Source organism: Xenopus laevis, chromosome 1L, assembly GCF_017654675.1.
Source record: "Xenopus laevis strain J_2021 chromosome 1L, Xenopus_laevis_v10.1, whole genome shotgun sequence".
NCBI classification, from domain to species: domain Eukaryota; kingdom Metazoa; phylum Chordata; class Amphibia; order Anura; family Pipidae; genus Xenopus; species Xenopus laevis.
In genome coordinates this window covers 180152255-180270387 of record NC_054371.1, presented here as the reverse complement: position 1 = coordinate 180270387, position 118133 = coordinate 180152255, and the positions used below count along the sequence as shown (strand labels likewise).

General features: G+C 38.8%; 1 protein-coding gene across 1 annotated transcript; it reads right to left on the bottom strand.

The window, feature by feature from the left end:
* Positions 1 to 19668: 19668 nt before the first annotated feature.
* On the bottom strand, positions 19669 to 115805 carry kremen1.L (kringle containing transmembrane protein 1 L homeolog). The gene is made up of 9 exons (XM_018263857.2): positions 115385 to 115805; positions 63837 to 63999; positions 48890 to 48981; positions 41400 to 41524; positions 38949 to 39102; positions 27589 to 27921; positions 24329 to 24490; positions 21490 to 21574; positions 19669 to 20695 (listed from the first exon to the last, which is right to left on the bottom strand). Exons 1-9 carry the CDS (start codon positions 115461 to 115463, stop codon positions 20536 to 20538), a joined length of 1353 nt encoding a protein of 450 aa, XP_018119346.1. The 5' UTR covers positions 115464 to 115805; the 3' UTR covers positions 19669 to 20535.
* Positions 115806 to 118133: the final 2328 nt, after the last annotated feature.

Genomic DNA, 118133 nt, shown 5'->3' with positions numbered 1-118133 from the left:
GCGAGGCGATTTCGAGCGACAATAGAAAAAAGATCGCCGCGTGTGTTTTTACGCAGCGATTCCCCATAGACGCCAGCGCCAAAGTTTCGCCAGCGATTGCCGCTTAAAAGTCGCGGCGAAAAGTCGCCGCGAGTCAAATCGCCGCGCTATCGCTTAGTGTGGCCTTACCCTTAGGGGCATTTTACCGAAGTGATGCCTGCGCCTGTTAGGGAATCAGCGAAGTTCTGCTAGTGTTAGTCACTTCGCCCTTAAATATTAGCAATGTACAGGTATGGGACCTGTTATCCAGAATCCTCGAGACCTGAGGTTTTCTGGATAACGGATCTATCCATAATTTGGATCTTCATACCTTAAGTCTCCTAGAAAATCATGTAAACATTAAATAAATGAAGCTTTCTGGATAACCGATCCTATACTCGTACTTGTATCTATGCTTAGTAGAGTAGAATAGGTCAGGCATAGATATAATTTGGGTTTTCTGGGGTTTTTTTTCCCCCTGTGATATACATTTTTTTGCACGAAAAATGATTTGAATAATGATTAAACATGCGTTTTTGATATTTATTAAGTGAAAAAATGCAAAGACTTTCTAACGTACAACTTTGGTATCTGACAGCTTGTGAGGTCATGTAGAAGTCATTGGGAGCTGTCCAAAAAAAATGTAAACTGTTTATTCAATTTGAGGTGTTATGAGCTTGTCAAGCCATTAAAAATTATGAATAAAATACAAAGTCAAGGAATTCATATTGTTTTGCATAGTTTTATTTGATCACTTTTCTCATTGAGATATAATAAATAAGTAAACATTCCAGGTTCATTTAAGTTTCAAGTATATTCAAAGTAGAGAAATCCTCTAAAATTATACAAATTTGGCTTTTGATCAATAGGCCTTTAAGGGGCTGTTTTTTTAATATAAATTATAACTTAGGATACTGTCATGGAAAAACATGTTTTTTTCCAAAACACATCAGTTAATAGTGCTTCTCCAGCAGAATTCTGCACTGAAATCCATTTCTCAAAAGAGCAATTTTTTTTATATTCAATTTTGAAATCTGACATGGGGCTAGACATTTTGTCAGTTTCCCAACTGCCCCAGTCATGTGACATGTGCCTGCACTTTAGGATGGAATTACTTTCTGGCAGGCTGTTATTTCTCCTACTTAATGTAAATGAATCAGTCTCAGTGGGACTTGACTTTTACTATTAAGTGATTAGATCTTCCAGTGAGCTGTTATCTTGTGCTAGGGAGCTGCTATCTGGTTACCTTCCCATTGTTCTGTTGTTTGGCTGCTGGGGGGGGGGGAGGAAAGGGAGGGGGTGATATCACTCCAACTTGCAATACAGCAGTAAAGAGTGATTGAAGTTTATCAGAGCACATGACTGGGGGGACCTGGGAAATTGACAATATGTCTAGCCCCATGTCAGATTTCAAAATTGAATAGAACAAAATCTGTTTGCTCTTTTGAAAAATAAATTTCAGTGCAGAATTCTGTTGGAGTAGTACTATTAACTGATACATTTTGGAAAAAACGTTTTCCCATGACTGTATCCCTTTAAAATCAAGCATTTGTTAAGCTAAAATAACTTGAAAAATGCAAATCTAAAACTACAGCATCTAAATGCTTGCAAGATCATGCAGAAGTCAATGGGAGCTAGGCAAAATTTAAGCTATTTATTCAATTCGAGTTTGTCCTAATTTTTTGGAACTTTTTGGAACTCACAAATTCAAGGTACAGGTATGGGAACTGTTATCCAGAATGCTCGTGGCCTGGAGCTTTCTGGATAACGGATCTTTCCATTGTGGATCTTCATTCCTCAAGTCTAAAGAAAATCATGTAAACATTATTATACAGAAAAAGGAAATCATTTTTAAAAATTTGGATTATTTGATTATAATGAAGTCTATGAGAGACGGCCTTTCCATAATTCGGATCTTTCTGGATATCGGGTTTCCAGATAACTGATCCCATACCTGTATTTGTGTTTTTTTCACAGTTTTATTCAATGCATTTTTATATATTAATAAATAATCAAACACTCGCGTTATTTAAAATGTGAATGAATTGTCAATTAGCCTTGCACTGTGAAATATATATATATATATATATATATATACTTCTTCCTGAAGACGGCTCGAGTAGAGGAGCTGAAACGTTGAAATAAACTTTTTTTTGTGTTTATTTGAAGTCCTTGGAGTGCGGTTTGTGATTACTGATATATATATATATATATATATATATATATATATATATATATATATATATATATATATATATATATATATAGTGCACATACTGTATATTGAATGTCCCTGAATTTGTACAGGTTTGTATTATTACAATATTAGGTATTATCCAGAATGCTCGAGACACTGGGTTTTCTGGATAAGGTATCTTACTGTAATTTGGATCTCCATACCTTAGGACAGAGACAGACGTGGAGATTCAGGGAGATTAGTCACCTGGCAACAAAACACCTCTTCTTCGGGCGACTAATCTTCTCTAACTTCCTCCCCGCCGGCTAGAATCTTGCCGGCAGGGTAGCACTCGGATCGCTTCATTTTCCGAAGTCGCCCGAAAAGATCTCCATACCTTAGGTCAGAGACAGACGTGGAGATTCTGGGAGATTAGTCACCTGGCGACAAATCGCCTCTTCTTCGGGTGACTAATCTCTCCGAAATTCCTCCCCGCCGGCTAGAATCGGAGATTAGTCGCCCGAAAAATAGGCGATTTGTTGCTGGGCGACTAAATCTCCCTGAATCTTCTCATCTGTCTCTGCCCTTAAGTCTACTATAAAATCACTTAAACATTAAATAAACCCAATAGGCTTGTTTTGCTTCCAATAAGGATTAATTTTATCTCATCTGGGATCAAGTACAAGGTACTGTTTTATTATTACAGAGAAAAATCTTTTTCAAAAATGTGAATTATTTGATCATAATGAAGTCTATGGGAGATGGCCTTTCTGTCATTCTGAGCTTTCTGGATAACAGAGTTCCAGGTAATGGTCCCCACACTTGTAGTTTCATGGAAACTACAAAATGGAAAAAGCTCTATCACGGAATTTTTGCTGGAAGACCTGTTTTCTCATGAAACTGAATCTGATCCAATCTGGATAAAACTAGCAGAATGAACCTCTGAGAAATAATAATCAAGTCCTAATTTGTTATTTCCTGACATGTTAATAAATGGATAATGTACCACATTACATGTGGGTGAATGAGCCATCTAAACCCCTTTTTCCGTGAGCATTTTCATCAGCATACAGGGTGTCATCACATTATGTTCCTGGGTGATTCACCACTCTGTACAAAAGGAGCATGAGGTGACACCGCTTTCCAGCGTCGTAATGTCAGGGGAATATGTTAACTGATCAGGAGCAACTGTTATTAATAATGAGTAAAAATAGAATAGACTGTCAACATGAAATATGGGATCAGGGAAATATATGAACTTTTTAAAAGATGTAAACTGTTATATTTTGGTTCCCTTTTACTTGTCCAGGAAAAAATCTTCTTGCATTCGACATACACAGTACTGAAAAAATTTTTGTAATGTCTGAGTTTATTATAGGTACAGGTATGGGACCTGTTATCCAGAATGCTAAAACCTATGGTTCTGAGTATAGGGGTCCTTGCAAATTATCCAGCAGAAAATGAGGTTGGTCTGTAATACAAGCTGATGCTATAGGGGTGATTATTAAATTCTGATGCTAATTGCATTGGTTTCTGCGCTGTCATGTAGTAATTATCTGTATTAATTACTAATAAGTCTTATATTGTGACATTTATATTCTATGTGTACTGTATATTGTGAGTGGATCCCTAAGCTCAGTAAAAGTGACAAGCACAGAGCATGTGCAGTGAATTAGCAGAAAAGAAGGTGGGGAGCTACTGGGGCATCTTTGGAGACACAGATCTTTACTGCTAAAGGGCTGTGGTTGCCTTGGGCTGGTACAGAAGCCAAAAACAAAATGTACAACATTTCTAGCTACTTCTTTAGCTAGGCTTTAGTTCTCCTTTAAATAATTGCACTGCTTTGTAGATACAAATATTAACTTTGTGCAAATTGTCCTTTCATGTGGATGGCCAAAAAACCCCTGATGCCAGTTGGTCAGCCTGATGGATCATATCACTGAAGGACACGCCTAAGCACCTCATGCACCAGTTGAATCAGAACATCATCAGCTGGTTTGTCTTTTTGGTACCAGAGGTTGATCAACCAAAATAAATCATTGTGAGCATGTGAGATTATCTGAAGATAATTCGTTATGTTCAGGGGCAGTTAATAACCCTCCCATTTAGGATAAAAAGGATAGGCTGCAGATATATTAAGTCCATTAGTATTCGAGTTAATGCAGAAAAAAAGTCACAGATCTTTAGACCCAAACATCCAGTTTCTACAGTGCAACCTGCACCTGTCTCAGCTCTAAAATGTCAGCTGATCACTATCACATGCAAAAAGAAGAAGCCCTATATACAGCCAGGATTATACATACGTTTCTATGGATAGAAGGATAAGCCTTATAACTCAGTAAACAGACACTGATTAGTTAAGTCTGATTTTACAGGACAGACCATAGTTACCATACTTTGTGTCTCCAGAACAAGTTTGTATCCTTGAAAGGTGATGACTTTCTACATGTTTGTCCTATTTTAAATATAAATTTTCCATTAACTGAAAATAAACCCTGAGTATTATATTTGGTGGCTATACAAGCTGTCACGTGTCTGTCATTTTTTCCCCCCACAATTTGGTCTAGGTATTATTTATGTGAATGCGTTCATGTGTGCACAACAATAGATCACTGGCTAGGATACTTCAGATTCTTTATATACAGTATAGAGTACACTGGCAGACAGATATGCAAATACCTGGGGTCCTATTCTCTCTCTCTATTGGTCCAGTGAAATGTGCACATTAATTCTACTAACCAAATGGAGCAAGATTGCCCTTGGTTTGTTATGTTGTTAAGTGTGAACTAACATATGCCATAGTAATGAAGCCTTCTACACAGTCCATTGATGAATTCCTTAGGGTCAGGGTACACAGGCAGATTAGGGAGATTAGTCGCCCGGCGACTTCGGAAAATGAATCGCTCAGAGTGCCATCCCGTCGGCAATTTACATTTAAGCCGGCGGGAAGGCAGGGGAGGTAGTTCGGGAGAATAGTCGCCCCGACGAAGAGATTTGTCGCCCCGAATCTGCCTGTGTGCCCTGACCCTTAAAGTTGACTGGGGTTTAGAAAGCTGAATTCTAGTGATCAGTCATCCCAAACATGTCTAGTTCCACCACTGTTTGTAGTTTTTATGAAGCCTTTCTCATCATTTCAGCTGTAAACAACGTCAGTTCAGTCATACTCATCATCAACCTACATTGCAGGCAACAAGAATTCATTCCTCAAAATCCGACTTTGGCTCCTGATTTTCAGTGTACCCTGATGTCCATCATAAAGAAAGTGAAGCACTACAGTACAGGAGAATAACTTATTACTTACAGACTGATAGAAAGATAGAACTGCTGCTTTATAATGCAAATAAACATGGAAGGAAAGCTTATTTATAATGAAAACAATATTTACTTGTTAAAGTTGTGTTGTTCTGGGGAACAATTTATTTAATTCAGTTTATAATAGACATAAGGGGTCATTTACCAACAAAAGCACAGTGTGCAAAGTGCAATTCTGGACACTCATTGTCATACACTAATATCCATAATGCAGAGTTGTTTCCATATTCCAGTAGAATTGTGGCCACACTGTGAGTTATATGTGCCACAATTGTGCCCAGTGTGTCACAATGGACTTGATTGTACTTGTATTGTAACACAACACACTTGCATCCGTTTCATTGACGCAATTAACGGTGGGAACGTTGGATCAGCTGACAGGTGACAGGTGACAGGTCAACCTATGCTGGTGAACTGGTGGTTTGCAATGTGCCCATTCTTCTGCTTCTAATAAATGTGCTCCATGCTTTAGAATAAACAGGATCGACACACACTGCAAACCATGTGGGATTACAGAAACATGTTTCTGCACAAGTTACTTAATGTATTGTGGCAATATGTCCTCTTCATTGTGTCCATTGTAGAACACCCAGACATCCAGGGTGCGTTTGTAGATGACCCCTATACTGTATAGTCTGAATCACACATAAGAGATTCTTACTGAGTAAGCAGTTATTAGTTGTTGTTTATCTATTTTCATGGGAAAAGAAAATGAATCTAGATGAAGGTCTGTAAGAAATTACCATGTTGCTGGTCACATTTTATTTTACATTCTAATCAGCCCATGACTAAGGTCCTCAGAACTAGAATGTCATTGGCTTATTTGATATCTGATACTTTTATAGTCTGAGGAAATGTCATCCAGTATTTAGAGAAGATATGCAAAAAATAGCTTAAGTTAAAGTTACATTGTTTAACTCGATCCAGTCACCTGCCCCTTGTCATGCCCTGTAGAGTGGTTCCAAATGTTCTTCCTTGCTTTAACGATTTGTTTCTTAGGTCACCCATTTTATGTGCTAATCGTTGTGTGCAGTGTCGGACTGGGCCCACTCAAAAACCTTAGATCAGGGGCCCACTCTCAGTACTATTATAATTATTCTCCTCACTCAACCTCTATTCTCCTAGTCTCTATTCTTTACATACTATAATCTATTATTCCATCGATTTAGCATATTTGTTCTCAAAGAAATAAGGAATGACCATGAAATAGGCCAAATGTTTAGCAGCATGAGGGTCCACTGACTCCTGGGCCCACCGGGAGTTTTCCTGGTATCCCTGTGGGCCAGTCTGACGCTGGTTGTGTAGGATTCTGGGTGCAGTTCCAGCTAAACAAAAAGTAAGATCATATTTAGAACAAGTCATGACCTTAATCCTATGATCAATTCTGTAATCAGTGATAGGAGAGAGATGCCTTGCTCTTCAGAGAGTGGCTCAACAATATCAAATGCTTCCATAGTCTGTGGTCTCCACAAGTTTGATGCCTCTGAAGTTGAACTGAAATGCTGGTGTTGCAGTTGATCAATGTGTATTTTCATGTAATGTTGCTTTTGTCTTCTTTATTAATACAGTGCGTCTCGACTACTTGTATAATTTTCTTGGCATATTATAGTGGGGCAAGCTGGGGTGGTGTACTGGTGCACTAAAATGCTTCTCAGCAGCCAAACGCTGTCAAACGCGTTACTTGAGCAGTGTGAGAATTTCATAGCGAAGTTTCACTATTGTTCATTTCCACCTAGCGAAACTTGAAGGCAATCTTGCTTTAAAAAAAGTAAAAGTCGCCCGTGTTTTTTACAACTTTAATGTATTTCCGGCATACAGGATATGATGTCACTGAGGAAGATGTAGCTTCGTTTTATCAGTTCGCCTGGTCTGAGGTGGAGAAAGAAACTGTGGCGAAAGAGGTGACGTTCAGTAAAATTGACATCTTAGTGAATTTGCACTAGTAACGACCGTTTGCCAGGGAGAAAAGTCACCTGGCAATAGTAACGGTCTTGTTCGCTAGTAAATTGGTGATGTCCCTGCGGGTGGCATTTCCGGTGAATTGTTGCTAGCGACGGCCACTTCACCCTTTAGTTAATCTACCCCTAAGTGTTGAAGAAAAAATGCTAGTGGGAAAGTGTCTGAAACTATATGAAATGAGATAAAACTTGATTTTGCCAAACAACTCTTAATTTTATGACCATCTCCAATTAACTTGATCTGACAGTTTTGTCTTTTCTTTTGAAATTCTTTTTATTGAGATTTTCAATAAAATACAAGTATATGACAATATGATAAACATACAGTGTTTCAATAAGGAGCAAAAGAAGTATTCATGAGCATTACAGTAAACATTTGACATGAAAGACAACAAAATAAATAAACAAACAAAGAAAAAGGGGAAATACAAATAACATAAAATAATGAAATATTAGAATAATAATAATAAAGTAAAATAAAATTAATTTAGATAATTTAGAAAAATAGACCTGGTATTCTCTCCTACCAATTAAAGTCTGACAATGCCAAAAAATATATGAAGAACCATTTTTGTGAATGAAGGCATTAAATATCTCTTTTAGCATTTTATTAGCATAGATCTTGTCCCATAAGACCAAGGATAAATGACCTCTTATCAGCCTCTAAAGATGAGATATAAAGAGACCATCTATTCCTTATTCTATTTCTCTGGAGAAGATCATCCATTCTAAATCTAATTACCTCTTGAATACATAAGTTAAATAGATAAGACAGCACGTCCTTCAAAGAAGGGGGGTTCTCTTTTATCCAGTACAAGAATATAGATTTCCGAGTAGCTGCCATAACTAACCAACAAAAAGATAATATTTCATCTGAGACATTAATAGAAGAGCCATTGCAAGATACCTGAAAAAAGTCCTTCACATCTACTAGAGCATATTGAGGATTTAAAGAGACATCTAAATTAGTCAATTTTTTAATAAAACCTTTTATTTTTTCCCATAGGTTTCTAATAATCGGACAATCCCAGATATAATGAAATCTGACAGTTTTGACTAAGATCAAGGAATAGCAGAGCTGTCTACCCTCCCTATTTTTTTTATTAGATTTTGGGCTCCGTCCCCTGGCCTCGTAAGCATTCCCCCGGTTTTTGACATTTTTTCATGATTTCAGATTTGTGGCAAAAATCCAATGTGCGCATTTCAATGACGTCTGCGGAATGATGTGAAAGTGCGCAGAACGGAATCTTTGGCTTCAGGAGAGGTTCTGCACATACGCATGACATCATGCTGCTGACATCACTTGAGGGGGAGACGTTGAGTGCACCAGCGCACCCCCTAAGTTTTCCAAGGTTGACAGCTCAGGGATAGTGCTATCAATCCTTTGGACATTTTGAGACCTTTGTGTCCAGACATTTCTTATTATACTTGTTGCTTGTAAACCAGAATGGCCGACGTCTTAAAGGAAAACTATACCCCCAAAATGAACACTTAAGCAACAGATCATATCATATTAAGTGACATATTAAAGAATCTTACCAAACTGGAATATATATTTAAGTAAATCTTGCCCTTTTACATCTCTTGCCTTGAGCCACCATTTTGTGATGGTCTGTGTGCTGCCTCAGAGATCACCTGACCAGAAATACTTCAACTCTAACTGTAACAGGAAGAATTGTGGAAGCAAAAGACACAACTCTGTCTGTTAATTGGCTCATGTGACCTAACATATATGGTTTGTTTGTGAGTACAGTGAATCCTACGATCCCAGGAGGCGGCCCTTATTTTTTTTCTATTTATGATTACCCAATGGCACATACTATTAGAAAAGTATATTATTATGAAAATGGTTTATTTACATGAAGCAGGATTTTACATATGAGCTGGTTTATGTAATATCTTTTTATAGAGACCTACATTGTTTGGGGGGTATAGTTTTCCTTTAATTTGCTTTCTCTGCAGCATTACCTGCTGAGTACTGTGTGTAATGTAAACTTTCCATGCTATGCACTAGAATAGTATCAAGTAGTGGCTTTTGGGTTTATCTGCATTTTAACAGCACTGGAGCAATGTTTAGGTTGGGGCCTATAACCCAAGTTGCTATGGTCTTTCTGTGAAACTACAAGTGATGCAGGAGAATATATATATATATACAATTATATACAATACTGCAGAGTAGTAGGATACTAAAAACAAATAGGATTTGCCTTTACAACGCCGCATGTGATTGAGTAATGAACAATGGCAGCGATAGGGACATCTGCTTCATATTTTGCTCTTTCCTTTTGTGGGAGTTTTTATCTGAAATAAATTAAGCCATTAAAAATATATTTAGCATGGGTAACTGCAATGTTATGCCAAATAATAGGATATAGCTGTATATGAATTGAAACAAATCCTTTCAGCCAACTAATTAGTTAAGCAAAATAATGAATGGCCTTTCTGCAAAGCAATGACGTGTTTAACCACCACCACCACAGTTCCCTTTGTGTCCATGTTGTAGGTAGTTAGTACCCAGGTTTATATTAAAACCAAAAGCTAATTATAGCAGTGGTAAAAATTGTGCAGATTGTTACTCATCACATTTAATTTTACAGGTGATTATGGACCCAAAACACACAGCAGCTTTAAACACCCAGGGAGACTCATGGCAGTTGCCATTTACTTTAAAAGGAAGAAAACCCAATGACGTTACAGGGCCACCACTATAAGGAGTGTTGATCAGAGCACCTCCCCCACCCTCACATTGTAATAATAATAGTAACAACACTGGGCTTATTCAACAACAATCTGTGTAATGTTAGGGCAGTGGTTGACGTGGAGATGTGTCGCCAGAGATGAAACTTAAAATACAAAATCATTTGATGAAAGAAATTGTGAAAAAAATCGATTATCTTAAATTTTTACTCTAATCATTTTCATTGGGTTGTAAAACTTGCATTGTAAAAAAGCCTCAAATTTGTCATAGACCTCTCCCACTGCCATGACTGGTACCTCCGCTCATATTATCAGGAAGAAATGGTGATTGCTTTCCGGGATTTAACAAACAACTTCAATCTAGTTTTACTCCTATTCTAGTATAATGTCTCAAAAAATATAATGGCAAAGATATCAAGGGGCAGATTTACCAAAGTGCGAAGTGACTAACACTGGCGACGCTTCGCCAGCATTACCGCCCTCAGGGACTTTGCTGATTTACAAACGGGCGCAGGTGTCACTTCGCTAGTGAAGGAGATAGACGCTAGCGGTGATTCGTACTCTTATCACCAGGCGAATTTTCACTCTGTCGAATGGACACGCAAATTCACCAAGATGCGGATTTTACTGAATGTTACCTCTTTCGCCAGACTTGACTTCGCCAGTTCATCATATTTTGTGAATGGAAAAACTTCTAAGTTCCAAAAACACTGGCGTCTTTTCCTTTTTTCAGAGTGATAGCCTGCAAAAGGCTTACATTTTTTTGGGGTTAACCGGTTTCTCCATGGAACACAAACTATACAGTGGGCTCATGTGTAGGGCATTATAACAACTCTATTTTCTTTATTAAGGTTCCCTGGACATGTGCAATTAACAGTGGAAAAATAAAGTATTTGCTGCAACATATAACATTTACATTTCTGCGCTAGGCAGAAATGAATGATAGTGCATCTTCGTTTTGAATTGCTCGCATTGTGTTCGACGCTTGGGACAAACTCCGCATTTTAGTGAATTAGCGTTGTCTGAGCGAATTTTCGCCTGGCGATGGGTGCGAAACGGTCACTGGAGACTTTTTGCCAGTTATTGAATCTGCCCCCAAGATTCTTGAGCGTTGTATTCAGTTGGTATGTTTTTTTTTTTTTTGCAAAATTTACATTAGGGGGCAGATTTATCAAAATGGGAGAAATTCCCCCCCCCCCCCACTACTTTCTATTCATTCCTATGGGTTTTCAGAAGCGTATTTATCAATGGGGGAAGGTTAGAACTCAACACTTGATAAATATGCTTCTAAAAATCCCATGAATCCCTTATCACACCTCATAACTGTCCCATTTTTAGAGGGACAGTCCCTCTTTTTACAGCTCAACCTGCAGTCCCTCATTTTCTCTGCACTGAACAGCCAGAAAAAGAAACAACATTTCTAACTTAATTGGCTTTTGGCAGAGAGCCCAGGACAGCCACAGCTGCAGATAAGATACTTTTTTAACAATTTCTAGATAAGTAATTGTAACAATATAAGATAACAGGTCCCTCGGAAAAAGTAAGACTCACATCTTAAAGGACAATTCACCTTCATTAGCAAAACTGTAATAACTGAAAAAAAAACACAGAAATAAGTTCAAATTTTCATAACCTGCAATGGGCGTGGTCAAAAAAATGCTGCACGGCAACTTTTTTGTCCTTCTTTTTATTTCCCAAATATTGGTATGAGCCTTATTTCTCTGCCACTCACATTTGGGAGTTTAACTGCTATGTTACTGCTAGTGCTTCATTAACTGGCCAGCAGTCTGAATTAAAAAAGAAGTCTGAAAAGAAAGTTGTAAACTAACCTCATATGATATTGCTGATAATGATCCACCGCCGGTGGGATGGCACTCAGAGCACTTCGTTTTCGGAAGTCGCCCAAAGTTCGGGGCGACTTCGGAAAATGAAAAGCAAACACCTTATTGGTTGCTATGGGTTACGGCTTTATTTCTCTAAAACCATAAAATGCCCTCAAAGCTATTAAAAGATCCAAATATAACAAGTATGAAGGAAAAAAGTGTTGAATGATCCGAAATCAAATATCTCTAAAACCTCTAAAAATTCAAGTCTTTCGGACAATTACAATTGAAAAAAAAAGGAAAACCTCTAAAAGTCACAATTGATTAGAAATGGTCCAATAGGATCAGTGCAGCTCCCATTGGCTTTTATGGGACTTTGACAGCTTTCGCTTGGCACAGTTTTGTATTGGTTTTTCGTGGTTTTGTTACACTTCATATTTTTAGAGACATAAATAAACAGAAATTTTTAAAGATAAAATACCATTTGTAAAAAAAACCCAGAAATCCAATGTAAGTAAATAGGCCCCTTAGTGTGAAGATGAACAATAACAACTCCAAATCCCTGTGTTTTTTGGTTGCCAAGGTCAATGACTCACCCCTCCTCGAACAAAAAGCTTAGCTACAGCTTGAAATAAACAGAATAGTAACACTAATAATTTACATCCGAAATAAAAAACCAAGATGTTGCTTCAAACCAATCACCCTATAATTTTCTAGAGGGGTTATTTATCAAAGGTCAAATTTTAGAGTTTTTTTATACCTTTTTAAAAAAAACAAAAAAAAAAAACCTTGAATGGAAAAAATTCTAATCAGCGAGTTCTGGGTTAACCCGAAAACTCAAATTGATCAAGTTTTTGTCAGAAAAAAACCTCAAACCACTCGACTTGATCAGGTTTTCGGGCAAAACCCTGCGAAAAAAACTTGAACATCATGAAGGCTATTAACATCTTCAAATGGTTCAAGGGACCTCAGCCATGGACTCCTACGTGACCTCGACAGGTTTCAGCTGGTGTATTTTCGGATTCGAGCTATTTCCGCGGTTCAGGTATAGTAAATCTCAAAAAATCTAGTTTTTTTTCACCCGAAGAATTGATTTTTGCTCGATCTTTAAAAAATCTGCCCCTAAATGACAGTTTTAAGGTAAACTATGCAAAGTACAGGGTTATGGAATGGTCTGTGAAAGGAGAAGCGAGAGGCACAAAGAAAGGTAGACATTAGTCCGATAACTTTGAGATGGGCTCACTGCTATAAAGAAGCCTGGCATCTGGGCATGTGGCTTCATAAATTCACAGCCCCGCTCTCAAGTCTCGCCTGTCAGAGCGCTTCTACCAGCAATGGGTTAAGGCTCCCACCTGACAATACTATTCAAAAATACAAATTCCTGCGTCCTGTTGTCTGCCCCACCCGCACTTAACAAAAGCTGGAAGGAGACAGTGGCCATACATTCCATGTTTAATCACAGATACATTTCAAACGGCACCAGCGACAGGCCTGAATGGCACCGGTAGTTGGACATCTGCACAGCAGCAAATCCCTCAGTCCAACAAAACAGCGCTGGCGGCTTTGATGTTATTTTCAGTCACATTTCCATCCAGTCCCGGGGAGACAGGGTAATAGGAGAGGTCACTGGGCAAAGCAAGGGAACTGCTCTCACACAACTCTTTTCCAAAAAGGAATCTTAGTGGTTATACAGGCCTGCCGCCTCCCAGCTGCTGCTCCACCACAAATCCCTCCTCTGACTGAGCATGCTGGGAGTTGTTACACAGCAACTTAGTCAGTTAGGTTGTAAAAAGACACACATCGATCAAGTTCAACCTTTTCACTCTATTTTAACCTGCCTAACTGCTAGTTGATCCAGAGGAAAGCAAAAAAACCCATCTGAAGCCTCTCCAATATTCAGGTGCACACACAATAATCACGTATACAGAACCGACAAGTACACTGCTATTTCTATTTATGTTCTGAACAAAAAGAAATCGGTAATATTTGCACATATTCCTTCGTACAGCACTTACATGAAGTTACCCTTTCAGCTCACACAGATGTAAGGCCGGGTAAAAATCTGCTATCGAAGCTTGAAAGTAAAAAGCCGTCTTTTAACTCTACTGAGCTCTGCCCAGGGGGGCAGCAAAACCCAAGAGGCAGAAAAAGATTGCGATTTGGTGCTTCTACAATAGTACAGGTATGGGACCTATTATCCACAATGCTCGGGACCTGGGGTTTTCTGGATAACGGGTGTTCCCATAATTTGGAATTTCATACCATAAGTCTACTAGAAAATCATGTAAACATTAAATAAACCCAATAGGCGGGTTTTGCTTCCAATAAGGATTAATTCTATCTTAGTTGGGATACTGTTTTAATTATTATAGAGAAAAAGGAAATATTTTTGAAAGTTTTTGATTATTTGGATAAAATAGAGTCTATGGGAGGCCGTCTTTCCGTAATTTGCATTTTGGATAATGGGTTTCCGGATAAAGTAAGAGATTATTATCACTGGGAGGGCAGGGACAGAACTAGGCGTAGCCAGAAGAGGCCTGTGTCTGGGGCACAACAATGTGTGTGTAGTGGGGGGGGGGCACTAGGCACATACCTCTTTTTTTCGCCCACCCCTGCTCCCAGCCCTGTCCCTTCACCTCCTGCTCATCGGATATTGTTGTCCCCTGGTGCACTGGCTCAATGCATGTATTCCAAAATTGGGGGTGGGGGGGGGGCGAGGTAGCTGGTTGGTTACTGGAAGGTGATTGTTCCTTTACTTCTCCCAGCAAAGATGGGTATATATGATGGGTAAGTGAAATGTCCATGGCATTGCCACACACACACATGGAGAAGCTTTAGTTTGCAGTGGAGAGGAAGCACTTGTGGGACATGGACCTGCACTTACACATCTTTCAGTTGTGTGTAATTCTTGCAGTGCAGCAGTGAGTGATTATCAGTGACACATGAATAACTGATAAGGCCGGTATTACTATAGAGCTCCCTTGTGCCAGTACATGCTGAGCTTTGTACCAAAACAAGTGCAACTGGCACATTGCCATATGGCTCTAGTCTGGATCTGTACAAGTAGTTGCAGATTAGTTTATGGCACATCTATAGGTGCAATTCTGTGCCCATTTAGTGCTGTGATAAACATCAGTATAAATGTCTCTAGTACCTCTCCCATTCTTTGTGCAGTTTCACCCGCTGCAGTTTCCCAAGGCTCCCCATGTAAATGATCCACCTCTCATGGGCAGATATAAACTCTGCTATTCAGGCTAAAGTATAAGAAGGCCTCTCTGCCATAGCATCCTGAATGGCTTTTAGCTGCTTGAAACTAAATATGTAAATGACCAGACTTCTCAGATTCACTCCTAACCTCCTCCTTCACATTACAATTAAGTGTCAGCAACATCACTGTACATCCAGTCTCCATGGCAGGTGCCCCTGTAGCACATTATTAGACACTTCCCTAACTCTCGCAGCTCTCATTGGATCCCTGACCAGTACAATCCGTTTCTTTCCCAAGAACAATGAAAAAAAGTTTTCTTCCTGTGCCCATCAACTGCAATACATTCACTTACACTCTTATCCTATCCAAGACAGACTATTGTAACCTTCTTCTTAACTGGCCTCTCAGATTCTCTTTTCCACCTACTACAATCCAAGCTGCCTCCATCATCTCATGCCTGCACTGCTAAAGTCTCTCCTGGCTTCCCATCAAGTAGCACCTAAAGTATAAAATTCTGACCTTGCCCTTCAGAGCCCTGCATTCCTCTGCTCCACTCTTTTTATCTGCCCTTACATAGAAAGTTAGGTTGAAAAAGACACACGTTCATCAAGTGCAACCTTTTAAGTCAATATATAACCTGCCTATCTGCCAGTTGAACCAGAGGAAGGCAAAAAACCCCATCTAAAGCCTCTCCAATTTGCCTCAGAGGCGGGAAAAAATTCCTTCCTGACTTCAAAATGGTGGACTAGTCCCTTCCAGTCTGTTCCCTTGTCTCCCCATTTTGTCTCTCCCAATCATTACACTCAGTTTGGAACAAATACTTGAGTATAGGGTTGTACTAATAGCCGACGCGGACTATGACACTGACTGGCAACCTGTCCCCTTTCCTCCATAATCAGATGATCAGTGCATGGGCAGTGATGAATAGTGATGGACGAATTTGCACGACGATTCAAACCGCGACAAAAATTCGCCAGCGAAAATTCGCCGGCATCAAAAAAAAAATTGACGCCGGCGCCGTTTCACAGGGTATGTGTAATTTTTTAAATAAGTAAATGATTTTTTCCCCTCATTTAGGTTTTATTTAAGAAAGTCAATTTCAGAGTTGCTCTTCCAGTCACCTCTAGTCATATGTGCTCATTTCTAGCTGCTGAAGTGACTGGACCCAGCTGCCTGCACCCCTTTACAGACCTGCACCCCTCTACATACCTGCACCCCTCTACATGCCTGCACCCCTCTACATGCCTGCACAGTGCACCCCTCTACAGACTCTTATCTCTCTACATGCCTGCACCCTTCTACATTCCTGCAGCCATCTACAGACCTGCACCCCTCTACAGACTCTTATCTCTCTACATGCCTGCACCCTTCTACATGCCTGCACCCCTCTACATACCTGAACCCCTCTACAGACCTGCACCCGTCTACAGACTCTTATCTCTCTACATGCCTGCACCCCTCTACAGACCTGCACCCCTCTACATGCCGGGGAGGACAGATTGGCTGAAGGGCATGAAAATATCTGGGTGCCCATTTTCTGTACATAAACAGATTTTTTCCAGATTAATTTAAGAAATAGCAGTGTGATGTAACAAATCAATAGTTAGGAGGAAAGCTTTGGCAAGTGATGTCATGGTTATACCCTGCTAATTCTGCTTCCTCCCCTTGTTCGCACCTGTGCAGAATAAATAGAGTATACAAGTATACAAGATGGCTCTTACCCAAGTCTGTGTGATTACATTCTGGCTTCAAACAGCAGCTATAGCACCATGGTCTGATATATTTAAAAAGACCAGTGCTGCAGTCTGTTGTAGGAAAAAGTAAAGCTATTGCAGTAATGCTGGTTTGACTCAAGATGCCTTATGCACCTTCACTTTCTTTATCCTGTTTCCTCTCAGTTAATAATGAAATACTTTACTCTTATTTATGAGACATACAGTAAACTATTTATCAACAAGTGCTTCTGGGAGGCTTGGGAAATTCCAACTTGCAACTAATAGAGAACATGTGCAACTCCAAGCCAAGTTGAATTACAGGCAGAAATGGTGATAATTCCATTGGTATTGTGTTCCAGTTATCCAGGCTCCCCACAAATACAATTATCTGGTGCATTGTGCAGGCACAGCGAGCCATTGTCTTGTCTCTATATCTCCTCGCTCAAGGATTGAGGCAAGACAAAAGTGCCAGGATTTCAATAGACAATCATTATAACTAATGTACTGTAGATTGTTCCTTGTCGTGGGGCTTTTATCATTGGATTCATGGAGCTCAGCATTTAATTGGATGCTTCAGAAAGGAAGGGCCCTGTTACTATCCATGGTCCTATCCTAACCATTATGTGTAACTATATAAACTTAGTCTATATGTCATATAGCATTGTTTTTATGTGTGTGAATGGGGGGGGGGGGGAATACACAAGATATAATCTGCTCACATGAATTACCTATTTGTTTGTGTCACTATACTTTCAAAGGCCTGCAATGGATTCAATGGCCCAAAGAGATGGACGGATGGTATGCTTAAGACATGTTTTTGCATCAGAGACCGTTCCCCCTTTTGACCTCCACATGGCTCACACAATAAATGTCATATATACTTTGTCTTGTCTGTATAAATGTGTATAGGGACATCCAGAAAACCAAATGACCCCCAGCATTAAGTAGAAACTCCTATAATAGGATGTCACTTGACTTCCTCTGGAACAGTGGCCTAGCATTTCATGACTCTGTGGCCTATGTATCTCACGACACAGTTGCCCCAGCAATATGTAACACTGTGGCCCCAGCAATATGTAGCACAGTGGTCCCAGCAATATGTAACACAGTGGCCCCAGCATTTTTCATGACACAACAGAATAACTTTCATGACACAATGACTGAATAAAATTAATGACACTGACACCAGAAAATACAGCATTTTATGACCAGGTGACCCCAGCACTTGATAATATTTAGTTCATGACAAAGATACAACAGCAGCCCCAGCTGCTCCAACTATTCATGACATATTGGTGCCAGCGGCTGAAGCGTTTCTCTCTCCAGTTCTGTGTCTCTGCCTCTGTTTCTCTCTCTGTCATTGCACAGAGCAGCAATTGGAGCACTCTCTCTTCTATAAATTTACAGAGCAAGTCTTTTTCTGTTTCCCTTCTGCTCTGAAGATTTACAGAAGAGTGCACTTCAATATTTGATATTTGGAATTTGGAATTTGGAATTAGATTAACATTTGTGGAGTGGCATGTCAAATTCAGAACACTAATGGGGATTATGTAATAAAAGGCACTAAGTTTGACCAGGAGCAGTAACCCATAGCAACCAAGGTAATCATTTACTGGTCACCTGATTAAAAACAAACATTTTATTGGTTGCTATTGGTTACTGCTCCTGGGCTAACTTAATTGTATTTTCTTGAACTGCACCAAGCAGAGCATGTGATCCAAGATGTCATCTCAACATAAACACACTCCAGTCTCTACATTGGCTTGTTTTCTGTCAACTCAAAGTTCCAGCAGTAGTGTGCTTACACCATAGATGTTCCTTCCTGATTGATCAGAATCATCATTTGCAATTATAAATCAATAAAAAAAATACTATTTAATCCATTACTGAATATGACCCCCCCCCCCAATTTTAAAGTGTATCACAGGCTCTGTAAGCTTGGATGGTATGGGGTTCATTTACAAACACTGGGTAAAAACCTCCAAATATGATGAACTACTAGCCTTTAATTTAATTTCACAAGCCTATAGTATTTAATTTCCCTTTAACAATATGTCTCATACATTACTGGATCGTTTAACTATTTTCTTAATTTTTAGTTTCTAAGGAAAAAGACCACAAGTGTATATTTGCACATGACATATTTGAAATATATGCTCATTATACTTCGGTTCTCCTTTAAACTTGCACCACCGTTGCCGTACATATATAATGCGATGAGGTATTGCACGATGTGTATCTTCTGCAGGGCAAAAGAGGACGAGCACATTCATTTAACAGATTATTGCCAGTAGATCATTACTCAGATCATGATTATTATTACCCAGCAGCAAAAGTGAGAATAAATAACCAAGGACATTGGAAAAGAATATTATCGTTGCTTATTTTATGTTTAAAGCTGAAAAATCGCTTCAGTAAAAAAAAACCGTGTTAGAAGGATTTTGAGTCCCAATTTATACTGATACAAAGCCTCTTCTTCTAACCAAATGATGGTAGGACAAGCATACATATACGTATTTCAGTCCACCTTTACATAAACAGAATAGATTGGCTTGTTATGTTTCATCGAGTTGGATTATGTTATTTAACTTCAGCTCATTTTGGGTGGGAATGTGGGTATTCTGTTCTATGCCTGTCTCTTAGGGATTGCTGCAAGAATTTATTGTTCTCTGACACCGGCAAGATCATTCATTACTCAAATCATAATTATTACCCAGCAGCAAAAGAGAGAATAAATGACCAAGGACATTGGACAAGAATATTCGGAGCATATTTTATGGAACAAGCTGAAAAACCGCTTCCACATATTCAATTAAAAAGACGAAGGCTTGTGTAAGAGAATGAATCCAGATAAAGAGCACAATTATCGTTAATGGATACGGATATGCAACTCTCAATCACACGGCTCTAATGAACATATTGGCCCCATAAACACTGAGACCCATTTCATGCAGGTCCTCCTGAAGCTTCAGTCCCTCGCTCAGCATTCATTCAATATCAGACAGTGTAAACTCTGGGAATGATGGGAAACCTGTTGTAGTTTGGCTCATAGTAAGATGGCTGAAGCTTTGATTTGTGTATATTTCATAAGGTTTTTGTTTGCTCAGTGGAACATCATATGCACATTTGCACAGTTCAAAACTCCATCGCAGTAGCTCTTGATGAAGTAGATTATGAGGAAACTGGACAGCCTCCGTTGCTCCTTTAAGAGCTGTCAGTTCATAAATACAATATAAAAAGTAGGAGCTGAAGGCAAGTCCATCATCATGTCATATATGGGATACCCCGCTGCACAGAGCAGGGATGATTGCATGTAACGCTTGCAGCATTAAGCTGTGGTTCCATCCCAATACAAACCACATGTTGTCTATGTCCTGAATTAGAGGCTACATAGGGGTGTTTCCTAATTCAGCAGCACCAGCAAACTTATCTCATCCTCCTCTTTGTGGGGAATTGTCCTGTATGAAGGTGCCACAGTAGGAACATCTCAAGTTGAGTCACAATGCCAGGAAACTACTAGTCTGCTGACATCTGTTGTTCATGGTCTGTTATGAAAGATGTCTAAGCTCAGGCATGGCAGGAAATTTCCCCGGGAAGCCCAGCAATACTAAAAATCCTCCAACAGAACTTATTCTCCTACCAAAGGATTGCGGTCATCATGCTGACCCTTTAATTTCTTTGGGAAAATAGAAATAGATGTGGATGGCTTGTAGAATATGCTCCAGATTTCTCCTGCTGAACCTCTGTGGCAACTGTCCAGGCTAGATGAGGATGCCAACCTGTCCGACCTTGGAAAGAGACAGGTATTAAAAAGAGAAATATGGCCCTAGATCCATTTCTCAAGTAACATCATTGTCTGTATTAGTTCTATGAGAAGACTTCATGCTTCTTATAACAAAAACAACCTCTTTTCTTGCCTCCTGAATGCATCACTGCTGTGATCCCCTAAGCACTGTCATAAGGTGGTCATACACGGGGAGATCTAATTTGCTAATTCGGGCCTTTAGAACGATTAGGCAGTTCATCTGCCTGAGTATGGGGCCCTCTTACGGGCATACTGGACCGATATGTGTCCAAAAGTTGGGTAGTTGTTGATCCGACAGGTTTGATTTTTCTGTCAGATGAGGAATGTGGTGCTCACTCTTATGGTTTATATATCTGCCATTGTAATCTGATCATTAGGCCCTAGGGCAAACAATCAAATTAAAGCTCCATATCGACCACCTCAGGTGGGCATATCAGGGAATATAGGGAATGGACACCTTTATACAAAGCAGTGCAATATCTTACCCGACTGTGGGTCTTCTGTTAGCAGGTCAGCACACACTAGATTGGGCACAGCCAACCATGCATGTATTATACTAAGCTTTTTTGCACTGCAGCATCAAAATGCAACAGTTAAGGTAGTGTGGGTTGGTGCAAAAGCTAGCTATAAATCATATTAATGGGCCAGGGGCTTGTGCCCTCAGTACTAGAATGCACCCACTTGTATAGGTTACCATCACTTCCAAGCAAGTGTAACACATGGGCAGACATGCAAGTAATAACTTCCAAAGCACATTGCAAAATCTTATATACTCACTTCATTGATATATGTAAAAGTGCTTTTGCCAAAACAGCAATGATGGTCAAAATGAAGAGGCCTGTAAGTGCATAGACTGTCCAGCCTGTAAGGAAAGAAAGAGCTAATGTCAACAATGCGGCAAATCCAATTACTGCCTAACAAAATTATAAAATATATGGCACAATGAGTCCAGCTCAGACACTTGTGCTCTTCCTATTAGAAATAGAGATAAAATTGGTGGTTATGGAACACTGCAACTTCACAGTAGTTTGACTAACTGGCAATTAACAATTAATGTAGCAGCAACAATTGTACTACTTATTATTATTGCTTAATCTTAATGTGGGGGTGCCTCAGGGTTCTGTACTTGGTCCTCTGTTGTTCTGGTTGTACACTCTCTCTAAGGGGCAAATTCACTAAGCCGCGAAGTGCCGAACGCTAGTGTTAATTCACTAGCGTTTGGCATTTTCGCTACTGCGCAAATTCACTAACGAACGCTGGCGTAGTTTCGCTAGTGTTACTTCGCAACCTAGATAGGGATTGTTTAAAAAAAAGTAAATTTTTTTTCTAAGTCCCAAAAAACGCTGGCGTGTTTTCTACATTATGGGTGATAGGCTGAAAAAGATCGAAAATTTTTTGGGGCTCCCCTTCCTCCCCCCTACATTTCCTGACTCATGGCAACTTACCTAGACAGTGGGCACATGTGTAGGGCAAAATAAAATTTTTATTTGCTGATTTGAAGGTTTTTTAGGCATTTGTAGTGCAGATACGTGTTCCTCCATTGAAATTTGAATTTCGCGCCATATGCAAATTAGCCTTCGCTAGCGTTACTTTGCTTTATATAGCGATCAACGCTAGCGCAACTCCGCAACCTTACGCTACCCCTGTGCGCAACTTCGGATTTTAGTGAATTTGCGGAGCCCTGGCGAAACTACGCCTGGCGAAGTGCGGCGAAGTTGCGCCTGGCGCAACTTCGCATCTTAGTGAATTTGCCCCTATCTCTCTCTCTCTGTCTCTCTCTCTCGGAGACCTAATATTTTCATTTGGCCTTAAATATAACCTGTATGCCAATGACATTCAGATATTTTTAGACACTCCCTCACTAACCGTTGATGTTCAAACCAAATCCTTAGCGTGGCTTCTGTTAAGCAAAGGATAGCATATAAAACCCTTCTACTAACATTCAAAGCCCTTCACTCCTCTGCTCCTCACTACATTTCTTTTCTTGTCTCCCTATTTGTTCCTGGTCGTCTTTTCCGCTCTTCTCAGAGTCACCTTCTCTTCACACCATCCACATCCACTGCCACCTCTCGTCTCAAACCCTTCTATCTTGCTGCTCCTTACCTCTGGAATTACATTCCTGAATTCCTCCGTAAGGAGTCCTCTGTTTTTTTTCTCTTAGAAAAAATGAAGAGCCTACCTTTTTGAGTATTTTCGCCAGCGCTACGCAAATTCACTAAAATCCGAAGTTGCGCTCAGGGGAAGCGTAAGGGTGCGAAGTTGCGCTAGCGTTAATTTGCCATGCAAAGCAAAGTTACGCTAGCGATGCTTAATTTGCATATGGCGCCAAATTGAAGTTACAATGGAGGTATATGTAGCAGCACTACACAAGCCTGGGAAACCTTCAAAACAGCAAATAAAATTTATTTTATTTTGCCCTACACATGTGCCCACTGTATAGTTAAGTTGCCATGAGTTAGGAAATGTAGGGGAAGGAGGGTAGCCCCAAAAATTTTTTCAATCTTTTTCAGCATATCACCCATAAAAAAATGAAATAAAACCAGTGTTTTTTTAAACTTTTTTTGAAGCAATCCCTGTCTACTTTATTGCACTTCGCCTGGTCTGAGGTGGCGAAGGAAGTCTGGCGTTAAAGGTAGCGTTCAGAATAATTTGCACGTGAATTTGCGTAGTTACGTCTGTTGTGCAAATTCGCCAGGGGTAAGGGTGCAAAGTAACACTAGCGAATTTACGCCAGCATCCGTTAGTGAATCGGCGAATTAACGAAAATGCGCTACGCTGGCGTATTCACGCTAGCGTTAGGCACTTCGTCGTTTAGTGAATTTGCCCCTATGTCTCTTATCACATAGCTCTTTGTCCTAATAAGATTCTGTATATATTTATTATGTGATTTGTCTTCTCTGTGGTGTTTCTCCTAGTGTTTCTCCTAATAAACTCTAATCGGAACAATTGTTTCAGTTTGGGACTGGATATAGCAATGCACTGGCACCGCAGAATGAACATATAAACACATAAAAGGAAAATGAAATGTGATTAAGTTTCTAGTTCAGCCTCTTTAGCTGATTCCAGCTGCACTTGACCTCAAAAACTGGGACAAATTAATCAATCCTTCTATGTGAGTTTGTCTCCCTTGTATATCTTCTAGATTAGAAGAAAAGTTTTATGTATTTTTTGTTCCCTGTGCAGTTCGATTGTTCTTAAAATATATTCCTTAACGTTCCATCGCCATGTGTGCTTCTCTGGGGTTTTACGTAATACAGGTGCTTTTTTTGTGTATTCCTCTATACTGAAATAAAAGGTAAAAAAAAAAAGTAAACACTGAAACTAGCACTTTGATGAATGTCCCTGAATGCTTATGTCCCCCCAATACACACTAAAGAAATGTACAGGCACCATATAGACTGATGAAACTTTTTTGGTTGCTAATATTATTAGTACAGTATCTATTCCAGTGCTACATGGTAATGGGCTGATTATTTTCCATACAGCATGTTTGTGAGCCTCTGAGAAGTCTAGAGGTCATAAAAATGGGCCACATCTGGCCCACAGAACTCCAGTAGGACAGCTCTGATCTATCCAAAGCTCAGTCATGATCAGCAGCAAACACACTGTATATTACCTGGCATGTGGCCGCTTGGTCGGCTAGGACTGGTTGTTATAACATAGAGGATCTTTGAAGAGCGAGCTGCATTAATACTGAGGTTGGTGGTCTGAGTGATCAGTTCTGTCTGGGTCTGATTGCTGGAGGTGTTGGCTTTCTCTATGGTTTCCTCCTTGAAAGCTGTAGGAAAAGGGAAATAATGAAAATCTGGATAGTTAGATATTTGCTGTTAGTGCTTATGTGGGAATCATTTAGAATTCAATTGGTTGTTGACAGTTTTATTAGCCCTTTTTTTAGTTTTCTTAACGTTATACTTTCTTTAAACTAATGATAACAACAGACTACTATAGTAATACAGGGTAGTATGCTAGTAGCCAAGCTACAATGAAGCACAAAAACTATTTTGTGATGTACCTCTCTGTGAGGAGCAGATCTGCCAAGGGTCCAGCTCAAATGTAGGTTCTCAACCTCCACAACTAAAGAGTGCTTTGGGTTGACCAGGGATGTTTTTGGAACAAATGGGGCATAAATGGGGCATGGGTTGGCAGGGACATGATCACTAAAAGCAGTTCAAGCCCTGCGAATTGACTGCATAAGGTGGTAGGGCTAATGGAGGAGGCTTCTGATTGGAGAAGCTGCCTGCAGATGGCATTAACCCTTGTGCCACTGATTTGAGGATCACTGCTTAATTCAGCAAAGAAAAAAGAGTTTCCCTCCCCCCTTCAAATAGGGCCCATTTAAAAAGGAGGAGCATATTTAATTGTATTCCGGTTTTTAGTTCCCATTAAAGTTGAGGCCACCTATTTATCTGTCATTACCAATCTATGAATCACGTACCGGTATCTTATACCATTTAAAGTTCTGTGAACTGGTGTACTTGATTGAATACAGACAGCAACAACAGATACTCAAAACATTAACCATTAATTACCATTCATCTACATCTTAAGTTCCAGTAAGAGTCAGGCTTTATATAGAAGAATTCAATATTGCCACCATCTTGCTTAAATACAGGCCATATTCTGCATTCTTCTAGAAAGCCCCACTTAATAAGAAAGGTGGAATTCTGACTACGCTGCCTCAGTGTATGATTTCCTGGTGATGAGTAAATCTTGGATCAGACAGGCAACGGCTGTATTCAACACAAGTCTAATAAGCAAAGATTGTAAATAAAAATATAGTATAGGTTTTTCAGTGAAAAAAATCTTCAGATTTTTCGTCCGACATATGTCAGATAATTGATCAGCCAGGTTAAAAAATGTTTTATCAGTCCCAGTGCAATCTATCTATGTTTGCAGGGCCAAGTAGGCAGCTCCCCTCAGTTTTCCTGGCAATATCGCTTGAAATGGTCTTTTTAGTTGATGGACAAATCGTACATTTAAACGATCGTTTCGATCTCACGATAACGAAAAGATCTTTTAAAAATCTTTACATCTATGGCCAGCTTATGTAAGGGATAGCCAATCATAATGGCACCTTAAAAAATATTGCTTTGCAGCTTCACGTAACCCCCACCTGTAGATTCAGTCTCACAAAAAACATGACTAAAGTCCTATATGGCAAAGCTACTAAAGCCTCCTCCTTGTTTCTCACGGCTGAGCTGAAGTCACTACTCCCTTTGCAGGTCATCAGATTTATGGTGCTGAATAGTTTCTCCAAAACACTATCATTGGAAGGAGACAGCTTCTCTTTCATATGCTAATTCATTTTCTATGAAAAGGACACGGTGCCCGCAGCAAGTAACCTCTGGAAATGGCTCCAGGTGGACTTAAAACTCTGATGTTCATGCACCGCTGAATACCTGGAATGCTGAGGTTTTGTTCAGCATGAGATCATTATGAAGTCTTCTTAACAAAAATAGCACATTATAATGGCCTTTTATTAATATTATATAGGTTAGGTGGAGAGTGCATAACCTACAAGAGAACCCATGTCACAAGCTAGGGGTATGTTACACCCTGAATGATAATGAAGACTTTTACTTTCAATGAAAGACAAGCCTACTCTGCTACTGGGTGAAAGCAGCCGGAACAGCTGTTAAAACACAGGATAAACTAAGTCCCTTTTGTCTATAGTCATTAACGATTACAGAATCATGAGCAAACTATGCTCTCCAGATGGTTCCTTCCCAAGTCAACATGCATTTTCATTTCTTTATTAAAAGCACACTTTTATCCTTATAGGGGCAGATTTACTAAGGGTCGAATTTCGAAGTTAAAAAAACTTCGAAATTCGACCCTAGAATTGAAATCCCTCGACTTTGAATATCGAAGTTGAGGGATTTTTGCCGTATTCGATCGATTGAATGATCGAATAGAAACCGTTTGATCGAACAATTCGAATGATTTTTAGCGATCGATCGAAGGATTTTTATTTGACCAAAAATAACTTAGAAAAGTGCTCTGGAAGGTCCCCATAGGCTAACATTGCACTTCGGTAGCTTTAATTTGGCGAAGTATGAAGTCAAAGTTTTTTTAAAGAGACAGAACTTCGATTATCGAATGGTCAAATAGTGGAACGGTTTTTACTTCGAATCGTTCAAATCGAAGTCGAATGGTCGAATATAGCCTATTCGATGGTCGAAGTACCCAAAAATCTACTTTGAAATTCAAACTTTTTTAAATTCGAACCATCACTCGAGCTTAGTAAACCTGCCCCATAGTTTTTACATCAGGACACCAGGAGGGGGTTCATTTATTTATTTTTCTAATCCAGGACACAGTATTATCCTATGTCAATGGCAAGTCATGGAACACTTGTTGTTGAGTTGGGGCGCCAGTAAGGTATTTGGGGCAGGGTGTCTCTGAACATTTTGCTGTCTTAATAATTCCATACCATTACTGGCCTAACAGCTAGTCCTTCTCTGCCACAGCTCCAAGACCCTCTATTGGGGTATACCCTATAGTTTTGTAGCCATTGCCCTATCAACATCCAAACTGACTGAGTTATTAGAACATTTTTTAAGAATAAAAATGATGATTTGGGGAAAAAACTTCAGCACTTTAGGATAGGATAAAAGTCCTTAATCCATTGTATCTCATTTTTATCTAACATTTTATACACCATGTTTGTGCCACTCTCATTTTCCTTCTCAAATCTTGTGATAGAACTTTAGCAAGAGTTTTCCCTGGCACGGTAACCTGCAGTAGCCAATTAAATGTTGGCTTTCCTTATTCTACTATACCAGGAAAAGCTGTCATTGAGTTGCTACAAATATATTTTTGGGTGGGATTTGTTTCCTTTAAAAACGAATATTATTTAGAATAAATAGTATTCACCTTTATATACTACAGAAAATCCTTGTGCCTGGTTAATACGATCAGAGAAGAAATATAAGATGACAAAATCCAGGGAGACGTTGAAGGAGTGTGTTGGGTGGTTCCTGCCATCGAAGCGTATCAGAACTTGCTTGGTGTACCCATCTAATATCTCCACCATATCTCTGGAGTCTTTGATGTCGAAGAAAGTGAAGTTAAACCGGATAAGAGAGGCGCCCGTAATCTGAATTGTCCAGTAGCAGGCCTTTCCAGACCCGTAAGAGTCAGGGAAATCCGGTGAGTAAATAACTGCAGAATTCATGGTATAATTCCCACCACAAGCTCCAATCAGGGCTACGGAGAAGTAACATATAATTAGTTCAGTAAATTAAATGTTTAATTATTTTGCTGCATTTAAAGAGGTACATGCATCTGTAGAGAATCATAGGCACACATCATTCATTTTAATTGTGCTGCCATCATTTTATAGTAAATGCATTTGGCCACAATGCACTGGGTTTTGGCCACATTAAAATCTACACACACTAACCACCTCATTAATGGTTGATTTTCCCTCTGCCGAAAACTGTTTACCATTATGATTATATTTCAAATTTCCAGATCTAATCTTCTCTTACAGAGGACAACATGAGAAAACTTGGAACATGGAAAAAGAGTGGTGGACTTCAGCTACATCAGTAAATCTGCTACTGTTCCACTATCCTGACCACCATCCTGAACACCATTCTCCCAACATTCACTAGCTAAGACCATATCAGACTGGTACTTTGTGGCTGCATGGGACTCTCTCTCTCTTGCCCTTCAATACCATTCTTGTCTGACATGTCAGGGGACATATGCCTGGGCTGGGACATATAAAAAACACTTTTGCAGGCAGTGAGAGAGGTGGAACTGTCATATAGAAGCCCATTGCTACTCGTACCTGAAAGATGATAGCTTCCAGTTTCCACTTTTATGTGCTTGATAGCAGCTCTTCTCATTTGCAGCCCCATTAAAAGCCCCAAACGTATTAAAGTCTCTGCCTCAAACTCAATACGGTTGTCCCCTTTATTAATGCCCTACTACTGGATGAGAGTAGTTTACCAGTCCACATGTTTATGCTAAATCCTACCTATACTTGGAACATACTTTAAAATATACACAGGTTAAAGTCCCCTGAAAAATATTATATATACCGTATTTGTTGTGTGAATATCAAGCATAGATAAGTGTATAGCGTTTCCATCCTATAAGAAGGGTATAATATTTCCATTCTATAATGGTGATTATTATCAATGGTTTACAAATACAGTATATACCATGCACAACTGTCCTTTTTTTCCAGAAGCTAATGTATTCAGGTCCAAGCAATACTTAACTGATGACAGTAAAAACTTGGTAAAGTGACCAGAAATGTTTGTGCTCACACACTCCGCAGTAAGAGTTCAGCACTGTAACAATAAGTAGTGTGTAATAAGCTATACAAGCTGTCTCTGCAGGAGCCAATCAGAAACACACGCACTTACCATAGCTCTAGCTGCTGATTAGCACAGAGAAATCAAATACATTTGCATACAGAAAAAAAGAAAGGGCTCAACAGTGATGTTAATTTCTTACAAAATTATAATTGTTGATTAAAATTTTTTTTTAATGCTTTCTAACATGACTTGCAATTCCCTTTGTTTTGTAATGGGACCACTGTATATATCTGATGAAGGAATTGCCAACATATCTTGCACAGATGATCCTTTTGTAAACTACAAGTCCCTGGAAGCTGAACAAGCCAGCCTTAGATACTTCAGCAGAGGCTGGGGAAGAACAAACCGGTAAAAGTCTTCTTTACATAGGCTTGAGGCTTCAAGATTAACAAGCAAATAGAGCAGAAGAATGACTGCTTTCATAAAAAGCGACCTTTAAATATAGCCATTTGTATGCAAATGATTCCATAACTATGTTTCAAAAGAACAATAAAGCTAAAATTGGAAAAAAAAGTCAGTATTTCTTTTCCTAACTAAAAGCGAAGTATCTCAGACACATCATGCAGTAGATGAATGCACCTGTTCTAAAGGATCTGTGGGTCCTTATGACCACAAAGAAAGGATCGGAAACCTTTATCCAGCCAGGATGTTGATAAGGATGGGGGTCCCCAACCTTTTTTACCCATTAACCACATTCAAATGTGTTGGGGTGCAACACAAGAATGCAAAAAAAGGTCCTGATGGCTCCAAATAAGGGCTGCCATTGGTTATTTGGTAGTCCCTATGTGGACTGACAGCCTACAGGAGGTTCTATTTGGCAGTCACCTGTTTTTTTATCCAACCAAAACTTGCCCCCAAGCCAGGAATTAAAAAATAAGCTCCTGCTTTGAGGCCACTTGAAGCAACATCCATGGGGTTGGTGAGAAACCTGCTACTCACAAGCCACTGGTTGGGGATCACTGGTCTAGGTAGTATAAATGACATTTTTTACTGCTTTGCATTCTGTTTGTACAGTAGCTCAATGTCTACCAACATATTTTGCACCAATTCACAATTACCCTTTTATTTTAAATTGGGCACATGTTCTCCGCACCCTCGCCCTGATAGCCCTGTATTTGTATCAAAAATTGAATTTCCTACTGGATTACCTAAAAAGAAGATTCTAGAACTCTGCTGGTTGTCAAGTTATGAGACAACTACAAGTCATTGTAGACATGTATAACTTGGAATGCTTATCTCTCATAGTCCTTAAAGGGATCCTGTCATTGGAAAACATGTTTTTTTCAAAACACGTCAGTTAATAGTGCTACTCCAGCAGAATTCTGCACTGAAATCCATTTCTCAAAAGAGCAAACAGATTTTTTTATATTCAATTTTGAAATCTGACATGGGGCTAGATATTTTGTCAATTTCCCAGATGCCCCTGGTCATGTGACTTGTGCCTGCACTTTAGGAAATGCTTTCTGGCAGGCTGCTGTTTTTCCTTCTCAATGTAACTGAATGTGTCTCAGTGGGACATGGGTTGTTACTATTGAATGCTGTTCTTAGATCTACCAGGCAGCTGTTATCTTGTGTTAGGGAGCTGCTATCTGGTTACCTTACCATTGTTCTTTTGTTTGGCTGCTGGGGGGAAAAGGGAGAGGGGTGATATCACTCCAACTTGCAGTACAGCAGTAAAGAGTGATTGAAGTTTATCAGAGCACAAGTCACATGACTTGGGGCAGCTGGGAAATTGACAATATGTCTAGCCCCATGTCAGATTGGCTCAAAATTAAATATAAAAAAATCTGTTTGCTCTTTTGAGAAATGGATTTCAGTGCAGAATTCTGCTGGAGCAGCACTATTAACTGATTCATTTTGAAAAAAAATTTTTTTCCCATGACAGAATCCCTTTATTTATTATTTCTGTCTGGAAAAATGACTACACAGTACTAGTGGGACATTTGAAGCTACACTGTCATAAAAGTAATGCAATGTAATAGTGTAATTCATCTTATAATAAAGCGATAAGACAACCCATGTACATATACATTTATGGGCACGGAAGCAGAAACACGCTAATTCCTTTAGTATGTTCAGACAGAGAAATGCATTCCTTTGTGTACACAAAGTAAACTTTGCTTGATCTATGATGTCATCATAAAACAACGTAGTATCTTGCCCAAAATGCTGTATTCTCAAAGTCATACCTTACCCAAGGGATACTGATATCATAATCCAGAGAAACTGTCAGCATAACTCTATGTGATGGTAACCTCTCTAGGGCTGGATGGGGTTAAAAGTAACCAAAGGTTGAGCACATGCCTATAGCAGCCCCTTCCATCTTTCCAAAAAGGAATCTGCCCAGAGGCAACAAGAAGACAAAGCCTCTAATCGAGGGAGTAACCCTGCAAGGTTCAAACGCCCAGTGTTTATGGTCTCTCTGCCAGCTAAGCGATTATCATTGATTTTCCATTTGAAATCTCCAGAACACAACCCTGCAAATATTTGTGAAAATGATTATCAAGATCTCCTCACTCTGAAAGATCTGTGTCAGGTTATGTTTGCCGTGTGCTTAGTAAAAATGGCTGCTGCTATGTTTTTGGTATTGCTGAACAAATATCATTAGCATGGAAGGAAGTTGCAGAATTATTGGGTTGCTTGCAATATATATGATATATGTACACACACACACACACACACACACACACACATATATATATATATATATATATATATATATATATATAATTACTGCTTTATCATTTTTACCCAAAATCATACTGTCATACTAATGTCATACTGGTCTGTCACTTGCATGTCAAGATACTTGGTGATCTATTCTAGATGCACAAAATGTACATTTGAAAAGTCAGAATTAGTTATTAGATTATTTCTCATTTCTTATACAGGTAACACATTGCTAATTGGGGCAAACATTTCTTCTAATATTTGTACATTTATTACATTTATGTTCCCCTATTTAAATTTTCTCTTTAGCTAAGTGCATGGTTTAAATATTAAAAAGGTACTGTAACTATATGAATATATATAGAGAGAGAGAGTTCCGAGTACTGGCACTCACAGCCAGATTTGCACAAAAAGGAGGAAAAATATTAATTTAACAAACAAAAAAAAAACTATATATATATATAAAAAAATATATATATATATTTATATATATAATAGGAGTATGTATCGGCACTCACGATATAGTGGTCATGGATGCCTGGGCGCTGTCTTCCAAGAAGATAGATAAATTTGCAAAGAGGAAGCCGCACTCGCAGGTCTTATGAAGAAGAAATCAAGTTTATTAGGCACGTTTATTAGTCGTGCCTAATAAACTTAATTTATTATACAGTATACATATATATATATATATATATATATATATATATATATATATATATATATATATATATATGACTGGATGAATATAATAGTTGTTTAACCCAGGACCACTTCTCATAATGTTCTTGGCTTGCCCTTTCCATGTGCGTTCTCTCTTTTGCTCACAATAATTGGGTCATGTTTTCCATGAGAGTACTGTGAAGTATGTTATTATTGCTGCCTCTATCAGATGTCACTGTATCAGCATAGCTTGGGTTGCAACCTGGGGCATAGCAGGGGATTCATGGGGTGTCCCAATGGGGTGGGCCTGCCTACTCTTTAGGAGGTACAGGAGTCTTTTTGGGCATAGGTTTATTAATACATCTTGGTGACAATTGAGTTGCCTAATTTTTCCCTATGTATATCCTTTTGAGTCAGGCCCAAACTTCCTGTCTCTTTCCAAAAATCACGGGCTAGTGCCCTGTGACATGGCTATGCTTGGGGGCAGATAGGACATGCAATGTCAAGCTGAATCAGTAGAATATGAGTAGTAGTGTGAGAAATCTAAAGGTGCACCTTTATGGTACTATCACAGTTGGGGGCACATTTACTTAGCTCTAGTGAAGGATTAGAAGGAAAAAAACTTCGACCATTGAATTGGCTACTTCGACCTTCAACTACGACTTCGAATCGAACGATTCGAACTAAAAATCGTTCGACTATTCGACCATTCGATAGTCGAAGTACTGTCGACCCCCTACTTCGCCACCTAAAACCTACCAAGCATCAATGTTAGCCTATGGGGAAGGTCCCCATAGACTTTCTAGCCAATATCTGATCGTAGGAATTTAGTTTGATCGATGGATTAAAATCCTTCGAATCGCTTGATATGAAGGATTTAATCGTTCGATCGAACAATTATTCCTTCGATCGTTCGATCGAATAGCGCTAAATCCTTCGACTTCGATATTCGAAGTCAAAGGATTTAACTTCGAGGGTCGAATATCGAGGGTTAATTAACCCTCGATATTCAACCATTAGTACATGTGCCCCTTTGTGTAATAAATAGTAGGGACATTTTTCTTCTATTTCTTACTGTAAATGCTTTAGCAGAAATGCAGACGTTACAGTGCATTTATGTTTCTGATCTTTAAGTGGGTAAGTGATCCCACACTGGAGGTTGCAGACACAGTCTTGGAAATTAGATATCAATTCAAACACAGTGGTGCTAGTTTGTTCTTTTATAATTAATGCTGATCACATGGCAGGTAGAAAATAAAGTAGGCTGCAGAGTGCAAATCACAAAACTATAGTGTACATGAACAGACATGTAATTGGGACTGAATATTTAAATTCCGGGACAGTAGGCAACAGTGGAGAAGAAGTAACTTTCCACCCTGCACCCCAGGGGTACACATACCATTTATGGAGCTTGACAGGGTCTCTGCTGGCTGGGGTTCGAACATTTTAAGTTGAGGGTTAGAGTTCCACCCACAAATTCAGCACAGTTACCCAGTGCCTCCACTGTTTAAACAGTGGAATCAAAATATGTTCAAACTCTGCTGGAGCTGCAGGTGTCAGAATAGCATAAATGCAAGGTGCCTAAAGGGTTCTAGCAGCTGTGGGTGGGTGTCTGGGAGATAGATACCTAAGCTGCTAATATTCATGCAAGGCTAAGTCCTTGGACTCTCTTTTCAGCTTTCATTTTATAGTCTTGGTTTGACTTGTGCATTCATTCCCAGGAGTGTCAAGCCTGCTGCCTTTCCATTACAAAGCTTTTATTTCATTAACAGAAATTGGCCAATGGAAACATTAGCTTGAGAGAGTTTTGTACGGAGCTGGACAGGCATGTGTGCGCTGACTGAGAAAGCCATAGTGTGACCTTGCCTATTTACCTGTAAAAACAAACAGATGGCTTGTCTCTTTCCTGGGATGCTGAAGCGAGAAGGTGGTTTTGTAGCTAGATTAATGATTAGAAATATATTGCATCCATTTGTATGGCTGATCTATGCCAGTTTTAACATTTCCAGTAACAATTTGAATAAAGGGAATAAAAATTGCCAATTTATAACTGAATTGGCGGAAGCTTGCTTCATCTTCCATATTAAAGGCTCTTGCTAAAGTCTTTCAGGGGATGCTGGAAGTAGCAATGAATTGTATTGCTATACACTCGTGAAACTGTTGTTTGCTGACATGGTGGTCTATAAGTTTGAGCCCCCACCCACAGCTGTGGTCTCCATATATAACCTGCCACCAAGTTTGTGACCTCTGCCCTGCCATATGCAGATGTCCTGTGAATAATGATTTTCCCTAACCATCTGTTGGTAGGTAGACAGGCATCTGAGCTAATCAATGGCACATTAAAGAACCTGTTCCCTCAAACATTTCAGGGGACCATAAATCCTAGGACAGGTGGTTGTGGGTAACATAACTACTGTATATTTTCTGATACCTCAGTTGAAGTATATTTAGAACACTCCACTTTTTTTTTAATGAAAGGTTTCCTAATGGTTTTTGTTGTAAAACAATGAAATGATGCTAGCTGGTATATAAAGTGCAACTCTTTACTGTGCAAAGTTAGCTTTATTTTATACCTATTTTATTTCTATAGACTGACAAATATCAGGGAATTGTAAACAATGTTTTAGTAAAAGTCCTAGAAGAACATTGTATCACTGTGTGGATATACAGAGTTGGCAGCACAGCCAAAATCATAAAAAGATGAATGAAGCTCTAAAATCATAAAAAAGATGACTGAAGTACGGAATCCAATGTTGGGCAGTCCACCCACCTCTGCTAATTGAACTGTAGACAACAATCTTATTTTCCACCTTCACTGCTCAGAAGCAAAGTGTAAAATCACACACTTACAGTAGCTTCCTTCAAAGTGAGGGTGTGTGTGAACACTGCTGTGCCTACTTAAAGCTCTTTCACCATTCTGATCTCTAATATGTATTCATGGATAGCCCAATAGGGCTAATTAAAGTGGTTCTCAAAAACGGATCACTGCATATACTGCACACACTCACTGATTTCACTGATCAACAAGCCCCTTAGCAAAGAGGACCTGGAGGGCAGTTCCAGTAGGGAAGGGGACCTGTTAGCAAAGTTTTAAGAATGTTATTCCTGAACCAATAAATCTATTTTTTTTAAGTTGTAATATTGGTGTGTAGACAGCCATCTCAGTCCATTTTGCCTGGTCATGTGCTTTCAGAATGAGCCAGCACTTCATGATGGAACTGCTTTCAGACAGGCTATCGTTTCTCCAACTCAATGTAACTGAGGGAGTTGCAGTGGGACATGGAATTTTACTATTGAGTACTATTCTTTCAAAACTTTTTTTATTTTCCTTATCGATATAGTATTGACATGTTGTTTTAACTTTTCCTTTCAACATTCAACTGTTCTCCTACGCAGAGGAGAATTCTTACATTGTATGCAAGTACACTATACAAAGTTGTGTTGTCACATTTTCATTTAAGTACAAAGTATGTGATTTCCACAAAATTAAACAGTTCAACCTATTCAAAGATGAGTAGGTTATATTATTCCTTTGTATCCATCTGTGTTATTTATTTTATCTTTTATTATTTGGTGTGAGTGCTATTTTTATATCTACCAGGGAGCTGTTATCTTGTTCCAGGCAGTTGTTGTCTTGTTATATTACCACTGTCCTGCTGTTGTGGGGGGGGAGACGATGATATGACTCCAACTTACAGTGCAGCAGTAAAGAGTGACTGAAGTTTATCAGAGCACAAGCCACATGACTGGGGACACCTGGGAAACTGGCAACATGTCTAGCCCCATGTTAGATTTCAAAATTAAATATAAAAAAATCTGTTTACTGTTTCGAAAATCGTATTTCAGTGCAGAAGTCTGCTGGAGCAGCACTATTAACTGATGTGTTTTGAAAAAAGACGTTTTCCCATGATAGAATCCCTTTAAAGTTGAAATGCTGAATCCACATGAGAACAGGAGGCTGACTAAGCAGCATAAAGCTTCACCAAAAGGTGAAATTGGGGGTACACTAGTATTTATCATGAGTACAGTGTAGGGAGCCAAGTGTTATGCACAGCGACATATCAGACTGTTTCTGAAGACATAGAGGACAGACCCAGAGAACCAAGTTTTTAAGTATCTCAACATTTAAGCTAAATGTTGAGGTGGCTGAGGCTTCGAAAAGGCAAAGTAACTTTCCCACAAACCTCACACAGAAGGCAACACCAAATGACACTGAACAATTCACTTTTCCTTCTCTACTTTCTATTATAAAGGAATATGACCTCTTATTGAGTATGTTTTATTGTTCCTGGAGCTGAAACTGTGTGAATAATTAAACATTCTCTGTAAAGCACCACAGACTTCATCTGAACTAAATAAAGCCTCATAATCTTTTTTTTTTCCTCAATCTTGTCACTTTATCAGAGATTTATATTAAGGCATTCCCACAGAACAGTACCATCAAGTAACAATTAACAGAAGGTGTTCTGCCTATGCCTCTGAACAACGTTGCTGGAAAGGCAAGCAATTATATATCGTTATATCTGTGAGCATGAAGCCATTTCTTCAGATGAATTGTCTGTTCAAGGGGCAATAAACTCCAGATACGTCATACCTATGGTATATTTTCCCCTTAAAGATCAAAACTGTATTAACTATAAAATGTTCACAAGTCAGCCCCATGTAATTGTTACAACTGAAGCTGAAAATGTTTAGTCCATGTGAAATATATATATATATATACAGTATATACACATAGAAAAATAAATGTACTGAGTCTATTGTGTTTTCTGTGCTAAACAATGTATTTGCATGGCTGGGAAAGACATGACATAAATGTCCCCTAAATAAAAAATCCTATTTATTTGTGCCAAATGTTTGCTTTATGCATGACCGTTCTTGTCTAAGTAGCTGATTACATGCTACTCTGTTTACATAACCATTATTTTCATTGTTAGTGAACAGTCGCTTTGGAAGAAAGCAAAATAATCATTCCTGAGATTACAGGGCTTGCTTGTGGTCTTACAAGCTAGAGGGGCATCCAAATATATCCTTTTAGGATGATTCAGGCCACCCAGTATGCAAATGATTTTGATGCCAATATAACAGAAAGTCATTTGTCCGGATGGCAAGGTTTAAACACTGTACAAAACATTGCCGGTGCTTACTTCATGACATGGATCTGGAGACGTTACAAATGTGTAGAGGTCTCCATTTGTGCCAGTATGTGACATCCCCATAGGCGCCTCTGGGTCCATATCATATTGTTCTGAGCTATTTTGCATCTTTGAGAAGCTGAGGTATGAAATGACGACAGTTGAGAAATGTCCGAGACCTGCTAGCAGCTGTTGGTCTGGATGCCAGCCTGATGAGATCGCCTATTGTAATGAGACAATCCCAGAGGTACAAGCCTTTCCCAAAGTTGCATCTAGAACTTAGTGTGTTGTGTATGTCAAGTGCCTTGCTTCCACTTCATGTCTTACAAGACCAATGTACATATATATATATATATATATATATATATATATATATATATATATATATATATATATATATATATATATATATATATATGAGAGAAGAAAGCTCGCACTCACAGGTCTTAAGAAGAATGTAGAGGTGTTTATTAATCAAAAAATAGCTAACGTTTTGGCTAGCACTCTAGCCTTTATCAAAAGTGCTAGCCGAAAAGTCAGCTATTTTATGATTAATAAACACCTCTACATTCTTCGTAAGACCTGTGATTGCAAGCTTTCTTCTGTCCTGCACTTACCCTTTTGGACTTTTTGTACCCAGGCAACGTATACCGTTATACGAGCTGTGCCGGCATCCAGCTATCTCTCTCTCTCTCTCTCTCTCTCTCTCTCTCTTTCTATATATATAAACAGACATACATATAATTAATGACCAGCATTCTGGTTTGCTGCTGCTCTACTGAAATGCATGAGTAGGTATGAGTAACCCAGGCAGAGGCGTACACAGCCCTCAATGTACCAGTCTGACACAGTTTATTCATGGACAGAAATGTTTATAAAACATCAAAATAGACATCTCCAGCCACCTAAGGTGACTTCCCTACTTTAATTAATGGTTCCACCAGTGACATATTTAGATAAATGGCGATTCTTCAGGAGCCAAACCACATCACTGTGCACTTCTAAGGCTGCTTCCATCCCAGATTGTCACTGACAGTTCTGTACCCTCCGTGAAACAAAAGTCTGCCAAAACTCATGCGCTGTACGAGCCAAACAGGAAACCAACAATTCTCTGTCTGCTGGATGGCCATGCAGTTATCCAGAAAGAAGCAATTAAGCTAGTATGTTATCTAATTGGTCGGTGGAACAAAAAAAAAGCTAAAAATAGGAGCCGATAGTTTTATGATATTGTACATAGATGTAAGAGCCACGTATTCCTTAGCTAGCCATGCACATGCAAGTGTTCTATTTCATTGTAAATCTCACTTTGAGATATATACAGTTACAAATACCCCAGATCATTGATACGTGAGTATGGCATCACCCCTTCTTGACAATCTCCTGCAGGATATTTTAAATAAGAATGTATTTAAATTGGCAGACACTGTCAAACACTTACAGTCAAAGAGGATGATGCGCCCATCCCCTCCACATGGCTGTGTGTGATCCCCAAAACAAACACTGTTGCAGTCTGTACTGGGCATCTCTCCATGCTTCCTGTAGTCGGCGTTGTTGCCACAGAAACAGGCAAATCCCGCCTCCAGCCCAGCTAGCTGTTACCGTAAAATAAGGAAAAAGTCATAATTTAACTGAGGATATTTATTAAGAAACACATTACACAGTAAGAACAGTTTCATGTACATGACCCAATTCCACCATATTGTAAAGCATCTTGGAACAATAGTACATTTTAAAAATACTTAATGTTAAAATTATGCTATATCCAAAAAGAAAAAGAAATCCCAAAGTCAAGTGCAAATCTACAGTACATGGGTGTCCAATGGGCTATCTAAATGACACACTATGCTGAACAGTCAAGCTTCCAGACAAATGCAAAGTTCCCAAGTCAACTAACCCATGGCAACCAATCAGATGCTTGTTTTTAAACATCTGACTACCAAATGCTGCATGTTAATTGGATGCTATGAGTTCCTTGACCGATAGCACTTTGCACCTTTTAGCTGCTTAACCCAGTTAGTGGTTGTGCATTGGTATTGGCCTGGCAGGTGGCTGCAAGCATGGTGGAAGAGAGACATTCCCATTAATGGGAAGTGTTTGGCTTATGCTCACATATGTTTATCTCTTGATTATATGTAAGCCCATCTCCCTATTTGCAGCTGTTCTCAGTTTTCTGCTTCATGTAGTGGTGATTACAACCCCATTTGTGCCATAGCCCCAAAGAACATTTTATATGAAAGAATATGAAAGAAATTGCGTCACCTTTGGCAACAAAGAGAGTTCTTTACATGGAATGCAGTGGCATAAAAGTATAGAACTGAACCACTGGGTCTAGGGTAGCAATGATTGTGGAAGTAGTGCGAGTGGGAGGGGTGCTTTGTTTTTCTGATGTTTTGTTTAATAGATTTGGCTAAGCAGTTTATTTGGGGTTGGCCAAATTGATTCAAAGAGTCACTAAATCATATAATTCCGTATATATGCAGAAATTTGGGAAAATGAATGTGTAACGTTTGGTTTTGTGACGTAGCCCAAAGTTACCTCATGAGGCTATTTACATTACTGGCAGTGGGAAAGCATTTTCATTCTGTGGCTGGAAAATTATTGGGTTAAAAACCCTTTCACTGTTCAATGTGTGCAGCTCCTTATTCTTTGCTATATTGCCCTTAAAGAAGAAGGAAAGGCTTTGTGCACTTGGGGGTGCCAAATGTTAGGCACCCCAAGTGATTGTATTGACTTACCTGAAACCCTTGGCCGGTGCTCCTATCAGCAGAAAACTGCACTGGCCCAGGGTTATACCAGTGAGCACCACGGAGCGATCCTCTTCAACCTTCCTCTTTCCTTCACGCGGCTGCACATGCCCAGTAGAACCAAAAGCCAAACTTTAACTAAAATTTGAAGAAAGAAGAAGCCGGAAGAGGATCGCTCCATGTTGTTCACTGGAATAACCCCAGGCCGGTGCAGTTTTCTGCTGATAGCCGGGGTTTCAGGCACCCCCAAGTGCATAAAGCCTTTCCTTCTCCTTTAAAAGGACAATAATAAAGGCATAGCTCTTTATTTCCCTTTTCCACATAGCTACATTTAAGAATTAGAGTGGGATCTTCGGGAAGACTCATCAGAACAGGAAAACCTGGGCTAGAAGAATTATTGTGGATTGCTTCTCACTGATTTCAAGTGGAAATCTCGGCAAACAACAAATGGTCCCCCAATATTGTCTAAAACCACTGCCAACCCCGATTCCGGGCATTAATTGCATACTCTGGCCTAATAGCAGAGATTCCAATATAACATTATCAGAAGCAATCCATAGAGATTCCAATATATTTCTCACTCTCTGACAAAAGAACAACATCCACTTGTGTGGATGTTCATGTAGAGAAAGACAAATTATTTAAAAGGACAGACATACTTTGAAGGGTCTAATAAGATCAAATACTTTGAAGGGTCTAATAAAATCAGAAAAGCCATTCCAATCCTACTTGGTTTTGGGGGGGGGGGGTGACTTGGTGCACCTAGACATGCCAGAACCTCACTTCTTACTTGGTGGTGGGTGGATTTTCCCATAATAAAATAATAATCATATGAGAAAACATCCTTAGTGAATGCTCAGGCTTAGCATGGTTCATCTCCTGTGTGAATGGAATACCATTACTTATTCATGTAATCTCAGCAGGTTTTGTGCTCATAGCTGCATTCCTTACAAGATATTAATCCCAGTGTCTAGCACTGATACATTCCTGTCAACACATACAAACCCAATGGCACACTCATAAATAGCATGTCACAAGAGCAATAAGAACGACAAATTACAAAGGCAGAGAACACATCAGAATCTTTTCTACAGGAAAAAAAGGTGTCCATAGGGGAAAGTATTTACATTAACAGCTGGTGTTACCTTGTAGCGCTGCCTCCGGCACATAGTAATGCAGGTTTGTATGGTCTGTTTATTAGATGTCTCGCTCATGCCAGTCAAAGGAGGGGGGTTCCCGTGGTCTCTGAAGCAGCCCAGGTTGCCAGGCACTGAAGCACAATTAGAATCAGTAATTAGATTGACAAAAGTGTTCAGCAGCTGCAATATACTTCACCCGCAGAACATATTGATTCAATTATGGATCCAAACTGCTACAAACATCTTTTATTAGCCTGTGCAGATTCATTATTGGAGAAGCATCCAATATAGATTGTAACATGTATTATGGGCTGTACCACTGTGTGCCCTAGTTAACTTAGCAAGAGCACTTTTTATGTCCCTATGTAACCTGTCAATAACATGGGGGCCTCTATGAACGTGTGACCTCTATATAAGAGGACACATTTATAAGAGGCAACATTTCCCGCTGATACTCTGAATTTATGCGAGCTAGTTATCTACAGAGTACACAACATACAGCTTTAGGGTCTGGCAGGGGGTCTACTGGAGGGTTGAGAAAAAGTTGCCTCGGTATATATGGCTGTGTAATCTATTACTCATGTTCAGAGCTGACCGATGCACTTAGGTGTTCCCTGACTAACCTATGAGAGTTGCTTGGAAAATGCTTACTCAATGCCACAGGGGCTTGAGTAAGGGTCTGACAGATATTCCATGCTGCATTGCAAACATAAAACCTCCTCAGAGTTACTGCAATCCAAAAGAACACGAGGAAGTGGGTTCATCAGAAAGGAAGTCTGAAGTTCCTATGTGACTGGTTTGAATCCACTAGATAAGAGAGAATACTGCACAAAGAGATTTATATGAATGGAACCTAAACATGCAAACAAATAATAGAAGTAAAGTCATTAGGAAGAGGAAGTACATAACAAAGAAGCTTTATAGTAGTGAAGATCAACCGATGTGAAAGTCATGGTTACCAAACTCTAATCTTGCCAAATATTATATCAACCCCTATGGTTCTCTTCCCACAGCAAGTACTCATGGAATAGCTGCCCTCTCCCATTAATCCCAGGTGGCAAAGGAAACTCAATCTGCTGCCTTCTTAAGCAGGTAATTGTGCGTGACTATGACAGGGGTGGCTTGTTGGCAACGCACGGTTAACAGTCCAATATCCTAATGGCATTTCATAGGCTAAAGATCTCCAAGCGTCTCACCAGCTGGATCCAGCTGCACTACAAATCTCCCTGTAATGTTCACAGCTCTAGCCATTAGCTGCTTGCCAGTTGTCTGGTCAAAGGCACGCAGGCTATGGATGAATTCTTAAGTGTCTGACCTAACAAAGGTCACATTAGCATCATAGGAGAGAGAGAGAGATAGAGAGAGAGAGAGAGAGAGAGAGAGAGAGAGAGAGAGAGAGAAAACACTCACTAAATAAGTCCTTTACTCACACTGATGCCACAGTTGGTCACAGTGCATCAGAGTATGGTTGGGTTAGGGGCCTGGCATTATAACAGAAACTGATAGTTGTAGATGTGATATTTGGAAATGTATTTGAGAAAGAGTAACTGGTACACTATCTCTATCTATCTATCTATCTATCTATCTATCTATCTATCTATCTATCTATCTACAGGTATCTATCTATCTATCCATCCATCCATCCATCCATCCATCCATCCATCCATCCATCCATCCATCCATCTATCTATCTATCTATCTATCTATCTATCTATCTATCTATCTATCTATCTATCTATCACAGGGGTGCGCAAAAGGTAGATCGGGATCTACCAGTAGACCTTTAGCTGGGAATCAGCTTGTCTACATACTATATACCTCCTCTTTCATGCTTTTCATTCAGATATTCATTATGTTAAGGTTGCATAAGAAATAGTTGTTGTAAATACAGTAAAGGGAAAGAAAAAACTGTGATAATGACATGTGCAGCAAAAAAGAATAGCAATAATATCACATTTATCTAGAAGAAACAAGGTCACTGTAAAACCTTACATGCTTCTAAAACTCAGTACTCTTCGTAGTTGGCTGGAAAAGCCTCAGAGACAAAGATTGTCCTTGTGCTATAATTTCTTACAATTGCTTATGTGCTTAGTATTTATTAATGCCAAGATCTTCTTGCTGGCAGGAGGGATAAAACTACTTAGTGAGCATCTGCCTCTGGCAAGAAGGCCCTGCGGGGATAAAACAGCATGTGGATTCCCCAACACAGTAGCAATCAGAGCCTGGTCTAACCACATAGCTATAGGCAGTGCATAAAACATAAAGTAGCATATATATTAAGTAGACTATGTTGCTTTGTAGAGAGACATCCAAAAACTGACAGCGAACAAGGCAAATGCCACCACTTTTTAACTTAACCATACATGTCTCTCTTTTTCTTACAACTGTCATTGGACCGTTCTGTACAGCAAATGTTATTTTTACATTCAAGCAGTTACATACCAAAGATTTCTTTAGGGCTGAGTAACAAGACAAAGAGGGCTTTGATCACAATTATAAGTTTTGGGCAAAATATTTGAAATAGTTGTTGATGGGACACAATGTTGTTTCAAAATAGGCCATGCCATGCTATTGATATCTTAGGGGAGCTTTGATGTGGTACATTTAGAACATTCCTTAAACAGGAAAAGACATAGTTCTGCTAATATGCTATAGACAAATACAAGAGGTTCTCTGCACACAACCCATTATCAATATATTTAAGACATTCATACAGAACACAACTAAATGTCTCAATGTCTTAAATATATTGATAATGGGTTGAGTGCAGAGGACCTCTTGTATTTGTCTATATGTATTTTGTGGTCACAGCCTCATTGCAACTGTCATATGTAGAAGAAAAAAATATCTGGTCTTTATATACTATTGTAGGGACCCATAGGGGTTAAATTGCCCTATGACTTTAAATCCCTACCCTTCCTCCTTTCTCCCTAGTTACTAAGCAAAGCCTATGTATCTAGTTAGTTATTTACATAACCAGTGTTATTGGCCAAGAGGTGCAATGACCACTTCCTACCACACTTCAATATAGTGTGTGGAAAGGGGTGGATCTTCCTCTTTGGCTGCTGGTGTCCTTACCTACTGAATCTTCCCATTGAGCCTGGGTACACCAAGGCCCAGTAAAGCCATTTGCCCTAAAGGGACCTGAACCTTTAGTGACTAAGCCGGGGACCAGAGAACCCGTGAACGAGGTTTAGCTAGAACAGGATAGCAGGGCTGGTGAACTTCTTGCAGTACATTTGGGAAGGGAGTAGCTTCCCCAAGGCTTCTTAATTGCCTTTAGTGAAGGGACCACAGTGGATAGGGTGTCAGGCTAGACTCCTTCTCCCTGACCACTACACTGTGTGGGATCTGGACCACTTTAAAGGAATATTTGCAATGCCTTATGAGAGTCATATCCTTCATGCTGTGTCATCTACCTGTTCTATCAACATCTGATGTTATACCTGCTAATACATCAACCTATGTGAGTAAACCTCTGGTCATTGTCTTGGACTAATAAACCATCCTTTTTGTTTTACTATAAGAACCTCCTGGCGTCCAATCATTCCTATTTTTATGTACGGTAGCCTGAGTGTTGTAGTTTCACTACATCTTTATGGGAATCTTCCACATAGCGAAGGCCCTGATCCTGAAGTCTGAGTCGCAACGTAACCCATGCTCCTATCACTAGCTGGACACTTAACTACTTGTGGTCTGGATAGCCCAGATTAGCGTTACACTATCATGTGGTTATAAGAACTATTATGTGAAATACAATATTGTGACAATGTAGGACCTTTCTTTTTGTCACCAACTCAGCGATAATTAAAAGTGATCCAGTGTAACCATTTGTGATCAAGAAAATGACAGTTGGCTAAAAATCTCTAGTGAAGGCATGACAAATACTTCTCTGGATGGTACAGCCCTGAGACTCTGGTTCTGAGATTAGATGCAATGTATAACAGTAAAATGAAATAGACGGTTATAGAGCAAGATATATGAGAAAAGTGCTATATGTGAAATATATTCCCAATTATCAGACTAGTGGTTCACTGTCATACCCCCAATAAAACTTAAAGTCCTGAGCATTGATATCGGACAAGCTTTCTGCCATCCTCCCGCATCAGAGGAACAATGTATGTGAGGGGAATGGGTGGGGGTCAAACTAAGGTCTGATTTTATGATGCACAATCCCAGGCCTGAAAGTCTCACATGAGCAGCAACATCAGTTTCACATTAAACTGGGAGGGAAATCTTCACCGACTCTCATACCCATTCATTCCCTGGAGATCTGATTTCAGGGAAATAATTAAAGCAGCTGCTACTTGTCAAGGGATCATTCTGCAAATTAAAATGTTGGATTATCCTAGAGAACATTAAAAAAATGACCCTAAATAATCTCTATTACCTTTTGTAATTTGCACAATGTTGCCCACTGACTAAGGATGAGGAGATGGTGAAGAAGAATAGCAGTGGCATCTGGTAACCCTCTCCCGACAGATACTGAAGTCTCACAGCATCCTTTCCAGTAATGATCATTCTTTACTGGTACCGTGTCCTCACAATTTGGAGGACACTGTAATGAGCCTTTTTTTTTGCTTCTATTGTATCCATAAACCAGTTGGAAATGGGATACAGCAATTTAAAGTGACTGCCAGGAACTCCAAACTTTATAGCAGACGCTAATTTGTTCACTGTTAGAGCTTATACCATTCAGCACTTCAATCCCAGTGTTACATCTATGGCGTGCTTTCTTATTATGTCATCTATGAATGACCTGGAAGTACACACCGGGCATGAAGTATTGCATAGATTGTTATAAGGCTGCTGTTCCTCTGGGCTGGTATAACACACAGAGGCTAATTTGCCAATAGATCTAACAACTTCATTGAAGTAACAAAGAAATACTGTAGAATCAATTCAAGGCACATTAGTTCTGTTTGGGTAATGGAACATGGGGCTACTTTGTAAACTTTGTAGATTTTAATGTAAATTGCTTGCATCTATGCTTGCAGGTGGCACCACCCTGAAAAAGCATCTGCATTTCCAGGCTACTATAACCTAACCTAAGTGCTGGCATGAACCATGTCTGTTGATTTACATAAAAGTCCGTAGCAGGCTGCTTTGGCGCTGAAGTAGCCCTGTGTGTCATTGGCCATAGGTTTACTGTACATTGGGTTAAACCAGTCATTGTCAAGACCAACCCCCTACTTTGCCATCAGTTTTTTTAAAAACCAAACACAAGCCTAGGGTTATTTACAGGTGTGAAACTCTGACATGTCAACTCTTCAATCCCCAGTTGGGCTGGTAGTGGAGTAGTCCTCCTACAGACTGGAGTACAAATGTGGGACTGACAGATGTGGCTGTCCATGGACTGTAGAGCTTAGTATGAATACTGGACTTGAACGTAACTCTGGTGTAGGGATCTTTAAAGGGATTGTCAACCTCCCCCAAAAAAATGTTTCTAATAAAAAAAAACATAATTCTAAGCAACTTTGCAATATACATTTACTACAAATGTTCTAGGGTTTTTAAATTATTAGTATATGTATTGCTATTGAAAGCAGTGTTTGTCCCTTTCTATTCTCTGCCCTGATGGCTCAGACTGTTGATACAATGTAAGACAAGGCAGCTGATTAACAGACCTGTCTTTGCTGGGGAATTAAAACGTTTGGAACATTGTTTAAAAAGTAACAACCAAGATTTAAAGGAACAGTAAGAGGCCCATTTACTTAGTTCGAGTGAAGGAATAGAATAAAATAACATTTTTGTGCTACTTTGACCATCGAATTGGTTACTTAAAATCGTTCGACTATTCGACCATTCGAAGTACTGTCTCTTTAAAAAAAACTTTAACCCCTACTTCGCCACCTAAAACCTACCGAGGTGCCATGTTAGCCTATGGGGAAGGTCCCCATAGGCTTTCTATCAATTTTTAGGTCGTAGAAAAATCGTTCGATCGATGGATTAAAATCCTTAGAATCGAACGATTCGAAGGATTTAATTGTTCAATCGAACGATTTTTCGTTCGGTCGTTCGATCAAATTATTTAAGCTATATCCTCGACCCCGATATTCGGCAGTTGAATATCGAGGGTAAATTAACCCTCGATATTCGACCATAACTAAATTTGCCCCGAAGTATTGTTTATAAAACAAAAAAATCGTTTCTTTTTTATATTACTGGTCCTTTAAGGAAATGCTGCAATTGGTTTTACAAATAAATTTAAAAACACTGAAATGTTTTAATAAATATATATTGGAAAGTTGCTTAGAATTATGTTTTCTTTTAATATGCACATTTTTATTGCCCTTTAAAAAAAAATAGAGCTGTTTGGTAGTAATACTGGCAAGATTTCTATCATTGGTAGGAATGTTTCAGTATGATTGTATTCAGTATGTACAAGACGTCAATGTGGGGCAGCTAGAAGTACCTTCTCCCTGTAAAATAGGTAAGAAGTACACTATACATATGAGGAGGCAATTGTTTGGTGGATACGTTTTAGGTTTAAATAAAAAAATAGTAGCAGGTGAATAAGGCACAGGAAGGCTTGCATCTCTAGCGAAACACAAACAAAATTACTTCAGCTGGAAAAATCTATGAAACCATAGCTCCGCGCACAAAAATAAAAACTGATTATGTGTATCTGGATCCCACAGGTAATTTTATTCTAATAAAAGCCTCGGCAGCTCAGAGCTGGATTCATTTATTCTGCATACATCACTGAGTTTATGCTTGCATATTGCGATTCACATTTGTAGATAGGGAATGTTACCCTTTCATTAGTTTGTGCCTACTGATATGCAAAAGACAATTATTTGTGCTGGGATGATATTAGCACACAGGGCAGTTTATCAGCTGCAAATTGGAAAAAGAAAACTGCGGTCAAAATCCTGAGAAAAGCAGAAAAATAATCATATTATCACCTGTTTGAATTGTGCACATGGGGCATTTCAATCATCAACGGAAAACGGTAACAGGGTTTTTTGTAGCTGTGACTGATGCTCTACTCTCCTGAGTAAAACCTCCCTGTGCCATGAGTTGCACATTCCTCATTGACAATAATAGGAACTGTTTGGCTAATCTGACATGTTACTTGAGAAAAGGGTGGCACCCCAAACTCTTCTTTACTTATGGCAGGCTCTAGCCAAGGTAAAGCCTTTCAGCTGTTGTTGAGGCAAAATTACCAGCACACCTCATAGTCCCTGTTCTAGGAGTAACACTTTAAGAAAAGCTAAACATCCATGGGTTGGTTAACTAATGACTTGTCCTATCACCACCTTGTCCTACTGTACCATATTCCACAAGTTCTTACACATTTCTCGGAGGGCCCTTGCAAGGCAGCCATTGTGCCATAACCACAGTCTCGTAATTCTCTTTAATATATACACTTTTCCGCTTACATTTTATATTCATGCACAGTGTCAGGCCATTCAACATTTAATGGAAGCACAGCAGCAGTCATAGTTTTCACAAGATAATCATGATACAATGGAATATCCATTTGGTCTTACTTCTGCAGGTTGGAATGTCACAGTACTTCCAGTATACACCGTCTTCTTGCTCTGGAATGTAACACCAGGGGCTCACGTCACCATCTGGGTTTCTGGTAAAGCAAAGTCATAAAATGTTTTAGTCATTTTGCTTTAATTATTTCCTAAAGGACATGACATGAAAACCAGCTCCGGTATGACTGACCTAAACTGGGTTCAAAATCATGACGTTTTATCCCCCTGCTTCATGTTCCTTAATAATACTTGTTTCATGAATGAATTTCATTAAGAAACAGCATTTCTTAAGGTTGTTACTGTATAACTGTTTTTCCAAATTAGGCCATGTATTTTAATAATTTAAAATTTCCTTTAATAAAGCAGTAGTTTTTACATGATTGTAATTATATTCGTGGGAATACAATCTTTTACTTTTGTATGTAATAGATCCTATACCTGCACAGGAATGCAGGCCAGGGTTCCACTAATACAGCATTTCACCCAGGCCCACTAGTGCTGCACTGGGGAGCGTTCCTGTACAGAGTTCATGTAAAATAACATATTTGCTGTTTTGTGGCAACAGCAGTTTTATCAGCATCATGTTTCTGTATATCTACAGAAATGCATTTCCTTAATCTGCACCTGAAAAATATTTCGGAGGGCAGGAACTGCTTTTCACCAAAGATATCAGGAATCATTGTGCCTTTGGCAAAATTTTTTAGAGCACTCACACCAATGTCTGGTGCAAAAAAGCTCTGAGCTTTTGACCTCCACTTGTATTCAGGGACCTGATGAGGGATCTGCAACCTTGGCTCTCCAGCTGTTAAGGAACTACAAGTCCCACAATGCAATTAAGGAGTCTAATGAAGGAGTCTAAAGGCAAATGCATTGTGGGACTTGTAGTTCCTTAACAGCTGGAGAGCCAAGGTTGCAGATCCCGACCCCTTCCTCAGTGTATAGTTTATGGCACACAGAACGAACTATCTTCATAAGAAGTCTAGTTTCTTCAGGGGTAAAAGCTCTGTAACTCATTCCCATTATTATAAGGAGAAGCAATTTTAGACAATACCTGTCGTCCCAAGTGAAGTCTTGCTCAAAGTTTTCCTTCTTCAAGCAAAGGAATGGCAGTGTTAGAGAATCCAACTTTGTACTGACCTTGGTATATTCCTCTGAGTTTATAATAACTGGTTTTAGAGATTATTGCCCATTCTCAAATCTTTAATATCTGCTGCTGATAGCAGGCCAATATCTTTTTGCACAGCAGGTACACTTACAGGGGTGATAAAAGTAGAAGATTTCCTGTACTCAGCCCAGGACTCTGGGTTATGAGTGCAAATTTGAATTGAAGTTATGTTCAAAAGGATGTGACCCTTTGAGGGCCACACAAGGGGGTTCAGGACATGTGATTTGGTGATCACAGCATAACTGCAGTTTATGAACCGACTGCAAGTGACTGGCAGGAGATATTTGCTGCGAAGCATAAGATCAGAATACAGAAAATGTTCTAAATAAAGAACAACACAAACAAAATAAATGTAAATGAGACAGACTGCCATATTATTGTTTTGACAAAATGTACTCTTGCTTCAGATTGCACAAGATTAAAGAAAAGGTATTTCCTTGCAGAAACATAATGCTTGAGAGGAATGCAGGCTACTGTTGTTAAGAACATCAGAAATACTATAACCTACATCTGTAGGGCCTGTAATTAAGGTAGACAAGTGCATAATTACAGAGTGTGCAGTTGAATGATGCCTCATTGATTTAAAAGGAAAATATTTTTATAGCATATTTGGACTCTGCCCCTAAACCACAGGCACAACACAATGAAGTGTGATATTTAACATACACAATTAAGATTGCCATAATCCAGATTGTGTTGGTGCAAGATTTCAACTTTCAAGACATTTGTTTGACCAGGTGTTTTTGGCAAAGAATATCTGTCAGAATGTCGTTTTTATTATTGTAGGGAGCAGAAGTGCTAACGTTTACCCCTGATTGTTGGTGTCTGGTATGATAATTGGTGTTTTGCTGCTTGGATAGTAATTGATGTCTATGAATTGTTGTGTAACAGTCTGCTAATCTGTCTAGATGCATTACACAGACACATGGATGGTGTCTACATCTCTAATCACTGGCAGCAATGCAGGATGCCAGCATTCCGATTTCATGTTTGGCCAGTCAGAAGGTAAGCAGACCTTGCAGTTTATCTTTCCCAACAAGGGTCTAGGGGTGTGTTTTGATGGGGAAAGAACACTGGGACACTGTAACACAGCTACACACCAGAGAGCATCTACTGGGAGTTCCAACAAAGGCGATGATAGGAATGGGGTTCATTTATTATAAATCAAACTGAGGATCCCAGATTTCCAATAGACCATTTTATGATTTCCTGACCATCGTGAATATTTTCCGGACAGTCAAGGAAGTGCTGAACAATTAACAAAACTGTTATCAAAACTGATCGATGTGCCAATTTGTCTGGGATTTTTTTAGAACTATTGTTAACACCTCCGAGCGATATGCATGAGAAAAGGATAGCACTTGCAAATATTTCATAATCCCCAATAAATCAGCCTATATTTGTCTCCTGGATTTTCTTTTACATTTTTTACAGGTAATATGTGTGTTTTTTTTATTTTATTTCTCTATTATCAGTTCAGCTACTAGTAAGCTCCCTGTTTTGGGTTATTCCTTTACCCCTCTGTCTTCTTTGACATGCAATCTATGTTTCTGTACCCCTTGTGACATCTACTATGTTTAGTTATTATCATGTTAACATTTATTTTGTTTACTATTCTCATATGTCCTTTTCTTTCTCTTCCAAATTCAGTGCATTTCAAACAGCTGTAATGTGTGTGTGTCTAGGGGTGAGAGATACACAGAAGGCAAGGGGGTTCTCGTCTGCTAGAATAGTGAGAATGAAATTGTACAGCTGGCAGCTGGGAAACTAAATGCATTTTTTTTAAATATGATGCCATAATCCCTCTATAGGGTATTCTGTGCATGGATATCTGTGCTGATCACACACAGATGGAGAGCAGATTACATCATCACTGCTATTCCAAACAAACACAAAAAGAAAACATTTCTGGGATTGACTGGCACAGCATATGGATTGTGGAATATTGCAGACCTCATTCCACAAATGGTTATGGCATCCACTGCCAATCCTAGAATGTTAGCAAAACAGACAGTTTTCTGAGGTCACTGTTATTGTGTACAGGTGTACATCAGTTTGTACCCCAGTTATGTTAACTTAGGCACAAAAAAGGTTGAATGTTCATAAAAACTTCCATTGTGTTGGACAGAGGTCCCCTGTTATATCACTTGCACATCACTAACCAAAACATCTGACCCATCAGGCTGCTGTTCAGTTCTGCACTTTATTTTTACCAGAAAGCATACAATAATTTTGACAATTAATAACACACTCTAAGATCATCATCACTATCAGAACATCCAGTGGGTCATAACATTGCCAATCAAATGAAAACTATATTCTTCCCTCTTAGGCCCCAACTGATATATGTGTGTGACAGTACAGATAAGATAAACTGGCAGAACTAGAATGGAGACAGCCTATGTCTGTGTGATAACGCTGAGGAACTGGCAAAACATAAGCCAGTATAACAACCTCTATTCTTCTGGGAAGAATTTCCACTAGAACATCCTTGGTCTGTTTTGCTTCCATTCACATTCCATTCCATTCATTCAGCCACAAGAACATTAGTGAGGCTGGACACTGGGATATTAGGTTATTAGGCCAGTCTCACAGCTGGCATTTAATCGGGGGTGTGCTTTATCATACTGAAACAAGAAAGGGCCTTCCCTAAACTACTGGCACAAACAGGAAGCATGTCAATGTTGTCTATTGTAATGTTAAGGTTTGCTGTTACTAGGGTTGCCTTTTTCTATTAATAAAACTGAGCATGAGCGGTGACATGGAATTAATTGGGATATCAGTATGAGGGGTTAATTATCAGTGGGGAGGGCCAGGGAAGGGAGGAATTTAGAGGGTGTCAGCAATATACTGGCAATTAGATAGCTGGTGAATTTGTAATTCTGAGCCGGCCCTAGCCGGTGTTTTACTGGCTGGGTCGGCCAAATACCGGCCGGGTGGCAACCATAGCTGTTACTGGAACAGGGCCACTAGCTCAATCCATGAAAAAAATTATCCCAAGACCATTATTCCATCTTCCCCTAACATTTTACATTCGACATTAGACATCCAGCATGTATTTTTCACTTGGCATCTGCCAAACCCCGACTTTTCCATCAGTCCAGAGAAAGTATTTGCACTACTCCAGCTGTCGTCTGGTGACCCAGGCTGCATATTCAGAGGATCCCAACACTTGACTTGAGGGAGCGTAAAGTGCTGTGTATGAGAGTGAAAAACACAACTTGGTGCACCTGTTTTTTGCACTTTGAACCTTGCCTCTTCCTCCCACCAACATGCTAGGCGTAATAGCTGCCTATAAATTTCTTCATTTTAAGCTGTTCACAAATGCAGCCTGGACTGCCTGCTTCAGATGAAGTTTCAGTATGAATTCTGCATCCTAGTGAAAACACCATAAGGAAACAAAGCATATTTTGGATGCTGTTAGGAAATTACAGGAATATATGAATCCATCAGTTATTAGGATTGATATTTAACGATTTCCTTTCTTGTTACATTCCAGTGACATTGCTTCGAGAGTGCATGATTTTGTCATAGGATCTATTTAACTGCAGAAGTGAGAAAATGGACTACCTTCTGTGTCCAAGGGAAATAATATGTTCATTGTTCTCTTGCAGATGTGTTCCTTAGTATTAGAAAATTTGCTAGATTATCACAAAATCTCCCCCAGATTCAATGACATCTGTATAATTGCAACGTGAGGAATACCCGAGCGCAGGCAGGAATGCAAAGAAAACCATTCTCTCCCCTTTGTGAGCGGCTGTGGCCTCCAGCGCGTTGCTGTGTTCCACCTGTTTATAATATGGGTTTGTAAGGGATAAATGGTTTAAATAAAATCACTTTGGCACTAAAGCACTGTTTAGACATCTGTTTGTACAGTGGGAACATATTAACCCAAGCTGTCTGTCCCATTTTACTTTATCCTAGAAAAAAAAGTCAAAATGTATAATTGGAGTAAACATCTTTATTGAACTGCCTATCAACATTTTTGTTATGCTCTCAGATTATAAACATTGTGAGAGCAGGCTGGGCTGGTATCCTAATCAAGAATAAGTTTGCAAAGGTCAAAAAAGTTAAAAGAACATTTAAGCTTGCTGGGGTTTTTACTCTTTGTACTGGCACAGCAGTGTCAGCTTACCCCTGCAGCAGACTATTAGTTATGGAGCTAGGGTCAGAGGTAAACATGATTTCACTCCATGCCATAGGAACAGAAGGCATTCCTCCCAACTGTCCCTTTTTCTTGGGGGACAGTCCCTCTTTTGACAGCTCAACCCGCAGTCCCTCATTTGTACTGGAAAGTCCCTCTTTTCTCTGCACTGAACAGCCAGAAAAAGAAACAAAGTTTCTCACTTAATTGGCTTTTAGCAGAAAGCCCAGAACAGCTAACAGGTGCAAATAAGATACTTTGTAACAATTTTGAGACACAAAAACACAGTTTAGATAAGGAGAAATATTTTCAAACTTTCATAACCTGCCAAATTTTGTAAAACAAACATGGTAATTAGGGGGTGTGGCCACAGAAAGTGGTGTGGTCAAAAAATTGCTGCGCTACGTGCGGAAAAAAAAATTTGTCAATCTTTTTACTTCCAAAATGTTGGGAGGTATGCAGAAGGCACTGAAGCCATCCATAGACAAGGCTTATTAATTATAATGCATCACTCCCAGGATTCTGTAGGAAGGTATCTAAGGCACCACTACAGATTTCAATGCTGTAATTATTTTATAATCAGAATAAATTATAATTATTGTGTATATAAATATGATGGTTATATTATTGTCAGTTACAAAGTCAGCTTGTAACTGGTAATTGCCTGCTCTGAGCTAGTGACATCATAATGTCAAGATGCTGCCCACTCAGATCACAGTTACATGACGTACGTTAGTGACATCAAAATGCAATAACATCCTCCACTCAGATTAGTCACATGATGTATGTGGTGTGACTGTGACATCACAATGACAAGAATCAAGGTACTGACAAACAGAATCACATCTGAGTTAGTACGGTGAATGATAGCTTTGGCTTCACTTCGCTGTCACTGTTTTTATTTATATTTACTTCTATTTATCATTTATTCATAATTTTTATCTTTTTAATATGAATATGAAGAAAAGATGTATTACAGGATTAGCCTTAATACCAATAATGTTGGTGGTTTGGACTACCATTGGCCTGCTAGTGGCTTATACTGTAGCTCTGACTCAGGGACACATACACTTGGTGCCATTTATAAGGTAATTCTATGTTCTTTACCTATATGGAATATACTTGGGCTGGAAAGCAGCCAGGAAACCAACTAACATAACATGATTTATATTTATCTTACAGTGACTTAGGAAAGAAACTACCAGAGATAGCGTTTAGTAGGATAACAATAACAATTTCCAGCATTATAGGTAAGTGACACTAACAGCATTTAATATATTATTAGCAGGGATGGGTGAATTTAAAGTCTATGGCGTCAAAAAAATGTTGTTGTGCGGTGAAATTTTTTTGACTTTTCGGCGAAACAAGGCGAAAAAATTTGCCCATCCCTATTTATTAGGCAATGTGTAGTATTTTTGCTTTTAATCAAAAAAAGGCAAATAGTTTTCTAATTAACCCATAAGCTTATAAAATGTATTTTATTTTCAGATGTTGCTGTAAAGCTCCTGAACTACAAATTCATTAAGCTGTATCGACCCAAAGTCAGACGTGTCTATAATATACTCATATTGTGCCTTGGACTCCTATCCTGTGCCGGATTTATCCTGGCTGGTTATGTTAGGGTAAGAAAAACCTGTTCCTATTTACTAAATTTCATATTGAAACCCAAAATTAGAGTTAAATTAAAAAACTAATTGCTGTGTCTTTATTGTAGGGGCAGGATTCAAAGGCTGGTCATTTTACAGGAGCATTTGTGGGATTTGGCACAGGATGCATATACAACATATTACATTGTATACTGTACACCATACTCCAGCCCAGCAGAAAAAGCTGAAGCATGGTTTACTACAGAATCTTTGCTTGTGTGATGACTATTATCCCAATGATAGCACGTACGTATAAACACCCCTGCCATATAATTAGTATTACATTCTAGTATTCCAACTTTATGCACAGTTGTTTTTGAATGTATACCAACATTTAATGAGAATGTATTACATATATGCATTCCATCCTAGTATCTTAGTAGTAGTAGTCTTGCTCCCTGTCTGTGTATTAACAATGTATTTTCCATTTTTTAGTTACAACATCACTGGTGACTTGTAGCATACTGAAGAGCTGCAATACACACTATTTGGTATGTCATTATACATTTACATTTTATATAAAACTTTTGTATTATAACAAACAATGTCCCCCTATTGTACTGAGGTTGATAAGGAGCCACCTTGGTTTCCATGATATGTATAAAGCACTTGGCAGCAGCCTGATCCCTTATGGTTATAGAACTGCTACTGTCCTAGGAAAAGAAAAAATGTCCCATCCCATCATAGACCTGTTATTGCTCGATCTTGTGAAGCTAAACGCCACTTGTCCCGTAATTAAAAATCCATATATGTCCCAACCATAATAATTATTCTAATAAAATTCATTTTTGGTTTTTACCTTTTTTAATAGAAAACGGCACTTGCCACACTGGAGTGGGCAGGAATGTTTGGGCTTCTTTGCTATATGCCAACATATTCCATGGAATTTCAGGTCAGTAAAAGAACTCAGATATTTCTTTGCTATATAACAAACAAGGGAAAGTTGTGCTCACCACTAATTTTTAAAACCATTAGGCAGGGGTGCAATGAGGGTGTGACCACAAAATACATATAGACACATACAAGAGTCCTCTGCACTCAACCCATTATCAATATATTTAAGACAGAGACATTTTGTGCATACTGCTACTGAAAAATGCCTTACCCTTTAAACAAAACAGGGATTGTTTGTCCATATATTGCAATATATTTAAGCTGGCCAACTACGTCAAAGTCATCCCATATCTGGCCAGTCCTATGCTCAATTTTCATCTGATTCATTAAGAATTCTATTGCTTCATTATACATTTTACAAAGGGACTAAGTTTTACCTGCAACTTACTTGCTGCTTTCAAAGTAAAACTCCCAAACTTGGTTGCCCTTTTATTAGACACCAGTGGGATCACCTGTATCACTCTAATATTTGACTATATATAGATATATAAATAGATAGATATTTAGGGATGCACCAAATGCACTTTTTTGGATTTGCCCGAACTCCCGAATCCTTCGCAAAAGATTTGGCAGAATACTGAACCAAATCCAAATCCTAATTTGCATATGCAAATTAGGGGTGGGAAGGGGAAAACAATTTTACTTCCTTGTTTTGTGACAAAAAGTCATTAGATTTCCCTCCACGACCCTAATTTGCATATGCAAATTAGGATTCTGATTCGGTTCGGCCGGGCAGATTGGATCCTGAACCGCCGAATCCTGGATTCTGTACATCCCTAATATATATATATATATATATATATATATATATATATATATATATATATATATATATATATGGCTCATCATTACTTTTTACTTCTATTCAGAACCTGACTCTAAAACGCCCCAAAAGCTTCAAAGACGACTGGATATGCAAGAGGGAAGGATCTACTGATGTAGAGTCCCCTGAGGAACCAACATCTGTCACCTGCAGGCACATGATAACACTGTTACCCTCTGATCAGCTATTAGGCTCAGTGATACCAATTAATATACAGGGAGCTTACTTTGTGTTAGGATATGCAAATAAGAAAAGTCCAGTCCCCTGAGGATCCACAAAAACACCTGACAGAGTGAAGACTGAAAAACAAATTCTCCATCTCCACATTCAAGAAAATATGGATTTAAAAAATGAAGAATTAATGTGCTTATTTATTCCTAAATTAATTTTATAAAAACAAAGAGTCTGGTGAGTTTTTTGTCAAATAGCGGTATTAAAAAAAGGAGCTGTTAAGAGCAGTAGCTACAGGTCAAGTGTGTATTACGTTTATGAGTGGTCCTTACTGTGCTTGCGCTGCTCTAATGGATATATGTAACATGCTGGCATTTCAACAGAAAACATAAACAACACAGAAATGTTTATACAAGAAATACAAATGATAAAACTATCATGTCAAAAGAATATTTAGGGGGCACATTCATTATCACACAATAATTTTTGTGGTAGTTCCAGGTCTGTAAAATATTACTGGTCGGATTTATACCAATTAACAATTAAAAAATAATCAATATATTAATTTATTTTCTGTGGTGGAACGATTCATTGCAATGCAAAAGATATCTGTCTAAATCTGTCCTCCCCACAAGCGACTGTGAAATGTGGATTCAGATCTACTATCTAAGTGCTACACCCCACAGAGCAGAATGGCGTTCTACTGTTCAAAGCAGTCAAACATGTGACTCATGCAGGCATAATTCCTGCCCATCTCACCTAACACATGTCCCTGTCAATGCCTACCAATAGATGCCATAACCAGGGGGGCAGGGCCATGATGTATGGGGGGCGGGCCCGTGACACGATGGGCATGTCACTGTATCAGGGGGGGCAGGTTATGATGTGGCAATTGGTCGGTCGATACGTCAATTCCTTATTTGGAAAACTGGGCAGGCAGTTTTTACCTGGGCAGCCCTTTAAAAAAACCGGGCTGTTTGGGTCAAAACCGGACAGATGGCAACCCTAACTGGGAGGGACAAGTAGTTATCAGCGGACCCATCAATTTTAGGGGGGATAGGAGTCTCCTGAAATTGAGCTCTCCTCCCCCCCATCCTACATGTAGTTCCTGCAGATAAATTCATGTGTGGGCACAGGGCAGGTTAGAAAACATGGACGGCAGACCTATCTAAAATGTACAGCAATGTCCACCCCCCACTCAGGGGATTTTCAAACCTATCTTGGCAGGGTCGGACTGGGCTTGCTGGACACCGGGAAAAAACCCGGTTGGTTAACTCACAAAATGTGTCCTATTCTAGGAAACATATTTCTGGATTTAATCCCACCCAACTGCATAAAAGATACAGGGAATGATAACACAAAATCCACATAAACTGCAACATGCCCTGTAATTATTGACTTTAGCATTTTGTTATAAAATTAAGGATGCACCGAATCCATTTTGTATTCAGCCGAACCCCCGAATCCTTTGCGTAAGATTTGGCTGAATACCGAACTGAATCCTAATTTGCATAAGCATATGCAAATTATGGGTGGGAAAGGGAAAACATTTTTTGCTTCCTTGTTTTGTGACAAAAAGTCACGAGATTTTCCCTCCCCATCCCTAATTTGCATATGCAAATTAGGATTCGGATTTGGTTCGGCCGGGCAGAAGGATTTGGCCAAATCCGAATCCTGCTGAATAAGGCTGAATCCCGAACCGAATCCTGGATTTGGTGCATCCCTATTAATTAATGAATTCTGCATTAGGAATTTTGGTTTCCACGCACACATTCTACCTAAGCTCATATGCCTTTAGATATGTATAAATGGCAGTTGTTTATATATCCTACAAATTAATCATTTGCTTTCAGAAAAGTTGGAAAAAGTCTTCTAAGGGTTTAAGGCATTTATTGGCACTAACATCAGACTCTGTGGTATCCAGAGTTGCAGGTATCTCATACCAGTGAGTAACCAGAGCTGTTCACTGTCACAATCTACAGTTCATATATATATATCTATATATAGATATGGATACACTATGTGCCTATAGTAAAATATATGACATTTTTGTGACAAAAGAGTCTATCAATCATTGGTTTTACATTGTTTATGAAGAATTCTACTTAATGGAATGACTAATTCAGAAATGTCACCTAGCACCCAAGAATCAGCTCATCAATCTCACTGTTACCCTGGAAGGCACAGCTGCCACATTCATATATATTGTATATATCTAAACAAGTAGTAATATAGCTGCACTTAAATTCTAATGAAAATAAACAGTATTTAGTAATGTTATCAGTTATAATTGGTGCTTAGTGATATACTTTCTGTCACATGACTCACTTAAACGTATGTGTTATAATAATAATGTACCCCGTTGTAAAATATGAGGATATTAAAAGTCATCCTGGAGTTCCATGACTTTTATAAAAGCCTTATGCTTTTATGTATTCATGGTACTGCTCGGTAACTTATAATATATATATATATATACAGTATATATTGTGAATAAATTACCCCCTATTGTAAGTATAATGATATTATAAGTTACCAAGGAGTTGACCACAGTAAATGCTATAGATCACAGGCCAGTTCTACGTGAAATACCATTTTAAAAATAAGCTCTTTTGACTTTACTAAAGGTTTGTAACGTAACCTGGCCCGGCGGGGCTGCTCCCTTCTGGGTTTATGCCGGCGGGGCGTGACGTCATTACGCTATGGCTCGAAAATCAAATGAATTTAGAGGGGTTTTTAATCAAAACTCATTGCCCGTTGTTAGGTCTAACTTGTTTAGTATCTGGGTGCCATTCCTGTCTGTTTTGACTCCTTGACTATTCTGAATTCTGCTAATCCTCACCCTTGCCTGCCTGACGATTTTGAATTCTACCAGTATTGACCCTTGCCTGCCTGACTATTCTCTGAACAATGCTTGTACTGACCCCGGCCTGAAAGACCTTGCTTGAACTCCACCTGTACCGACCACTGCCTGTCTGACCCCCCACGTACCGACCCCGGCCTGCCTGACTACGCTTTCTGTCTACTCCTTGAACTGCTGCCGTCCAAAACCTCGGTAACGACCGTGCCCCTTTGCTTGTCCAGAACTCTTGCTTGGCTCCTCTCTTATTTAGACCTGGCATCATCTGAGTAGCTGAAGGCTCCTCCCGAGGCCAAAGGCGGCTGCTACTGGCGGAAGAGGAGCTCCGACCAGGTGCCTAGCACTTGTTCTGGATTTAGGGAGCCGAACATGACAAGGCTTCACACAAGCATATTTAAAGAATCATTTTCTTAGCTTGCTTCAGCCTCCTCCCCAGGGACATAGTATGTTAATGTACTTATAACGCTATAAGGTAATAAACAGAAGAGGTTATGTACTTTCATGAGAATTATTGGTCTAGTCCAGTCACCTACAGGAACCAATCAAAAGTTTGCTCTCATAATTTTATCTGCATAATTTTTCACTGGTGGAGAATATTTACTGGAATGGGCAATAGTTTCTCACTGTGGCTTTTGAGGCAAGGTAGCAGTCATGCAGGGGATCCAAACGTTTAGTTTTTCCCACAGCCTTCCTCTAGATTAGCGATTAGAGGGATAGATAATGCTTGTGTTTTTGAGAGCTGGACTGCTTGAGTCTGAATAAATCCTGTTCTACCAGGTAACTAATCTGATCCTCATGCCGATACACTGGCTACACAATTAGATGGTGAGGCGAGAGGGTGAATGTGAAGAGTGCAATCTAGAAAGTACAGAATGGAAAGTGAAAATAATTAGCATTTCGGTTTCATGTTTAATTTGAAAATTACTTTTCAAATATATACAGCTTTTAATATCTGAGTGACAGGTCCCCTTTCATACAATCATAGTTCTTAGGACAGTCTTTTCTGTGTCCGTTAGGCTTTGTATACACATTTCCTAACCAATTTCTCACCAATGTGAGTAAGATATTTTATCCCTTCTCCTGTGTTGCATATCTGTCCTATGATTGGCACTTATACTACTGGAATAAGCTTAGAGAAAACCAGGACACCACTCATCTGCAGCATTAATTACCGGACATTACTTTACGAGAAGGGTCAAAGCATCAATATGCACTGGATAGAGGCTATATTAATTAGAACCCCAAGATGGAAGGTTTACTAAAGAATCTCAGCAACAGAAGCACTGTCAGATTTACAAAATCAGTGCATGACATGTCTGCTGCTAAACCTCTTCAACAGCCGGGCTAAAGTAAGCCTTAAACCCACACAGACACCATTCCATTAAAAAATTAATTCTGCCCACATTCCTAGAACCAGCTAACTATTCCATGCAGATTATAAATCTGCAGGTGGCACTGTGCAGTTAGGTAGGCTCAGACTGGCTCATGTACCAAGAATAAAGACTGTCACAAAGCCAGCGGCTGAAGTAGAAAGCATGTCTGTGATGACTATGTTTCCCTGTCTTTCCAAGTTCATCCTGTCTTGAACGTAGAGTTAGAAGCTAAGCCAGAATCTAAAAATATCCATGTTGCCTGCTGCTTAGTTGGCAAGCTTGCCTTTGCCACTTAGAGATGCCAGCACTGCAGGAGTAGATACACAAGCTCCACAGTACCTCCTCCCAGGAATAGTTAGGAAGGAACTACTTTTCCTTAGTGACAGACAAACAAAGTTTGTTGTATAAAATAATAGATTATTGTATATCCTACATTCCCTCCAAAGGATGGAAAGTGATAAATTCTGTCTATGCCAACTAACTGCTATTATTTTTTTGTTCTTTTTACTTTTGCTTTACAGATGCATGTAATATAATGACATAAATATCTACCAAGAATACCATGGTATATAGCCAGTGGGAAGGAAACAAGGGACATTTTGTCCTAAGAGACTTTGGGGGTAATGTAATAAGATGGTCAAGTAACCAACAACAACCAATCAACAGGCAGTATTGACTAGTCAGCTGTTAAAAAGCCAAACTTCTCATTGGTTGGGTATGGGTTTCTGGGAAAACGTTGAACTTGGAATTTATATTTTACATCTCGCTATAAATCTGCCCATATTTATTTTCAAGCTTTATAAAGCACTGGTTGCAGCCATATTGTTTTTGATTTTATAAAGTGCTAAGTTTAAGTAGATGTGCTGTTGAATGTGACATCGTTTGTACACATATTGTTACAGGACCCTACTTGACTGTCTACGCCATCTTTGAACCTCTTTATCAACTGAAAGTCAAAGCCTTCTTGACAATTGTATGGCCCCTATCATGCCTAAGGGTTCTACTGCCTTTTCATATGGTGTGGTCACATAGTTATAATATGATCCCCCAAACTTCTATATATTTGACAACTGGTACAGTGTATGGGAAAACATGTGGCCAGGGCTGTGGCAGTGTGGCTGGATGCCCACAGGAGTGGCTACTCATTAATATCCTCTCTTTCCTCATCTATATACTGTATACTGTTTTTTGTTAACTAAGTTAATAAGTTGGTTGTTCCTATTAGCTGAGAAGGAGCTTAACGTTGGAAAAACATCTAATTCAAAAATACATAGGAAATATTTACTAGTTCCTGCAGTCTGCCTGGTCACCTCTCCTACTGTTTTACCCACCTGTTTGTAGTGCTGCTGTGTGTGCATTGTACATTCTGCAAACTCTGCCTATTTAGAATTGGCAAATGCTTCTCTGCATATTTACAGTATAGTTATTAGCAATCTGCTGTAATTCAAGTGTAATATATCACTTTCATATCCAAGTACACAAGCATTTGGGGAGATAGAGGCACCCCAAAAGCAGAAAGGGTCTACTAAAATGCATATATTTATATATATATGAGGAAACATCAACTCAAAAGTTAAAAAGAAGAAGACAAATTGCAAATTTTCTTGGTATACCACTGTCTATCTCATATTAAGAGTACTTTACTCAGCAGCGTAACTAGAGGGGGGCGGGCCCTGGCGCGGGATGTGCAGCTGGGCCACGCCACTCTCCGTACACCCGGAAACGGCCGCATTTACCTAAAAACACAGTGGTGCGCGAGCTGCCGGGGGGCCCTGAGAGGGTGTGGGCCCTGGCCCAATCGCACCCCCTGCTCCCCCGGTAGTTACGCCACTGACTTTACTCTTATTTGAGATGGCCAGATGCACTAGCAACCATACCTGCAGTAGTTATGTTCTCCCAGGCCTCCCTCACCATTTGGATATTTCAAGGTGTTGTATGGATGCTGGAAGGTCTCGTTCCAGAAGAGGCAAGGCTTCCCACCATCTAGTGATGTCTGGTTCTGTGTCCCTCTGTAATCAGCCCCGTTTACAGTGTAGCACTCTAACAAACAATAAAACAAAACAAAAATTCTTACTGTAATGAGAATGCAAAAGGGAATCTACAACATTTTATTGAATTAGGCTGTGTAAAAGAAAAATGTGTTTCCTTAATAATGATGGTGTCCATTTGCATAAAATTATGCCTCCTAATACTGAAAAATGAACATTTCCTTTTCACCTTCATTATTTCATTGACACAATACAAGAAAATACTTAATATTTCTAGCAGGTTGTCTGATCTCCCTTTTCTGCAGCTTTGGTCTGGCCTAGTTTTATCAGGTGGTTGGAACATATATCTGACTTGAGCAGAATATGATAGTGTTGTTCCCTACCCAAGCAGTTGAAACTAATAAACACTATACACAGCCTAAAGGCAACCAATCAGTGTGTCAGGGCTCTTTCACACCAATCATTTTGGGGGGAGTCTTTATTTTATAATATTATAGTAAAAACTTGATTTTTACAATATTTAACTACTTGCACCTACCTGATATTTAATGATACAGACAGTGAGGTGCTTTATAAACTAGTTATAACATTATGAATATGAGCCTATGTGGTGCAGTGATTCCTGCTGACCATTTAGTAGACAACCATAATTCTAAAGCATAACATGCCGTGGGTCAAAATAGGGTTGCCACCTGGCCGGTAAAGATAATGGTTGATCCTAATGTTATTAATAGGGAAAAAAGATAAATATATAGGAAGGCCAGTATTTTTTTCCAGAAAAGGTGGCAACCCTATGTGGGTGGCTCCCAGCTGTCAGTGTGTAGCAGCCATAAATCCCTGAAATTTTCCATTTCTCCTCACACCCCTTGTTGCAACATTATAGACTATTTGCTTCACAGTTGAAAAATTGCCTGACAGCTGTAACAAGCACATCTTTCTTTTCAGCTTCAGTTTGTCTCTGCTAATTTCATGCAGAATCTCAAAAACAGTCACTAAAACATGAAGTCTAAACAGAACTGCATTACTTTGGTTGCACTGCATAACCTTTACAAGGGGACTCCTCAATTTGACCCTTCGCCTTTAGCTAACCCCATTATTATATACCTTAATGAAACCAGGAGACAGAGATGGGTGTAAAATGGCCGCCGCATTTATTCACATTTTATCAAATAAATAGGACCTTGCCAGCTTAACCCGGGGCAATATTCTGAAGCCAGAATTTAACAAGAGATCGCCAACATTAGAGAAGTTCAGGAAGTAAACTGCTTCTTGTCCTGACATCACACCCCTCTCTTACTCCGGACATCTCCTGCTTTAACTCATTCCTCCTCAGCTAAACACAGCTACATATGATTCTGCCCATCTCTAACCTAGACCAGTATAATCTGGCTGCTGGTCATTTAGATCGCTTGTCATGCAGCCCCTGCACTTATAGCTTCAGGGCTTTCCTTTCTGGCCCCTGCAACTGTTCCGATCACATTAATGAACTGCCCCATGGTCATGGGTGTACTGGAACACACTCATGGCGGAGATGTCAGAGGAGTAGAGAGTCTAAACAGCACTGCCTAAAATCATCAACACCATGTGAGGTTTTTCAGCAAGAGGCTGCAGGCACCAATGCAGTTCCCGATTATTCAAAACAAAAAGGACTTCCAAGCGAGAGGAAAAACTGTGAATAACTTAAAGAATGCCAGCAGCAATAACTTACTTTCTACTAAACAGATTTTGGCAGCACAAAGATGGCTGAACTTAGTGTTGTCAGATGTTAAACACAACCTATGGAACCAGCTAAATTCCAAAATATATATAAAGTACCACAGGCAGGCTCTGTCTCTCACCACCCAGACCATTCAAAGCTTGAGATGTCAAAATACAGCTCTCTGCACTTCACTCTGTTCTGACACTTACAAAGAGTTTTATCGGATGTCATAAATAGTTACAGTACAGTAAATGACCTAGTGAGCAGACACAGCATGGAGAATGCACAGAACACGACTTTACTACATATTTATTAATATGTATGGACTGGGAGCTGCTGCACTGCTGGTTTCATCCAAGGCATTCTTTACAGACAGCATTCAAAACCAATGTGATCGATTGATCTATCAATCTATCTATTGAGAACTATTCATTGGGAAATTTGAAATCTCAGCCAAGGGGTCAGTGTGCCAGCGCCCTGTAGTAGAAGGCCTAGAAGACTATTACTATCAATTCTAAGGCCCCAGTTTCTGAGAAAGCACACAGAGCATACATGGACATCACACTCATCTACTTCCTTCAATGGACTGCACAGCAAAAAGCATGCTTCAATAACAATGTGTGTTCTTTGCCCACTAATCTATCCTTTATATTCCAAGCATAGATGCAAAGTCAAAAAGTGCCTCCATCCCTGTGTATCTTTTTTGACTAGATGTATTACAGGTATTGGACCTGTTATCCAGAATGCTCAGGACATGAGGTTTTCCGGGTTAAAATTCGGATCTCCAAAATTTGGATTTCCATACCTTAAGTCAACTAAAATAACATTTAAACATTAATTAAACCCAACAGGATTGCTTTGTCTACAGGATTATTTATGTTTTAGTTATGATTAAGTACATGGTACTGTTTTATTATTATAGAGAAAAAGGAAATCATCTAAAAAAAAATTAATTATTTGATTAAAATGGAGTTTATGGGAGATGGACTTCCTGTAATTCATCAGCAGGGAGCATCGAAGGGAAACACAAATCCGACCCACGCTTAAACCATTTCTAAGGCCACAAATGTCACCCAGATTGAGTTGTTGGCTGTAAATCAGACGTTTACCTGAAGGTAAAGATACAAGTTTCTTCTTTTACAAATTGTGGGAAGTAAGAAAGCGTGTAAGCTGCCAGGGATCAAACGGCTGTGCACTTGTGAGACTGCTCTTATTCATTCCCTAAGCTTTCCTTTGTCTGTACAAATACTGTACAATGTGCTGGGCATTGCTCAAAGATCTAACAAGCAGCACTGTCTTTCATTAAAAAGCATGTTAAACAAATTAGGGTATCAAACCTGCACTGGATGCAAAAATAGCTAGAACTGTTCCACGACAAAACAGAACTGACTTTATTATAACCAGTGTCTGCTTTCTATAACACTTAGGGGCAGATTTATTAAGGGTTGAAGTGAAAATTAGAATTAGAATTTTCAAATTTTTGTTTTGGTCAAATTTGAATTGTGAATTCTCCAAACTCCGTATGAGTTTTAAATATAATTTTGAGATGTATCATACTCTGGCCCTTTAAGAACTTGAATACGATGATTTGCAACCTAAAACCTGCTGAATTACTGTATTAGTCACTGGGAGAGGTCCAGGGATCAATTTGGTGATTTGGTTTGCAGCCTTCCTGACATTCTCATTTTTTTCAGAGAAAAAAAAACAGAGAATCTAGTTTTTATAATTCATATCGAATTTGATTCGAGTTTTTGGGTCGTTTCAATTCGTCCAAGTTGAAAAAAATTTGATTTCATGAATACAATTTGCATTTCAAATTTATGGGAGTTTTAGAAAACTTGAATTCAAAATTGGACCCTTGATAAATGTACCTCTTAGTTACTGAAGAATTACATTTAAAAGGAGTTTTAAATGTGATTGCTATTGAAAGCAATTGCAGTTGGTTTATACTGAAACAAGGTTGCCTTAGCCAGCTCTTCTAAAGTCAAAACTAGATTTGCCACAATTCTTTGCATGTTTTGTGATTCCCAGACCTGTAAATGAAAATGATAGACATGTGCTAGGCATTGGGGTATATGGCTGGGATTGGCTGAATACTGATAGTATTTTAGTTAGTACTGTTAGTTTTCCCACTTTATAGCAGAAATTCATTAAACTCACAGTATGGAATAGCACTGGTTATTCACACAAAAAGTCTGCACAGCAACATTTCGGGTACCATTCTAACCCTATATCAAAAAAAAATTTTATTTGGGTTAACATCCCCTTTAGGTATACATTTCAATAACTATACTTTACAACTTAATCTGTATATAATGAACATAGAATGGTTGCTTCGAATTAGATTTGGTTTCATGATGCAGAATTAAATGTTTGGGTTTTACAACCCTTTTAAATAATTACTAGGCAAAGCCCATAACCTATAAACATAGGCACTATATCATTATCAGTGTGTCACTTTCCTTTCTATTGATGAAGCACCTACATTATTGTCAGGAAAGGGTTAAGCGACTAACAAGTATAAAGTACAATATGAGGCAGACAGCTATTTTTAATGACAAAAAATTGCCTCTGGATTCATAAGCCGCTGTCGAAGTATATATAAATGTTAGGTATAAATAAAACATAATAACAAAGCCAGTTCTGTTTTTTCGTGATGAAAAAGAAAGGGAATTTGTCATTAGGAAAAGTAAAAACAAAAAATGTAAGTGTTCCAAAGTAATTAAAATATAATGTACTGTTCCCTGCACTGGTACAACTGGTGTGTTTGCTTCTGAAACACTAATATAGTTTATATAAACAAGCTGCTGTGTAGCCATGGGGGCAGTCAGTCAAGGCTTCAGGTTATTCTATTACAGAGATTATTGGATATCTATTAAGTAACCAGTGCCTTTTCTAATTTTTCAGCTTAAATGGCTGCCCCCATGGTTACACAGCAGCTTGTGAATATCAACTGTAGTAGTGTTTCTAAAGCAAAAACATAACTTCTACCAATGCAGGGCAACAGTACATTATATTTGAATTATTTAAAAATGCTTTAATTTTTTTTGGTGTTACTGTTCCTTTAAAACCATTAATGGAACAGTTCAGAGTGAAAATAAATAGCCTGTGAAAAATAAAAAATGTTTCTAATATAGTTAGTCAGCCAACAATTTAATGTATGAAGGCTAGAGTGACTGGATGTCTCACATAATAGCCAGAACACTACTTCCTGCTTTTCAGCTCTCTAACTCTGAGTTAGTCAGCGACTTGAACGAGGGCCACATTGGACATAACTGTTCAGTGAGTTTGCAATTGATCCCCGGCATTCAGGTCAGATTCAAAAGCAAACAGTTATGACCCATGTGCCCCCCTTCCCTCGAACCACTCATTGGTTACTGCCTGGCAACCAATCAGTGGAAACCAAGAGAGCTGAAAAGCACGAAGTACTGTTCTGTTGTGTTATGTTAGACATCCAGTCACTTCAGCCATTATACATTACATTTTGGGCTGATTAACTATATTAGAGACATTTTTTTATTGTGCACAGCCTATCTATTTACCCACTTTTTATTTTTACATTACAACATCTGATGTTGCTGTTGGCTACCCTCCCCTTGCTTAAAATCATTCATTATATGGCAATCTTGGGTGCTTGTGCTGTCTTTGATCTGTTACTTACTATACTGACGTCCCATAAATCTATCTGTCCACTAATGGGCTGCATGGGATGTTTAGGCAAGCTCCATCACTCAAACAGGCCATTATTGTATTAGAGAGGGTGCAGAGAAGGGCTACAAAGCTGGTAAAAGGTAAGGGAAATCTTAGCTATGAGGAAAGACTGGCCAATTTGGGGATGTTCATGCTGGAGAAGAGGCACTTATGGGGTGATATGATAACTATGTATAAATATATAGGGGGATCATATAATAATCTCTCTAATGCTTTATTTACCAGCTGACACAAGGTCGCCCTTTCCGATTAGAAGAAAAGAGGTTCCGCCTAAATATTCGGAAGGGTTTTTTTTACAGTGAGAGTTGTAAAATGAAAAGCAATGCATATTTTTATTCTGCACTCACGTTTTAAAAACATTATCCATTCTAGTGCTTAAGCTTGATCCCATCTTTTTGGTTTACTTGCAAAGGCTGATGTCCACAGGCAACTAAACAAGTTTAAGGTAGATAACACAGCTAGGCAACAAGGCAGAAACACTTGAAATGTGCACCTACAAAATGCCAGAAAATAATAACAAGGCAGTCTATGAAACTAAAAACTATAATAATACCAATACCAATACAATATGGTTCTCACAGATTTTACTCTGAGGCAATTCATGTATTTACTTGTCAAGACTTGCCTTCAGAAAATCCACAGTAACAAATCCGCTGGTGTGACATAAGGGTCATCTGAGTAAGTATATTGCATAGATATTCTTATAAAGCACAGTAAGAAACCTTTTATACTTTGTGAGTGGGCTATGTCAGGGTCACTATAACCTCAAATCTTCCTGCTTAATGGTGCTTAGTAAAGAAAATAATTATTTTGCATCATTTATAGTATCACTCAGAAGAGATTGTAGTGCTAAGAACGGTTTCCACTTCTGACCCTGTTTAAATGGTCCACTGTCTTTGGCTCTTGTCAGAGAATAATACAATAAAATTGCCAGAGGAGGAGATAAAAAGACAGTAGTGGTCACTCAAGATTGTTCAAGAACTAAATCCCTTGGAGTTTCGTTATATATGCTCTTTGTAATCATTTCTCTAGAAACAACCTAGTTTTATAACTGTACATCATTAAACTAGAAACCAAAGCACGTTATTCTGTTTTAAGCAGAAAAATGTTGAAAAAGGTGTAAAAAGGCAATATTTACTGATATGTGTATGACAATTTTTCAATATTGATAGGTCATTTATTATTACATAAACAATCTGTTGGTTCATGGTCTGTTGTAGGAATTCATTTAGAATTTATAGTTTTCCTTTAATGAATTAGTTTAAACACTTCTCCCTTTACCCATTTATTGTGACAGTTTTGGCTTACAGATAAGCAAAGGTCCTTTATGCAGGGGCCTATCTGTGCATTAGTATTGTAATTAACTACTCTGCAAGAACCAACAGGCTCGAAACATAAAGTAGTTCAGTTTTTCATAATTTCATCAACAAGCAAAAAGTATGTTCAGCTCAAGCCCAATGCACTGAACTTATGGCAAACAAAAGGGTATACTTATACTGTCCCTTTAAAATGAGAGCTAAATGAATGTAGACTTGCATATTGTTAACCCTGATTCACAGAAATGCCATAATGAAATTATAAAGAGTGCAGAGACACAAATCCAAATTAAGAAGGATTGTATTTTATTATGAAAACGGGGTTTATATTAGAAAATAGACAGTTTAGTTCATAATTAACATTCTTTCCCGGGACACCATGATGGCCTACTTGTTTCAGAGGGAAAGGGGGTTATGTCAAGGTTATACAAATAAAATTAGAACAAGATGTATATTGTTAAAAAAATAAAAGATAAAAAGAGGATTGTTAAAATCTCCCTCCTGCAACATATATTACTGCCTCTGCTAAAACTGTCCCTATAATTAAGTTTCTTTGTAGCCTTCCTTCTGATCTCTTGCTGCACTCCTGTCCACAGTCTAATGGATTCCATCTCCCTTCCTGGTACATCTGTGGTACGTCTATTCGTCAGGTTGTGTGAAGTTTACCTGTGAGGTCCAGTCTTACAGATTTTATAGCACTTTATTCCATCTGCAGACAGTTCCCTAGGGAGGCATGAATCCCTTCTGCTTGTGGAATAGCCAAGAAACACAGTGAGTAGAGGCCCAGGAGAGATTCACACAGGAACTCATTAACAGTCCATCTGAGACATTTTTGGAAGTGGAAATTGCTGCTAAGAACTCAGTTGCCACTGGGCAATTGATTAAAGCGGACAAGTGCTTCTGGGAACACAGTGCTACTCTTTATATGCGTGTATAAACACAAGGACTCTAACCCGTGTCTGTATAACCACCATTATACTGAAAACTTGCTCTCAGTGAGAAAAAATATTCATTCCCATTTTTGTCATGATAATGGTTTTATTCAAAATCAGTCTTATGTCAAAATATATGCCATTTCTTTTTCGGCAAATATATTATAAGAAGGAAGGAGTAGGAGGCAACAACATAAATACTCCAAAACAGCGCTTAAAAGTAAAATGAATATAAGTTACAAATGTGCAAAGAGACAAAGTATGAGCCAATTTGTTTTAAGCTGTTTGGAGGGTTCATGGCCTCTTCAATCATTTTCTAAATGTTGTACCCATTATGTCTAGGTGCACTCCACTATCAGTGATGTAAAGTTCGGGAATTTGCCCCCCCTGGTCCTCAGCAAACCACAACACAATCTGCACCCCACCCCCGCACGTAACAAGCCAGTCGGCCAGCAATGCCATAGAGAAGACCAGTGGGCAGAATGGAGGCTAGAATTCTAAAAATGGCCTGTAGGGTCGCCACCTTTTCTTCAATAACATGCCTAACATACAGTCATTTAGCAATTTCCAAAATCCTTGAATAGCCACAAGTCTGAACTATGGTGGACAAAGGGCAACAAGAATTTTGGCCAGTGTTAACTTGCATAAATATAGTACTTAAATGATTGAGTCTCTGCAATGACAAATCTGTTGCCTTGCTCTTGACTGGCAACAATTACTATTCTGTTCTGCACGTCCAGAAAGGCATTATGAAAGGGTTAATAAAGCTCTGGTGCTCTCAGCTTGCCCTTAATAGCTGGAATATTTAGCAACTGGAAAGAATGTGTCACACACCATAAAACTGTAGATATTTAGAATGGTTTTGAGATGAAGCCAACTGTCTTGAAAGTGAAATACCCCATTTCAGTTTTAGGTCCCTGCACTTGCCACAGGATGAGGTTAAAACTGTTAATTACAGGGGTCAGTTGCCTGAAACCCATCATCAGCGGAGAGACCTATTTATCTGGCAGGGTTTTTAGCTACAAATATTTTCTCTGTGGGGCGGAGAGCGGTTCCATTGTTGTATCATGCTGTAGGTTGTGATTACAAACAGATAAAAGGCAATTTTCCACCCCAATAACTGCGTCATTTGTATCATTGGGACAGCCAGCAGCACAGAGATAAAAATGTCTCTGAGTCATTTCCATCTTGTTACTGTTAAAAACTTTCCTATGGATTTTAGTAGTCTTTTATTCCCACAGTTGTGCGAAATAATCATCCAGGAAATTCATTATTTGGGTTGTTTGCAAAAGTTCAAAACCCCGTTTTGTGTCAGTGATGGGAGCATATTGACTAGTGCTTTTGTGCCATCTGCTTCTATTCAGTCATTGTAAGGCCAATGGCACCCTCTTCTCTCCACTTGCAGGTGAATAGAAGCAACAGCTAAAAACGAAAATGCAGGTTGATCTCTTCTCTGTGTAGCTTCACTCAATGCCTGTCAATGCAGCTACACACAGAAGAATATAGAAGGTGATACGCTTCTCTCCATCAACTTCCAAAACACAGACAGAAAGAAGCGGCCCATACTCACTGTGTGCCCTAGGCCTATGGGTTCTTGAGATGTTTTGTTGCTGTTCCTATTGGTGCTTGCAATTGGCTATGATAACAGTGAAATTCAGACCTAATGTTCTCATTAGCTACTTGCTCCAGGCTCAAATGCTTTTTATACCTGTCACCCTAACCTCTCACTTCAAAACTATGTGACTTTAACCATCATCACTAATTTTTGAGAAACATAATAGAGAGAAAGCAAACCATACTTACCTGGACCTCTGAATAGAAAATTAAAACCAGCTCTTTATATCAGTGTTAATTAAATGCCATTAATGAGAAAGGTTATGATGTAAATTTCTCTTAATAAAATGGGTGTATTCTTCCTTCCTAAAGGCATCATTGGAAATCAGCAATCATGTGTAGTGATCAGTGAATCTGCCCTGTTTCAGTTCGCTGAAAAATAGAGGAAATATTCACGAAACGATTCAAAAATCGCATAACGAATTGAAATCAATAGGCGTTTTACACGCGACAATTTTTTACACGCTTAACAATTATTTTTTTTTAACCATATTTTTTATTGGTTTTAAATCACAATACATGACAACATTAGACAAAACATACCTCAATAAGACAATGCGAAGGATACAAAAATGAATCCCAATGTTACAATCTGTGACAAATAACAAAAGATACACTGTGCATCTGTTACACCTCCATAAATAGATGCCACTAGAGAAGGGGAGCATCATAGTCCCACGCACATCCAGTACAACCCTAGATATGCAAGACAATCAAGAATAATATATACATGTAAACTACTCTTTTACACAATAATCAAGTATGTAAAAGAAAAGAAAAGAACCTCGCACCATAGTTGCAGAGTGACACCACACCCCCCCATGAGAATCCATGGTTTACTGTGGAATTTGGTCATGATATGAATCCCAAAGATACCAGTCCTCCATAAAGGACATTGAGTTATCGTGTAACAGGGCGGTTAAATATTCCATTCTCCTTATTTGCTGTATTTTGTTCACTAGAGCTAACGTAGTTGGAGCCGTTTGCACCTTCCAATGGGCCGCAATCAAGCACCGTGTACCCATCAATATATTCCGTGCGACTTTTTGAATACGCTTGCCGACATTCCCAAGCGGTAGCCCCAGTAGATGGGTTAGAGAATCTTTCGCTATTGTTAGGCAAGTGATCCTTGATAATATATCGGTCGTTGTGTCCCATAGCGGTGTTATAATTGGGCAAGTCCAATAAATATGAAATAGCATCGCTGGGCTTTGATGACAACGCCAACAATTAGCTGAAGTGTCTGGGAAAAGTTTATGCAACAAAGCAGGAGTATGGTACCACTCAAATAAAATGTTATATATATTCTCCTTCATGCTGGTACATATTGATGATTTAGTTGCATTCTCCCAGATTTTCCCCCATTGTTCTATGGAGATGGGAGTGCCTATTTCTGATTCCCAATGGATCATGTAGGGGTGTGGTGTCTCCTCCACTTGCCACTCATTAAGAATATTATATAAAGTCGAAATCAACTTTTTTCTCGTTACCATATGCATACAGAGATTTTCAAAGTACAATGGGGTTTGTTTCGTAAGAATCGGGCATAAGGAGCTTACATAGTGCCGCAGCCTATAATACATGTAATCCCTCATGCCCTGCAGCTGATAGGCCTGTATCAACTCAGTTTTCCCCAGAAATTTGTTAGTTTTGGAATCAAACAGCTTATATATTTGAAAAACATTAGTATGTTCCCACATTCTAATAAAGTGCCCCTCCACACCCATACTAAAGGCCGGATTAAACAAAAATGGTGTTAAGGGGGATGCAGACCCAACAATTTTTTGTCATTCCAAACTCAATGGCCGTTTTTTTCTTGTGATGACTTTTTTTCTTATGGCGACTTTTTTGTCTTAGTGACTTTTTTGTCCAAATGCATTGGACATTTTTTCTTATGGCGACTTTTTTGTCTTGGCGGCTTTTTTGTCACAGTGAATTTCTTTTTGCCACAATTTCACAAAAAAATAGCAGATGGCAAAGTGTGTAATTTCGCAGTGAATCCATGCCTGACGAAAAATTGGTTCATCACTAACTATGTGCATTGGAAGCGGGAAGAATGCAAAGGGTTTGCGGAGAGTTGTGGTTACTGTGGACAGTGTATATGGTGCCAGTGACCCTTGGTACTAAAGTACAACTACAAATAATACCTATAAAACTGCAGGTTGGGTTATAAATAAGGCAATACATGATTTTTTTACTCTGACCTGCCACCACTAATTACAAGTCTATCTGTAGTGGCTTTGATCTATAGGAGGCTGAAGCCTCAAGTGCTCTCCCATATTAAAACCTAAGTCACCCGTCTTACCTCCCAAAAAAAGCTCTTCAAAGGCATACAGGTCCTATCAGGTCTGTTACTAAAGGAACAATTTTACTTGTACGCAATGTTTTACATGCACAGCAACATACTGAGGATGTACATTTGGGAGTGAGTAACGTATGCCACCCTTTTCTTCATGCCTTTAGAAAGTGACATGGACCTTTTACAACCAAGACCACACGCACAACAAAGAAGACCCAGCAGTATATATTATCTTCATAGTCTGCATGCCCTCAGTGAAGCCCTGTTCAAACTTCTGGATCAGATATGGTGTCCAGATGTGTTTATGGTTAAACAACCCAAGCAGAGATTGAAGGAAAAAGGATTCACATTCCACCATAATCTGTGCCAGTCCTTCAAGTTAAAACAGTTATTGTGTGTTTGTGTTTATATACACCCTTGTGTTGCCTGCAAGGATAATCATGGCATTAATTTATTCTTGACAGAATAAATAAACAGAGATCGGTGCATAGTCTCCCTCTTTGCCCCTCTAAATTCAACTTTAACAATTGGGTCTTTTACCTACTAGATATCATTGTGTGTAAACTATTTAACTGAGTTTAATTAACATTGTACATTTTTCTTGTGTTTAAGCTGAAAATAAAGCAGTTTGTGGGAAAACCCATTTTCATATAAACCAGATGTTCTTGTATGTATTATTATTTTCATGCGGAATTAAACTCCCTGGAACCTTTTAATTTCTCACTGTGAGTAAGCACACACTGGTTCTTGTTAATACATTGGTGACCTGGTACTTTGCAGTACCACTGATCAGTTCCCAAGGAGGCCACACACAGCATTATCAGCACAGAGTTTAGCTACTTTGAACCTTGCAGCCCAACCATCAGTGCATGCATGTCCCATCAAAAAGCAATTTGGTCTGACCAGAAAAAAAGTTCTAGTGTGTTGATGACTCCTGTAGATTCTTGTGTGGAGCATTATCAGACTAATTAACAACAGCATGCCAATTATGTGTTATTCAGCTTGTTTTTGTAAGCTATGTAAACATCTTTGTGTGTGTCTGAATACCCAAGCATTCACCATGGCCATGCATGGCTACCTTAAAAAAGCTCTCAAAGCATCTGTATACAAACACACATATATTATCTTGAGTGAAATAAGCACACAAAAATATGCAACCTCACAATTCCACCTTAGCCCGGCCTGCGCGGCCAATTTAAATGTGAGCAGAAGCTTCATCCAAGTTTCTTACTGGTCATTTGACAAGCCTGATTATCTACATAAATGAAAAAATTGTGCTTTATATAAAAATGAATGAAATTCCATAACAAACCACAGAATTGATGCACAGCAGGTGACACTGAGCTGATAGAACAGGTATTACCACTGCAGAAAATATACAAAGCCTGTCCAACTCTATTAATGCCACCATGAATTATAAACATTTAATTTATGTTTACATTTAATAACAAAAAATAATTACTATGCCCTTTATTAAGTCAAAATGACCATATATTAACAATGTGTATACTGGCATGCATTAGAAAGTAACTTTTGTAAAGAAACGTTATTCTGCAGTCCCTGGTCGCACACTCGTCTGGGGAACATTCCTCTGCAAGCAATTTACAACATGATTCATAATTATCTTATTAAAAAATGCTGCGGCATCTGTAAATCATTTCTGCATACCAAAATAGCACCAAAGCTAAGGATTCTTTCCTGGCTCTTTCCCACAGATGGAAGGAGCTGTGATTGTTTCTCGCCTCATGCTAGGCACACTTAGGGGCCTGATTTAATCTTGATTGCCAACATAGATATTATTTTTATACTAATAACTGAAATGTTACTCTTCCATTTTCAAAACACTTTGCAATCACAATCAGGTCATGCTTTATTGGTCTATAGTTCATGTTAGAATGCATTCATAGAGCTTGATTTTCTAGAGGCTTAGCAGTCTAAGTGTTGTCCTTTTCTCCTCAAATCCTATATAAAATAAACTCACAGCTAATTTAGCCACCACTGAAATGGGAACGTAATACCTAAAATTAAGAGATTAAGCAATATGCTTTGAAACGTGTACTGCTGGGACGTATCTGTTGGCTGTATGCTGCTGGCTAGTTCTGAAGTGGAGTCTTGGGGCTCCCTCAAGTGAAGTCAAACTACATGAGCTGTCCAGGGTGCTGGAGAAAGAACATTTTCAAAACCCCCTTATTACATGTTTTGTAGCATCTGGACAACAGAATACATTGTTGTATTTATTTGGCTGCCTGTCCACAACCTCACTCATAAACTCCCATTATTATTATACCACCTCTAACTAAAGCTGGTCATCCATGGGCAATTTGACCACTTCCAATTTGAACTCCCCAACTTCCTCCTTGACAGATATATTGCTGAAAATCAGTCAAATGTCTATTGGGCTATTGTGAAAATCCTGTCATGTTGAGAACTGCATGGGCACGTTGATGTTTTCCTCTACCAATGGTCCTGTATTGTCCTCTGTTATGATCTGATATGTGGCCCAGGAGCCAAACAATCGAATCTGCCCAATTTGGCCCAGTATGACACAAGTCATCCGGGGTGCACACCCAGGTCTGATGGTGGATAGTTATACCACCGTGTTAGGTGTCATATATTCAGTATGAAAATGTATTTATTTTCCAAAAAAAATGAGTAATTAACTTTTTACTTTTGCCTAGGCAGGGCATTAGCTATTAATATTCACAGTATTGTGTGAAGATTTTGAATATTGTCATACTGTGATACTCTACACAACACCATAAATAAAACACAGAATGGCAGATTGCCTATTTCAGACCAAATGCAGAAAACAGAAATTAAAATTCATAATACATTAATTAATTACATACTAATACATACTAATTTTTAAGCAATTTCACAATAGTTTGCCTAACATATACTTATTCTAAGTAATTTTGCTTTGTAGTGGAAATCTCTACTCTTAATTGCAACAATGTGACAATTTGAAGCACATAACAAATTAACCAACTAACTCTGGAAATGAACCTTATTTGCTATAACTTTTGGCAGAGCAAGAATCTTGGGAAACATGTGGGGCTTTTTTGTATCATATAGTAAGGTACAGCACCCAATTAATATCATGGAAACCAAATGTATATTAAAAAAACAAAATACCTGTTAGTTTACTTTCTTACAAGAGGGCATACAGTAGTAAATATTGGGTCATAAATAACTGGGTTTCTACAGGACCAATTTTACAAAAGGTAGCAGGTTTCAGCATTGAGATGAGAACAGCAGTGGTTAATAGTAGTGTTTAGAAAGGAAAAGGCACTAATAAAGTCTGGTGTCCTCAGACAGTGCAGATAAAACTATTATCCCTGTAAGACTCTGGCATAAGGGAAACTACAAACTAGAGTATGTAATTGATGCATTAACTGGTCCCCACTCCCCAGTACATGAGCCAGCAAAGGGGTTCATTGTTCAGTTTTGCCAATTGGTCTGGATTGGTGTGAGGACCACAAAGGCTCGGGTCTAGGACAGGGAGATTTTATGGTCAGAAGTCCACTCTGCTGCATTTGCTTTTTTTCGGAAGCTATGGGGAATGGGCAAGCAGGAAATTTGCCAATTTACATTTCCAACACACCAATGCTAAAGTGCTATGGGACCCGAGAAGGAGCACCTGTGCATGCACAGGCAAGGGAGAAGGGGGTGTCTAGGGAGAGAAGAGAGAACTGTGCATGCATGCAGGGGCGAGCAGTGTAAGGGGGCCAGCCTACAGATGCACTTATTGTAAATCTGGTGCTACAAGCCAATCTAGAGCCATTTGAGAAGAGGAAGGAGGGAAGCTAAAGAGGGCAGTTCAATGTCTTAGGCAGAATTGGTGATACAAAAAAGTGGAATAATAGGTTTTAACTTAGCGCAAACTAGGGACAGGAGCTGTTAATAGAATATTAGGCAATAAAGATTGCTGGTACCAACCTAGTCCAAATGCTCACCTTCTAGCAGGAACCCTCAGGATCAGGTTTTCCCAAGAATGCTCTGTATACAGTTACATGTGGCCTGTGTCTAGGCCGGCATCTTAGAGCAGTGGTACACGAATGACTATATATTAAAAATATATCTCCCACCAGAGCTGAGAGGGAGTTGGTACCTCTTATTTTGCTTTTGGCATGTGTACAGTATGCAAACTGTACTGCACATGTGCCAGTTGCCAAACATATGGGGAGGGGGAACGGTCAGAGATCTGGCACACAGCACTGATACTACTCTACTCAGTCCCCAGGGCTCACCTCAGTCGGTATTAATTAGGATGACAAATTATTTAGTAAATTCGCTGGATTTAGGGTTAAGAACACATCTGCCACTACTCCTCTGCTGGTCTTTGCAGTTAGGCGCAGTGAACTATAGACATAAGCTCATAGATAATTAATAATGTCTGTTTAACTTTGTGTGCAACAAATAAACCTCTTATCACTGTATCTGCCAAGAGATGTTTATGACTCCTTCTAACTGTCAAAGCTGTTACTAATGCACTCTATAAAACAGATTATACATTTGTAAGGTAAATACACAATATTCCTGTACTGTACATAATGATCTCTATGCTTGAATTGAGTCACTACACCAACGCCCTTACACCCATTCCAGTGCTCCATACAGACCTGTTTCAAGAAGTATTTGTTTCCTTTTTGTTAGTGACTGTTCCCTCTCTTCTTACCATATTTTGTTTTGTTTCAGCAATTGACTTTCAAACTGAAAATCACATGATAATATACTAGCTTTTCTTGTTGGTGACAATGTCCTTTGTGCAAAAAAAAAAAAATCATTTTGGTTTCAGACATTGCCTTTAGTATTAAACAGGGCACTTATTGGGAAAATGTATAATTTTTACTGATCATGCAAACTGGTTACATTTTTCAAGAAACATAGAACAATTTTTCAAGATACATAGAACAAATTTTCACTGAGTTTTATATTGCAAGTGGTTTATTACGGCCAAATAGATAACACTGACACGTATTTCTAGTAGCAGTTATTAAACTCCCTGTCTAAAATAAGCCTCATGCAAAATGTCACTAAATCCGTTATTAAATATTCTGCAATTCATTTTGACAGCCATGATTCTGCCACAATGAAAATACCTTAATCCTTCTATCAGCATTATAGAGACCATTGTGACTGGTCTCATGTAAAAGCCATTTTTTACCTGAATGTTAAAATACGTATATACTCTGGACATGTAATTAGTCCATCTTTTGGTCTGAACTCATTCAAGAAAAGCAAGGAGCCCTTGTTAATGAATTTTCAGCCTACAGGCACATCTGCAATGAACGACTGTATTATTATAGGTGTATTGTAAAACTTCCTTTGTAGTTAAGAACGTTGGAAGGGACAGGTTCTCCCTTTTTGTTTTTCATACCTGTTCAGGGTGCGTCTGTTTGAGATAAATTCTCCTTTTTATTCTTTCTGTCTCACATTTTTTTTGTGTTTCAGATTTCAAACATTCTTGTGCAAACGGCAATGTTTGCAGAAGCTTTGGAGACCGGTTTACACACAAGGCTGTGTCATTGCTCTTCCTCACATGCTACAAAAAGGTATTTTATGTTGTTATATTGCCATACATTGCATTTTTATACTTATTCAAACGTTTCAAATAAAGTATATTTTTACAATAAAAAAAAATTTCAAGAAGCCCGGAGCAACATTTATACTATTTATTCCTACTCAAAAAAACAGACACTGCTTCAAATTACTTAAATAAATCACATGTCAAGCTCAGTAACGTAACTAGAGGGGGGCAGGCCCTGGTGCGGGACATGCAACCGGGCCCCCCCTCCGTACGCGGTTTTTCAGCAAGAATCAGCGGTGCGCGAGCTGCCAGGGGGCCCTGAGGGGGTGCCGGCCCTGGCCCAATAGCACCCCCAGCTCCCTCAGTAGTTCCGCCACTGGTGAAGCTTGTCTTGGTTCTATATCAGCTACTACAAATATAGTCTGCATTTTTAGCACATTCCAAGCATTAAAAATGCCACACAAGTTTAGGTTAATATTATTTACTTGGAGCAACATTTAAGGGTACAATGATACACCTTCAAACACAGTCAGGTAATTAAAGGGTCACGCCTCTCAAGCTACATTTTCCAGTAAATCCCACCCACTTTAAGGATAACATTTGGAACTGGATAGCTGCAATGTATGCAATGATTTTTGTTATGCAATTACTGTTGCAGTTGCTTTTCATTTAAAGCATGTTACAATGTTATTGACAGTTGCCAATACTCTGCAGGACGGGGAGTTCAAATGCTTACATGAAAAAATGTCAGCTGGAGAGGGTGTGGTAATGCAGCATATGCACCCACATTTCTTCATGGGCTCTGACCAGTGTAGTGTTGGACTGGGACACCAGGGGCCCACCAAAAAACCTTAGACCAGGGGCCCACTCTCAGTATTATTTTCTTCCTCTCCTCACTCAACCTCTGTTCTCCTAGTCTCTTTCATTACATACTATAATCTATCATTCCATTTATTTAGCCTCTGTGTTCTCATAGAAATAAGGACTAGCCATAAAATAGGTCAAATGTTTAGCAGCATGAGGTCCCACTGATACCTGGGCCCACAGGGAGTTTTCCTGGTATCCCAGTGGGCCAGTCTGACACTGGACTAGTGTAATTCCCACATGGTTTTATTGCCATGTCTATTGAATCTGTTGTGTTGGACAAAACATCAAGGGGTCTGCACCTTTAAAAATGAAACAGTATTATAACTCAGCAGCCAATGACTAGTTCCAGGTCTCAGTCATATGAAACATAACTGCTTACAAGGTTTTTACATTGGCCCAAAGATAAATGCATGTATCCAAATTCAGTGCACTGTTACAATTTAAAATTGGAAAATATTTGCGTACAAAAAATAGCAAATAGTTCAAGTAGCAGCAGCTACTACCATATATTAGGACTATGTCCAAAACTAAGGGAGTGAAGACGGCTAATATTTGAGTCTAAGTTTCTGGAATCCATTCCAATAAATGGAAAAAAGACGTTGCTAGGCAATGTGCAGCTCTGGAGCAGATGCGCTGCATGGCAATCAAAGCATTAGATTACTGTTAGTATGTTATAAATGAACCTATTTAAAGCAACTTTTCAAATGGCTTTTTTATTATTTATTGTGTGCGTGTCTGGAACTATTAGACTTCTTGTTCTGTCAGTTTCAAGCCTCCTGCAACTGCAAATGCTGTCTGGTTGTCATGGACACTGACCCTTACAAACAAAAACAGACTATGAGGCTTTACTTTTATTGTATTTCTTATTTTTTGTTCCTTTTTTTATTCTACTTCCATTATGATTTCTAATCTTCTGCCTAGTTGCTAAGATAATTAAAGGGATGGTTCACCTTTAACTTTTTAGTTAACTTTTAGTACGTTATAGATTAAAATGTATCATTTTAAGCAACTTTCTTTTTTATATTTATTGAATTATTTGCCTTCTTCTTCTGACACTTTCCAGATTCCCAATGTTTGTCTCTGTAAGGATACAAATGTATTGTTATTGCTACTTTTTATTACTCATTTTTTATTCAGGCCTCTTCTATTCCTATTCCAGTCTCTTATTCAAGCCAATGCACGGTTGTTAGGATTATTTGGGACCTAGCAACTTGATGGATTTTGGTCTTTTTTCAACCCAATCTAACTACAGTAGATTGCTAAAATTACTAACTGGAGAGCTGCTGAATAAAAAGCTAAATAACTCATAAACAAAAGTATTTCAAAGTAATAATAGCTTTTTAACTCCAGAAATGGTAAAAAAAAAATCAGTCAACTTGCACCTCTATCCCCACCACAAAGAAAATATTATGGGTGCTGTTTGTAGTGATGTTATTTGTCAGTCCATTGCATTCAGCTTCTTGTTTCCCATACATGGCAAAACCTACTACTACTAATGCTATGTAGAATCTATGTATGGTGCCAGACCCTCTGCGCTGCAATGTGAGCCCAGAAGATTTTATATTTCTTAGAACCCTGCATTCCAATTGCTCTGGTTTCAACTTGCTCTCCAAAAAACTGAATGCAACATGTGCACACACCCGTAACTATTATTGTGATTTTGGTACTGATATTTCAGATGAAGCCTAGGTGTTGACTGCGAAAAGCATGTAAGGCCTTAGTGTGATTTGCTTCAAAAGTTACATGAACATACAATTTAAATTTTTAGCATATATATATATATATACTGTATAGATCATATTATATTACTTATAACATATATTACTAGGACAGATCTACTTTAGTGGTATTATGTATATATCAGATTATGTTTTGTCCTAAAGAGCTGTTTGACAGCTGCAGCAAGTTGGTATTTTATGGAAAAACCCTATAATTTTATTGTTGACAAAATATTGGTCTCAGCTTTTTCAAAACAATGTTGTGACTTTACAAAGAGACATTGTTGCATTGTGGTGAAGACTCATTACTGAGAACAAGTACTGCTTTTTACTAGAAGTTCCCACAAAAACTCTGGATAACTAAAAACCTCCCCTGTTGAACCCAGTGCTATTTAGGGAGAGGGCTGATTAGTTGTACATACCATAAAAATAAGACTCCATGGTGGCAGCACCCAGCTGTTTAATAGAAAGGAAATATCTGCCACAAACCAGCATCAGTGTAACTAGAAGATACTGGTTTCTGCAGCAAAGTATTTTATGGTCCCTCAAACCATGCAGAAGGAATTAGCTGTCCTATTAACTTGAATTTAAATAGCCATGTAAGTATATTTTAAAACAATGTCAAGGCATCTTCAACTTCAGTCTAATGTCTAAAGGAATGTATCTGTGTTTGCATCTTCATAGAAGACTGTAAGTTCTATGTTACAGGGACTTCCTTCCTACTGTGTCTCTTACCATCGCACTTCTGTATATTTATACTTATTTTATTACTGTCCTCCCAATGTTATCTGTACATTTGAAAGCTTTGAAGACAGTGAAGAACAATGGCAGCTATATAGGCCCTAATGTGTGTAAAAGTGACCATACACGGGCCAATAAAAGCCTCTTCAGATTAAAGGTGGCCATACACGGGCAGATTAATGCTGCCAGTTTCGGCCCCTTCATTGGCCAGATTTCAATTGGCCAGGTTTTGGAATCCTGTCGGACGACAAGTGCATCAGCACTTTTAGGGCCAAAGATCAGATCAGCTCAATTTGGCAAAAAATGTCAGTGGCCAAATCTGGCCAAGTTTCACTCATTTAAATCTTGCTAAACAAATGGATCTGGCAATTAGTTGGCAACTTATTTTACTAGGAACAGACTGTCTATTGGCTTGCCAACCAATATCCGGCTAAAAATCTGCCTGATATATTTCTAGCAGATTTTCCATCAAATATGGGTTTGGGAAAGACATTGAGTAGGCCCCATACACAGTCAATAAACTGCCAACTTAGTCTGAAGATTCAATTGAGTTTTTCTCAATGATAAAATCAACCACCTTTTAAAGACTCCTCTCTATAGTCCTTCTCCTAGCAAACTATCAAAGCAGACTGTGGTGTTTGTTTTAAACCTGTCAGCATGAATTGCTTCCATCTGTTTCTGGGAAGTTCAATGCATCCAGGATAAACTTTCCTCTGGGTTATAAAAGGTCTGATTCACTGTTTGTGCCTCACGGTTCATTTGGTTATTACTGTTTTTTTATTGTGCATGTACATTGTTTTGACATGTTGCATTCGTCCCTCATGTTTTCTTTCCTAATCATGTATCTGGTTGAGAAATGTGAAATCTGAGAAACAACCCAGTTACTCATAGAACTTCAAAGGCTAAAGGGATAAGGGATCATGAAACCAGGAACGTTTTCCTCTGCCTGTGTTTTAGTTACACAATGCCAAGCTTTGATCATACCTCCCAACTGTCCCTTTTTCGGAGGGACAGTCCCTCTTTTGACAGCTCAACCCGCAGTCCTTCATTTGTACTGGAAAGTCCCTCTTTTCTCTGCACTGAACAGCCAGAAAAAGAAACAAAGTTTCTCACTTAATTGGCTTTTAGCAGAGAGCCCAGAACAACTAACAGGTGCAAATAAGATACTTTGCAACAATTTTGAGACACAAAAACACAGTTTAGATAAGGAGAAATATTTTCAAACTTTCATAACCTGCCAAATTTTGTAAAACAAACATGGTAATTAGGGGGTGTGGCCACAGAAAGGGGTGTGGTCAAAAATAGATTTTTTTTATTGTCTTGGTTATTTGTCAATACAGTTGCAATAGAACACAGTATTTGTTTTTCCTTCTGTTCTCTTAAATCAATGTATCAGGCACTGGTTTTTCAACCTTCTCCAGGACTGTTACTCAACATGCTAGCAACATTACCGGTATTTCAGGAGTCAGGGGGATAAATAATACTGTTAGTACATAAGATACACCCTCATCCTGTTAGTATATACATCTGTTTACCATAGTTGATAAAGGTCTAAATATGTGATTAACACATTGATTTTGCACAATAAAAGATTTTTTTCATTTTTAAGCAAGTCCGAGTACTGAGTCAATTCTGTGGATGTGCTTGCCATCCATATGGAGGATTTTTTCGTGTGCCCTCCATGACTTAGGTGGTATATAGAGACAGATATATATATAGATGTACAACACTGTTTTGTTTAAAGGGGAAGACATTTTTAGTAGCTCAAGGCACAAAATGTCTCAATCAATGTCTCAATTAATTGATAATGGGTTGAGTGCAGAGGACCTCTTCTGTTTGTATGAATTTTGTAGTCACAGCCTCATTACACCCCGCTTAATGGTTTAAAAATTAGCAGTGAGCACAACTCAGCCCTGAAACCTGTTATTCAGAAAGCTCAGAATTATGGGAAGGCCCTCTCTCACAGGGGCAGATTTACTAAAGGGCGAATGGGGCTTTTGTAATGAAAATTTGCCAAAAAGATAATTTGCAGGGACATTGCCAATTTACTAAAATTCACTAGCAAAAAAAACTTAGCGCTAGAGAAGTTTCGCACCATTTCAACAGGCAAATTTTCGCTCAGGTGAACAATCATTACTCCACAAATTTATCAAAGTGCGAACTTTCCAATATGATACCCTTACTGGAGGGGGGGACCTCTATTGTCTGCCACATACAATGCTGTTTTGGCACCTCTCCCTGGAAGGTTTAATAACACATCAAAGCTCCAATCATACTAAAACAATCAACACCTAATTTAATGACATCATTGTGGATTATGATAAACAGATTATGCTGATTGGAGCAACATTCCTGAGGATATATATTCTCAAAGGAAGATTTACAAATTATTCTAAAACTGGCCATAGATGTTGAGATTTTTAAAAGATCCGATAGTCATCGTAAGACCACGATTATCTCGGAACAATCGTACGATCTGTCCATCAACTAAAAAGACCAATTTGCCAGGAAAACAAAGGGGAACTGCCTGCTTGTCCCTGCAAACAAAGATAGATTGCACTGGGACCAACAAAGATTTTTTAACCTGGCCGATCAATTTCATGACAGATGTCAGCCAAAAAATCGTAAGATGTTCGATCGTTTGAATCCCACTATCCGCACAATAATTTCGAAGGATTGGTCGGACTTCGCTAAAATCGGTCGTTCAGCAAGAGAAATCTTTGCGTCTATGGGGACCTTAAATTGAGAAAGCCAGTTGCATTTCCTCTTCAAGGAAAAAAACACAAGTCCAGTTGATTTGACTTATTTCTATAGATATACCATGACCTGGATGAATGAGAATCTTCACAAACAAGTGGCCACTTCCAGCAATTTCACCAACAATCAATAATAAAGACATATATATGACCTGTATGTACCCGCCATATTTAAATTGATGTAAGCGTAAGTACCTTAACAAAGTTTCACTAGGAAGAAAGTAACACTAGTGAAAATTCTCTTAGAAATGTCTGCGCTGATGAATTTTTTGCTGTTGATGTTTCACCAGCGATCATCTGCCAAGATGAAACTCCGCATTTGGATAAATACGCATATTTGCTGCGAATTAACGTCTGAAGAAGTTGTGCGAAGTATGGCGAAGCCTTCCGAGGCGAAAATTAGCCCTTTAGTAAATTTGACTCATAGAATCCATAATAAGCAAATACAGTAATTCTAATTTGTTCCTTTTTTTCTCTGTAATAAAAGATGGTTGCAAAACAATAATACTGGGTTTTTTCATGTTTAAATTATTTAACAGACATAAGGTATGGTGATCCAGATTACAGAAAGATCCCTTAGCTAGGAAAAGTCCCAAGCATTCTGGTATGGTATCCCATACCTGTATAAATATATATATATATGTGACTACACAAGCAGTGCAGGATTTCAGCACCAGTTCTGACATTGTGGGTAAATGTAGTAAGTGGTTGTGACAATCAGTTTTGCTTATTTGTGGATATCCTAAAAACCTACAGTGTTGGTGGTCCTTGATTATTGGTGGTGGGAACCACTCCCCTTGGTCATCTGCAAGCTGGAAGTTGTTTTCATTCATACTTTGTTTGATGTTTTGTCCCAGGCATAGAGCCAAGGCACAATACAAAAGAAGCTCTTTAACTTCTTTTGATACATTTGACAGAATCCACACAACAATGCTTTTGGTAATACACTGTAGGGTTTGTTTGAGGGACCCTGGGGGCAAAGCAATAAAATATTAACACTGCTTCATCGTTCTCGACTCTTCTTGGAGTGTATTTATTAGAATGTGTCTGTCACACGGCAACAAGTACAGGGTGCTTTTTTCTATTAATTGTGAATAAAATCTGGGACTATTGTTCAGGGAGGGCCCCGTGAGAACCAAAAAGGCATCTCGGACTCACTCGGCCCACATATGTGGCAATCACTGCAGTATAGCAGCCACTGTATTCCTTCAAAATCAGACACTTGATGTAACATTGCAGAATTGTATGCAAAATTGTTCTGCAGCATGTAGATTTTTTGGTTCATTTTTTCTTTTGAACTGAAGTATCATAAACAATAAAATCTAATACTTTATAGTATCTATCCTTTTTTTAAAAATTTTTAAAACACCTTTCATCTCTAAAGAGATGAAGTGGCAATTTTTATCTTGAATGATGGATGGAATCAATATACGGGGCTGTCACTGCTTGCTTCCCGAATTTATGAATAAAGCAAAAGCTTCACAATAAGCTACACACTAATGTGAATCATTGAACAATCATAAATGATAATTGTAGAGGTGACAGAAAGCTGCACAGGTCTAATCGGGAAGATGTTACAGGTAGACCTAAAACCTGGACAGGACTTGTATCATTACAAAGTGTTATGCACTACTTAATCTGACCCGCAAGTGCTTTACCACCAATCTGACCTACACCCCGTTGGGCCACTATAAAACTCAAACTGACATTATCATAGAACAGGAGTGTCATCATCATCATTATCAACCAAAAAGTGGCATCACGTAAGGCCAGAGGAATTTGAAGAAGCTTACTTTAAGACATGAATGTCTTTTAGGGGCATGGTATGTACAAAAAACCTGTGTGGTACACTATGCTGGTCTAAGAAAGGTGTTATACTACTACTACGCCTATGAAGTGGGCCAAACAATACATTATGAATTAACCTATGATTTGTCAATACATTTATAGCAACCAATCAGATAACTTCTTTACTGTAAATGCACTAAAGTCGTAAAAGCTAATTATTTATTGGTAGTAATGTGTCATTGCTGTGTTAAGCACTCATCCTCCCCAACTGCTCTGCATTCCTACTGATGAAAGCTACAACTGTATTTGTGAGTTGTGATACCCCTGCAGAACACCTGTTCCCATTTAGTGCCTCACTGTTACTGAACTTCCTGCTGATACATCTTCCCCTTAGGTTATATGACACTCTGATGTCTGATACCATCTGCTTTCTATTATAGCCTGAGTCACTATACCCATCCTGACATCTTACTCTTTACTGTATCATGCACACATTCACCTCTTATTTAACAGTCTTTGAGGCACAAAAAGTCATACAAAAGACCTGCTTATTACTTGGTATGGGTGACGTGATCTCATTACATGATCTCTATAGGTCCTTCAGCCCAGACAAAATAAGCAGACGAAACCTGTAGAGACTAAAGGTTACAGAATCATCAAATGACGTACATAGAGTAGATGAGGACTGATGCTAGGATAAGCAAGCCATCCACTTTTAATCCAGACATATTTATTAGCTGTTCTTACAAGTTATGTATGCATCAGTAGCTATATCTCTTTCAGACATGTGGCTACTCTGTAGCTCATTGAACTAATGTGTAAGAAAGAGAGGTACAGGTATGGGACCTGTTATCCAGAATGCTCCGGACCTGGGGTTCTCCAGATAAGGGATCTTCCTGTCATTTGGATCTTCATAACTTATGTCTACTAGAAAATCATGTAAACTCTAACTAAACCCAATCGCCTGTTTTGCTTCCAATAAGGATTAATTATAGGGATGCACCAAATCCAGTATTTGGTTCAGGATTCGGCCTTTTTCAGCAGGATTCAGATTCGGCTGAATCCTTCTGTCCGGCCGAACAGAATCCAAATCCTAATTTGCATATGCAGGGAGGGAAATCTCTCCTTTGTGACTTTTTGTCACAAAACAAGGAAGTAAAAAACTTTTCCCCTTCCCACCCCTAATTTGCATATGCAAATTAGGATTCGGTTCGGTATTCGGGCGAATCTTTCGTGAAGGATTTGGGGGTCCGGCCGAATCCAAAGTAGTGGATTCGGTGCATCCCTAATTAATTATATCTGTTTTATAATTAAAGAGAAAAAGTGAAATCATTTTTAAAAATGTGCATTATTTGAATAAAAGGAGTTTATGGGAGGCAGCCTTTCCGTAATTCAGGGCTTTCTGGTTTACGAGTTTCCAGAAAACAGATCCCATACCTGTACCTAGTGGATATATTGAGCTTTCCAGCCCTCTTCCTACTTACAACGCTGCTCTTTTTTGTAATTGCATATTGTTACTGCTCTGCTGGTGTCAAATATAAATGTGTAAGTGTAATAAAGTGCCAGTATATGAAGCAGTTCCTATTCATTGAGGCCACTTGGTAATTGTCTAATTACATTCTAGGAAAAGGCCTATTTTTGGATGCAGTCTGTACACTAAGCCTGTGCAATATTGAGTAGGTCACTGAATATGAGATGGAAATCTGGGGTCAGTACCAGTAGTAGCATCTTGTGAAACCTGTATAATATATGCCAATAAAAGTATTCCATAAAATTATTTTAATAAGTTATGTGGCTACTGACTCATCATTAAAACTGGGCTACTGTATACAGGCACTACTACAGTAGCACAATGTGATCCAGGCAAAGGGATTTTGCTGAAGCAGAACAATTAGGGTATTTAATGTAAAGGTGTTTGCTGCAGAAAACATTAAAGGCACCAGCCTGTTGACCTTAGCTAACCTGGATTACCTCACTTAGGGAAAGCTTATGGGCTGCTATAAATGGATTTTCACAGCACCTCTTATGCATTAAATTGAGTGCCTCTCTAGCTGAGGTCATATGCTATTTTCTCCCAATGTTATTTTAGGAAGATGTGACATTAACTATGAGAGTAATACAAGACTAAAGGAGTTAAATGAGATAAAAGGGTCAGTAAAACCACCTTAACTATGGTAGCAAACTGCCCCTCCCTTATTTCTTTGGAAAAAAAACGGAATCCTGTTTAAGTGAGAGGAGTTTATTCCAAACCGCTGCAGATGGGATTGGTTATATAGACACTGTAGCCAGATGCAAAGTCTCTAATTTAGTTCAAGGCATATAATTAGCAGGCAGAAAGTCTAAAATGAAAGGAGTAAGCAAGAGCTGCACTCTGCAGTAGAGCCTGGCGTCTGTTAAACCTACAGAGCAGGCGCATTTAACCCGTACAGCTGATGCTGAACTACAACTCTCAGTTGTAACTTCAGTTTAGAAACAGCAAGACGTTGCCAGCTGAAGCCGTCACAGACTGGTTAAAAATAGTTGTAAAAATTGCACTTTGCACTTAATTACAGAAACAGTAACGCAAAATCTAAATGTTCTAATGATTTGATGACACTAAGGGGGTTATTTATCAAAATCTGAAGATATCCCATTATTTTCTTAAATATACTCTGATCAAATCCGCACGGGTTCTTTCCCATTATTTATCAATACATTTTCCCGAAAAATTCCAGTTTGGAAAAAACTCGAAAAAAAACGTCTGAAAATTTGAATCGTACAAATTTTTCGGATTTTTGCCCGAAAACCATGAAATCTTTGGATTCTTGCATGAAACCCAGCACAGATCAGGATGTCTCCAGGACTTCTCCCATTGACTTATATACAAACTTGTTAGGTCTGAGATGCCAGATTTTCGGATTCTGACTTTTCCCATCCTCTGGGTATAATAAATCCTGAAAAATGTGAGTTTTTTTTCACTAAAAATTCAGATTTTATAGTAAAAAAAACTTGAATCGTTCGAGTTTTTGGCATTTGGACTTTAATGAATAGCCCCCCCCCAACTGTACAAAGGTCTAATGTTACAGATTTTTGCATTGTCTGCAAAAAACTCTGGTTTCCGCAGCCATCCCTTCTCCTTTTCAACATTCTCCTTTAACAATGCCAGCTTGCCTTCAGCTTCCAACTCATGTACTGAACCAATTTAGACTGTAGTCCCAACCCCTGCAATTTGTAGGCTGAAACATAATTACAAGCTAAAAGAAAGAAAGGAGAATGTATACAGCCCTCCATCTCAAAGCACAAACTTCAGACATTGCTGAATTCCATAATGAGATATCACTTAGAGGTCATTAAGGATAGTTGTACTGCAAAGTGAAATGGACCGTGCAGTCAAGGTAACAAACACCTATACAAATAACATAACCCTAACAAAAGGCTTAGACCATATCCATATGACCTCTCAACGGTCTGTACACTGACAGCATATAATTAAAGAGAACTGTATTTCAATGAGGTTTCCCAGGGATAACTCTGAATAAAAGGACCTGATCCTAATGACTGGACATATTCTTCATAGAGACTTTTTTTTCTGAATTAATCAAGTTTATATTCACTATTCCTCTCACAGCATCGGTTTCTCTTCATTCTGTCTTCATGCAGCAGTTGGGTGTCATTGACAGTTAGATCCAATATATCTTACAGGGGGCTCCATTTCCTAGCAGACAGGGTCGGACTGGGGGACTACTGCCCCAGTGCGATGTGCTTTGCGCTTGTGCACCACGGTTCTGCGCATGCGCACACAAAAACATTTTTTCCGCAACATTCGACAAAGGGGGTTGCGGCATTAAGAAGAAGATGCGGGTACGGACCTGGGCCCACATGAGTCGGGGGCCCACCGTGTTTTTTCCCGGTGCCACGCTGGCCCAGCCCGACCCTGCTAGCAGATGAATTAGAGCTCACTCAAATAACTGATTCCAGTACAAACACAATCTAACAAAATACCTGCCTTTTGCACAGATTCTGCGTGTAGAGAGACAGGATTTCAGATGATTTTAATAGAGGGAGCTCTAATACATATTCTAGGCAAAAGGAGCCCCCCTATAAGATATACTGGATCATTCATCTGAGACCCAACTCCTGGATGAAGACAGAATGAGGAAAAACAGATGCTGAGAGAGGAATAGTAAAGATAAACTTGATTATTTCAGAAAAGGTACAGCGTTTTTGATTGTATTTAGAAAGTTTCTTATTTCAGTATGCTGAAGCTAATATTAAATTTACATTTTCGCGATACTTCCCCTTTAATTAACAAAAAAGGCCAAACATAATCTAGCTTGTTTAGCAGGATTTGTGTACTTAAATTCTTTATCCCTTGTTTTTGCCTATAGCTGTGGGAAATCTATCCGAATATCCCGAGTCAAAAGAATTGTCCCAATTAGTCCTAAGACAAGAGACCACGATAATAACTCATATACAATAAAGTTTATCCTAACCAAATGGTAAATGCTAGCATACATTAGATAAGTATCTCTGTCACTTGGAGTCCATCCCCAGTTAAATCTGTGCCTGCTTTAACGCTGATCAGCCATGGGGTCTGGCAACTTTAATAGCCAGTGGTCTCTCTCAGTATTGAATCAGCTGGTTGACAGATATACTATTTATCTCCTTCCATACAGTAACTGAATCCTCCCTGTAATGACAATGCCGAGCCATCCATCACATGGAAGGAACCTATGGTTTGTGGTGCCCCTGCCAGGACACTGTGGTTACTGTTATAGAAGGAATGCACACTCTTGCGTATCAAATGTTAAGTCAATAAGTAGTGCTATTACCAGCCACCACAGCAGATCCATTCTCTTACTCTTTCCTGAGCAAGTGTCACTTCCTATATAAAATCATTTGCCTGTATGTATATTTATTTTACTATGTCTATCTGCCTCTTGCGATGCCCAGATATTTTTATGGTGTTCATTTTATTTGCTATTAGGTAAATGGAGTACAGTACATTTACCAATGCACAATTTGTTTAAGAAACGTTTTTAGAAAGTGTCAAGCTCTGTGTCAAGGTACCATTTTTAACTTTCTAATATGGAATCACTGTGAACAGTAAAGTTATAAAACTTGGATGTGCCACATGCACTTTTTCTTTTTTTAAAAAAAGCGTCAATGGCATCCATTGGAGGGATGAAGTCATGCCATTCCTGCAGAGGCTTTCAGACCTTTTGGATTTGTTAGCAGGTTAGGTCCCTGTTCACTACACTACACAAGATTATATACCGTATATATATGTAATACACAAGCCACAAATATCCTGTAAATTATTTCCTTATAATCTACAGTCTGGTGATTTCCCTATGGGACCAGACTGTAAATTATATCCTTATAAACGATGAGTTCTGACGTCAGAACGTGCCGTTTATAACAGGGGTCCCTGGCCACCGAATTTGACGCTGCACGTCCGAATTGGACGCTGCCGCATTCTAATTGAATGCCGGCTCGCCCAAATTGGACGCCGGTGACCAGAATTGGACGCCAACCCCCCCACTCCCCTCCCGACATTTCACACAAAATGTAGATTATAATGCATAATGTACCCCCTACTGAAATTTATAAAGATATTAGAAGTCACCTCAGAGTAATGTGACCTGTATAAAAGCACTTGGCCTTCGGCCTCGTGTTTTTATATGGTCACATAACTCCTCGGTGACATAATATCTTTATGAATTACAGTAGGGGGTACATTATCCACTATATAAATGGCAATGTCAACAGTTATAATTGGAGCTTAGTGATGTCATTTCTGTCACATGACTCACTGAAACTTGTGTATTATAATAAATAAAGTATCCCCTGTTGCAAAATATGAGAAACATTGGCCTTCGGCAGTTGTGTGTTTATATGGTCATGGAAATCCTCGGTACCTTATAATACACAAAAGCCATGAGTATCTTGTAAATTATATCCTTATAAACGGTGAGTTTTGATGTCATCAGTTATAAACGGTGAGTTCTGATGTCATTTCCGTTACATGACTCACTGAAACTTGTGTATTATAATAAATAAAGTACCCCCAGTTGCAAAATATTATTAGAAGTAACCTCGGAGTTCCATGACCTGTATAAAAACACTCGGGCTTCGGCCTTGTGTTTTTATATGGTCATTAAACTCCTCGGTAACTTATAGTATCCTTATAATTTATAAGAGGGGGTACTTTATTCACTAAATATTTTACAAGAGGGGGTACTTTATTCACTACATAAATACATGGTTGCAACAGTCTCCATGCTATACTAACAGTAATATCGGACACCCAATACTAATCTCCAGATTTCAACCTATCTGGGTTTCAGGCTTTACTTTAATCCCCTGCCACTGCCATGGGCCCTGCTAGTGGGACTAGATCCACAGTTTAAAAACCCTTTACTTAAGTGAGCATGTTGCCTTTGTCTAAAGGACACGTATCCCTAAATACCCACCATATACCTATGCATAGTGTACAGAAATAAATCTTACTTAAATAACTTGACATGCACTTCATACGAAGAAGATTCCAGTCATAGAACAACAGTAAATGATACTGGACCTCACCTTTGCTGTCTGAGGAAGGTTACATGCAGTATGGAAATATAAAAAGAAATGTGCCAATGTCACCTGTAAATCCAAACATGTCCTGTAGACCAGTGGTACCCAAAATGTAGATTGTAATGAGGGACAGAACTTGAGCTGATGACCTGGAGACTATTGACCACAGACAGTACTGCAACTGTTAAATTTATAATAAGTGTAATCGGATTATATTTAAAGAACTGTTAAAATTTCTCTTTTACGAGGCCAGTCATAGGAGGGATCATCTGTTAACTCATGAACCTGCTAGCAACCTCTTAGCAACTCTCATTACTTGTGTGCTCACACCATGAATCAAAAATACACGTGAAATACAGGAGTGCTAATGTGCATTAACGACTTAACAAAAACAATATAGGCTGTGTGGTGTTCTATAAATAAGATTAAGTAGAAGCAGCCCTTCAGCCAAAGGAAACAGTAAGTTCAAAGACAGCTATTTGTCTCTGTTGAAAGATATTATGATTTACTAGAGTTGTAGTACTGATTTACCATCAGCATTAGAACCTATTTGATGTCTGTTACTCAGCAGTGTGTTACTCAGGGATGTCCAAAATGTAGACTGTGATCTATTACTTTATGGGGCAGATTTATTAACAGTTGAATAGAGAATTTCGAATTTTAAAAAAAAAATTATGGTCGTTTACAGCCTTCCTGACATTCACATTTTTTTCGGAGAAAAAACTTGAATCGATTTTTATCGAATCCGAATCTAGTTCAATTTGAGTTTTCGGGTTGTTTAAATTCGCCCGAATTTAAAAAATTCTAATTTATGGGTGTTCATAGGAGTTAAAAAAAAACACATGAATTCGAAATTCGACCCTTGATAAATGTGCCTCCCCATGTAGATGGTGATCACTAGATGAATTGTTTAGAAACTGTAAGGTTGTGTCTGAAAATAACTTTGCACAAGCACTTTGAGGCAACTGGTATTTGGAGATGTTTGCAGCCTTCCTGAAATTTGAGTTTGTTTCGAAGAAAAAACTCGAATAGAGTTTGATTAAATTCAAATCGAATTCGATTCGAGTTTCCGGGTTATTTAAATTAGTCCGGGTTTAAAAAATTCGAATTTATGGGAGTAAAAAAAACTCACATGAATTCGAAATTCGACCCTTAATAAATGTGCCTCCCCATGTAGATGGTGATCACTAGATTGATTGTTTACAAACTGTAAGGTTGCGCCTGAAAATAACTTTGCACAAGCATTTTGAGGCAACTGGTATTTGGTGATGTTTGCAGCCTTCCTGAAATTGGTGTTTTTTCAATGAAAAAAAATGTGATGAAATTTAAATCGAATTCGATTCAAGTTTTGATGGTGACAAGATTCAGGTGAATCTTATATGCTCCTCCTTGTATACATTTCTGCCAAACGCTGCCACCTTTTTCCCTTTGGAAAGAATGGCTCACTGAGAGAACCACATGAGAAACTTAACGTACTCCATGAAATACAGAAACTGAAGAAACCATTGATATCTGAGCAAAAGAAAAAATCTTTCAAGGTCATAGAAAAAATGCAACCAAAAACAGAAAAAAGCAAGCTAGCGAAACAGCCAGTGTGTCAAAGGGTTTGTCTAAGTACTGAAAAAAGATGGTTATTATAGTTAATATTGATGGAATTCACTCATGCATGTATGCTTGGGGAGTTAAGTTCAGCAATAGGCAGACCATTATTTCTTTTATTTATGAGTTCATTTACATTGATGAGCATTCCTCCTTTATGCAGTAAGGACCAGGTTTGGATTATGATAAACGCGTGATGACCAAGTAATAGAAAAGTTGAACATTGTGATAATGTATCACTGTAAATTCTCAACCTTTCATTAAAAACACATGCAGTATCCCAGAGGAGAATAAATGTAAATACATATAATTTGTTTTCTGTTTATTTGATTTAGTTAAAGATACACATGGCTACATTTTGGGGGATCAGCAGTACTGCTCAAGTTTTTTTTGGCTTTTTATGTTCTATATCTTGTGAAATTAAAAAAAAACATTTGATTTCTCATCCTCAATATAAATAATTTATAGTACAGGTATGGGATCCGTTATCTGGAAACCCATTTTCCAGAAAATTCCAAATTATGGAAAGGCTGTCTCCCATAGTATCTATTTTGTCCAAACTTTTAAAAATAATTTCATTTTTCTCTGTAATAATAAAACAGTACCTTGTACTTGATCCAAACTAAGATATAATTAATCCTTATTGGAAGCAAAACCAGCCTATTGGGTTTAATTAAAGTGGACCTGTCACCCAGACACAAAAATCTGTATAATAAAAGTCCTTTTCAAATTAAACATGAAACCCAATTTTTTTTTTTTATTAAAGCATTCATAGCTGCTGTAAGCTCATTTAAATATCTCAGATGTCAATCAAATATTGTCTGCCCCTCCTCTATGCCATGGGCATAGAGGCGGGGCAAACAATTACTTTCACTTTCCATTCAGCACTTCCTAGATGTCACTGCTCTCCACACATTCCCCCAGTTCTCTTTACCATTTAATTGTGTAACCAGGGCATGGGAATGGACATCGGGTCCCCCATTCTGGTGCACAAACAAGATTCTGAGATGACGCAAGGCTTTCCTTAAAAACAGTGTCCACAAAATGGCTGCTGCCTGCTTGCTATCATTTTGAATTCCCAGACTGAAGGAAACCAGATTCAAATCATTTAAACAGTGTAATTAAAGTTCATTTTGCTTGACTAATGTGATAAAATAGGATTTGGAATAGTTTTTTGGGTGACGGGTCCCCTTTAATGTTTATGATATGATGATTTTCTACCTATTTAAACCCAAGGCCACATCGTAATACAGCCCAAGCAGATTTTTTTATCCAGTAGTTAGTAAGGAGCCCATAAATGCTCCTATTGGCAGGAAATGCTGGGTCTTGTAGTTCTCCCAAGCCATCCATGCAATATACTTATGATGGGGAACCTGTGGCTCAACTGCAACTGAAATGCCACAGTTTGCCAGAACAACACCTTAGAATTACATATACTATATAACAGCTACTTATATCCCTATACACTTTATTTAGTGATGTTATTCTTTCTAGTATCTATAGCTTTGATATGTTTCAAAGCACTTTACTGAGATTATACATGAATCAGTCTCTGCCCCAGTGAAGTTTACAATCTAAGATTGTCACATGACTCACTAACACTTGCATATTATAAGAAATAATATCCCACCCTTGTAACATACTGTATAAGGATTATAAATCAAAGCAGTGGCTGTGCCTTTATATGGTTATGGATCTCAGTGGTTTAATATCCTAAAAAAACATTATTCCTACATATAGGTATGGGATCAGTTATCTGGAAACCTGTTATCCAAAAATATGGAAATTATGGAAAGACTCGTTTTGCCCACATTTTTACAAATAATTTCCCTTTTCTCTGTAATCATAAAACAGTACATTGTACTTGATCCAAACTAAGATATAATTAATACTTATTGGAAGAAAAAACAGCCTATTGGTTTGTTTATATATTTTTTTAATAGACTTAAAGGACAAGGAAAGTTTTACTAAAGAATTAGCTAGAAATGTTGTACGTTATGTTTTGGGCTTCAGTACCAACCCCAGGCAACCACAGCCCATTAGCAGTAAAGATCTGTGTCTCCAAAGATGCCCCAGCAGCTCCCCATCTTCCTTTCTACTGATTCACTGCACACATTTCTACATGACAGCTCAGAAACCAGTGCAGCTAGCATTAGAATTTAATAATCAGCCCTGTAGCATCAGCTCGTAAGACCCCTAAGCTTAGCTTCTCAACAGCTGCTCAGAGCCCACTGAGCATGTGAGTGTCACAGACACTTTCCAAGATGGTGACCCCCTGTGACAAGTTTGAAGTCCTGGATCATTGCTGCTATTGACAAGCTGAAACTTTAGGCTTGTGCAATAAATGCAGTATATAAAATATGACATTTTTAGTCCTATTCATTTTTAGGGTTTCCTCCTCCTTTAAGGTATGAAGATCCAAATTACAAAAATATTGGTTATCCGGAAAACCCCAGATCCCGTGCATACTAGATATCAGGTCCCATACCTCTAATATTCTTTAAGAATGAAGACTTTACTATATATATATATATATGTAAAAGATCCAGCATATTCTTTCATGTAATGGTTTGCAGCCTTACAGCATCTGTCTTACTTTTCTGATTCTCTTTTTGTTCCAGAAAATAGCTGAACGGCAAGTGATATACCGTCACAGCATGAAGCCAAATCACTCACAGTATGAATGGCCTTATTTGCAGTAATGAATACCTTCTACCTCTTTGGCCACTGTATCCATTTCCAGCTAAATTATGGGGAACATCAGATTGTATTCATTCTATTTAGCTTCCAAATACCTTTTGCCACGTGGGAAGAAAAGTGCTAATTTAGTAGCTATGAACCAGCCAGATTGCTATACTTATGTTTAACTGAGGAGGACGAGCCAAGAACTGCTGTTTTGGCGGGTGCAGAGGAATCACCTTTGGGATGATCGCCGAGAAGCGAAAGCACACAGATGATTTGCATGTTTCCTTTTGCTCAGACATTCTGATTCATTTCCACCTACATTTTATGTTAATGGACTTTAGTTCAACAGAGTTTATGCGTTCGAAAAACCTTTCTTTACTAATGAATGTTCTAATTAATTTCCAATTTCAAACAAACAGAATAGTTACAGGGGTTGCCTACAACACTCTTGCCCATTACATAAATGTGTAAAGCTATATATTAATCAGATGGAATAGAATATATTAGAAATGTATTACAGGGGTTGTTCTCCTTTGAGCTAACTTTTAGTATGATACAGAGAACAATATTCTGAAACAATTTGGTATTGGTTTTAATTTTTTTTTATTTGTGTTTTTTCAGTAATTTAGCTTTTTATTCAGCAGCTCTCCGGTTTGTATTTTCAGCAATCTGGTTGCTAGGGTCCAAATGAATCTAGCATCCATGTAGTGATTTGAATAATAGACTTCACTGAGAGAGGGCGTGGATAGAAAGACGAGTAATCAAAAGTAGCAATAACAATAAATTTGTAGCTTTACAGAGCATTTGTTTTTTTAGATGGGGTCAGTGACCCCCATTTAAAAGCTGGAAAGGGTCAGAAGAAGAAGGCAAATAATTAGAAAACTATAAAAAATAAATAATGAAGACCAATTCTATAACAAGGTGAACCACCCCTTTAATTCACCTTTTACTTCTATTTTGGCTGTCTGATCACAGTCTAGCCTTTTTTGCTTTACAGGATGGTGTCTACTAAGCAAAGAATGAAAATACATAATTTTGCAGCTGACTCACAACGGTGCTTAGAACAGTTGGCAGTGCACAAAAATAATGTGAATGTTAAATAAAATCACATTAAAGTGGTTGTTCGCCTTCTAACACTTTTTTTCAGTTCCGTTGGTTTCAGATTGTTCACCAGAAGACTTTTTTTCAATTACTTTCTATTTTCTATGTGTGACCATTTTTTCTAATATTGAAGTGTAGATCTTATTTTTCACCTTTCCAAAGCTGCTCTGGGCAGGGGGTCGCCGACCCTCTAAACTGTTCTAAATTGAAACATTCTGTCACTGCTGAGCACAATCCCTGGGTTAGAGTCCTGCAGCGGCTCGGGGTCCCGCAAAAACCTGCGGGTTGCATGTAGAAGTTAGGTGCGTGTATAGTTGCGGGTCGGCGGTTCTGCGGGTTTGTGGGGCGCGGGTCTTCTCAATATCGATATTTACTAATTTTTTTCGGTCACGTCTACTTCTGATGACGTCACTTCCGGTTTCCAATGACAGCACTTCCTGTTTTACTCCTTTTTTTTCTGATCACGTCTACTTCTGATGATGTCACTTCCGGTTTACAATGACAGCACTTCCTGATTCTTGATGGTCAGTGGGTCGCGGGTTGCAGATAAGGTACTTGCGGGTCCAGTAGTGGGTCCAAGCGGGTAAGATTGCAGGTTGCGGGTCTGGGTTGCGGATTGCAGGTTGCGGGTAAGGGTCGGGTTTGGGTCCCAAAAAATGGACCCGTGCAGGACTCTACCCTGAGTTTCATTAAAGGCAGCTGTTTGAACTTATACAATAGTTGCTAATACTCCAGAGATGCTGCTGAGAAATGTATCAACTAAATGTTACAAAATTGGAACAGTTTATAATCTGCACCTGAATTACTGAGCTGCCAGATTCAAACAACAGAGACAGGAACCTTATTTAATTTAAACTAAGATTTTGGAAAAATGGTAAAAAATTCAAAATGGAAAGCAAGTGGAAAAAGTCTTTATTTCTAGTGAACAATCTGAAAACAACTCAATTGAAAAAGAAGGTGAGCAACCCCTTTAACGTAACAGATACATACAGAACACACATTTTTGGGTGTACCTCAGCAAGCTCTTACCACATCCAGCACTGCAGCTGGCGGATTGGTTGGGACCAAGCATGTGGCGCTAGAAGACACACTTTTTCAGTCCATACAACCCCAGAACATGTGCCTAACCCTTCATAAAAAGTGCCTAATATCTTCCTTTAACTAGCCTACTATGACACTATGACAAGTGCAGCCAGCTTAAGGGTTTATGGGTTACACCACTGCAGACTGGAAATACAGCAGAGTGGTTAAGATATGAAATCCAAGCAAGGGCATGTGAGCCAAATACATGGCAGCTATAAAACCTATAATTTTATGAAAACTGAGAAATGGAAAGAATTTACATAAAATAAGGACAACCTGGGGGATCTCAAGACATAGATACAAGATTATTTTCACTTGTCTCAGTGCTATTACAATTGTATAAACTGCTTTCTGTTTTGAAACAAACATCTACAGCAAATTGTAGCTTCTCTTTTTGATTATTTTCCTTCTGCATCCTTCAGACCCACAGCCTCCAGGATTTCTCTAACTGGTTTATTTGGATTAGTCAGCTAGCCACAGACATGACAGGCTATATGCAGCTTTACCGGCATGCCCAGGGGAATGTATTCTTACAATACCTTCCTGTCTTACACTGGCCTAAACCTTGCCCCTCCATTTCATGCATACCCAACATAACCAGCCAAACAGGTTTGCTCTTTCTTTTACAATTCACGAAACATTGAAATTTAATCAGGCAAGAATTTTGTTAAGAGTATGCACAACAAAGCCATCAAAGAGATCAGAATTCACCTATTTTCCCAATGAAAATGTAGCTCTGTTTGATGTTGAGGTTGAAATCCCTCCTTAGCTCAACTGCCTCAAAGGGACAGTAAAAGTATAATACATGCTCTCATGAAATTAAACATCATGATGGAACAATTAGAGACATACGCAAAAAAGTTGCAGCCACAGTATCTTTGTTTTCATACCTGGTTAGGGGAATGTAGACCGTTTTGCTAAAAGACAATAGAACTCAATACGAGCAAGGTCAAGTATGATTGATTTTCTCCAGATTGATAAACCAACAGCACATTTAATATTACATATGCCAGTGTTTTATTTAGATATATAACTTGTATGTAAGTATAAAATAAAACTCTGAATCTAAAGCTACGTACTGTTTGCCACAGACGAGTAAAAGGGGAAAATTTGAATACTCAGCTACAGAATGGAAAGTGAACCTTGTGTTTTCTTATAGACTAGGACACCTAACACTTATTTTGAAACCGTCTATACTATCTGTCAGCCCAAACCACTTATAGGTCACATCACTATTAGCAAAACAAAAACACATTTTTTCCCCCTGAAGATTAAGCCGCCTTCATTCAAGTCGAGGTATGCATAGCCTTGTTCTCTGATGGACCAAATAGTAATGTTCCCTTTATATTGGGGTTGGTCCCAATATCATCCCATCTTAATTAAACATTTACATTTTGTGTATTACAGATATGGGATCTGTTATTATGGAAAGTCTCCGAATTACGGAAAGGCAGTCTCCCATAGACCCCATATTATTATTATTTTCCTTTATCTGTAATAATAAAACAGTATCTTGTACTTGATCCAAACTAAGATATAATTAATCCTCATTGGAAGCAAAACCAGTCTATTGAGTTTATTTAATGTTTACATGATTTTCTAGTAGACTTGAGGTATAAAGATCCGAATTACTGAAAGATCCGAAACCATAGGTCCCGAGCATTCTGGATAACAAGTCCCACACCTGTACGTTGATTGAATAATGTCTATCACTAGGTTCAAACAAATGGTATTATATCATATTGTAGGAAACACTTAAAATAAAAAAGCCTTATAGTAGCATTTCTATTCTAATCTGTGTCTGTGTATTTCTGCAACAACCCAAAGAGGCTATATTGGCTGTATATGGAAATTAAAACCCACAATGGAACAGCACATAAATGAAATTGCTCCATTTTCGACAAACTCTTTGGTTATAGTAAGTGCTTCTTCTCATATGCACAATACAGCAGCTATTTAAATACTGGATGTCTCTGGAAACCAGATCCTAAGTATGGGTAGCACTAAATAGCACATTATCAGCTAATTTGCAGCTCTTATATTGGATATAAAATGTTTTTTACTGCCTTTCCTATTTTCATACACATCTACAGTGTAACCCAATGTCCTTAGGCTTTTTTTCACTTAATTTAATCGATTAAGGATGAATATAAATATTTTTCAAAACCAAGGCTCAGGTCCTAAAATATCCGCCTGTTCTCATAACAATTAGTGAGATAACAATTAACAAGGAGGTCGTTTTCAATGTTTTCAAAATTATTTGTAAATATATTTGCTATTGAAAGTATCTGGCTGTTGCTAATTCTGGCTCCTGAAACCATGTAGGAAAAGCCAGCTGATTAACAGACCTGGTGGAGAAAGGTCTGTTGCTCGAAGAGTCAGATGCAAAGATGAGAAAGGAATAAACAAATACTGATGTTACTTGCAATTACATTTACAATAACTTTGAAACCACTGAATATCTGTAATGAACGAATGTTGTTCAGAATTACAATTTCATTCACTATGCAATATATACTTTTTGGGAGGACATCTCCTTTAAAGGAATGGTTGTGCATGAAAGAGGGTGCAGCCTTGATCTGAATCATAAGCCAACATTAAAAAGGCAAGAATTAAGGACACCGTAAAGGTCATTGAGTCTGTTATACCTGCACCAAGAAATCTTTGCACCAAGCTGCAATATAGTAGATCCGCCCTAGCCAATAGCTTTATTTATCTTCCTAAGATGTGCCAAAACACAGTGATTTATAGTCAGATTCATTCTGCTCTTATAATTCTTAACAATCTGTTTCTTTAGGCTTCCAATCTGTTTCTTCCGGCACTAATGACACCTGTTTGTCTGTTATTTGCATCCTCTGGCATGATGTAATCAGACATAACACTCATACTAGATGCTGATATTAAATATCCATAAAGTATCTATGTGTTTTAAGAGGTTTAGCTGCTGGAAAATATGTAATGGACATTTATATGTTTCTTGTTACTACATGTAATTGTTGATATGTACTGGTTTGGTTCCAGAAAATACACATAAGTAGGATGCACAGAGGGCTTGCTGGTACTCTGGTTTAATCCAACACTCCAAAAATATACAAGCAGAGTCACTGGCACCTGATGAAACTGACCCCCATTGAGGGAATGTGATAAGGACTAGTAGGGAGCAGGCCAAACTAAAAGCTACAGAACCAAACTACTAAATGTGCAGGTCGGAGATGCACCCATCTGCCCATCTCTGATATCACTAGGGGGTTGGGAGTGTTTACTAAAATGGTGGGGAAACATTGGGGCAGATTAAGAATAGGTGGGTTGCGAATAACAAATATGGACCTTAGTGCAAGCTGCAAGAGGCAAGGACTGATGGGATAAACAATCACTGTAAAATACTGCATAAAATGTGTTGGTGCTACATAGATAAAGGATAATAATAACAGAATCAACGATCTGGTAAATAAGCCGAATATAAATACTGTGCCCATTGCTTAGTCAACTGCACTAAGATTGTGTTTCTCCCTGTACATCATCAGCTCTAGTTGTCCTATATAAAGTTTAGAGATACGGCGTCAAGTTGGGAAACTGATCTACATTGAAAATGACTTCTGGCACACCATCAGTGTGTACAATTCAGAGTCCCATGTAAAAGTTCATAAAAATTAAACAAATTAATAAAGACCACAATGAACATAAATACAGCCGTTTGTATTTAGGGGAATGCATGCTTTTCAGATACCTTTGATGTACATTCACATACTTTGAGATGCCCGATAAAATTTTAAAATCTGATTTAAAATGAAATTAACATGTATCATTGCTACTGTTTTATCAGTCTAATACAGTAATTATGTCCTGGAGTTGCCCTTTCTCTATTTGTATGAAATATTCATCAGAATCAGAATGATAATAGTCTATCTGTTTTGTTTTATATAATTAAATTAGTGTGGTTACATACAAACACTAACAATTAGTGCAACAATGTCCTGTGGCCACTTTAAGCTCGACAAGACCCACTCATTTCACATCTCGGGTCTTTCTGATCAAACGTGTAACATCATTTTATGATGCAGCACCTTTAAAGATGGACCCATCATAACAACAAAAATAATCAATAGAATCATCTTATACAGCCTTCTTTCTCAGATGGAATAACTGAATAAAAAGAAACCTTCACATCTTGACACAAATATTTCTTGTTTGCGGGTCGAATACAAAATATTAAGTTCACAGAACAACTTAATGCCATGGCATTTTAGGGAGTGGAAAGAGACTATTGATTATCATAGTCACTATTTCCCAAGTATATAATTGTAAAGATATCCTTCGAATCAAATATTTTATTTTTAGTTCTTAAAAGTAATGATCTTTTTTCAAAGGGGACCAATAAAAACAGATGCAACCAGCGCTGTATATATTGGAGGAGTTTATGACGTTGTATACATAAGTACAGATCCGTTTATACAGCACGACGATGGTCTGTATATAATGTGTAAACGCATATATACTGTAGATCTGGATATATTTATATAAAACCACCGCTATCCAAGAGCGTGTAATTATGTTTGTTTTTTCCTGTCCGATACCTTCCCCTTGATACTTTGCCCGTGACACTGTCAATAAAAACAACAACATTCCTTTGGCCAATGTCCCAGCAGCCTCTTAGTAGAGCACCTGCAGATGAAGGCAGATCTGCAAGGCACCTAACAAATGTTCTGTTTCTTGGAAACCTCAGATTCCGTGATATTTCACAGTCTGCAGCATCGAGAGATTAGCACCTGATGGGCCAACAGATGCAATCAGCCACGGATGAAGCATAATAGACAAAAATTACATCATTTCACTATTATGGTGCTAAATCTTCACCGATGGGTTGAGGTGTTTTCATACTCACAAGCTTGGAGATGAACCTGCTAAAAATATGATGTAATATAATGAGAGTTGACTAACTATGAGACAAGCTGTAAGCCCAAGAGTCCTCTGCTGTACTTGTATTCTGGTCAGCGATATGTAATAAAAATATCCCCTGCTTATTACTTTTACAGGAGGTTCAACTCCATCTTACTATTTAGAGCAGTGTCAGTTACAACCGTCTCATGGGACAGTATTCCTAACACTGATATTGCTGGGAAATATAGAAATTCCAGTTCACTTTGTAGCAGGAATGACAGCAGATAAGGTAGCTGCTGGCGGGGCAGGGGTATAGAGTGTCATGTGGAACCTTAACATTGTATAATATACTTATAAACATTATCTTAATGTAAGTGTGTTCCTTAAGGCTGTTGACACACTTGGGGGACCATTTACTAACGAATGAATTTTAATTTTTTTTCTACAAATCTCAAAAAATTGTTGTTTCTCTTTTTAAAAAAAAACTCTGCCATTTTGAGATTTATTAAGTGAAAAAACCACGAAAACCGCCAATACAAAATTTCACGACATAAAAGTTGTTGAGGTCCTATTGAAGTCAACGGGAGCTGCACTGATCCTATTGGACCATTTAAAATCAATTCAGACTTTTAGAGGTTTTCGGATTGTCCGAAAACTCGAATTTTTAGAGGTTTTCGTAATTTTTTGGCACGTCGTTCAGTGGAATTTTCCGTTCATACATTTTTTATTTGGATTTATTAACATATGTCATGACATTCGTAGTTTAAGGGCTGAACTCCACGGACGTCTGTCGTCACAAATCTGATGTAGTCGCACACGTGAATATATAATGAACGAAAAACACAGGTAAAACCTTCATTCTATCCAACACTACACGACTGTCGGTTGTGAACGCAGAAAGCTGTGTCTTCATCTAATGTCTTATCGTGTTATTTTTACTTGCTGCTTTTCGTTCAGTCCCATTATATTTTCACGCATGCGCCTACATCCGATTTATCATCTGCGCTATGTCGTTCAGACACGAACCAATAAAAGACGCCCGCGGAGTTCAGCCCTTAAACTATGAATGTCATGCCACTAAAATCCAACCTTTGATAAACAGGCCCCAGTTTATGTTCTTCTGTCTGAAACACTCACCAAAAAATAAAGCACTTACATTTGCAGTTTTCTCGTGTAAGTCAATGGGAGCTAGAGGTTTTTTTTCACCAATGGAGAATCACAAGTGAAATTAGACTAAAAAGCTTCTGCTACAGGGGCCTATCACTCATAGACACGCAAATAAAGTGAAAGAGAATCTGTTCTATGCTCTACTGTGTCTGGGAGAAGAGATCTGAGCCCAACCACATTCTACTGTAAGCTTGTTTGCTGCTAATTCACACTAATCACTTAACAAATTCACACAGCCAAACATTTCCCATGCATTTCCAATTAATGTGTACATGAGTGTATGACCAGTGCTGTGTTTGTTAGGGCAGAATAATTACCAAAGGGCATGTAATCTGCCTGTGAGTACACTGCATAAAGCATATCATTAGTGTCATATAAAAATTTGATGATGGCCTAGAATTGTTGCCTTTTCTGTCACTTTTCTGAAATACAGAAGTGTAGATTTTTAAAGGGGAAGTATATCCTTTATTATAACTTGAGCTTTTTAGTTTATATTTCTTAATGTGTTCAGTAAAGCATTTTGGCTATAAACTATAATGAAACAGAGCCACCTAATGGTCAAAATGTTACGAATTAATCATCTCCCAGGCACATTCCTCTATTACCTTTAATTAACATCACTATGGTGGCACCACCTTTTAAAACATTATTTAGATGTTATCATCACTTCCAGGACATAATGAGGGCAATAGCATTTTTTTATCCATTGCCTTGGATGCCTCCAAACACAAACACTATTGGAGGGTTCCAATTCTTCCTTGGGATTCAATGTAAAAACAAATTCATGTCAATAAGCAGGTCACATATCCAATATCTTCCTTCAGTCAAACACCGTATAAATCTGTGAAAGAAATGCAGTGCTCGATATGAAAAACATTATTCTTGTTATTTATTATTTACTTTTTCTTTTAAGGTTTACGATTGAAACTATTATCTGGTTGCTTGGGTTGCACTTACCCTAGTAACCATGCACTGTTTTTAGTTACAAACTGGAATATAAAGGAAACATACTTTCCCTTCTGCAAACATTTCCCATGAAAAACTCATAATCTTACATTTATTTATAAACTAACAATCATGTCACATATTTTTACTGTAATGGTTTTCTTATATATTTCCCATCTGGGCAACAAGTATTTTAACTATTGTTGTGGATCACAAGTCTGTTTGGGAAGAATAGTTGCAGCAAAACCTGATGACTGATTTCTGCTCAATCTTGTTCATTGATAGCTGCCAACTATTACCGTATCAGCTCTATGTGATTCCTCTGGACACAGCCATTATTACATCATCAGTACAAATTAAACAAGTGTCCCTTTCCTATCTAGGAGAAAACATTCCATAACATTTGGGTCCATCCTCTTTGGGTTTTTGGCTCTGAACTGCAACCTTGTCATTTTTATATTTAGTATCTGGATTTGTGTCAGATACATTCCACAAGTAATTGTCCTCCAGTGAAAAGTAGTTCTTGTGCAACACAAACAAACCTTAGGAAAACAAGGTAGTGACCACGTTACCAACAGAGGTTATGAAAACAAAAATATAGTCATTGCCTGAACTTTTGGCAACTGTATCACCAGCAAATAAACATTATTCAAAACTCTAGCAGACCCAGTGATGATTATCATAATTAAAGATTTGTAATAATAAAAAATAAAATAAATGATGATAATAACAGAGTGAATAAAAAATATTCGCAGTTATCCAGTTTTTAGCAAACCAAATCTGCCTTTGCCATCCATTGATACACTAGATAGTGAATTCCTAGTTAAGTTTATAATGGTGGAAGATAAAAAGGGAAAAAACGGAGAAATGTACAAATCATTTATGATGTCACAGCGCACAACAATAGACTAAAAAACGCCCAGAGTACTACATTGCTAAAGCAGTCAACAAAGAACTTAAACTGAACTTGTTTCTGAGGAAACTTACAGTAAATTAGAAGAAGAAGAGGCTGTTGGTCCCCTGTCACAGTTAAAGAGGGTGTTTACCTTTAAATGAACTTTTAGTATGATGTAGATGGTATGCTGATACAATTTGCAATTGGTTTTAATTTTTTATCATCTTTGGTTTTTGAGTTATTTAGCTTTTTGTGCAGCAGCAGTTTCACCAATCTGGTTGCTAGTGTCCAAAGTACCATACATTGATATGAATGAGAGATTGGAATATGAAAAGAAGAGGGACTGAAGAGAACGATTAATAATCAAAAGTACCAATAACAATATATGTGTGGCCTTAAACAGCATTTGTTTTTAGATGAGGTCAGTGACCCCCATTTGAAAGCTGGAAAGAGTCATAAGAAAAGGCATATCATTCAACAACTAAAATAAAAAATTAAGACCAGTTGAAAAGCTGATTAGAATTAGCCATTCTATAAAATACAAAAAGTTAACTTAAAGGTCAAACACCCCTTTAAAGAGATCCTCACAACACTGATTTGTTCCCTTGCCATAATGACATATGTGTGTTAAACAGAAGACTGGTCCATACTAAATAAGGGCCTTCAACTAAACACTAAACAACCTTCAAAATATCTTAACCAAAGTTACCCAGCTGATATTTTTTCCCTATGGGCAAACAAGCTAAACAGCCGTGAGTCCTTGGGTAACGCCAGGGCTCTTTATAAGAAGAAGAGGGCAGGTGCAGAGTTAAATATTGGTTCTCTGTTAGACATTATGTAAATGGGGTGCAGTTGGATTGATTTATAAGCCCAGCTGCTCCTACAATGTCCTATTAATTTGAATGTAATTTTACTACTACAAATAAGTCATAGATTTTACATCTCATTCCTTCAAGTAGACCTCTCCAGTCAAAGGGCTGTCCCCATGAAATTCTACTGTTTGAGCATCTCACACATATGAGACAATAAGATCCCAGAAATGACAGTGCTTTAGTGATGCTAGGTGGTGTTTAGCCCATCTGATGCATATCCTTGAGGACCTAGAGTGTGGGTGGAACAATCAGCTTGTTCTAGTTTGTTAGGCCTGAAATGCGTAAGGCTAAAGATTGGCATGGGCTGATAACAGCTGCCAATGGACACATCATACTTTGGAGTGAAGTCCGTTTTTTTGCCAGCCTACAATCGCAAATGACCCAGGTTGGCAACTTACTGGCCCAGGTATGGGGACCTTTGATGGGCTTACTGGAAGATTTGGCAGGTTCAAATCCCGCTGAGGCAAGGACTCTTCTCTTCCCAATGTCCTTTACCCCTGACATAGTGACCCGATCGTTTGGCCCCAGTGGATCATTCTTGACCTTATCAAATAAGCAGATCTATGGATGTATGGCCACTTTAAGGCTTTGTTCTTTTTTATATTATGAAGTAAATAAAGTCTTTTTAATATCATATTACTCTGAAATGCAAAGTGTATTGTTTTCTTTAAAGAAGAAACTTCTGCAGAAGTTTGGTTATAGAGAGACCATAAAACAATTTTGCAATTGTTTTTCCTCTGGATAAAAAAGCATAGTTTCCCAAGAAAACATATATGTATGGAGGCCATCTAAACAGCCTACAAGCACTTGAAGAATAAACTTCTAGATAAAGAAAGATGACTTACTTATGCTGCCATTATCTCTATTATATTTGTGTATAAAACCTTGATCATTGTAGATTCTGTTTTTGAGCAGAAAGCTAATTACCATTTTCCCCAGCATGCCAGATGGTATACGCTGCATGCCAGTGCTCAGTACAGGTGTATATGCAAGGGTGATTTTCTATTTCTGTTTTCCATCAGACGTTATACCAGTGGACATTTGATGTTCAGGAGGTGGGGAAACCCGACACGTCTGTTCTGGGTCTTATTCTGAATACTCAAAGACACATCTGTGGGATTTGCTATACACAAATGGTACTAAGAAGTTATCATCATAGGGAAGGTAACGTCATAGGAAATATGGTAGCTAATTTGATCTATGCATGGTGCACCACCTGCCTTGGTTACCATATTAACTCACCTATTTGTGGACAACTATTTTGCATCAACTGTATCAACAGGGAATAGCAACAGGCCTGGACTGGGATTCAATACAGGCCTTGGCATTTTAAGTACAGAAGCCCAAACAAGCCTTCACTAGCCCAATGAATAGTGACTGTCTATGGGATCTTACTGCAGCCCATCTGGCATTTGCCAGAATCCACAGATTGCAAGTCTGGTCCTGAGCAGCAATGTCCTGAAGTTACAGGTGCATACCATTCACCTAATAGGACCTACTGGTGCGACTTGTCCCCTATACCATCTGCACTGCACACTTATTGAAAAGCATGAACTGCACAAAATGAAAAAGGGAGCATCACGTCACTTTAGTATATAGAAAGCAGATTACAAGAATAAATGATCATGATTATAGAAGCAGGCTAAACATATCAAACTCCTCAGCTGTAACTCTTTGCTTAACCCCCTTTCCTGACCCTCGACAAATGTGGAAAAATATGGAGCAGAGAATGCCAAATGCTGGCGCAAAATGAAAAGATTCTCCAGATCCGCCTCTGTACACAAACCCTCTCCACTCCCTTTGCTGCAAGCAAAATATTTCTCTGTCCTGTCAGAATGTTTTGCTGTCACACTTCATGAAGTGAGAGAGAATGAATGAAGTGGTCAGACTACACACGAGTAGAAGAATGCGGCCTAGACAGGAACATTACTTCAACTGATAACTGGGAAGTAATTAGAACAACGCTCTGTTCTGTTCAAGCATCATATCTACTGTAAAAAAATAATCCTGCATCAATTATAACCAATTACAACCCACACCACAATAGTAGATTTTTACCTAAAAATAAAAAGCTGTATAACTGACAACTGTCCCTAATTTCAACTTTCCTGTCTTTAGTAAGTTTTGTCTTGGTTTTTTTTTTTAAAGCTGACCTACTGCACAGAAGAGTACAGGTATGGGATCCATCATCCAGAAAACCTGTTATCCAGAAAGCTCCAAATTGAATTGAATGTCCAAATAATCCAAATTTCCTTTTTCTCTGTAGTAATAATATAGCAGCTTGTACTTGATCCAAACTAATATATTATGAATCCTTATTGAAGGCAAAACCAGCCTATTGGGTTTATTAAATGTTTTCATTATTTTCTAGTAGATTTAAGGTATGAATATCCAAATTACATAAATATCTGTTATCCGGAAAAACCCAGGTCCCAAGCACTCTGGATAATAGATCCCATACCTGTATCGCCTACCTGCCAGTAATCAGCTTAATGTGCTCGCTCTCAGCATAGAGATATTTAAAAGGGGTGTTGATCGTCACCATTAAACATGTTATAAATTGTATTTGTGGCACATTATTACACCATTTATATCTATTCTAATATGGGGCAAAGTCCCAGCAAATGCTGATCGTACCCAGCACCAAAGGGGTAGGGCAAAGAGAGCTTTTGCCCTGGGAAGGCATATTGATAAAATACAAAATTATATTTTTTAGTATATAAATCAGGAATCTCCAACCAGCATCCCTAAACCCACAAACATGTTGGCGATTAACCCATCACTACTAAGTACAGCGCTAATTGCAAATGTGTGTTTTACTGACATTGGGTTTAATCTAGGCACAAGGAGAATCTGGCGCAGGCACGTGCAGAATTCACCCTGTATAAATAAGGTTAAGATTTGCATATACAACATGAAAGTTCAGAATTAAAAGCAGATCAATCCGTTTAATTGAATCCATCACTGCTCCAGTTCCATTAATATCATGTTCATTAACCAATCAACGCACAATTGCTGATAATATTCTGCACTTTGTGGATGCCAGGGAAGGTAATAACACTGCAGGTATTCAAAGGGTTACATAACAAGCATGGGGGGGGCTGCTCAGTGAATGGAAACCGGATAAATCCTGCGATATATATAATTGGCATCATACAACGATAAAGATGATGTATATTTGTTGCTACTACTCAGCTGTCAGTTGCAAAAATCAGATTACAGCCAATATTCCTGTTCTAGAACATAAATCATTATTCCTGTTCTCAGGTGTATTTTCCATGTCAGCAGAATGTAAATCATTTGAATTATGCAAAAGAACTGCAAAATGAATAACCCATATTCTGCATGCCAGAATACCAGCACTCAATGGGCAAAAGCTTGAGCAGAATGACCCACGATCCTCCCAGCAATGCAGCCTTTCTGTTTGTAGTCCTCACCGTGTAGCTAAGATATGATACTACAAACAAGGAGATTCCGTATACCTTTACCTAGCATAGCTCTGACACTGGCCAGCCTGGGAATGCAGCAATAATGGCCCCACACAACTCTGATGCAGACACTTGTATCTGTGGGACATCTGGGAGCAGCTCAACAACACACACCTGTATATGCATTGAAAATATAAACAGCATGCATATGGAAACTTCCCAAGAACAGCAGAAATAAATGTTACTTCACTTTCAGGATATGATAACACAACAACATTGTAACTGAGGCTGAAAAAAAGTCCAACCTGTTATAACTTATGTATGTATATATGTACAGGTAAGGGACCTGTTATCCAGAATGCTTGGGACCTGGGGTTTTCCGGATAATGGATCTTTCCATAATTTAGATCTTCATATTCGTCTACTAGAAAATCATATAAACATTAGATTAACCCTGGTTTTGACTCCAATAAGGATCATTTATATTTGAGTTGGGATCAGGTACAAGCTACTTTTTTATTATTACAAAAAATATTAAAAAAATGTGGATTATATGATCATAATGGAGTCTAGGGGAGACTGCCTTTCCGTTATTCGCAGCTCTCTGGATAACGGGTTTCCGGATAACAGATCCCATACCTGTACTACTAAAACGACATGTTGGCTATTATTTTAGTTTCCTCTATGGTATGATCCAGCGGAAAGCAGAGCAGTAGAACATAATAAATACCAGGAGCCATGTATTTCATGAGTTGATCACACAGGCGTCACGTGATCTATTATATTATTTTATAGACAGGTACAGTAGGACCCTGGAAAGGAATATTCCACTTCACCATAAGCTTGCCATTTCTGTCATTTTCTAAGTTCTAAATTCAGAGTAATGTTATGAGGAGAGGACATACAAGCAGTTAAAAGTCAGCAGTCGGCTGATCCTGAATGAGGTGCCAGTCGCGCATTGTTACCCCCAATAGGCAGTGTGGCAGTTGCGCGCAATTATATAACCTGTGGGCAGCGTGAGGCGGCTAAGGGCAAACACGTATTAAACGAATCCCTATCATTTGTCTTTCTGCTAAACAGTAACCTGAGTTACCCTTATCCCCAATCCAGTCAGCAGTCCCGAAGCATAGTGCCGTCTAATACTCTTCTACCCCTAAAATCCGGCTGCACCAATGACAGACAGGAGACAGCTTGTGCCGGTCAGTTAGTTACCCCTCCACTCCCCTGTTGCTGCTGCTGCTGCTTCACTCACCAGAATGGAAGGGATCAGAGCAGAGCACCAGTGCTGAGGGGAGCAGCAGAATTCTCATTGAAATTGTCCAAATATCCATCACCCCGGCTGGGCTGAGCTGGAGATGTGGCTGCAAGAGGGGAGTGACAGGTTTAGGCACAGGATCCCCCTGGATGTAGCAGGTTGTTCATTTCCTCAGCTCCTACGAGGGACTGGCTGGGCTTCGGGGATGCCTTATATTCTGGGCTGTATGAGAGTGAGGGTATAGGATAAGGGGAACCCTACAGACGTTTCACGGCAACTGCAGTCACTTCCAAATAACCAGACGGGCTTGAAGGGACTGGGTTAGGGATCCTATTACCACGATCATGTGACAGGATACATACAAGCGAGACACGTTCTTTTTTTTTTTTTTTTAAAATGACTTGTAGTAAGGAGCGATATCACTGACTGAACTGACAGAAGGCGGCAGAGAGTCGTGTCACAGGAATGTGCGGGAAAAGCGCCGCTCTGTGTGACTGACCGCCGGTTCCATCCACGCAAACGGCCGAAACTCAAATAAAACTAATAAGCGGCGTGTCCGCGTGTGTAAGATTATTATTGTGTAAAGTTTATTAAACAATACACTTCTGTGGCTCTGCCCTAGTGACACAAATGAACCAGGAAGTCTCTCACCTCACATATCAGGATATTTAGATTAGGGATCCATCAAATCCACTTTTTTGGATTCGGAATCCTTTGTGAAAGGAAATCCGAATGAGGAAACCATTTTTTACTTCCTTGTTTTCTGACAAAATGTCACACAATTTCCCTCCCCGCCCCTAATTTGTATATGCAAATTAGTATTCAGTTCGGCCGGGCAGAAGGATTTGGCCGAATCTGAATTCTGCTGAAAAAGGCCGAATCCTGGATTCGGTGCATCTAGGGTTGCCACCCGGCCGGTATTTTACCGGCCTAGCCGGTAAAATACCTGCCAAGGCCGGAACCGGTATTACAAATTTACCGGCAATGTAGCTGCCGGTAAATTTGTAATACCCTTAAAAAGACCCCCTCGGCCAGCCCCCAATCCCCTTTAAACTTACCTTGTCCTTCGGTTCTTCTCCTGCTCGCGCCGTGTCCCGCCCCATTATGGCATAGCCCTGCCCCCTTTGACATCACGTCACACCCCCTTTTTGTGCCCGCCCCCCACCAGCCGGAATTTTTTGGGGGAAAAGGTGGCAACCCTAGGTGCATCCCTAATTTAGATTCACGAGTCAGGCATTTATGATTGTATCTGCTGACACACATCAGGCCAAATATTCCCAAAATGGCTCTGACTCAGCAAAGTACAGTTTTATTTGAGATCCCAGCAATGCTCCCACTGACTGCCATGTGGGGATATTTGCTTTTATATGTAGATTTCTTCTACAAGTAACAGACATACCAGGCTTCATACACAGATTATTGTGTCCAATCCCATAGTCCAATACAATGTAACGCGAATAATACAAGCGTTTACTCCAGCATTTCTCCAAAGAGATGGTGCAGGATTTTATAGCATTTGATACATGTTGCCATCAATATTGGAGCAGTGAAATGCTTCAAAGTAGAGTCCTACAGCAGGCCGGGTACCCGCAAAAAAAGCGGTCACCCTGCGGAATGAGGGGAGGATTTTCAGGTGCGAGTATAGATGAGGGTTGAGATGCAGGTCTCATCTAAATTTCTTATTTTATGTAATATCGTCTATATTTTACTCCTTTTAAAGTTTTACAAAACTTGTTTCTGTCCCCACCCAGTTTTGATGATGTTTCTTTGGTTTTCAGCAACATCACTTCCTGTTTGATGGTGGGCGGTGGGTTGCGGGTCGGGTTGCGGATAAGGCAGTTGCGGGTCCGGGTCGGGTAGCGGATCAAAGTGGGTAAATATGGGGGTTGCGGTTCGCGCCGCGGGCTGCGTGGTCGGGTCCGGGTCTTAGAAATTGGTTCCGTGCAGGACTCTACTTCATAGCGGATAATATATTTGCATTAGCATCTATTATGTGTACATATACAAGCATTTACTTTCAAAATGATACATTTAATTGACATCTGCTACAACAAAATTAAACCCCATTCAGCAAAGTTACTTGGTTCAACATTTGCACTTCTATATAGTTGCTCTAGGCCAGGGATCCCCAACCTTTTGAATCCGTGAGCAACATCAAGTAGTTAAAGGAATTGGGGAGCAACGATAGCACGAAATATATTCTTAGAGTTCCAAATAAGTGCTGTGATTGGCCATTTAGAAGCCCCTATGAGGTTTGTCAACATACATTGAGGCTCTGTTTGGCAGGAAACCTGTTTTTTTTACAATCAAAACTTGCCTCCAAACCTGGAATTCAAAAATAAGCTCCTTCTTTGAGGCCACTGGGAGCAACATCCATGGGGTTGGAGAGCAACATGTTGCTCACGAGCTACTGGTTGGGGATCACTGCTCTAGGCACTGGTCAGTCCTTCCTGTGACCTGTACAGAATCAAGTGCAGTTGCACCTATTGATGCAGAGGAAGCTTGGAGCTACCACCACCTTCAGACCAGGCTGTAGCTCCAGTGCCATGAATCAATAGGTTAAAGCAGTGATCCCAAACCAGTAGCTCATGAGCAACATGTTGCTCTCCAACCCCTTTGATGTTGCTCCTAGTGGCCTCAAAGCAGGAGCTTTTCTTTGAATTCCAATCTTGGAGGCAAGTTTTGGTTGTATAAAAAACAGGTGTATTGCCAAACAGAGCCTCTACATAGGGGCTACCAAATGGCC

Excerpts from the sequence above, each read along its gene's own strand:
- kremen1.L (XM_018263857.2), bottom strand. The coding sequence starts at position 115,463 with ATGGATATTTGGACAATTTCAATGAGAATTCTGCTGCTCCCCTCAGCA. Across the intron at positions 48,982-63,836 it reads GGAGAACATAACTACTGCAG|AAACCCAGATGGTGACGTGA; the intron begins GTATGGTTGCTA and ends TTGCTTTACCAG. Across the intron at positions 27,922-38,948 it reads GCGCATCATCCTCTTTGACT|CCCTGATTGGAGCTTGTGGT; the intron begins GTAAGTGTTTGA and ends ACTTCTCCGTAG.